General features: G+C 40.1%; 1 protein-coding gene and 1 long non-coding RNA gene across 12 annotated transcripts; both read right to left on the reverse strand.

Moving 5' to 3' along the window:
- Nucleotides 1-269: 269 nt before the first annotated feature.
- Nucleotides 270-84,535, reverse strand: MEF2A (myocyte enhancer factor 2A). Of its 11 annotated transcripts, none has more exons than XM_071813992.1 (12): nt 84,511-84,535; nt 49,413-49,611; nt 45,025-45,228; nt 27,926-28,057; nt 27,723-27,860; nt 24,623-24,842; nt 24,353-24,412; nt 14,362-14,552; nt 12,836-12,859; nt 9,114-9,240; nt 4,704-4,830; nt 270-4,222 (listed from the first exon to the last, which is right to left on the reverse strand). In XM_071813992.1, exons 2-12 carry the CDS (start codon nt 49,464-49,466, stop codon nt 3,871-3,873), a joined length of 1,629 nt encoding a protein of 542 aa, XP_071670093.1. In that variant the 5' UTR covers nt 49,467-49,611; nt 84,511-84,535; the 3' UTR covers nt 270-3,870. The 11 variants fall into 11 exon arrangements, with proteins under 11 accessions (XP_071670093.1, XP_065703354.1, XP_065703353.1 ...); XM_065847282.2 differs by lacking the exon at nt 84,511-84,535 and adding an exon at nt 83,325-83,499; XM_065847281.2 differs by lacking the exon at nt 84,511-84,535 and adding an exon at nt 83,110-83,499.
- Nucleotides 84,536-84,680: 145 nt separating this feature from the next.
- Nucleotides 84,681-101,506, reverse strand: LOC136107087 (uncharacterized). The gene is made up of 4 exons (XR_011741056.1): nt 101,383-101,506; nt 101,138-101,204; nt 87,675-91,301; nt 84,681-86,708 (listed from the first exon to the last, which is right to left on the reverse strand). It is a non-coding gene; the product is annotated as an uncharacterized lncRNA (long non-coding RNA).
- Nucleotides 101,507-129,439: the final 27,933 nt, after the last annotated feature.

Genomic DNA, 129,439 nt, shown 5'->3' on the forward strand with positions numbered 1-129,439 from the left:
CGGCAGGAGGGACGGACTCATGTTTCCCCAGCCTGAACGCACCCGGGCTTTTTGGCAAGTTGCATTTTGTAATGAGGTTCTTACAGAGCATCAGGTCTCAACTTGAATGTAACAACAAGCATATGTACCCCCAGACTCCATCTTAAGAGAATCGTTGCTGTGGTTTAAATCAGCACCTCAAGACTACCTGAGGAGTATTCTGGATACCTGGAGAGGGGCACAGATGCACTAAACGGGAACACGCTCTGCAAATACGAGAGAGGCTGGAGTACACAGTAAAAGCCAGTATCTTTACTTTAGTGAATGCAGGATACAAATATTTTACAACAACCTCTAGCATTTTTCTTAACCATTTGATAAAAAGTTCACTAGAATATTTATTGTATATTGAAGAAAAAACAACACATTCAGGGAAAAAAATTGAGATTAACTTATTTTTTCTTAAAAGATTCATCTCAAGGATGGCAACAAAGTCCAGCTTGTGCCGCCAAACGGCTTATCATCATTAAACCGTGAACAGCTTCTTTGTGAACTGTTGACTACAAACATTTACCAAATACATAAATCTCTTTTAAAAAAGCCATTTTAAATATAGCAAAGCAGTGTTCTCTTGCACAGCAAAGTGAAGAAAGGTTCTACTAAGATTTAAATGTTTACATTTGTTAAGTCTTTCTTTCACATTCTAATTCAACTTCTTTCCATGATCAATTGTTAGGAGTTATTTTGTTCCTTATTTACTATGTATTTCTTGTGCGCACAATAATTCACAAGTTTCTGATGCGTTAGTGTCCTTCAGTGAAAGGAAAGGCTAAAGCATTTTTCTCTGACAAATCCCTGATAACGTTTATTTTTAAATACCATAGTGAGAGCTGAAGATGGAGAAATGATTTGTCACAACAGCAGATAAAAATCTTAAATCTTTCAGACCAGGATTGGATCCTCTTGCAACTTCATCAGTAATTAAAAAAAAAGTATCTTTTTTTTCTTTAAACCTGTTGAAATATCTGTGCTATGTTGTCTTTTTTTATAAAACATTTTTACAATTCCTAAAAAAAGCATGTTCCAAAGTTAGTTACTAGTTATTAAAAATCAGGATTCCCATTTATTCAACGGCATAAGAGTCTCCCAGCGCCGGGAGGGCGGGGAGATTTGTTCTGCTGAGTCTCTTGGAGGGTTCGGGGCAACATGTGAACAGTCCCATTTGCGATTCTAAGAATCCATCTTTTTGTTTTTTAAATTCATTGGTGCAATTTCAATACAAACTCTAACCCCTTTTTTTCTTTAAGAAAACAGTAATAGTACTGTTTAAAAACCTGCATAGAAATAAAGACTATTGAGATACAGTCAGCAAAGCCATCTTATAAGGCACACAAGAAAATAGACAGTAAATGTGAATGCAGAACTCCCACTCAGATGTACAGCAAAGTTCATATATGTGCATAAATAACGAAAAAAAATCACATAACTTTTCAGAGCAGTAAAAGGTTCTCTGCAGTGGTAAGTGAATTCAGTCACTTTGGAAACACAGTTACCATTAGAATGAGTCTCATTTTCCTCTATGCTTCTGGAAACCAGCAGCTACCTGCAATAAATGGAGAACAATTTCCAAAGGTAAGTGGCTGAACCGAATTGAAACTTGTTTTAAGGTTACCATGACAACAGGAGTGGGTTTTGGAAGCTGAATGTACTGACTTTGTGCTTCAATCCCACATTAAAGCAGCAGCTGCAGGGAGCGCCGTCCCCTGGACTGCCATTGCCCACACTTCTTACTTACAGCATCCAGGGATTTGTATTCTATAATTACAAGGGAAAAAAAAATTAAAGCCCAAGCAAAGATTAAGTAAATATGAGGGATAATTTTAAAGGAGTTTGGGTAACAAGACAGCACTGCAGTTTCTTCCCCAGAACTACCAGCATTAAGATTTCTTTGTATCTACATAATTTGGTTCCCAGTATGGCCAGACACTCCACAGCAGGGACCTGGACAGAGACCAGATCTCACAAGCCAAGACCCCTCCCCAGCGCGGCCACCAGCGGCACCAGTAAACCCAGACGCGGCTTTTCCCCGCCCTGGCTGGGTGAGCAGGCCCGGCTGTCCCCGGCAGAGCAGATGCCCCCGGCACAACACAATCCACGTTCAACAAAACGGGCTCTGGGCAGGTCCAGGACCCGCTGGGCCCCTGGACTCTGCGCGCTGGTTCACGCCCAGCACCGGGAACAGCACGTTTCTCGCCCAGGCTTTATCCCAAACCACTTACCGACTTCAAAAACCTTTTGTGCTCCTCTGATATGTGTTATTTCCCTATCAGGAGAAATTAGGTCAAGTTTTTCCATTTTTTTTAAACTCCTCAGAAGAGGCAGCTTTAAAATGATGCCTTAAAATGTGTTGTAACAGATTTTTTATATTTATGCAGGATGAACTTAACACCGGATTTTTTTTTTTGCCACTTTGCTATTTATATACATATATATAAAATGTATAATGAAGCTTAACCATACAGCACAGAGATTACAATTTAACGGCACACATTCACCACCAGTGAGGGGGACAACCCCTTTATACACCCTCTGAAAAATCTGGATAATAATATTAATAATAATTAAAATCCAAAGAAAGTACAGTATATTTAACAAAATAGTAAATATTAAACAGTGAATACTCTACTTAATAAGGACCTCGCCTTTTTTCAAGTTGGCGTCAATCCACAAAAATATACTTTTTAATCTGGTGAACGTACAATACATAGGTACTTACACCAAAGGTGATAATATATTTAGGATGCTATATACACAAAGAGTTTGGCTCAAATTTAAATTTACATATAAGTGTTCATGGCTTATTTTTCCCCCAAAGGTTCCGCCTGCAAGTTTTTCCTTTTCATCTTTGAAAGCAAAAACTAGAAAGTCAAAATAAGATAAAACTATACTCTACAAAAAAGCTACAACATACAGCTTTGGCTTATATAAATAATTCATAGCAGAATGTGTTCAAAAGTACTGTATATAACTTTATATATAGTCTTCAATTCATTAGGGTATTGTTTTCTTTAATATAAAATATACATGAGCTAAAATCCGTTTCTATATTTTTCAAAGGTATGAACGTAAAAACAAATTTGTCAAACATATTCCAATTATAACTTAATATATTAATTTTATTTTGTTAATGTTCTATTTTCTAGGCTAATATTTTCTGAATATTTCATGCGAGTTCTCTATGTCTCTCTTTCACTCATTAAAAAAATCACTTCTTTGACCCAATACACTATTTTTTTTGCACGTGCAAAACAGGGTTTTTGTTTATTTTATTTTTATAGCATCAGCCCTTCTCCATGCACCCTCTGCAATAGAGACCCATGCCACTTGGGTAATATAAAGGACATTTTATGTACAGTATTGCTTTCTTCTTCCTGCTTTTCTACTGCTCTGCTGCTACAAAGCATTATTTCTTAACTACGAGTAACCATACAGCTTGAATAAAACACACAGGGACGTTACTACAGGCGAGCCCTCTTGGTTCTGCAATCTAGTGTGGTAGGAGTATAATGCGGGTACAACGGTTCTCTGCAAAACAGGTTCTATTATTAAAACGACGAGTCCAGGTAAGTGCCAGACTAGCTCAATACCTACGGGATTGTTCTGTTACGTTTTACCATGGGACATCTGCAGCTATACAAGAAGTTTGTCGTAAGTGCCTGATGATTTTGTGTATGCTACACACACTAGCACATATATATGCATGTGAAGATATATATATGCACGTATGTATATACATATAAATATACTTATTTCATGTCCTTATTTATAAATTTAGATATGTCAGGACAGTTCATTTTGAGAACGCGAAACTGAAGAGGCAACACTGCGAGTTTATGTCACCCACGTGTCCATCCTCATTCGTTTTACCGACGGACTCTCTCTGTCCTCGGAGTTCGGTGGCCTCCCCAGCACCACGGGCGAGTGGAAATCGCTTCTCGGGTCCTCCCGGTCGCTGCCGTCGTAGGAGCTGCTGGAGCTGCTGAGACTGTCGACAGGAGAGCGACCCAGCTCCTGTCGCGACGGCGGTGGCTGCGGCTGCTGCTGCTGCGGTTGTGGCTGCTGCTGCGGGAACCCAGAGGGAGTTACGCGGTCCCGAGGAGGTGAAATTGGTTCAGATTTTATGTTGATGTTTTGGTTGGTGTTAATGGATAAATTTGAACCCTGAGATATCTGGCTGCCAGTACTGGGAAAGAGAAAATGAAAAGGCAGAAATAAGAAAACATGAAAAGGAAAAGTGACGATTCAAGCGTCTGTGCGGCGGTGCAGTCTTGTGGTTCAACACCCTCAAAATAAGTACGTAAATAAATGCAACTTACTGAAGTAAAGAAACAAAGTTGAAGAAAGCATTAATTAAAGGACTGAACACATTTGTACAAGTTAAAACCAAATATTTCCTATATTCATACATTTAAGTTCACCATGCAGGTGATGCCTGTGTCAGAAGCTGGGCCTGCAGGGACACAGCTTGAGCACTGCAGTGACAAAAGGGACAACCACATGAAACAACAATGCTTTTCCAGCCGAGGAGCAAACTTGAAAGGCAACACACCAACACCGGCAGACAAGAAATCAAAATGGTCCCGTGCGCAGATTATTCACCCCGAAGCGGCAGACGCTCCCGAGGGGCAGGGGCAGCGGCACCGTAAGGGCCCGGTTGTACTTACACGAGGGAGCTGAGCGCGGCTGGGCCCAGGTGGTGCTGCTGCCAGGCCGACACCTGCCCCAGGGACAGCATGCCCGGGGAGTTAAACCCCTGCAGCGCCGACAGGTCTGCGCTGGACAACGAGTAATCTGAGAGGGGAAAACAAACAAGAAAGCAGTTTGTAGATTTATTTATATATATACATGTATACATACATAGATCTGTGTGAGAATCTGCGCTACATGCATGCACACAAATAGAAAGGCTTTCTGCCCAAAACAGATGCAAGTGACCCAAAGGAGCTCAAAGGCGAGAACTTGGAAGTCCTTCTGACTTCACAAGGAGCTTAACAGGACATGAGCCTCCAAATGCCAATTTCTTTGCATTCTGCTTTCAGTTCCTATATGTTGCTGTCTCATATAGCTTCTTGTAAACCCACAGGTACAAAATATTTATGCATTTTTAATATAGATAGGTATATGTCTATCTTCCACCAACACAAATATTTGCATTTTTGAAGATTTTAGTCTCCATTCCAAAATGAAACAAAAAGGGAAGAATTCACACGAGCTGTTGGAAAGGAATGGTGTTTCTTGCACTGCACTCACTGAGGATCCCGGCTCTGGCTCAGTTCGCAGAGGGCAGGCAGCAGCTGTGGGATGCGATGCACACACCCCAAACCCTCCCTGGAGCAGCGCTGGCTGCTGGTCCCGCCTGACGAGGGTGACACAGGGGCAGGGATGGGTCCCTGAGGGACAGTGTGACCATGTCACTGCAACTGGGACCTTAGTGACCCCTCTGCCCACCCTATGTCTGCAGTCCTACTGTAACATTCTCCCTCTCCCCACGATAGCTTCACTCGTTAATTTATGTCTGATTAAACTGTCATCTCTGTATCAAATAAACAAAACGAACCTCTTGATTTAGAACAAAAAAATAATTATTTAGAAATCAACTTACATGAATAATAGAAAATACAATATATTCCTAATCAACACCAGTGACTGGCTGCTAGTTTTGGCCTGGCTGTAACGCTGAGACAGTTCTCACTTCATTCACACAGGGGAAGTTATTTTCACTTTATCATTATCACTCACTTTTAAAACAAAGCCACAAACACTCCTCTGCTTTTAATTATTTGGTAGTATGGCTTCTTTAAAATAATTTCTAGTCTCTTGAGAAAACAACAAAATGCTGGCAGCCAAAGTTATTTTATACTGCCAGCAGAGGAACCAAAAATTCTGCTTCAGTAGGGTTTGTGTTTTGGCTTCGGTTTTAATTTATTTCAGTTTTTGGTTGGAAAGTGGGGTTTAGTATTGTCCTAAAATGACAACACCATGATGATTTCTCTCTCTTGAGATAGGCTCGCTTGGACAATGTGCCATTCCCATCCAGCAGCTTGTCTGCCATGGTCATTTCCAGGTGTCCCTTTCCCAGCCGGTGGAAGCAGAGCCCAGTGCCAGCAGGACACTTGTGTCCTTTCTGGAGCAGCAAACCCATCACGGTGAGACCCTTCCCCAGACTGGGGGCCCAGCTGTGCCCCAGCAAGTGACGCTTCTTCAGCTGCTCTTTTGTTTCCTTTCTTCTCAGCTGACAGTTTTATCTGAACTCTAGAAAACCCTCACAATTTCTGCACTGATGCAGAAAGATTTTTCCCAAGCTGACCAATCCGAAGTCCTTTTGCAAGACTAAAATTGAAAAAAAAAACAGCCCTCCAATGAGTAGGAGATGCCCTCAGCCTTCAACGCAGCCAGAGCTGTGGCAACGTGCACATGTGGTGAATGTAAACCCATGAGCTGGTGGTGCTGGTCTGTGCCAGTGGGATTTCTGGAAGAGCAGACCTGAAGATAATGTTCATAGGGATTCCATTTCCATGTATTTTTTCTTTGAAATTATAGCTTTTATGGTAATGGCCAATTAACTCCTGGTACTTCAGACAGAATGTGTCTGATGACCGGGGTTTGAGGAGACACTTTCCCAAAGAATACATACACCACCACACAATGAGCTGCATTACCATTTCCCTAAATCCTCCTCTATCTGCTGGCAGTTAAAAGCAGGACGGCAATTTCTAAATGTGCAAGATGGAAAAGCCGTTCAGACAAATGAGCGTCTTCTACGTGACAGAAAACATTACTGCTGTGACCTCAACAACAAAGTAACCCTTGGAGTTTGTGCCTTTGCAAAATAACTGACCTAAAGCCAGTAATATAATTTATGGCTAGATATGCTCTGTCAAGAGTAAGTTACTATTTAACTGATCTCTGTGGTTTTGGAGTATTTTTTTAAAATGCCTAGACTGTTTTTCCACAAGGAACTCAGTTCTTCTGGCCCTTCCTCCAGCAATCTGCAGAAAGAATATTTCTCCAGCAAAACAAATTATACAGAATAGTAAATTTGTTCAAAACTGATATCCAATGATTTAATTAAGGATCTAAGAGCTGAATCTATCCTTTCCAGCCCTGGAAAAACCTCTATCAATCCAGAAAAACAACTCAGGTATCTAAATTTTATCTTAGTCCTTGAACTGCAAAACTGAAATTACTATTTAAGTGGTGACTACCCTGAGAATACCCAGGTAACAAGCTGGTTTCAACATTAAATTTCTTTTTGCAAATCCCCTGAAAGGCTCTGTGAAATAGAAACAATTTTAAAATGTCTGAAAAACACTGAAGGCTGAAAGCTTTTCACAAATTATTAAATTATCAAATAGGCTGTTTTTTAAAGCCATATCACAGTGACAACAGCACTTGTCGACTGTGCGGGACACCAGTTTCAAAGGTCTTTGCTGCTTCCTGACATTCCGATACATGTCAGGTAGGACTCACTGTGGGTCTTCTGAGCAGGGACCAGAACTATTTGTTTACTTTAAGCAGACATTAAATACAATATATAAGTCATCTTTGTGGCAACTATCAAACAAAGATCTGTATGTCCAACAAATTCATATTTAAGGCTTATAATCCAAAACAAGTCACCAAGCACAATTCTTCACTCTCTCATTGATTGCAACTCCATCTTCTCCTTCATTCCTTTGTACTTTAACCCCGCTCCGGGCAGCGATTATTTGCATAAATGCTCAACAATTTGGTGCTACTGAAGTATAAATATTTACCGTTGCTGATGACTCAATAGTCCCCCTCAAAACACAAACCTCACACATGCTGAGAACTGCCCGGGGGGCAGCACCTCTGGGCAAACCAAGGCAGAAAGTGTTGAAGGGCAATAAATGGCACTTAATGAGCACATTAATACAAAAAAATACAAATACAAAAAGATGTGAGTGGTTTGGCTGGAAGGTGGCTACAAGTCTAAACTCAAAACTGCAGAGTCGGCTTTCGAAGCTAAAAAATGGTGCAGAAAGTGTATGAAATCCCATCTCCTTTGGCAGACGAAAAATCTGAAAGTCTACCAAATGAGACTTAAATCTTAACACTGCCAACACAGCGGCCTCCCATTCAGAAACTCCTGTTTCAACAATTCCAGTGCTTTCATTAGAATGTCTTAACTGGACTTCCATAAAAAGAATGGCTAACTGGGGAATTACTTCCATTGTTCTCCTTTTTGATTTTAACCAATAACTATTTTAACTCTGACTTGTATGGACACTTATCTGCAATGTAGTTTCTCTGCAGGTGCATTTGCAAATTAAACGATGCATCCCAGATCACTGGTAATCAACCTGACACCATCAAGGCTGCAGACTTTCAAGAAAATGACTACAAAAATTCCTTCTCCAGTTACACACAGAGTTTGTAACAAATAGAGAACCGTGAGACTGAAGTCAAAATTAACTCTAGTGGTGTGGAGACAAAGTGGGAGGCACCACATCACAAAATACTTTCTGAACCGGCAAACCAATGATCACATTACCAAATTCCTCACATCCCACCTATCTTGGGTAAAACGTAGCTTTAAGGTCCTTCAGATAATCCAGACTTGCAGTGGTGAAACGGTGAAGACGCCCTCCCACAAGTCCCACCTCACTCTTGATAAAGACTAGGCCCTACCTGGGTTTTGTACATCTGGGCTTTTTATAAATTGAAAGAATCTGATTCCCTTCTGCTGCTGGAACTGAGCGGAGCAGAATGAAAGGGACCGTACGCTCTGGAGTATCAGTTCTTGCTTCAACATGAGGCGTTTCCGTTCTCAGATGAACAGCTCGAATGCCACTGCTGCAAGTAATGTGTTTTATTGTCTGCCTCTGTGCTCAGCTGTGTGCAACCTGACTGAAAGCTGCTTCCTGATCTGAGTCTCAACATTTACACATTCTCCAAGCTAAAGGCTCATTTCTGATGAATAAGAGCCTTCATTTTGAACTGAAGAGGAAAATAAAGCGAAGCGTCACAGAAATGCAAATCTTCTGGGCTTATGAATCACAAAAGCCTCGTACATCTGACAAATGAAGCCACTTATGGCGAACAAAGCTTACCAGTGTTGTAGGCGGTGGGCATGGCCGAGTACACCAGTCCCTGCGGGGGCAAACTGGGAGTCGTCACGGACACCACCGGGGTAGCAAGAGGCTGCGTAGACTGAGAACTACTTATCCTTTGGGTATTCTATAAACGATTAAAAATAACATCACCTTGTGATATCAATTAGAACAATAGGAAAATCAAGTGATTAATATAAAAATAACATTCAATTAAAATGTGTTTCTTTGCTTCATTTTTTAGTTACAAATACATCCTTTTTGTCAGGATAGATCTTCTAAACAAGCCAAAACATTTCAAGACAACCAAAGTGATCTTGGCAAATTGAAATGAAAAATTAACGAAGGCTCACTGGCCCACTTCCCGTGCATGCAGATCTCAACAGTGTTAGACAGAAAAATAAATGCAATTTCTTAGGGATACACACAACAATTCTCAGAAGTTCTTAAGTGATTTAAGAGTTTTTAGTCTTATTTTCAAAAGGGGTTTTAGTACAGATGGTGAGGTGCAGTTCCACCAGAAAAGTCTCCCACTTCCCAGCTGTTTATCCAATTTTCAGCATTTTAGCTGCCAGTTTTGAGGCTGTGCTGACTACACCTGTCCTGAAAGGAACACAGACATCATCTAAATTTATGTTGATAAGACCTCCGTGATAAAATAAACTTGCTGTTCCCATGGTTCCTGAGAAACTGAGAGAGCTCTTGTTATAATACAGATTTGTTTCAAAGCAAATGACATTTGAGTTCACACAGAGCAACTGTGCTTTTTGACAGGAGAAGAAGCTGAACTAGATTGTCTCAGATTATCCATTCTAACTGTTTGCACGACGTGGCTTTGTAGTAAGTCTGTCTTTCCCATACACCGGCATGAACATCTGTAGCAAACATATCACTCAAATTAAGCTCTTGAACCAAATTTGCTATTTATAAAACCTTGTATTAACCCCCGTGGTCAGTACCACCAGACAGCACAGCTGCTGTCCCAGAACATACTGCTCTTCAGGGAGGCAACTTGAAATCTTTCTTCCAAATACGTATTCCAGCACCATCCAGCCATGCCACATACTGTCAAGAACAGGAAATGCCACATTTTTTATTTTTAAAACAACAGACACTTAGTTTTACCTATAGAAGTCTTAGAAATACTACAAGTCTCTACACCCTGTATTTCTACATTCTTAGAGACCTGTTCCCAACTAAGGGAGCTAGATTAGAAACTGCTGAAAATATGTTTTAAAGCAAGGCTCTCTCTTTGCCTGAAAAAATATTCGCCATGAAAAATAGCAGGTTTTCATCTCTTTGGCAGAGTTCCATTTCCCAGCTTTAAAAGACTGAAGCTACTACTACTTTTTCTTTATTTTGGACAGGTACACAAGTATTTCAGTATTTTTTTTTCCTTCCGCTCCGATCCCGAGAGAGTGAGCAGTATTAAAAACGCGTGATTCCCTTTAACATAACAGTGTGAGCAGGTACAGAAACATAGCTCTATTCCATTCTAAGCTGAAATTTGTGAAGATGGATTGAGGGTTATCAATCCTTGGTTACATCTTCCCAATTCAAATAAAAAAGTGTACCACGGATACCCCATTAAAATCAGCTACAGTCTTCCGCTGGCTCCCAGCTCCTGATGTCCGCTTTGTCTGGCCCTGTTGAAAACCCACTTTTGAGCCTCGGCAGAGTTTGGAGGCTCTCTGGCATTTCTCAGCAGATGCACCCGCTGCTTCAGGGCTCCCACGTTTCCAAGCCCTCAGTCGCAGGGAAAGTCCCCGCTGATTTTCTGTGTAATTTATCCCTTTAAATCACTTAACGTACTTCTGAAAATCTCCACTAGAGCAAGTTTATCTGGCATAAAGATATGTTATTAGAGCAGATTTTTGTGTCTGTCAGGAATTGACCTTTTTCCAAAGCTTTGTTGGATGGCAGCCTATAAAGCTGGGATTACTGGATAATGGAAAAGTTAGAGGAGCACACTGGGAAACAATTCAGACCAAAGGATTTCCCCATGGGATTGGTTTCTTCTTATTATTGGAGTGGCTAATACAGGTGGTTTTCTAAGGTAAGTTATTTCTGAATATAATTCCTGAACACCCAGCCACACAAAGACAGGAAGAAATATTTAGATGTGTCTAATATTTGTTGCACTCAGAGATGCAGCCAAAGATTCCTAATAATTTTCAGGAATTTTTAATTTTTTATTTATTTATTTATTTTAACTGGTGCAAATGCCAGCAGTAACAGGAAGAATTAAATATCTTTATTACACACTACACTACTGTTCCTATCAGTGTTTCATACTCAGTGCTCGGTTCCAACCACGCTGAATCCTCGCAGTTGTGATTTGGAACCGCATCAGAAATGGGCATTCCAAGAGACGGAAGGTTGCAGGTGGATCTTCCTATTTCTTTCCCACGTCAGAGGCAGACACAACCGCATTTTCCCGGTGTGAGCTCCTGCTCTGGCACAGGGCTGATGCCACTAGAGGGCCCCGGCTCCACGCAGCACCCAAACCCCCACCCGCCAGTCACTATTTCCCGCTGCAAAGAGCACAGCGATTTTTAACAGGTAGGAATAACCTGAACTGAAGCGCTTCTGTATCATCCCAATTGCAATGCTATTTTGATTAAGTGTTTTTACATTGAACTAAAGCTCTATTCCTTGCACTAGAAACCAGACACTCCTTCTTAAAGCTCAGAGGAACGTGTGTGACAGCTGTTTGTAATAATAAACCTTAAAAACTTGAATACTGTCAAAAATAATTTCCCCTTACTTTTGTAAATCATGGTTAAGCTAAAAAAAAAAATTAAAAAAATCAACCAACAGCATGCATTCATCAAGAAATACATCTAAATGACTACATTCTCCATGCTTTCATGCAATTAGAGCCTCATTAGCAACAGGTCCATGTTCAAAACCAAAGGTGTGTAATATGCGGGCTTCTTTGCGTATCTTCACAATTTTACTCTGATGCAGCATCATCTGCATGGTTTATGCTACAGCAGCTAAACAACTTGCAAATTGCTCTAAAAATAAGCTACAAATGATTTTAGCCTTACGTTATTTTCCAGACAGAATGCCAAATGTTAAAACGTTTTGGAAAAAAAATAGAGAAAAATACAAGTGCCAAGAGTTTCCTTTCAAAAGCAGAATATCTTTCCACTGGAAAAAAGGTAAAATTATTCATTTGCAATTCTCTGTTCCTTTTGGTAAACAGGGAACACCCCTGTGGTTTGATAATCTCACGCAGGATGAAATAATTCTAAACTCCACAACGGTGACCTCACCAGCAATGATGTAATCTCCTTGAAAATAAGAGGAGTAATACGGGGCTTGTGTTACAATCTGAAGAACTTCAGAAGTGAAGCCACTTTCTAAAAATATTCCAGTAATTTAGGGGATGTTAAGTGGTTATTTATATGAGACAGTAAGTATCCTATACACATGGACAGTTACTCTGTAAGGCTCTTTTCCAATGTTCCCTCCAAGAAAAACAATAATATTTTCAGGAAAAATAATACAAGTTTACAAATGGAAAGCACTGGACTTTGGATGTGTTTTCAACTTGAATTGGTCGGGTTTTAAGTTTGATAAAACAAATGTATTTTTGTCTGCTACCAAGGGAACACTGGAATTATTTAAGATATGTAACGAAACTACAGTTAAAAAAAACTGCAGTAAAAGACATTTTCAGCATCTTGCTCTCTCAAACAGCAGCCCAGACTCACCAACTCCAATTCATCCTCCTCCGACTGTACTCAGCAAACAAGAGGGATAACACAGTTACTAAAAATAGCATTGCTTTCAAAAATGAAATAAAAAGTTATGTTTGTGCTTCAGGATTTCTATTTATTTTAATTAATAATGTGAATTTGCCACCTGAGTCTCTAAATAGTACTAATAGGAAGTATAATATTTATGTTTCTGGCTGGATCAATCCAGTAAGCATCCAGGTCAGTAACAAAATGTTTTACACATACAACCACTGTACCATCCCAGAATCTCCACTCTGAAATCTCTTTCCAGCTTCCTCACTCAGAAAGACCAACAAAACCTACACTGCATATTGTGTTGTTTTCAACAACTCAACAGTACACAGGTACTGTGCACTACCCACATCAGGACAACCACATTAGCAAGATCCACTTCTTGTATCGATTTCTAATTGATTTTAAAGTGTCATTTTCTCTTTAAGAATCAGCCAGGGTATTATGTCTTCTACACTTCAGCATTCCTAGAAAAACCTAAAACTCCAAGAAACATTACTCTGAGAATAAGTATAGCTTTTGTTACTTGGGTTAATTCTATATTATTCATCATGAATGGCAGTAACAAATGTGGTATCTTTAAAAAAAATATATTTGTATTGCTTATATCCTGCTCCTCATGCTTATGGTTCATTGTTCCATACACAGGAAACACAGAATGTACACATAGATGTTTAAGATTTCTACATGACAGTGAAAGACTGGGACCAAAGGATCTGGTCCACCAAATTAAAGGAAAAACAGAGTAACTCTTCCTGAAAGACCTGTTCTGGTCTCAATGCTGTGGTTGCCTCACACCTGACATGAAACTTGTGTGCGATTCCAAATGTAGGCTGAACAAACATTGCTGCCAACATGCCAAACCACATATAGTATTGAAATGTACACAAATAGGGACTGAGCCTGATCCTCATTGTTCTCTCATGTCTTCATCAAAGACGTGACGTCCACCATAGGACACACGAGGTTGCATTCCAGCACACCACATCAAACAAGTGTTTCTTCTCAGACCATCGTTACCACAAGCTACATTTTACATCCCACAACCATTACGACCCAGGAAAAACAGGTACAAAATGTGCTTTAGGGCACGTTAATACAGTTCACATCAATAAGATGAGCCATTCCTCCACAGAGTAATGCATTATCCTTTTTAAAACCCACATCCTCCAAAGCAACAAAGTTCTCGGTACCAAGTCTGTGAGATGTCAAATCAAGACAACAAAAACCTAATCTATGTCTCTGGGATTGCGCTCTAACCTCATTTAGGTCAGACTGCTATTTTACCCTTAAAAGAAAAAAAACCCTTACGAATTTAATTTCTCCAAATGTAATAACTTATAACTTAGATTATATTAATGAAATTTCAGAAAACAAACACCTTTCTTTCACTGTAACCTATGGTAAGCACACGAGATAGTTTCTCCCCATGCATGCGGACAAAACATTTTTACAAAACCAGTCCCGGAACAAATGTTTTAACTTACCAATGGTGGCATCATACCCTTGCTGGAGGGTGGGATGACAACACGGAGGTCGGGTTTGCGATTGTTCATTCCAAGATTGCCTCCTCCAGGTGGAGGTGGAGACTTTGTGGGCATGACTTTGCCCAGGCCGTTCCCACCACCAGTAGTTCCAAGTAGACTTGGTGAAGCTCGAGAATTAACAAACCCATTTCCTGAAAGAGGAAAAACAAAGGTACTGTAAGACTGAGGAGAAGCAGCAATGCAAAAATTTGGTGCACATGTATAAATTACCAAATGTTTATTTTGTAAAACTTCCAGTAACAAACTTCTCACAGAGGCGCAGCATTGAATAATCGAACAAACAAAAACCACTTTCACGAGAAGATCAATATGCAAAGGTAATATCACCTCAAGGGCACACCGTGGCAGCTTAAATGCTGAGAAGAGCATGTTGTCAAAGAACTATTTCTACTAACATCTGTTGTGTTTTTTGCCCTTTGAAGTTCCTCCAGGCTGAGCCTGCACAAAAGCGTGTGCTTTTGTACAACCCCAGTTCATCCCCACCCCCCAGGACACAAACCACGCTGAATTGTTGCCTCTGAGAATAAAAATCAGCTCTTAAAAGTCCCAATTTCTAAAATGTATTCTTCAAGTATCTTCAAGATCTGCAGGACTTCAGTATCTATTCTCGATCAAAATTAATTTCAGTCTCAAAACATAGATACTGTCCAATGATTACATTCAGCAACAGTGAGGGGAACAAATCCTTTCCCTTCAAATTCATTCCAAGCTTTAGACACAGTTCTACACATCATTTATGCCCATCGGTTTATTTTATACAGGTCTTCCTCTATCCTACTCCTGGTACTCGTTCTAAGTAGAATTAGACAAGGCAAAGCCTATAGGCCCTGGCTTCTACTGACAAAACCATCAATCATGTTCACTAAACTATATTTATAAGAAAAAAATTAAAGCCACATTCCAATCATTTTATCATATTTATAGCAACAATTTCCAAAACACACACACACCCCTCATTCAGCTGGAAATGAAAAAAATTTTAAAAAGGTTGTTAAGCGAGGGGAATTTCTCAACAGGAAACCCTATGGTTCACACTACAGAACTTGTGTATCTGTGTGAATAAATAAATACAATTCATAGTAATATTATGTTTATACTAACATTCCACTTCTGAAAGTGGCCTTTACAGTCACAATTCAGGTTCAGTCTTCTGTTCTAATAGCCCATAGCGCCGCACCGGCGTGAATTTCGTATTATTGTTCTAATTTGAATAGGCCCCTATGCCCAATCCAATTTTATTACATTAAGTACATATTAATCTAAAAGCAACTAAAATAAGAAAGTTGTCAGTGTCACATTCTACCTTCTTTAGCTAAATTGTTCACGCCTTTAAAAGTCCAACAAGAACGAAGAACGATAATGTGTCCCAGGAACAGCAGGACACCTGATGAAGGTGACTGGTACTGCTAAGGTACGTTACCCGTCTATGTTGGCAATGTAGGTGTGAATTCACCAGGCGTTAATAACAAAGCTCTTGTGCTGATCTGAAGATATTCTACTGAGTCTTATAAAGCTCTTCTGGCTATAAAGCTATTGCTAATTATTTTTTAAAGATTAAAAAAATTGTAAATAGGTAGAACTTATTGGACTTTGCAACCACAGTATTCTTGTTTCACAGGCGGGTGAGCAGCAAATGCACAGCTTTCAAGTCAGGATTTCAAATTCTGGATTTACTTTCTTTGTGGATTTCCTGCTGTGCCAAAAGCCTGACCATACATGGATGATCTGACATGTCCCTTGAGGTTTTCAAGGTTAACAGAGCAAGGAGGAGTTATTATAATTTAGTATTTTCCTGAAGCATCTATATGGGAGGTAAGGGAATATGTTCTATGAGAATTCTACCATTTAACTCAGAAGTTATGGGGGAAGAAGGAACATAGCAGAAAGAATAAAAAGCTTTTTATGTCAGCGTTCTTCCTCCTGTATTAAAAACCACAGCAAAAACTCATTTCATGATTAAAGCATCTACATTCCTCAGCAGAAAACAGCAGAATTTATTGGGATGCTTCTAGGTTCGTGATAAAAATTAGTTAAAGCGGTTGAAAAGTCGGGCTGGAGCTGAGCATAAGTACTGGAGATAAATATGCTCCTGACTGGTAGGAGAAAACCAGCCGCAGCCACAGGAAAAAACAACCAAACAACAAAAAAAAAGAAATTAAGTTCTGTGCCACCCCTGAGGTTCCAAACCAGTGAGACAGTTTCCACAGAATCATAGTTTTGTTAAAAAGTTATGCATCAATACCTATCCATTATAAATGAGTGTAAGCATTAGTTATAGACAGCCTACATAGCATCAGATCACAAGAAAAATCTTGTACAATACACAAAGTAAAAATAAGTGGATTGGGAAACAGATACAAGGGAGGAAAAACTGTTAGAAAAGAACATAATTTTCACTAAACTATATCTAAAAAAATGTTACAGGTTCTTCCATTTTCAGCAAAAATGCCAGAACATTTAAGTAACTTGGTGTCATAAAAAAAGTGAAGTCTGGGCTCCAATAATAAATAACATTTTATTACTCACTGGGCTGTCAGTGTTACCTTTCATAAGCCAAAGCTGTGGTGTTCTGAGTTGAATTTAAACTTCAGAATAATAACACTGTGTATAAACAATGAAGCTCTGTACAGCATTTTAGTCTATCCTATGGTACGATTTCCTGTCCTCTGTTTTCAAGTATTTCGGTAGCTCGTGTGTTAAATCTGGACAGTGTCTTTCTTCCACACCCAATACAGTCATTTCCTGCAGCCCTCACTACAAGGCTCTGCCAGTCCTTCCGAAACATTTCATGCTTTTCGTGGTGCTGTCAAAAACAACAAAGTCCTCGCCATTGCATTCCCTGCGCAGTATCATGCAGCAGCAGGGCAGAGCCAAAGCATTTCTCCTGACAAAAGGCTGAGCACTTCTTAAAATGAGCGTTTCGAAAAAATGTAGTAAGGATGTGAGAAACAAAAGTGCTGTGTGTAATACTACAGATATAAATCAAATAGCAACCCTTTGCTACAAATAGCAAGCACTGAACATTTAACAAACACTGAAGCATATTTATTGATTATTTGAAGGATCATACGCCAGGGCTGCAATAAGACTGTAGAATATTCATTTTTAATATGAAACAGCCTTTTTTCCTGTTAAGAGTCTAATAGGAAAATCAAATTACAAGTTAAAGAGTGAAAGGATAACTAAAAGCATGGTATTTCTTACATTAAGGTCAGGAGCCACAGAAAGATGATGATGACAGCATGATGCAACTGTATGGCACTTTGCCAAACAGAGGCCTTAATAACCCCATTAATTCTGCTTACTGTTGTCTCCGTTTTGGCTGGGATAGAGTTAATTTTCTTCCCAGTGGCTGGTATAGTGCTGTGTTTTGTGTTGATGGGAATAATGCTGATACCAGAGGGATGTTTCAGTTACTGCTGAGCAGGGCGTACACAGAGTCAAGGGTTTTTCTGCTCCTCACAGCACCCACAGCCTGGGCTGGGGGGACAGGAGCTGGGAGGGAACAGAGCTGGGACAGCTGATCCAGCTCACCCAAGGGACATCCCTGCCACATGGGTGGGGTCTGCTCAGCACAGAAAGCTGGCGGAAGAAGGAAGAGCTGGGGAGACATTCAGATGGTGTTCTCCTTCCAAGTACCTGTTACACATGCAGGAGTCTGGCTTTGCTGACGGCCGAACACCTGCCTGCCGTGGGAGCGGTGAATGAATTTCTCGTGTTGCTTTGCTTGCATGCGCAGCTTTTGCTTTAGTTATTAAATCATCTTTATCTCAACCCATGAGTTCTCTCACTTCTACCCTTCAGATTCCGTCCCACATGCCACTGTGGGAGAGGGGTGAGTGAGCGGCTGTGTGGTACTTAGTTGCTGTCTCGGGTTAAACCACAACAACTATTTTGGATAAGACAGAAATTGTATCTACCCCACCCACTACAGATCTTTCCCAAAGACAATTATTTTATGCTTAAAACCACTATCAAACTGAAAAATGGAAACAGAATACAAAATCCTGCCTAAGTATAAAATAAGTCTACTGTTTTTACTTCCATTGGAAGAGTTTTATTTAACTCTAATTCTTTAAAACAGAATATGATAGCATTTTCAAAACACTTCTTTGGAAAACAGACACCAATGCAAAGATGATAAGCCCTCAATCATATGAATCATAATTTAATTAGATTTTATGATAACAAACTCTGCCAATGTACATTAGCCTACTTCTTTAGTCAGAAAATGTTTACTTTGGAAATAACTTTTTTCTGAAGCTAAATATTAAAACACACCCATTTCAACAACGGTATATCCTGCCTTCAGAAACGTAGTACAGCTTAATCTCATTTATTGTCCTGCAGCCCAGGACATAACTATCAATTACATGAGCCAGACCCATATTTCACTATATAAATCACATCAGCTGAAACAATGAGCACATGTGGCTGGAAAGTACTCTATGTACTTATTACTACTCAAGGAATAAATTACAGTCATTGATGCCATTAATCTTTTTTTGTGGTTCACCTTTGGAAAAACTGAGCAGTTATGCGCAGTTTTGGAAAATAATTGCAGGCATGCAGCTACGCAATATAAGATTAAGCAAAACCAAGAACAATAGTAAATAAATATTTATGCGTTCAATGACATCATACAACCCAATAAATGTCACATAATTAGAAATAAAGTGAAAACTTTGTTTGCAATAAGCCATTGATTCACTATGCATCTAGAAGGACAGATAAAAATCTACTTAAGAAAAACATTTACATAGAGGACCTTGGTGGGGGGAACCAAACATACTGCAAGTAAATAACACAACAACGTTTTTATGTGCATTAGCTGTTCAATCTTTTTTTTTTTTTTCTGAGTACGACAGCTTTTAGTGCAAATTAGGGAGAAGAAAAACCTCCAGCATATGCAGTTCATACCATTTTCAGCTTTGCACAGAAATCACTGTTGTTTCAACCATTACTTCAAAAAGCCTGAATTCTCTGCTGGTTTTGGAAAGATTTTACTATAGAATCTCGAGGAAGCTGAAATAAATATATTTCCACTGAACTTTACAAATCAATACTTCAGGTAATATTACGATTAGAATTAAAGTATTCCTCTGAGAGTAATGTAAGATTTTGCAATCTGTCTAACATGTAAGATTTATACTTCTAAGGCAGTACTTTAGATACTAAAACACAGCAAAGAGAAATACACATGACTAAGTGTCAAGGGAACACTTACTCATGTTACAAAACTAAAAAAAACCCTCATTCCCCAGGTTGCTGGAATTTTTTTTCTCCTAAAGCTACATAAAGGAGAGACCATTTTCAAGGATATTTAGAATTTCAATGGGCCTTCTTCAAGACAGGAGCTATTATTCAGAATGCAGCTGCACACCTAAAGCAAAGGCATAGTGGTTTTGTATCTAAACATTATTCAACCTTGTGCAAAACACTAGCAAGCAGTGGCAATCGAATGCCTTTTTAGGTCTTTTGTCAACTAAACAGCTTACAGTTAATGAAATCCAAGTTCCACTTTCTGAACTTGTTCATTTCTATGTATGTGTACAAAGCCAATGTAAAGAAAGGTAAAGAACAAACCACAGAAGTGATATGTTTGGAACATCTGGGGATGTGTGTTGCGGTAGCCTGGGCAAGGTGACATCATATATGGCGAGACTTCACACAAACAGACACGCTGCAATACTTTAATCCAGCTAGGAGATCAATGATTTGTTATACATGTGGCAAATTCTAACCAGAATCGTCTTGCAGCTCTTAGTAAATCAGTAATTTTGGTAAGATAATGAACACAGTTAACACATGAAATTTCAAGTAAAATCTAAGGGTATTTCAGGGACTGAATAGACCAAATATGGATAGGTGGTTTCCAAGGAGATCTTGCTACAATAAAAAAAAACACACCTCAAATCCTTCCTTTTATCAGCATATTTTTCATGCTGATTTCAGCCAGTCATTTCTTGTGAGCTCATCTAATCAGAGGATGATTGATGGATGGATGAAACTTTGTTAAGTGCTGAAAACATCTAGCAAAGGGTTCAGCTTGCACCCTGTGAAACAGCTGGAGTGCAGGCCAGTTCCAGTTCTGCTTTTTCCTTGAGGAGAACTGGGAAGCTGTAAGAACAAATAAGCTGCTCTCAGTGTTCTTCAGGGATCCTTCAACTTCTCCCTTGGAGAAGGGTGAAGCACCACTATTGTATTGATCTATGCAATCTGTAAGATCAGAGCAAGGCAAAACATTATGCCAGCAATATTGACATTACAGAGCAAGGCCTTTGTCCACTGCACTTAGTATCAATTGAACACACATTCTTAAGTCAAACCCCCTTCAATACCAGCTAGGAAGTGAGGAGCTCTGTCTAGTAGCAGACTGTTCGTGACAGATACTGCCTGTTGCACTGAAAAGCCAGTACAGCAGATCAGAAATATCAGCAGTAACACAGAACCTTAAGGAGGAATATGCTCAAGGTTTACAGCTGCTTTCCTATGGTGGTCGCCTAGAAGTGCCAAGATTTTAGCTGATGCAGATGATACAGGTTGGTGAGTTTGAGAGTAGGGGTGGAAGGAGAAGTCAGTCAGTTTTCTTAAGGAAGAAGCTGATAGCATCAATCCAGTTTCAGCACAATTGCTGCAAGAGCTATGTTTTTTTTCTGGATTTAGTTGGATACTTCTTGTTGGAGTGTCTCTCATTTAATAAACAAACCAACATGAATACAAAGGTATACACAGAAAGCTGTTTTCTTATTGAAGCCTTCTGGTGTACTCTGAAGAATTGCAGCTTATTAGTCACTTGACTCAGACTTGTGAAAGACCAACTGAAAGGTTCTTTTATCCTCAGACAGGCAGAAAGAGCTCTCCCAACCAGCCAAGCCCTCGAGACAAAGGGAACCATTCACAGGTGTGGCCTTTGACAGTCCTCTGTCTTGATCCCTCTCTGGCAAGGGACAAGCAGTTTACAGGTACGTGCAAGCTGTCAACTGCACCTCTGCATAATCCGTCCTGAGGCCAGGATAAAAGATCACACAAGATCTAGACTGGCCCTTAACAGAGACTGAAGAGCTCACAAGACACAGTTTTTCAAAGGTGGTGTATCCTTCAGCTCTATTCCAAAGAAATTCAATATTCCTAGAGTTACTTCACATTCTCAGGACCTGAAGCTTAGTGAGGACACTAGAGAAGATACAGCTCTTGAAGAAAGAGGAGAAATTCAGTACTCAAGAAGACTAGATCTTTGTTATCCATTCTCCTCATGATCAAACTGTAAGAGGAAAGATAATTTCCCAGAATATTAACTGGGTCCATAATCTGCATTACTGACCAGAAGGGCTATTTTACTGATAAAGAAATGTACAGACATAATATTGTGTCCTTTTGAGATCTTAAAGAGCCACCACTTCCAACAACGCCTTCAAAATCACCTCAGACTGGGAAGAACTTACAGAATTCATTATTACAAAATAAATATGTTTTTTAGAGTAATGACAGCTGTCTGAAGTAAGCTCTCGGTATTATACAATTATCACAAAATTTTCTGTTCTAGACATAAAAAGCCACTTAGCAATCTTTGCTACAACACAGATATTTTTACTCAAAGATATTTTCCAAAGAAAACCTGTTAAGTTGGCAGATTGACTGCTACAGCAAATCATATCTATTCCAATCAAGCTACACAGGACTTGAGAAAAAGACTCATGTGAACCAAATATGAGCCACTTTATGCAACATCTTTGTTTGAACTGGGTCTCAACAAAAAACGGTGAAATTTACTTACTTTTTACTCAGAGATAGAAGCATATATGTATCTTTCAATTAATTGAGAACAAAATCTCAAGTGCTCAAAACTTCATAATGTCGAGTGAGACTTGGGTTTTTCCTTTGTCTAGAAGAGAGTATCTGGGAATATGGCTATGCCAGGACTCCAGTTTTTTTTATCTTTGACATCTCTCCTATAAATTGAGAGCTCCAAACCTGGCACATGACCTTTCACAGCTATGTCTGTAGAATTGCCCTTTCCTGGGAAGTTTGAAAGAATATATTGAAAGCTAAAAGAAAACATTTTTTTTGAAGTGAATTCTACAACAAATGTAGCAAGAAACTAAAATCATTGTTGTCTGCAGACATAATTAACTTGATACACACACACTTAACTGCAGCTCTAAAGCTGAAATTGACAAGCCAACAGATTTACTCCATCTCAACATGGTTTCTTGCTTTTGGTTGCATTTGAGACCGTTACCACTGCGCATCTGACAGCACTTTAAGAAAAAGCCATGTCATATCCCAGCAGAAAGTGGAGCTCTGACAGGGTACTCTGTGGTTCAGCATTCTGGTGTTTACCAGCTAGTGAGTTTTGCTAGAGGGAGATGTTCTGCTGTTCTTGTACAGCCACAACTCTTACTTGTATGCAAGACCCTTCTACAAATGAGTGGGTATATGTAGAACATTTTGGGTGCGATGTTCTGGAAAGTAAGAGATAAGTGATGCATTTTGACTTTTCACATAAACTATTAATAAATGCAAGAAGGAAAACATTTTACTGCATTAAATATGTTCACCAAGCTGCTGTAACTGGGTATTTCTACAGTTTCATATTCTATAGCAAGTGCTGCAAACAACTGTTTTATTTGCTTAGTGAAAGGAGGAGTCTTAAATCTGAGGCTGCTGTTACCAAAGCCTGATTTTGGAAGAGGCCTGAAATGGCCTGATAATAAACTTTAGTCTGACTTCAGAAATACTATGGAAATCAACATCTGACCTCCAGAGTTTCTAAAAATAGCCATCTTTTTTCAACGGAGGAAGTTTTCTCCATTTAAAATCTTGCTTACCTGATGGAAACCACACTTTAATATTTCATATCTTTGCTGCACATAGCCAAAGAACATATAAAGAGTGGAAAGTCAATCCTGTGCTTTCAGCCTTGTAGTTGCAGCATTTTGTATTTATAAATTCAATTGCCTGACTTTTTATCTTCAGAAACTTTTCCCCACTTGCCACACTAAGTAGCCAGTGGGCAAATACTGAGAGGTCAACAGTTGCTTCTCTGAGTCCTTGCTATGAACACATACCAAGGAGAGTTACTTGTATTTCCAAAATTGACCTTTGGTCACCAAGACATCTCCAGGCATGGGAGGAACATGAAGGAAGTGGGTGAACTGTCATTTATTTTGTCTTTCTGTGGCGTGATAAATTTCAATGGCTGCCTGACCTCGATCAGAGTACTAGATGTTGTTTAGAGGAGACAAAATATTATTTAAATGAAAAAGTGCTATCATATCTTTTTATTGGAGACCAAAAGCACTGTGAATTTGATTTTTGCCAAGATCTCTGATTTGTTTTTGAAAGAAATTCTGATCATCTTCCAAAATTAGGACAGAATCTAGCTATCAGCTTCCAAGATTTATTGCTTTCTTTGTACAACTGCTAGAAAACAATTAGCAAGATACACATGGCAATACAAACAATACAGTCTGTATTTTCTTCATTTTGACTGGCACCAGAACCAGTACCAAACATCCAGGTATTGTGAAAACTAAAGTTGAGAACGCAGATGATTTGTCTTTACTGTAATAGTTTAGTAAGCGCAGTAAATTTCATACAAGGAAATTTAGCAAACATAAAATCTCTTCAGAGTGCTATAATTATACTGGTAGAAAAAAACACAAAAGCAAGAGCAGCATGCTACTACTGAAAACCACTAAAATAAAAAATGCAAATATTACTGAAGTGAAAAGCGCAAGGCAGCAAAAAGTTAAATGCTTGATAAGAAATTACAAGACTTGACAGTTTCAAGGCAACTAAGAAAATGGTGACCTTTGTTCTTCCACAGCCACTTGTTCAAATGAGGTCAAAATAAAAAACTGCTTCTGAATAACTGAAATTAAAACCACAATACTATTTTTCAACAAAGACATGATACCACACTTACCAACTGGACTGGTACCAGCTCCATTTGGCACTGTGAGGTCAGTTGTTCCCAGCATTCCACCTAATAAAAATAAACCAGAGCATTAAACTGACTTGCTCTCATTACAGTGTTGTCTCATTTTGTACTTCAAAACTTAAAGCATTAAAAAAAAAAAAAAAAGGAAAATGCATCAATACCATTGAGGACTTGTTACCTGCTTTTTATCGTTTTTGAGTTTTACAAAATTAAAGGAGGGTATAAAAGGAAAGCACAATGGTACTGAAATCTTACCTGCATTGCCAGTACTGGGCGGTCTCTGCGGGGCCCCCGGGGATACGTTGCGATGCAGGGTGGTCTGCGGTGGGGAGAGCATGGTCGTGTCCGTTAGCGATGAACTGGCTGCCAGGGATGGAGACACGAGGGAACTCCCTGGGTTACTGTAGGTTAAAGTGTTGGGGTTGGACACTGGAACCGTAACCGACATGGAGAAGTTCTGAGCAGGCAAGCCAGGCTGGAGGAAAGAAAATGAGGGACACACACAAGATAACAACATTAGCGCTAACTATGCTTGCAGAAAGAGCACATTATAAAAATACACATTAAAGTTTGCCAAGAATTATTCAAGTTTTTTAAAAAAAAGTTAATTATGTTAGTTTTTAAACTCTATTAAGCATACAATTTTAAAACATCCATTTGTTGTAGCATATGGTGTTAAACTTATACATCATGTAAATACAGTTCCAAATGAATTACTCATAAATACCTAAAACACCGAAAGCTCAAATACAAAAAATTGAAGATATTCATATGAATATGCAAGCTCAGAAATACAAGATTTACTAGTTAATTTGGATTATTACAAAGCAACAAGCTGAACACATCTACAAATCAATGAACTGTTGCACCTTCAAAATGTAAGCATAAACATGCACATTACATAGTCAGTTATTACACAAAGAAGAAAGTTAGTAATAACATTTTCTACTGATAACCTTGTCAAAATATTGCTACTAATCTCTCAAACTTTTTCAAATTACAAGAAGTACACAAATCTTTAGAAAGTCAGTAAGTTCAGCAATCTGAATTTAAACATTTCAATTGTCATTATTCTGAGCAGTGTTCCACAAAACCATGCTAGAATAGCACTCTGTGTTTCTTTTTTTCCTAGTCTCATTCTTTAAAATTCTAATTTTTACAGTATTATATAAAAGGCAACTACTTTTCTGAAGTATATACGTTTGTTATTCAACAAGTATTTGAATCAAAAGCTTAGATGCCTGCCCATCTATGGTACTCATTTGGTTCTGACTAACTTCTTTGGCCTTTGTCTCATTCCTTTCCTTTGACAGTGACGAGCCTCTGAAACAAAAGGGACTATTTTCTTTCACAGCTCTCATAATTACTGGAAACAAAACCATGACAAGTACAATTTAAGGGTAAAAGCTGGGTAGTATTTATTGAGAGAACAGAGAGATAATAGCTTTGGTTTAGAGGTCAAATACAGATGACAAACATTCATGACCTAGCAAGTATACTTAAAAATATGCACTTTTGTCATATGCAGCCTAAAATTTGCTTAGAATGATACTTCTGTACAAAAGTTTTGCCAATGTTATAAATATAACTATACTAATAAAAAGAGCAGAATACATTTCCTATAAGAAATATCTCTTACTAGGGAGAGCCAATGACAGTGTCCCTACTGAGGCATTCTAAGAATAATTGTCAATTTTTGGCATAGATGGAAGGAAAAAGTAATGAAGTGCAGCGACGTAATGCTAGCAAATCATTCACAGTATCTAACTAATGACAAGCTGTACTGATATTTGTTTTCACAAGAAACTACTTCAAGAAACTCTTCAATATCTACAAAACAAAACAAAAAAAAAAAACCACGTTTTTAAACAGCATGCTGTCAAGTAACTCAAACTAAACTTGAAATACCCGAAAGTATGCTTTAAACAATGCTAGAAGCTAACAGATGGAACATTTTTTCTATAGGTTTCTCAACACAGAACTAATAAATGACAGCTTCCCCTCACACCTTACAGTAATGGCTGCCTCTGCCCATCTACGGCACTCGTGGTTCTGAGTGAATTCTTCGCGCTTTGCCTCATCCCTGACAAAAGAAACTTCTTACACAGACCCATAAATACTGGAAACAGAACCGTAACTGGTCCAATTTAAACTACAAACCCAGAACTATAGAGCTAAAAAATAATGTTGCCTTTTCCATGTTCAGATGTCTACACAGACAATTTAGGCTGTTCTTGAAGACCACAGAGAATCGAGGGAGAGCAATTCAGGTGTAACACCCTGCGAGGTGAGGCCTGAAGGTGTCTCAACACACAGTGTTCACAAAAGCTTCAAAACAAAGCAAGAACAAAAGATACTGACTTCATTCAAGTATAGAGAACTTGCTAAAAGCGATGCCAGTGTCATGACTGTCAGTTTTGCTGTCAAGTCCCCAGATCTGGCCTTATTGCTCTGAACAATGAAATAATTTCTAGTATCAGTGAGTCATCTGGGGACACTGCTCAATTGCCCCAGGGTCTGTGCCAATTAACTTAGCTAGTCCATTTACTTTAATTGCTACAAGATTTGCAATGTTAAAAAATTCAAAGGCTGTGGCAGAGCCCTGTATGAGTTTTCTCAGAAAATCCTTCCCCCTGTAATATCAACACTAATTGGGTTTTGTAGATGAGAAGTAAAGTTTAGGCTGCTGTTAGCCCCAAACTTCTTGAGTTCTGAAGCCCAGTGACTTATGGTTGCAAAGGGGTTTGGCACCTGGGAGAAAATTTTCAAAGATCTTTTAATGTCTAAGGAAGTATCTGTTAGAATTTCAACAGCAGTAAGACACCAATCTTTTCAGGCTCCCATTGTGCACCAGTCTTTATCTTTAAACATCTAAATACCTTCCTACATCCAGTCTTGAGCAAAACAGATTCCACTGATTTGATAACAAAATTAATCCAATTATATTTGCCTGCTTGTAACACATTGTAAAATCTTGATCAACAGGCAGATAAAGAGCTACAAGATGTAAATTAACTGTCCTACATCCCAAAACAAAATCTATTTTTATAAAAATATTTTAGGTAGGATTAGGCAATGCAGCAAGGCTCCTGAAATTTAGAAATGTTACCCCATGTTCGCAAGGTATGAAAAACTGTGAGTGCAAAAGAGACGCTAGAAATACATCTTCTTATTCTTTAAGATAAATTTTATTTTAAAAAGATCAAGTATCAGCATCTCATTTTTCCTCAAAAACACATATTCCCTTCTCAAACCATTATGTCCTCTTGTCTTTGCAGTGATTTTCCATGGTAAGCAAACGCCATGAAAATTCTCATGCATGTAATAGAAGCACAAACCATACTTTAGTACTCACTGCGATTTTATGATTCCGCATCATATTATCAAACTCTTCATTAATTTTTTTATATTTTTCTTCTGTATGTGGCGTGAGCACATATGAAGTGTCAGGGTCCGGGCTGTCGCACCCTCTGTGTTCCTTCTTGTTCAGAGCCTAAATAATGAAGTTAATAAAAAGGATCAACAAATAAAAAGTAGAGATAAAATAAAAGTACTTACAGGGCCTCGCTTGAAAATAAAATCACTATCTTCATTTAGTTTGCTGAATCTGTCCTCCGATAGTGGACTGTGCTCAAAGTAATCGTCAGCATCAGGGCTCTCACAACCATTAAGGCCTTTCTTTCTTAAGGTCTGAAATACAATTGGAAAATTCACATACAAATCATACTAACTTGCCAAAAAGTTTTTGTATACTACTGAATCATTCAGAGCCACTGAAACTACATGAAACTTTCACAGACAAAACTCACTGTTCAACAGATTATTTCAAAACAGTGGCATAGCACACAAAGAAAAGGTTCATTCAGAGGCACCGACTCTCCCAGGTCCCATCTCCTGGGTAATTTTAACCTACAACCGCTTTATCTTGCCAACATTCCATGCAAACCCCTTTTTAGATACTGGCTGATGTTGCCTGACATACAAGGAACATTCAAGCCTATGGTAAAGGAGTTCATGTCATCCCTGGTAATTAAAAGCTAGTTTACTGGATCTTTAATAAATTGATTTTAGCATTCTAATTTTAATATTCACATTTTAAAGAGCAGACAGTTAAACTCTGAGAAACACAGTGGCTGAAATTTTCCATCAAATTCAACTGCAGTACATTAACATACGTAACACTTGGTCTCAGTCGTTTATAAAGGCAGAATATTCCTGCACTTCTGTCATCCCGCATGATAACAAGAACCACAAAAAAAGTATAAAAAGAAATTACATAATCCCTCTCTAAAATGACTTAGTTCGCTAAATATGAGTTTTTTCAGATTCCTTCAGACTAACTTAATGCAACTGCTTGATTGGGCTACTTCCTGTTTTCTGATGGAGAACTCACATCAACACCGCTCGGAAAAAAACCAAACTCATCTCCAATCTAAGCATCACACAGGAGCTACGGAAAGAAAGGATGCGAAACTACAGGTCTCATGATTAAATTTTAAGATAGACATGTATCCCTGGTTGGTTTTCTTTTTCACCCTGTTACACAATCTTTCTTTGCAAATTCTCATTTGTAAGAAAACAAGATTTAAAATACTGCCTATGGAAAAAACCTTTCATGTTTTTTAAAAGTTTCAAAAGGAAAGCAATATCAATTTTTAACCAGGTACACATTTACTGTACATAAAGCAGCAGCAGGACTATACAGGCATGAGGCAGGCTGTGTGTTTTCTTTTTGTGAGAAAGTATATTCTATGGATAAATATCTGAAATTTGCAAGCTGACATTCTCAGCACCATAAATAAATCGTATTTGTTTTCCTACAGAAGCTGTGTTTTCATAACACACTGAATTTCTGATTAAAAAAGACACAATAATTATATTTTAGACTACAGTATTTATTAGCATTTTTGCTCAAAGTGCTATCTACTGATCTTTAGTACAATAAAAAAGTACACAAGACTTTCTCACTATTCACCCATATGCAAAATACTGCCTAATTCTACTTCGATTTTTAAGCGGTACTTGAAAATTCAATTACGCCGTCTGAAATTCTTGAATATCACAGGTCACCATAAGCTATAATTCCTTCTCAAGTTTCTTGGCTTGCTCTGCGTGTCCCCCACAGTCTCTGGAACTCCCACAAAAATGTAATCACTAAATCAGCATATGGGGAAAACAGGTGTAGGTTCCTCCGGCACCTGTCACGGCACCGATCCTGCTCCTCTAACCAATCAGCTGGACACGTATATGGACTTGGCCATACAAGGGCCGTTCGGTCTCTCAAGGTCGGAGCCTGTTATCCCTCTCCCAGCCTCTCCTAACAAGTCAGCCCGCCAGTCTTCTACACTTGGATATCAGGAGGAAAAATGTTAACACTGTATAATCTGGATTACACTTAACCCCTGCAACCCACCGAATTCTGTAAATAGAATCCAAATATGTCTTTACATGGCGCTTAGCAGTAACGTGCATATGCAGTGCCCGAGACGGGATTAGAAGCTGTATTTAGATACTGTAAAGATCTCACAAGAAATACGCATAATGTCTATTTCACCTCATTTGATAAGCACAGTAGAGTGATTTTAAGTGTTACAGCATGGAAGTTTCATTAGTGCTCCTTTCCATATTCTAAAACAATCAAGTGAAAGCTTTTAAATGTAATGCTGCCAATTCATCCTCCTGGATCTGCTTGGAAATTATACTCAAAGTAAGTTCTAATATAAAGGAAGAGATTTAGTTGAATGTTAAAATGCATCCTTCCTCTTGGTGACTGGTTATTTTTATTTTTGATAAGAATGGGGTTAACTCTGTTTTGACTCATGAGGAAGGAAAATGCCTCAGTATCTCCTGTTTCAAGATTCTGGAAACCTTCACGCCAGACAGGGTTCCTGTCATTGTGGAAGGATTTAAGCCACAGTTCACTGTTACAGATAATAAGTCTGGGTCTGATATCCAAAGCTCTGTCTCCTTATCACTAAAGCACGAACTGCCACTTTGAGGACCTAACCATAAAAAGCCTGCCAGCTTTATCATTGCCCAGTGACAGAACAGTCCAACGCTGGTGCTCGGCGGCTCGCAGCGCCGAGCGGAATGCTGGCATCTGTTCACACGGGCAGGCGCGGCCCACGCGACACAGCCCGGCCCCGCTGCTCCCAGCCTGCGGAGCCAACACCATAACAGGCCCTCGCTCCACGGAAAACAAGGAAAGGAAGGCATAGCAACTGGGAATCAGGCTGTGGGGACACAGGGAAGCCAAACCCCAGCAACAAACGCTGACTCCACCCCGAGAGTCGAGGGTCTCTACAGCTAAAATGTGTTATTTCTCTGATGAATGCAAATAACTTGCCTTTCCTGAGCTGTTTCCAAAATATTATCCTGGAGACTGAAATTTTATTAACTCCGAAGATTGGGGGGAATACCAGTCAGTGAGACCAGAGAATATTTGTGTAAAACGAATTTTATTTCTCAGTTGTGGTATGCAAGCTTGCTTAGAATAAAAATCAGAGGGTTTGCAGTTGAGGCTAATAAATATAGAACATTAGTTTTCTTATTATAACCAGAGGGGGAAAAGAACACTAGTCTTCAAGTTTTGCTGTTGGATGTTCATTGCAATTACCTTCTGGTGTTAAGTCTTATTTTCTATATCATCTAAGGGACTGTGTAGCCTTTTGAGTTAATCTGCATTATTTTCCACTTCCTTTAAGACTCAGCTAAAGTTATTGGAAATTGTTCCAATATCTTTGTCAATGCACCGTGTTGTACCTTCAGTTAACTGGATTAACTAACTGATGAAAGTACTGATTTTGTCAGAAAATAATGCAAAGTGTTTATGAGGAAACAAGGCAGGTATGAAATAGTTTTTTAAAATAATCAAGCAAACACAACAATATAGCCGTGTGACATATGAAGTAAGTGTACCAGTGTTCCATACAGCTGTGGTCGTCCTGATATTGCAGAATGATCCAAAACTTTTACACACTTTTATTTTGCTGTGTAAAACTGAAATATGCAAACATTATAACTATTAGTTTAATAGTGATTTTAAATTTCTGAATGACAGAGGTGAGAAAACATTGTATGAGAACAGTTGGAGTAGCCATGACGGGTTTAAATATTACATTCAAGCACATGGTAGAAGAGCCCAAATATTTTCCTGAACTTCCCCACACATATGTAAGGTACTTTTAAATTGCACTGGATTTTGCTAATGTAAGAAAAGAATTCATGCCTTGGCAAGAAGCATCTACAGAAGAATGGTTTCTTGCAAAACAATAACAAAATTATCTGCTTCTCTGTGCAATTCAACGTAAGTTTTACTAAAACTGATAACACAGATACCAAAGAGCACAAAAATACAATAAAGTTACTTATTGTATGATCCACAACGAAGCAATGATGATATTCTCACACAGACTTACACTGGCTCAATATCCTGGTCAGTAGCAGCTCTGGAAACCAGAAACCATTCTAATAAACACAGACTATTGCTACCACAGATGAAGTTACATGACAAGCCCCCGACTGCCTTCTTTTCCCATGAAAGATCCCGGGTTTTACATTCGACTCCGAAAGGATGAGTTGCTAATGTGTGTTTTGTGCTCTGATTTAGGAAGTGTGGTCAAAAAGCCAAGATGTCTGATATTAGTGATCTGAGCTCCTTACCAACTCTGGCAAAACTGCAGAGAACTTCATTATGTTCATTGTCACCCCAGGAAATAATATTTTTCTGCCTTAAAGTACAAAAGTAGGATGACCTCATATGTAAAAAGCGTTATGAAGTGTAAAAAGTGTCAGTTCATTCAAAACATTTTCAGTGTTGGGTTTCTTGTAATATTACACAAAAAGGAAATGGTTGTTGCTATCGATGCTACCATGTATCATGTTAACAGCTCTATTTTTGCACTTACTACTGGAGCTGGTCAAACAGCATTTTTGTTGTTGTTTCACCCCAAATTATCACAAAAAAACACTTCTAAATTTTGACTAAGATTGAAATGAAATGTGATTTCCCTTGGAAAAGGCAAATCTTTCACTTAAAACCAGTGGCTAATTGTTTCTGCTGTTGCAGTCCGAGCACAGAAAAGCTGTGAAGCAGCACAGATTTGCAGTAAATACTTAAAAAAAATAAAAGTTTTAAAAAGTTTAAGTAGTGTGGAGAGGGAAAGGACACCGCTGCCACTTGCACAAAATTCCAAAGAATCCTCATCCACAGCTGCAGTTTCCAAGAGCTCACACAGCTCTGTGCAGGAAGGATGGGACTCAGCATCGCTTTGTCACCTGCGATGGGAATACAATAAGATCATTGAGGCAAAAGATTGTGAAGTTGCAGTCACACCAGTAAAATGCAAAAGCTGTTACTATGACCCCAGGTTGTAATAGTGTCTCTCTTAGAAATTATCAGGATCAAAGAAAAATAATTCCCAAAGGAGAGATCTACGGATAGCCAAGAGCTATTTAGCCATCGCGTAGCCTCCAGGATCAGTCTCACATTCCATCTCTGCAGACGATTATGGAGACTGATGCTTTAAGGTTATTTTCCCAAGCTTTAAGGAAACTGCTGAAATCTCTGTGGGTGCCGTTTGACAAGGTGAGAGTAATAACTGACAGTGAAAGTGCAGGATCCTAGAGACCGCCCTTACTCCAACTTTGATGTTTGCTCAAGCCTGCAATTAGTCATTTTTTTCTTCTCTGAAATGACAGAGAATTCTCCATGATTATCCTTCATTTAACTTATTTTTGCTGGGTTGGTTTCCAGTTGTAACAGAAATAAGCTGGTTTTGCAACGTATGGGCTGAGCACAGGATACAAAGCAGGCAGAAGGAACTGCCTGTCCATTCTGGCAGCAGCAAACCATTGCCTCAGCCATCACTGACAATCACATCCTACTCAAAAAGCCTCACCTCTTTCCTGAGATACTCACAAAACGAGGGACAAATACAGTAGTCACAGCACCAGAGTCCCACCCAGTTTTCATTCTTATGTGAAACAGTGAGAAAAAAAGGGCACATTGCTTTAACATAGTTCAGCTCCCCACAGCAGAGAGACTTGAGGGGGCAAGAACTACATATGTCACTGCGGACTTTACATGTAGCAAAAAGTAATGCTGAAAACATGACAACTGCTTTATTTTTTGCTTCCTGTTACATACTACTATCAAGAAGGTGAGCCTAAAACCAGGCTGGATTTTTCTTATTTTATAACACAAAATATTTCACTTTCATCACCCTGAACAATACTATGGTGTATCATCCTTTACACATAATTATGTCTCCTTTATTATGTACACAACATATTAAAGTATCCAAGGAGTATTCTTAGTGACTGAAAAGTATTTTTAGCTTTTAAACAGTAGCATTGTGTATACAAATTTTACCAGTGTCCAAAATACAAGTAGGGGTGAATCCTAAATGCAGTGTACGCATCAAAAGTGAATAGCCAGAGAAAATCATATCATTCGACTCAGCAACAGTGTTCTGTGTTTGAAGCTCATCAACATTATTTCTGTAGGCTTTAATTTTTCATAGGTAGATATACTAGATTATTTTATGTAACATTTACAAGTTTTGTAAATTTTCCTCAGGCTCTATTAATATTCTCAACTTCAATCACTGAAGCGTCTGCAAATTTCATTAGGAAGCTGTTTTCCATTCCTTTGAGCTAGGAGGCTACTTGAGTTTAGCCCTAATACAATTCCTTTTAGTACCCCTCCCAGATTTTAAATTACTTTTTGCTATGCTATCAGTTAGAATTTCACATTCTAATTATAGCCACAAAGACATACATCCCAGAACAGCACAGTAAAGCAGAGAGGTGCCCAGCTTTCAAAACTTCAGTGAAATGCACAGGAGATCAAATTAGATTACGACCGACATTTCCACAAGCTAAGCAACCTGGAGAGCTTAACTTCTTAAAGAACAAGGGCTCACCAATCTCTCTTGTAGGCTCCCCAGTCAAAATAAGGCATACTAAGCAAAGTCTGAAAATCTGACCTATTCTACTTCTAGCTTACTTAAATAATATTTTCCATACTTGTGCTCAATTAGTAGTGGTAGTTTAAATGTAAATAATTTATGTTATGCAAAAATATCTAGACACCAAAAATTCTGAATACAGTACTTTAACAAAGTTTGTTATCATGATTGTATTTCTTGGCCAAATATCACAGTATGTTAGGAAAGAAAGGAGGTTTAAGATTACTTATTCTAGGGTTTTACAAACAAAAATTACAAGCCTGCCTAGCAACAGGCCATAAAATATAGGAAAGAGTCCTTTAGGCAATGCTTTGCTATGTTCAGTTTTAGACAAAGGTATTCATCGTTTACCGATGAAAAATGTTCAGGATTTGAAATTTTATCAGTGTCCCTGTTACATACCACTCTAAGAAAAGACACAGTCTTGTTTCAAATGTTGGAGCACTTCCAGTATCTGGCAAATTTTAACATGTATCCCAAGCTTGCCAAACACGAAAGCTAGCTGTCAAATTCCTCCAAGATATGATAAAGATGGCACTCAGGATCCAAACTCTCATTTATATAAAATAACACATACAAAAGGGTTTTAGACGTGATATGGTATAAAGTTAAACTCTAGCTTGAAGCATCTTTGCTGTGAAACATGATTTTAAATACATAATAAGCTATTACTAATGAATAACAGTTTTACGGGCTATAAAATACAGTCTTCTTTTCATCCCTAGGATATCACACAATCCACCGGACTATAAGATATAGGAAGGGAAACTCCAGACTTATATTTGTGATTCTTGAGAACCAGTATCTCTAAACTGTGGACTTTATAACGCAGTTGCTGACCTACAAACAAGCTGGATTGCTCGTTCCTAAATGAACTTCTTGAGATGTAAAATGACTAGTAATCCATTAGCACTGACATTACTCTTTCCACAGTGAAAGCTAAGCCAAGCTCTCAAAGATTTGATGCATTTGTCTCTGTTTCACTTTCTATATAGCTTACTATTTATTAAATTTTATATCATACCACTGAGCAGGCTTCCATTTCCCCTGTTTTACAGAAAGTACCATCAACCAGATTCTTCCATTAAAGAGTACTAAATTGGCAGTTTAAGTTGATCTTATTCAATCTTATTATTAAAGACCAAGTAGATCTATTTTCATCTTCAGGAAGCAAAAACTATTCCTTAGCATATAAATTAAATCTCTTTTGTAGTCCCTTTCAGAGATTGCAGTCTGCAGCAAAGAGAATTAATGTAAAAACCAAGTAAAACACAGTTCTACGTTAAAGATACCTTACAGTACATAAATGCTTTTTTTGATCCTTACTCAAGTGAAGACGTATTATATACAGGTACACATACATGCTTTGGTACATACCTCTTCACATACTTTTAATGGTTAAAATATAAATCAGCAGCAGCAGACTGGATGCCTCCTTTGAGCAACAGTATATTGCAGATAAGCCATATGGAACATGAAAAGTTTCCAAGTGTAGCAACTCATCTGCATAATATCCTTCAAAATCTTTTGGAAGTTCTTCAGTGAAAATATTGTCTCCTACTCATGGTTCGCCAAGAAAAATTTTCTCAACTCTGATTACAATTCAATGATGTAAAAAGAATGGGTTTCTTTTGGCCTACCTGCCTACGTTGCCCCGAATTTCTCCTTAGATCTTGACAATGGAAAAAGATAACAGAAACTATTTCAAAGTCCACGTTCTCCAGACAACTTAGTATTATCAAAACAGTAATTACAACACAAATTGCAACTATACCCAAATAAAAATTCTATTGGATTCTACGGATTTATGTGATTATTAAAATATAATTCACATGTAAGATTATAGGAACTGGCTACATTAATATCTATCAGAACAAACTTCAATTACCTTTAATGTTGGTATGGAAATGCCATTTTGTTCCACCTAAAAAGGTGTCCAGCTCTACAGCCAAATAGCTAAAAGTATGTATGGGCACATGTGCATGCTTTTAACAGGTGTGGTGTTTGTGCACACACACATGTAAGCATTATCCCAGTTCATAATATTACTGTGGCATATTTACCAACAAAAAAAGAGTATCATTGGAAAGAACACTTATTTATCTTACTGCAGTTCCAGGAGATGCATCGTTTTGGGGTCTACTCTTTCGATGCACAGCTTGTGTAAAGTCACTCACTCTTGATTAACAGATGTCACGGTCCTCGCTTTGAAATTGTAAAGCAAAAATATACTCTAACTGTAATTACAGAATTTCAAAACGCACCAAATTCTGCAGCAACACAAGGGCTGCAGAAAAAATGAGACCAGCACAGCTGAAGAACTTGTTAATGCAAGTAAATAATTATGTATCTGTGTAACTGCCTGCATGAACTCCAGCATTACCAAGCAGTGAGCTCTTACAGATTTTCTTGGAGAAGATTTTTCAATCCCACTAACACAGTGTCTCCAGAACAGCTACATCCAGAGCCAGATCTTTGATACGTGTTTCATGAGCAGTGAGTGTGAGAACTGGACTTCATGTATCTGCCCTACAGATTTCACACGTAAATACATTCTCCAAACACACTGCAGAATCAGTTCCAAAACCACCATTTGCACAGCTGGGAAATAAACACAGGACTTCATAACAGAGGACAAGCAGCATTATGTAGCTGACCAGATACTGCTTTGAAATTGGGTCCATCTTTTTGAAACACCCTGTATTTCACGATGGCAACGTCACAATCACACAAAAATTTAAAAACTGTTTAATGAGTTCTCAAGTTTTAGTAAGCTTTTTATACATGCTCTATGTTCATTTATGGGCAGTTCATGGCTGCAGAGATACAGTGATTTCAAACCAGGTCTATCTTTTTGAAACACCTTGTAGTTCACAGGACAATTCACCATTTCATTAAGACAACCAGGTCAAAACCACGGATAGCTTGTAATAAGGAAAGATTTAGGTATTTTCTTTCTTTTTACTAACTATATTTGTACCTGTGACACCATCCATTCCCCTTTGCAGAGAGATTAACATAAATCGGGAAAAGAAATTCTCAAAGAGAAAAATAAGGTGTTATGACCAACTCAAAATCTTGGTGTGTCACCTAACTGAAGTACAAAGTTATCTTGGTTCTTAAAATACATCCACATCTCCTATTAGCAGGGTTGTTTCTGCAGAGTTTTTGGTAGACAGGTACCACACAAAGGTCCTCTACCAGTATTCGACACAGATTTCAGACTCTGGACCTCACAGCGGCAGAGGTTCCTAGAGAGTCATCTGCTTCGACTTGAGATTCTACTGGTACACAGCCAAGTAAGCTGTCATTCATCAACCAAGCAATTAGCTTTGTCTGTTAGTTTATTAAAAAAATAAGGAGAACACCACAGCAAATTTAATGTCACAGCTTTAAGATAATCTCACTAGTATGACTGTCATAGGATTGTCGTAGCACAGAGAGCAATCTGAACGGGAACTACATAAAATTACTAGCAGTAATCCAACAGCTAAGCACAACCATTGTTAGCAAGAGACTTCAGGAACTAGGCATTAAGATGCATTCTAGAGAAACTTCACACACACACACATATATATATATATATATGCTTTAACTAGTGACTAAAGCTGGAATTCATCAAAATTTAGACTATTAATACAGCATGGTAGGTTTAAAACACCAGCATTGTTTGAAGAGGTAGAAGAAATCCAGTGTTCTTAACCCTAAAACACTAAATCTCATCACCAGTTTAGATGAAAGGCAAGTGTAGCTTTGGATTATTTGCAGGCAAATACTTTTGGCAATTCTTTACATATCAGAAATGAAGGAACCCAAAATTACATTAAATAGGAACAAAACTTTTTTTCTACCACTGTCAGCTCTCTGAAAGTCACCAACAAGGGACTTGAACACCAGACCTATGGGGAGAAGCTGAAGGAGCTGGGCTTGTTTAGCCTGGAGAAGAGGAGGCTTAGAGGTGAGCTCAGCACTCTCCAGAACTACCTGAAGGGAAGTTCTAGCCAGGTGGGGATTGGTCTCTTCTCCCAGGCAGTCAGCAATAGGACAAGGGGGCATGGGCTTCAACTCTGCCAGGGGAAATTTAGGCTGGATATTAGAAAGAAATTCTTTGCAGAGAGAGTGATCAGGCATTGGAATGGCTGCCCAGGGAGGTGGTGGACTCACAGGCCCTGGAGGTTTTTAAACTGAGACTGGACATGGCTCTTGTGCCATGATCTAGTAAATGGGCTGGAGTTGGACCAAGGGTTGGACTTGATGATCTCTGAGGTCTTTTCCAACCCAGTCGATTTTGTGCGATTAAAAAAAAAAAAGGGGGGGGGGGGGGGGGGGGGCATGTCAACATGAATCACCAGTGTGCCCAAAACAATTTCAGCACAGCCAAAGAATTAAGAGATTTTAGAGTAGAAAAATATTACCAAATGCAAGATATGGAAAAACTAATGATAAGAGTAAACAGTTCAAATAAAATGACTTTGGGAATTAAGTGTGGAACCTAATCTCCCAAATTAAAAAAAAAAAGGGGGGGGGGGGGGGGCGGAAAGAGGGAGAAGAGAGACACCAGCATAAGGGGTAACTTCTGCTCAGCACAAAGTACACAGGTGTCTTCTGTCACTATATTAAAAATAATTATTTGTTACCTTGACCACATTTTAAACTTTTCAAGAAAACTGTTTCTTCTTTAACCCTGAGCGGGCAATAAAACCCCAAAGCATACCCTTTGAAAAGCCACGTTTATAGCAAACACTTTACCAGAAAAAATTAGATTCAATCTACTATACATACACACAAACATATATATTTATATAGCTATGGTTTTGATGAATCATATTCCAGACCACTTCAGTTTTCATGCATTTTCTCTTTTTAAGCTAAGCTAAAAGTGAGATCTTAGTCCTTAACCATACAGAAATACTCCTCAATCACCTCCTTAAAAATGTCTCAAAGGCATTTGTGCACCGCTTACAAATTATTTGAAATGTTATATGCAGTATAATTACATTTACATAATCAGTTTGCAAATCAAGTCCAATAATGCCTACATTTTCTCAGTATCACGCGCAGATTACAAAGTCATTTCCTTACTTCACTGAAAGCATTTCTAAGCTTCTTCCTTCTTTTAAATATATACCACTTATGTCCACAGTGAGGTCCGTGCTATCGGGGGACAAAACCAAGTGGTCCAAACACCACCACCATGTAATAACACTATTCAGAGTACTCAGCTGTATTCTTGTATCAGCCCAAAGCTTTTTGGGCTTTTTTTCTTTTTTTCTCCCTTAAGTCCAGCTCACTTCTGGCTACTCCCCATCTAGCAAATATGAAAGAATGCAAAACAACATTAACTAATCAGCACTGTCAACCTTCCCACAATCTCTAGTGCGTGCCTAAATATCAACATTCACAGTATCGCTGCTCAGCCCCGTCTCGGTTCTACAAAGCTGTGTTGAAATTTCATGTAAACTTGGAGATTTTAGTCATCTACATTAAGCATCAGTTTTCATTTTCAGCTGAAGCTGGTTATATTCTCTTCCTTTTTAAAAATACGTTCAAAAACTTATCAGTAACTTCTGTTATGAAACATTGCCAAAAAACACACTTTCAAATGTGATCCAATTTCCACCATCTTACTTTTTAGCTTTTAACAGCAGTTGCTTGCCAAATTGCAGACACCAGGTATCCGGCAAGGAAGGAAATAGGATCAAATAACTGGACATCTTTCTCATCTAATTTTACATATGTGCATCCACTTATACTGAGATATTCCTAATTCTTCACTTTCATATGGAGTTCACTCCAATTAAAACAAATAGAAGCTATGAACCAATTCAAGTGCTACCAAAATCTCATAAGATCCTATGGTTAACTGACTACCATACTGAATGACACACCAGTAACAGTTCAAAATACATGTTGGTAATCCATAGCCTGGAAAAGAAGCAATGCTGAGGAGGTGGAGAAGACTGGATAAAAAACAAAATCAAAAAGATTTTGGTTTATAAACATAGTGTTTCAACACCAACTTTTCTGTTTATTCTCCCCACACTGTTCCACTTGTCTCTTGGCATATGCTCCATCTGGCTGTGGAGATGCATCTGCTTCTTTATGCTCCAGGCTCTCCATGTACAGATGAGATCTATGTGCTTACTCAAAGCTGGGATCTGACAATTGCATCTCTGATACTACAAATCTATGATTAAAGAACACGTATTGCTCCTATAACAGCTCTTCATTAAAATGTTGTGAAAAGGCAGAGAAACAGAGTGCCCATTTGGTATTTTAATGCAGGATGATGCACTGAATCCAGGTTCTGTAAGATTCAACTGGCTTACTTACACTGCTTTCTGTCTTGTTTATGTCAAAACTATTACATGAATGAGTATGTTTACAATAATTACTTGATATTATTTAAGATAGATTTTTTAAAATACTTCTTAGTTGTGAATTCTGTTACAGATTGTGTATTTCAAGGGCAGCTGTCAATATGTGTGGTAAAGGCCTTATACGGCACATTATAGTGTACTGAAAACAGCATTAAACTACACAACACAGAAGAGGCTCATTAGCTGACACCTATCCGAAATTCTCATGGGCACAAATGCTAACTGGCAAAGTAGGTCACGTTTTACACAGGTTCCTAAAAATCAAATCACCTGGATTTGATGAGGTGATACAATGGAATGTGTACACCCCACCCACCCACCCCCGTGCGCAGGCCAAACAAACCCTGCTTTGCTGGGGCTCTCAAGGAACATCTAAATGTGGAAAAGAGACAAAAAGTTGAAGTAAACATGCAAGAAGGGCCTGCCTTCAGCTCTAGACTCCCAGAAAAATGGAGGCTGGAAGAGATGGAACAACTGAGCAACCGCTGCTTTCTGAGGCCCTTCTGAATGACAGAGGGACCCAACATGGAAGTGTTACCTTGTAGAGAAGCTGTAATAATCATAACACCCCCACACTAAAGAAGATTGAGTACGAGCGCCTGTTCGTTTCCCTCTCTTCCTTTGATTTAAACAAGAGATCAACACTCAAAGTCTCAAATTGTCTTATATATATTAAAACATTCTGTTGACCATATGGATATAGAATCCTGATAAAACCTGAAATCCTTCCCATTTTAGTCTGCAGAAGCACTCTACTTGTTTCTTCAGGAAACATAATTACTTGCTGAGAATAATGCGCTACAGAAAAAAAGTCCATGAAAATAAAAGCATCAAATGCTGTAACACCTACAGCAAGTCCTTCAAATTACAGAGTAGCTCAGAGTAACAGTCTTCAACTGTGCCATCACAGTTTGTAAAACCAAATACATGAGCCTAATATTTCAAGAATTCAAAGTGCACACTGAAGGAAAATTTCACTTTTTTCAATATTCCTAGATGGTCCATCCAACACGTGCAAGAGCACTAGATTTGACTCACATAACTATCAAAAAATAAGACAAATGAAACATTATTGTACAACAGACCAAAACCTCTCTCATCTGATGTGGAAAGAATCACATTCTTCAAGAGCAAGAAACAAAGAATTTTTTTATTTATAATTTGTATTTCCAAAATCATATTAAAGGGTTATTTTGGAATTTCAACAGAAGATACATTATTTCCTTTCATGAGGCTTAAAGGAAGCATTCCACTCACCACCTCTGAAGTAAATACCTCAGTAAAAGATGAGAAGATCAGCAACCATAAGTAAAGTTTCACTGGCCTCAAGGAAATATTACAGAAATTAAAAACAAAAATGGGACCAAGAAAAACACATAAAACACCAAAAAAAATTGAAAATAATAGGTACAGGGCAGCAGAAGAGCATTCACATCTACAGTAACACAGAGGGAAAGGCATAAGAGCACATATTTTAAAAGAAAAAAAGCAAGTATTCATTTAAGATGCCAGCGCTCTCCCTCCTACTATGTTTTCACACAAAGGTTCCAGTAGCAACAGAAGATACCAAGCTCTGGGCATATCAAAGCAATTCCTGTGCCAAAACTGAACAGGAGGTAACTGTAAGGGGAAAATGTCTCATCAATTTCACTTAATCACTGACAACATTGCCATCTACCCAGTACTGAAAATAAGTAACAGTAGATTTGTTTCTTCCCTTATACAGCTTTTGAGCTACGTAGAATTAGCTTTTCTTCTAGCACAGCAAAAAATTCCCTCCTGTCATGTGTATCAGGAACACAGTGGGTCAAGACTAGGTTCACAGTGAGCCTACATCACAATAAATACCATCTGTCATATTCAAGGAAGCAAGTGAATTATAAAAATGTTAACTAAGACTTATACATCAGCTATTACTCCATAAAATGGAATTACTTATTCTAAATTGGTTTAGTATATATTTGCCAGATTTTTAGGGGTATTTTTGTCATTTTTATTTGTTAAAATTGTATTTCTACGTAGGTGCAATAAAGAGAAACCATTTTAAATTATTCTTTCACACTGTTTCCAAAATGCTGGTGCTGTAACTTTACCTCTGTTGTTCCACAAGCATCTGCCAAAGGCGAAATTAAACCAAGCAGTGCATGATCTCTCTTAATTGCCTAAGGAACACCAGCTAATGGACTACAAAGTTACCATAGACACACAGCAAATCTGAAATGGAATCAGTTGCAAAAAATGAAACTGTGGAGTATATCTCTGAAATACTGTACACATTATTTTCTTTCCTGGAATCCAGAGACAAAACTTCACTCTACCTTACATATACTGAGCTTGTAAATATTTAATCCTACCAGAATCTAAACTTAAAGAACATAAACAAAACCACAAACGTAAACAGAACCATGCAAAAAGGTACACGCTCGCCACTCCGGATAAATAAATTTTTACTTGCGGGGGGAGGGGGGTGTGTGCAGTCGAGGGGTCGGAATCAAGCAGACTAAAGAGCACACAAGACTAATCTGAAAAGCCTGGGAGATGCACTCCTGAATTCACTACATTTGAAAAATGAGAGTAAAGCCCCAAATGCCACACTATTATACTACTAGTAAACCTACAGAGGAAAATGAGCAAGAATCTGCAGATGAGTACTCGCATGCTCCCCCAGAATAGAAACCACATATGGACTTGAGTAGTGTTTTTGTTTTTTTGGTTTTTTTTTGGGTTTTTTTTAATGTAGTTGCCAGGGGTCAAACGCTTGATACTGGTAAAAAAACCCATCAATAAAAGCCCCCCAAAACTACAGGGAGTATTGCATAGAAGTTACTTTGGAAGAGGTTCTTGCTCCTCATGATGTCACGAAGCACTGTTACCTCAAGTTGTAACACAAAGAGGCCTCAGATGCAGAACAAAAATCAGCCTCACTGACTTGCTTGCCTCCCTATTTCAAATTCACATCTGTCACAGTCAAAAGCTCATCTTGAAAGAATGAGGTTTTCCTTTCCTCTACAGTGACTAACCCTTATTTATACTAATCCAGTGACTAAGTAATACTCCTCCAACTCTTCAAAGCTTGTATTATCCCTCTCATTAGTACTCAACGCTGAAGACAGAAGTTGGGGAGGTTTCCTTTCTGATCATAAAAGGCAGTTGACAAATTAGTAGAGAATCTTCTCAGGAAGCAATATCAGGCATCTGTCTATTTCTCAGTTCTGTCAACCTGATTTTTATCAAAACACTTACTTACAACATCAACTAGTATCCTCCTTGTACTCTGTGATCCCCTTGGCAATAGACTCTTCAGCTATACAAGGCTAATCGCTATTCCTAAATCATTCCTGAAAAGCAAGGCATCCGTTCAGAAGACAACTTCAGAATTTAAATGAAACACTTAAGTCAGCCACCTGCTTTGGTCTATTTACAGGACTAGTGGAGACACGACTCTTATCTGAAATGCAGTTACAGCACAGAAAGGCTCCAATTGCCAAGAAAATCCTTGATTTCTACTGCACCTAATTTAGAAATTATGTACTGGAAAGAGTTCCCATATAAAGCACAAGCTTAATAAAAGTAGACGAAACCAATACCTTGGAGTAAATATATTCATGCTATTCTATTACTGCAGAAACTGCCGTCATTCTGCAATGCTTTAACTGACAGACAGAGTGACTGGACAGCAAATCAAATTAAGCTCATTTGCTCCACAGATTCATTTATTGTGTGTGGTTTTTTGTGGGGGTGTTTTGTTTGTTTGTAGTTTGTTTGCTTGTTTAGTTTTTGGTCGGGTTTTTTTATTTGTTGGGGTGTTTTGCCTGAACAAGGGGCAGCACAGGCTGTGGCTGATCTGATCTGTGTCCAACATTTGACAGGTAAAGTGGCTACTACCTCAGAAGAGAAAAGGGGTCAACCATAATTGTCTTTGAGGGCACTCTGTGGACCTTATTCTCCATCCAATCGATTTTTTTTTTTTTTTTTTTTTTACAAAAACCTTGAACACTTCCCCCTTTCCCTCCCCCAGAAAAACAACCATCCTTCACACCTCTATTTCTATTTGCCAAATGTGGTTGAAATCAAACCGGTTTCCCAGAAACTGGCAGGGGGTGGAGGGCAGATGGGAAAACAATATGGCTGTAAAGACAACTTACTGCTTTAGAGAAACCAGGCTAAAAGTAGTAGTTTACATTTTATGACAAGGTTTTCAAGTTATTAAATAAATTTGGTTAAAATATCTTCTAATACTCTATATTGCTTTATACTTGAGATATTAAGGAGATAAGAAAACTGATGTGTCTTTTCAAATTGTTACCTCAACGATATCTGAGTTGGTTCTGCTTTCATGGGGCTCGTTGTATTCTGTGTATTTAAGTAGAACTTTGTCCATATCAGTGCTGGCATACTGAAAGAGTTTGTTAGAGCTGTTAAAAATGATGAGTGCTATTTCACAGTCACAGAGTACACTCAACTCATATGCCTTCTTCATTAATCCAAACTTCCTCTTTGTAAAGGTGACCTAGAGAAGAAAGAATAAGATTTTTTTTTAAACACATGACAACAAACCCCCCACACACTGTTTTAACTTATGCACCCTCTCCCCTAGATTCACTGTGCCTATGATTTTGGAAAACCTGGATTAGCAACAGCAGCAATGGAGGTAATAAACAGAAGACCAAGACAGACATGAATATGGAATTTCAGGTATATTTTGGTAACCACAATTCCCCCTAAGTTCCTGTGTAGTGTTTCTAACTTAGAAAACTCTTAGAGTTTAAAGACCGCTAATAACAGAGCCTCTTGTGAGTCTTGCACAATCCATGTTCAGATGAAGAGTGCTTACCATAACCTTTTTATTCAACCCTTTTAAAGCACATTTGGTGAGAAGCTCCATTAAGATACAGGACTATCTCTGAGACAATTTTATTTAAGTGCTGTAACACATTCAAGGTTCAACTAGGGTAAGCAGATCTTTCTATCTACTTATTGTTTAACAATTATAATACATTAGTAAGACAAGATGCCAAAAAAATTTGGCAGATTTTACTTTAATGCATCTTCTGTTAGTATCTTATTTTCAGTGATCAATTCAACACATTGACCATACAAACATAAGTTTTACTAGGCTGTGATTTTCCCAAATGCAGGTGGAAATCTTACTATCCACATATAACACGATACAGCCACTTTTTAAAAACAGAGGTTGTCTAAGTCTCCTAGCAGTTCTGTCACTTTACACGTGCCTTCTTTCACAAAACTTAGCATATATTTATCCTGTCTTGGATGAGATATTACGAACAACTTAGAATTCCTCTGGGGATTTGAGGAAACTATTATTTTTTTTTTTTAATAGCTGTTGTTCTTCTTCTGATACTTCAATTACAAGACACTTGTTACCCAAGAGTGAGCAGGTATAGACAGGTACTACTGTTTAGCTTTTGTCAGGAAAAAGGCATTATAAACAACATGTGTGTGTGCTGTATTACTTTGAAAAGTCATTAAGCGAAAAGACTGAAGGCTTAGTTCCACTGAGGACCTGTATGATCCTTGGCAGACAATCTTAACTTCTGAAATGTTCTCTTTCTCGCCTGCTGTAAGGCTATTTTACTTGTGAGATTTTTTTTACATGCAAGATTCTCGGCCAGCGTCAATTTCTCACTCTGTGTTTGCAGCCATTAGCACAAACCCCACTACCACTGGAGTCCAAGCCTTACTTCAACACACATAGATGATTATAAACTCAGTCTTCATTTATCTTTTATTTTTTTCCTCTTGCCACTTAGTGTGCCATTTAGGACCACACTAAAACCAAAAATATCTTTACTGCAGGCCAATGGCTTCCTCAGCACTATTCTAAATACTGCTTAGCAATATGAGGCGAGGAAGAGAGAGCAAAAACAGCAAGACCGAGCTCCTTTGATATCTAATTTACTGTACTTTATTCTCTTCAGCTTAATGAAGATAAATGTCCTGCAGCTCATTCAGGCAGATAAGACTGTTTAATTAATAATACAATGACAGTCTCATAACAATTCTAACCCCCCAGAGGAGTGGTCTATATATTCCATTTTGAGCTAACATACAATCCCATCAGAAATAAGATGCTTCTGATAAAACTACAGCGTTTCTTCTCACGTAAATTATATGAACTTGCTCTCCAGTCAAAGCTCTATCCCATTCTACTCATTTTAAAGCAACAACAAAAAAATTAAACATCATAATAAACACCTAAACAGGACATCATATGCATGTTCTTGAGTGACCTACTAACCAGCTATGAGTGCCACAGAAAATCTGACAGAACACGACTGAACTATATTTGGCAAAACAAACCCTAAAAGCCCTCCTTACCTGGGTCAATGAAATGAATTCTCAGTAGTCAACTAGTACCTAAATATCCTGTGCATCATGGCATCTGACTACATTAAAACTCTATATACTAGCTGTCAAAATCACAGGACACCAGTGGGGTTCAAGAACTCCACCACCACCTCTACACATTAAAAAATTGCTTCCACTAACAAAAGTTACTTGAATCTCTTTAAAACCTTTTAAAAACAAGATGCAGTATGTTATAATCTCTGAGTTTGGTAACCCTAATTCCATTTTTAAGTTAGAGCCTTAAGTCTCTTCCTAGTCACAAAAAAGCCCCAAAAAGTGATAGCAAAAAAACAGCCAAAAATAAAAATTTAATCCCCATATTTTGCTTTAGTCACTGCCATGGTACAAGTGGGATAAAAACTGATACGAATGCATGAATTCTCCTCCTCTCCATTGTTCCAATCTGAACAATGAGATGGAGATCCAAGAAAAAAAAAACACCAACAAACAAAAAACCCACTACACCAAAGTCAGGGTATAGTAGAACGTTATTTGTATTTCAAGCAGAACAGAACCAAGGTTGTCTAACTTAATCCAAATAAGTTTAAAAAAAGTGGGGAGAGGGATCAATTTCCACCTCTTCAACTTTCCTGAAGTTCTAGAGCAAGATCTGAAAGAACTGAAGTTATTAATTCATCTGCTTTTACTACATCTACTTAAGACATTTATCTACATCAAACATACAGTCACTGTGTGATTAAAGTTGTTCAAACACAATACTTGGCTTTCTCCCAAACTTCAATAACACTTTTCTTGCTATATATAGTCTTCTCAGAGTTTACGCTGCTTTAAAGTGATACAGGGAGAAAAACAATCCTGATTTCACAAACAAAACAATGGGCTCTGAGCTGATATAGCGGCAGCAAGACAGCCTCACGGAATTTTGACACTACCCCAACATCAAGTTGGGGGTCAGGAGAAATTTAAAAAGCAAATAAAATACTATAAATACATTAGAACAACTGAGGAAGCTGGGGTGCTTCAGCCTGAAAGAGGTGCTTTAAGAGAAAATAAGGAAACATGGCAGAGGTCAACAGAATAACAAGCAAGATGGACAGACTAGACAGGGAGTGACGGCTGCTTTTTCCATGCAAGAGCTAAATAACTAGCAGAGCCATGACTAAGGATAAACGAAGAGGTGTTTCTTGAAACAACAATTTCCTATAGGTAACAGGCCTACAGGAAATCCTAGCCAAAAGATCTTGTAAATGCTGCAACTTTATAAGGGCTTAAAGGATAACTGAACAATTTCACTGGGGGAGGAGGTGAGGAGGGCAGGGAGAAAAACAACACACACCACAAACCACCCAACAAAAAAAATCCATTAATGGTTACTAAATATACGGAAACCACATCCAGCTCAGGAAATCCCTGAGCTAAGAATAGTTAGAGGCTGGAAGAGGATTACAAAGCCGTCTAACATGTGCAGCTCTACCCTATACTTACTGCTTACGACCATCACGCACAAAAGACAGTGGCCTAGCGGCATCTTCGGTCTGACCCACTGTGCTTATTCTTAAAGATCATAAGTCATTCCTACAACACTTTTCCTTAACATATCCTTCCAGACACCCCACTATACATTTCAACATCCAATTCAAACTTTTTTTCATGTCTCGCATAGCAATTTAGAATTAAAGAGGAAATACAACTTTCTGTACAATCATCAACTTTTGGTACTTCTGAAATTCACAGGACATCACTTTATTGGGGTGAGAGCACCCAACTAAGCAGCTTTCCCTAGAACAGTGCACTTTAGAGTATTCTTCCCTTTTGACTGCCAATTTTTAAAGACTGCTGTAGCAAACAGCTCTTACAAGAAATATAAATCAATGCTTTTCAACAGAATAATATTAACAAAGTTCATTACTATATCCAAATCGCTGTAGATAAATGTTCACAGCTATTTCACACTTCTATGTCAAAGCGGCTGCAGAAATACTTCAACTACATCCCTTCCCGGATTTCTCCTCCTTTCTCTGTCTTCATTACTAAGTGTTCCTAGCAGCTATCTGGTCAAGGTATCCGTTTCAACAGAGTCCTCCAATCTACTGGAAGTGAAGACTAGGGCATCATTTAAACAGAAATAGTAGTTTTACAGTGAACGTGATTTAAAGTAATAATTGATATTACTCAATAACAATTTTCCCTCAAACAGCAGTAAAACCATTGAGAAACATTTGTATTCTGCTAATGCCAGCTGTAAGTACATGCATAAAAAACTCAGCATTAGAAGAGCAAATGAAAATAAACGTATTCAAAGTTTCCATTCATTTTTAGGATTACTGATGAACATGTTCATGCACATTCCTTGTTTCTCACCTGTCTGTTCCGTTCATCCATTATTCTTGTGATCTGTATTTTCTTTCTCCCCATTTTCGGCCTCTTCTTTCTTTTGCTTTGCAATCCAGAAATATACTAATCCAAGAAATGTCACTCTTCAGTATTCTAACACATGATACAGTTTCCTTTTGCTTTGTCTTCGGCTTGAGAAAAGGTTCCTATTTCTTCTTATAAGCCCCTAAAAATTTTTTTTGAAAAAAAATTACAAATTATTAAGGAGGAAGCATCATTAAACACCTGTATAGCTGTAAAACGTGCATGCATAAAATAATTGTGGTGAAGAACCAAGTATTTGCATTAGTAAAATACTATACTACATCTTTCCAATTAAATAAACTCCAACTAGTTTGCTAGATTCTACCTACAAACTACAGATTTAAAATGGCCAATAATTTCATACACTTTCAATTGTACACCTTTTTAAGGTATCCAACTGAAAGTGTACAGAATTACTTATAGGTGTCAAAGGGGGTGGTGCTCATTGCTAAAAGCTTTAGGCCTCGAGTTGTCCGAGGTTTCAAAAATCTACCCGCAAGCTTCTGGCAAATTCCATTAATGAGCTTAGGAAACCTTATAAACAAAATACTTTGTGTTTCCTGCTTGTCTTGTAAAATCATCATCATGATAACGAAACAAAGTCATAAGAATATCAAGCTTCTGTTCCCAAACCAAATTCCAACTCATTTCATAAGACAATATTTGGGGTTTTATTGGGAAGCAAAAGGGAGAAGGAAAAAGGGAATATCTTTACTTAAAAGGATAAAGACCACAGAAAATATTTTCACAACGATTTCACTGCAATCAAGACACCAGTCAGTAATGAAGATATTCACGTAATTACTCTCTCTACAATAATCTGTAACTCACATCTTTGCCCATAACCGATTACCAGTCCAGCACTTGTTTCATTTTGGTAAATTGTTTAGGAAGAGCACATGCAACTTGAAAAGACAGTGTGTCATCAAAGTATTTTACTCTGGTACTAATGCACCAAACTGACTTGTAAAACACTGATATTTAACAAAATTTAAATGGATTTTAGGAAGAAAAAATTGCTAAGCCATATCTCAAACATACTGCTTGAATTGTAGGATAACATTAATTCAACAAAGCTGGAAAACACTTGAGAAGAAATAGCCTCTAGAGCATCATCTGTATCCTAGAATGTATAAACATGAAAACAGGTACACCTTATTCTGTTACCACCTAATGTTCACTAAAACAAAAAGGGTAAAGACACCAACAATATTAGCTTATAACCTCTCTAACTTTCCAACTCAAAATGTCTTTTGAAATCAAGCCTTGCATATTTTACTATGGGTGTCACAGTGCCGTATCCTGGAGGCCACGTGTAGAAAATGGTGCAACCACATCACCGTCAGACAGTTAATAAGTAGAGACAGCAACAGGCGATTAGTCACAGGCTACACTTCACAGTACATTCAGTTTACACTGAGGAAACAACCATGACATTCTGATGCAGCTTGGGAGAAAAAAATAAAAAGAGAAAATAAAAAAAAAAGAGGTGGAAAAACACCACAAAGTGAAGGGATGTCATTTTATATTTACCCGATATCAAAGGACTGCTTTGGTAAAACATCATAAAATGGTCAACGGTATTTAGAAATACTATTCCATGGAATTTAAGATCAAACCAACACTAAGATAATACGATGTCCGTTGGTCAAAAGGATATGCACCGGACGTTTTTTATACAGCACACCCTTAAGAGCATAGATCGGCATTGCATTCCTTTCATTTTCTTCAAGAAAAAAAAAAATCCAGGGTGCTGCTAAAATGGTATTAATAGCTAGCTAAGGCCAGATGAACAAGCCTCTACACAACCAATGGCACAAAGCAAATATTTATATGCCAGCTGTTGCTTTCCATGTAAAATTTATACCTTTTTTTGTTAAAAAAACCCCAGGTCACCAAGAATGTTTGCTGGACTCCAAGCTTCAATTCATTAAATGTTCAGTCTTAAGTCAGCTGCCCCACTTCATTAAGGGAAAAAAAAAAAAGTCAGCTCATGCTATGATCACATATTATATTTAGTTCTGCAAAAATCTTGTTGCATGCCTTGAACATAACTAATAAAAGGGTGTCTATAAGCAGCTCATAAAATTGACTCCCTCCTTCATGTGTCGCTTGGTTTTTTAAATACACCATACATTATTGAAACAGTTCTCTAAATACAGATTACCACATTCCTTGCTCTGCTTTTTAAAAGCACTCACCATCCTAGCAAGTACATACAAATAGCCCCCACATGTGAGACCAAAGATCCATCTGCTCCAGCAGTTTATCTGTGGCTATTAGCAAATATCACTAGGATGGGTAAAGGAGGAATATAGGAATAAAAAGGTATCACTTAAAAGCAGTATTTTTAAGTATTTTCTTCAGATATTCAGTGATCTTTGAATCAGGAACTTCTGGAGTCATATATGGAATCTCGGATTTAAAGCTGTCCATCAAATCTTCTATGAATGTTACTTTTGAATCTGTGTAAATTTTTAGCACCTAGAAGCACAGAGTTCCACAGCTTAGTTATCATCACAGTAGAAGACGTATCCTTTCATTTGAGCCTGATCTTGCTAATTACATTTGGTATCCACGGACTTTTAACTATACAAGGCAGTAAACAAATAGTCACCTTCACCTTCCATGTTAGTCCTGATTTTGACACCTATAGTGCATCTTCCTTTAGTTACCTTCACTCAAAACTAAAGAATGCTACCCCAATCAACCACTCCAGAATGCAATTTTAAAACTCCTTTGTGGAGCCACCACTTTTTTCATAGGGTCTTCTATCATTCACTCAGCATTTCCACCTTCTGCAACATTTATTTAAAAGTAAATCTATACAGTGAATAAAATAAAGCACTCATGGGAGAACCGGGTAGAGAGGAAGAGAACCATGACATCAGATTGTGCAATATATATACTTAAGGATATAAAATAAAAGAGATGCATTGATGTTTTTCACAAGCTAATGGAAGAAACAACTGCAGGGAAACACTATCTGCTCCATGTACCATCATACAAAGAGAAACTTGAAATATGACAGTAATTTTCACCAACGTTTTGCTTTAGTTTCGGGGTGTTATCTCCGATCTCTTAAAATCAGTACGCACTCTTAGGCATAAACACTTCAACCCATTGTGAATTTACAACTGTCCAGTGTTGCCCCTTATCTTAGGGCTGCTACTTTCTTCAACCTTAAGCACTTTTTTCACACAGCAGATTCCAAATTCCCACTTGCACATCTGTCCCCATCTGGTTCCAGCCTCTGCTCCCTCTCCACAGGTTACTATGGACACCAGAAACCTGCCTTCGAAACACATTTGCCAAAGGCAACCCAGCTCTGGAATACAGCATCCCTTGCATTTAAGTCACATACAAGCTGATTTTCAAAGCTAAGAACTGAAAGGTAAGTTTGGCATGAGCTTAGTGTAGAAAGGATCTTGACACTATCTGCAAAATCTGAGTAAATTGTGCAGTAAAAAGCCACTTTTCATGTGGGTTCAGGACATCCAAATGGGAAGTTACCATCAACGACAAACGCACATTCCTCATGGGAGCAATGACTTCTCCTTTTTCTAATCCCTGATCCCACTGGAGTTTTATTTTCCATCCTGAGTAACAACAAAACTATGCAAGACATCAAATCATGTCCACTAGATGGTAACAGCAAAAGTGTACATAGCAAAGATTTATTTTTGCTAAATCACAATTGCACTGCAAACATACTTAGGTAAAATTCTTAAGTCACAAAGCTATTTCATTTTGATCACCAACAAACTTTTGCCCAAATAAAGGAAAATTAGCAAACATTTATGAAGATCAATGCACCTTTATTTCTGAAAGTAAATGTGAAACTAATGTGAAGTAACCTTGACAAAGGTAAAGTTCTGCTTCCTTAAGTGATAAAATCAAATTACAGCCCCAAAAACTGCTTTACATCACTTGCATGGGCATACAGAAGCAAAATATTTTCCTTTTCTGTTTTTAATAAGAATTTCAGGCATCTATTAAACAAAACAATAAGAGTAAGTAGAGAAAAAGAAGAAAAAATCTCCATGTGCTTTATTATGAGCTTCAAACAAAATAATGACAGCTTGCAATAATAACACGAAAAAATATATTTGTAGCTGTTCAAGTAAAAGCTTCTATTATTGTATAAAAATAAACTTTATTCCAAATTAGCTGGATTTATTCCCTTCCCCAATACATGTGAAAACACCACAGTAAATATTGAAAGACAACGGAAGCTTATGCAAAAATATACCCTCATGAATGCATATTTTCAGCAACCCATATCAATTTGTTTGTTGTCAAGGTTGCTTGCAGTTTCATAAATAGTGAGAGATATACAACTTTAAAGCAAGGAAACTGTATTTGACCTATTTTAAAAGATTCTTTCAAGGGTTCAGTGGAAACAAATTGTATCTGTGCAGGACTCCACAAGGTCTTAAAGCCTTCTGGCAGAACAAGTTTGGAAAAAATGTGTCAGAATTACACTCCTTTCATTTTTTTTCCTTTTACTTCCCTCAGCCTCTCTTGTTTTCTTAGAACTTCCACTTCACCAGCACGGTGACAGGTTACATTTGACAGTTACAGTCTCATCACAGCTCATTTACTGCAATGCACATAGAGAAATTAGTGCCATGACATCAGAGAATTTGCATGGTAACTCTCAAAAGCCACAGCTGCATGAAAACACACATCTGTATAGATGCATCTTACACTGGTAAGCCTTAGGTAAGGCTTACTAAATAGTAGACAGTAATTTTGACTAAATTGTGGTTAACAGGTCTTTTTCTAGCACGAACTGATGGGCATGGACTGCACAACCGAATCACGGTCAAACTGCACATTCACTGGTAATTGTAACTATCATTTGGCATGTGACCAGAATGTGAATATTCCCATACATATCAAGATGGAGATGAGACCCATTACCAGGTGTTGACTGTTTTATACATTAACAAGGCAGATAACAAGAGTATCTAACTTTTCCATAGTACCTGTAATGATGTAACGATGTCCTCCCTCCCTGCCCCATAGCTCTTAAGTGGAAACAGCTAGAAAAAAATGAGTCAAATAATGTCTTCAAACTCATTAACCAAAAGGTTAGTTAAAAGGTTCTCAGACTCCACTTGGATGACCAGAAGTGAGAGATAAGAACATTTTCTTCTTCATGACCTCAAAGAGAATGCAAACCCACATAAAAAGTATACAACTGCAGACACCTTTTTTGTTAAATCCCAAACTAATTATACAAAATATATTCACTCAGATTTGGATCTGCACTGAAACATATTGAGAGCCATGGGATGTTATTACTGTGCTCTAGACATTCTACCAGCCCTGCTCCAGAATTCATTGCTACCACTCTGAAGCAAGATTTTAAAATTAATATTTCACGCAAAGTGACTCCATCTACCTACATGTTTGCACTTAACAGAGATGACACTCAATGTGCAAAAACAGTCACAAAAATGTGTCCTACAGCCACATTTCCATAGCCCTCTCATCATACAACGCTCTAAGTAATGTAAAATACAAGTGTAAAACAACAGCATGGCCTGGCCCTTCAAAACAAGACTACATGTTGTCATTTATCTGATGTTTCTTGCAGTTATCACAATATCAGGAAGTAAATATCTTTTCCATCCTCAGTTTAGGAGCCATTCTTCTACATTCAAGCAGAGCTTTACAGAAAATGAGACCGGTCTCAGAGCTCCTAGGTCCTCAGCTAGCAAGTGATACACAGGCATTGTTAGAAAACAATAATACAACCCTTAGCCAAAATAACTTTTTTTTAAAAGTGGGACAAGAGGAAAAAAAAACAAAACAAAAAAACCACACACAACAATAACCAAAAAGCCAAAAGGAAGTGATAAACAATTCTTTATTGACATTCTACGCATCATAAAACACTTGTTTCTTTCAGCTGGGAAGAACAATGCACATCTTCGATACTACACCATTCCAGTAAACTCTACTTGTAAGAGTGAATTTGTGGAGCTTTGCAACTAAACATCGTCCTCACTTTCCACACTAAAATCAAATCCATTTTTGAGCTCCTCATTTGTAAGTTACACAACTTTTCAAATGAAGCTTTGAAGGCATATTAGAAAACATCTCAAAGTACTTTCAAAACATATGGTCTTACTAAAGAACTGCAACTCCCAAATACTATTTAAACATACCTTTGCTCAAAATGGCCTTTTCTGCCATTCTTCTGTGTGCTTTAAGTCCTAAGTTTAAGCTGAATAACTACCTTTTCTTGCAAACAGAACTACAGAAATCTAAGCTGTATGTAAAATGAACTAAGATTCAGACACCCGTTTTTAAAAAAAAGTTTTATCACTCCCAGAATGTACATTTTTTCTTTAAAGAGAGATTTTCCCAAGCTGACAGACCAGACAGTTTTCAAGAATTATCCGCATCACCTATGACAGTACATGCACTCCTAGATAATATGACAAATGTGGCCTTGTCCAGGACCAGGGACAGCCAGAAATTCTGCTCTAGTTAGTTATTTCAAATTAAATGGGTTCACATTTCAGCTAAATTCAATACTCAAAGATCTTTCACAGTTAAATTCTACAAGCTTTTGTTGGCCTAGTGCTTACGTTCAAAAAATAGGTACCATCCTATTCTGAGCATTTATACTCCCCTGAAGTACAATAACCCTTAACGAGCTACCTGAAAAAGCATAAATCTTTACCACATTTTCAAGTGACTTTAAATTCTATTTTATTATTCACGTTCATAAATTTGGTCTTGATATTTTCTAAAAGACTTTATCTTCACATTCTCAGAAACACGTTAGAATGCAGTTGGAAAATAAGATCTGGAAACTGATGAGCTAATAGTGGACAAAGAAGACCACAGAAAGAGAACTAAACTTTCAGTTCTGGATTAAAATCCAATTTTAGATAGAAGCACAACTTAATATTTTAAGTCATCTCAAGAATTCTGTTGCCAGACTTCTACAAACAGATTAAGAAAATAACTGCATGACTGAATAGCAGTGTGGAAAACACGCTCCAGAGAGTTTCTCAAGGAACTTTTCCTAATTTATCACATAATTTGTCGAAAGATGTGACTTTTCCATGGTATACAAAAATAGCCATAAAAAAAGGGGATTCTGAATGCTATTAATAAAACCCAATATTTAAAAACTATGGCCAGAAAGACTCATTTCCTAGTGAATGAACCACAGCTTTTAGTACAATCATGTCAGTTTGATCACAATTTTAAAACTTTTGACAAGATAATCCTCCCTTTTTTCCCCATTTACAGCTCTTGGAAAACTAATTAATGAGAGGTAGAAATCTCAACTTAAGTTTAGATAGGATTGTTCCATAACGAAACAGAAGAGCACTGGCATGACTTTCACAATGGCAAGCCCAAAGCGCAACTCAAAACATTTAAACTTCTTATCAAAAGTCCTTTCTGCCTCCAAGAAGAGAAGCATCACAATGTACCTTCCAAAACGCTGATATGAACATGTCTACTAGACATGGCTTTAAATTATACACAATTTCACCGACAACAAAAAGCTGCTACAAAAGAGCTCTCCTCTGTTACAGAAGACAAAACAGTGCCCTGTGAAATGAACTATTTACGTTCATCTTAAGGAAGGGGTCGGGAAAGGGGAGGGATTAAAAAAAAAAAAATTAAAGAAAAAAAAAATCAGTAAAATAATGCTGCTATTCTCAGCTGGGAAGATGATTTCCTTTCTTTAAATCTATCCTAATGATTCAGTAAGAATCAGCTGAGGAGACATCTTCACAAGCATTGGTAAGTAACTACAATAGTGTGGACAATTAAAAGGTTCATTTCAATGTTTTTCTTCATCCTGCAATAAGAGAGAATAAAGTACACATGCAGGACTGTTCCATTTCCAATTAATATATTCACCAACCAGAATGGAGCTTTGTTCTGGTTTTGCAACATCTTAACACTTCATCAGCCTTATTCAGGCTCATTGATGCATCTTTACATAACAAACGTGTTATATACCACTGCGTTGAGTCATTACTTTAAGCAGCAGCATTATCATTAGGAAATATATTTCCAGAAGTTTTCATATTTCATCAGTTACCACAGTGACACTCAAATTCCTGCTATCTTGGCTCATTATTTTTCCCATCTCAATTTATCAATAGATTAGAAGAATACAGGTAACTTTATTCAGCATAAGAACAGGCATTTGGCAAAGGTATACCTTATTCTTACAACACCTCTGCCTCACTTGTCACATCTGTGTTTAACCCAATGGAAACGAGCACAGCAAGTCGAAGTCCATTCAGTGAATAAGACTGTAAGTGGACAGAAGATGTTTTCAGTTACAAGAGCTGAATACTGTTCTAAACCACTACATTTATTTGGTCAGATTTCTATGACTATGAATTTGAATTTCTATTAATTCTATTGAATTCTAGACAAGCTGCATCACTTTCTTTTTCATGTATGTGGTCACTTACTGTTTTCATTGTTTTATAAATTGGAAGCTTTGCTCTGACTTCTTAACATAGCCATGCCAGGCTGAATTCAGTGGGAGCAGCACTTGAAACATAAGCATCAACATATCAAAGTAACCCTAAAAATTCAGGTTCCTGGCATTTCTATTTGGATGTCTCTATCCATAAGGAGTATTGTCCTCCTTTTTGTCGATGAGAAGTACGTGATTTAAGTACATTACCTTTTCTAAGGAGTGCTGAGATTTTTAGTGAGCATTTTTTTTTCTCATTTTACAATCATTCAGAACAGCAAAGAACCTACATATAAACAACTGAACATTCATAACCAAAAAACTAGACAAAAATAATCCTCTATATAAACTGTGATGCATCATAACCGCAGCTCACAGCTGGATTATATCGGAAAAAACAAACAAACAAAAACACCACAAAACAAACCACACACAAATACCTGAAAGCAATGTCACAAAAATACAACTCACTACCTTTACACATAGTTCAAAATCAAACAAGGTGCCAACTGCACTAAGCCAAACAGTATCCTAACAAAGATTTATAATTTATAGAAATGAAGACAGGAAGGAAAAAAGTATTCAGAACACAGCACATACAGTAGGGCAACGTTATGAGATTTTTTTTTACTCTTATCCTTCAAAAACTCCTTTAAAATGGTATTCAAATTTCGCAGGCTGCACTTCAGCTTCTTTGTAGCAAATGCCAAATAAGCAATTCTCCAGTTAAGTAAAGCACTGTCTGTTCTCAGTATATTAAAACTGACTGGTGTATAACTGGCACAGTTTTCTAAGTAGAAACCACAGCAGATTTTTTCCTTAGGAAATATGTACATAAGAGGCATTTGTTTGCCTCTGTTTTTTAGTTTCTTCTACTGAAAAAAAACAAATAACACAAATTATGAGGTAATCATCTTATTTAGCACTGATTTTACCTGATGCAGACAACTGTACTAGCTTGGTACTTCAGCAAACTGATTTTGTGATTTGCAGCAAGACTTCTAAAACTCGGTGAAGGTCTGAACACTTACCAATGACTAAAGTTCTAATAATTCATTTTTACTTTTTACAAAGAAGAAAACTGTCCACCCTGCCCACAAAGTACAAACTGTTGAGGTAATGCAACAAACAGCTGCAGGACAGCAACTTCAACACCTTACTGAACAAACATTACGGCCATCAAAAACATTTACAGCTGACTTCAGGAATGTAACGGGATACAAAGGCAGCCAGAGCTTTCGCATGGCTCTGCTCATACCTTCTCCTACAAGGAGCTTCGTCAAACCAGATTTCAAACCAAAAACTGCCAGATTGTATTAAAGTTCTTAACAGGGGTCAAATGCAAGGAGATGACAAAACAGAGATACAGAAGGATTATAAACAAGATTCTTCCTTGTCAGACAGGCCTTTGTTTCCAAGTTTGGCTCCAGTCCGCGGCTTTGTGATGCAGAGCAGCATATGCTCCCATTTTGTACTTGGGAAACTTCTTCCTAAGGTTTAGCTCATTCTTAACTATCTGCTTCTTCCAGAACCAGTATATCAGTTTTTCTTCATGTTCTGCACAAGTTGCAGGCTCCTTTTTTTTTTTTTCCTTTGGTCTGCTGTAACAGGTAGTCTCTATAACTATCTCCATCCTGAGCATCCTCTCATTCTTAACAAAAATAATGTACATTTTTAGTCTTCCAGAGGATTCCACATCATGCAGGCACCATCCCCCCTTTTAAGAAAACAGGAAAGCCAAGAACAAACAGAAGAGATATCACACACCAAAGAATCTATAAGAAGCTTTAAATCACTGAACAATTATCCAGAAAGCTTTCTTGATAATTTGTTCGACGTCTGATTAAATGACAGCATGCAGTCATATTGCTGAAGTGCAACAATTATAAACCAGACAGACACGACAACATAATGCTTCAAACAGCCTGCATGCCTCACTAAGGCATTCCGCAAACCATAAAGACGCTTACAAGTTTCTAACAAAGATTAGTGGTAAGATTCTTTTTCTGTGGCTGCCGTAGCCTTTGTTCAAAACTGAACCTCATTTTAAAATTCAGATATACCTCCAGTTCAAATGTCTAAATATTTTTTTTTAAAGTTACATTGTATTTCCGAGAAATTAAGACAAAAATTCAGTGAATTATTCCCTTCCCTGAATCCTTTTAAGCAAATAGTACTTTTATATTTAAGTTAAATAAACCTCCATTACTGTTGACATGCTACAGCAGATCATAGGACAGGTCCTTCCCAAACATGCATAGAGACTAGTTTCTTTATAATCTCAAGGTCTCAGAATGTGAGGCAGACAGGCAGCAAACAATAAAATAACATAGAAGTGAGACGAATCTACTCAGCTGCATCTCAGTACTGATATATTGGAAAAAGATTAAAAACATGCAGAATATAAGCAACACCAATGAACTTGGGAAGACAGTGCTGGGCACCCATGGTCAGGAAACAGCCTCATTCCCACAGACTAATTTCAGCAGCCACTTTTAAAAGGAGTCTAGAATGAAATTCCTTAAGACTTAAAACATCTTACCAATCCTAGTACTTCATAATCCTTTTTTTTCTTCCCCTTCTACACCCCCTCCTCAAGGCTGGTGTTACTGCCCTCCATTTCAACATCTATTTTCTTAAAGGCAATCACAAGGTAATGCTGTCCCAAACAAGTATTGGGCAGGCCACTAAAAATAAAGTACATCAGATACATACCCCAACATCTAAGCATACTATAGTAAACTCTGTTTCTACTAAGAAAAGAAGCAAGAATGTTACTTAGAGTATCTTCTGCTCCTGCATATAAACCTTTTCCTTTATTGGCACATGAGGTCTGGCAGTCTGGGCATTCATATATCATTAATATAACATTAACCTAGCCGCTTTGATTCACTTGCAAAAATGTTACCTAAACTACACTCATTATAGTACACTGTATCTTCAGACAAGAACTGTTCTCTGAATTGAAAACAAATTCTAAAACTAACTTTGAAACTATTTTTTTCCTTAGCAATGGCAACAAACCAGCATATATAGTCAGTTGATTCGGTTCTGATGTCATGTGGAAATTCATGATGCTACCGTAACTTTGTTACTTGTTATACCTGCATGGCAGAGTAAATGATAATATCTAGTTATTCCACCTTTCTTGCAGATTACTGCAAATAGAAAACTTAAGTCACGTGACCCTAACGAAAATTACTGCTTCATAGGAAAGTTACGTGATTCAAGTGGTGAATAGCAAGATGCATTGAAACATCTGTCTCAATAGCTTCTGGAATAAAATACTCAATAACTATAAATAAAAGTAAGCATCAGCCATTTGTTCCCATTATTGTATTAAAAACAAATTGTCAAAACTTAAAAAAAAAAATCAATTTCTCTTTCTGTCAATGAACCCTGACAAACAAGAATAGAGCCACTAAAAAAGTCTGAATGAGAAGATACAGCTGATAGAAGTTTAAGTGAAGGACCAAAAAAAATTTGATTGAGGTCCCAAGTAAGAATCAATTAAGTGATCCATACATAAATATAAAAAGCCCTACTGATAAAACTACTACATGAACAAAGTACTACATCACTCAAGAATTAAACGAGAGCAAGGAATACCGAGAAAAGCAAGACATCGCAAAAGCCAGATCTTAATGTATTTGAAAGGCAGCCATTTTCAGTTGGATTAAGCAGCCAGGAATCTGAAAGAGAAACCCAAACAGGCTCAGATTATTGTAATTTCCCTTATTGGAAACCTCTTCAATTTAAACAAGTATATTCATTTAACTTCGACATGAAACATGAGATGTAAATTCAAGCTTTTTGGAACTGTAAGGCAGACATTCTCCATCTTTACTACTCAGTCAGCCAAGTACTATCTGATGTAATGACTGCTGTGACCTGACAATAACCAGGATCAGTCAGGAATCAGACGCTATAAATATAGCTGGCCATCCAGACCTGCAGTAATGCATTAGAAAACACAGCTTACTATCCTGATTTTGGAAAAGGAAAAATAATTATCCTCACTATCAAAGAAATTGTCAGAAATGCCAAAAAGCAGTCCTGAAGCCACTTCAGAAGGGAAGACCACATGATTAGCCTCAGTCTCCTGCACTATTAGATGGTCAGAGTGGACACTTGAGCATTTAATCATTGCATCAATGATTTAAACCTGCTAAGAAAATTACACAAAACACTGCTCATTTCACACACACTGCTGGATCCCTTCCATCCATGCCGTCTTCTCATCCACCCGTGACTAAAACCTTGCAAAGGGACCTGGGGAGCATATTTGAGTTGTAAAGCAAATATGTAGTAGTCGGACATGAATGACTTCTCCTTGAAGGTATTAGTACTAATTGCTGCACTTAACGTTAACTGTAACTGCTCTTATTTTGGTAAGAGCAGTTGCATCCCACTATAAAACTTGGATACTGCCTGCAGCCCTGGCAGATGGAAGTGTGCAATGTGCAAGTTCAGATACTTCAGCCAATCTTTGAGTTTAGAGAAACAAGTGGTTAAAGCCAGTGCTGAATTCCTGCACATCAACTGGGAGACTTATTCAGACATAGAAGTGATTTTTTTATTCTAACAGTATCACTAGAGTACATGAGGAAGAGGCTGCAATTTCCTCCATTTCTTCCTGGTGTGACAAAGCATTGTGTCTCCATGAAAAACTATATAGTTACTCATTTAATAAATAAATAAATAAAATCTCATATACTAATGTATTCATGAAAGCGGGTTCTGTATACTAGAATCAGATGCTCGCTTAATTATTCTGTAGCATCTCCTTTTATTAATTCTAAGTAAATAATCTGTGAACATGACTATATGGAGTTACAGGAACCAAAAAGTGAACCACAGCGAACTGGCATGCAGTTTACACACCACTTTCAAGAACCTGCTTAGAACTCTTGCACCTGCAAGAAATCTTAACTCCTGTCACGGTTTAAGGCAAGGCAACAATAAATCGTGGCAGATGTTCCCTGTTACACTCTACCTCCCACCACCCTTTCCTTTTGATCAGGAAGATAATAGGGACATAAGAGGGAAGGAAGAGAGACTTAGACTTCAAGTTAGAAGGTTTTGAAGGGTTTTACTAATGCTACTAATAAATAGAGAAAATACATAAAGTATACAAAATAAATAAGTGCCCAATATGGAGCTGGCGTTGCCCCAGCAGCAGCCGAGCTGGGTGTGCGGAGCTGGTGTGGCGCCAGCAGGTGCAGCTCAGGCCCCCGGGAGTCATGGGCGGCACTTCACAGCAAACCAGAAACTGGATTTCAGGGATGCGGGGCCTCGGGTCTAGTACCACAAGCACACAGAGAGGGTTCTCTTTAGATGCTGGCCACAGTCAAAGAGAGACAGGCACTCGTGATCACCCTCTTATATAGGGGGTATGACAATAATAGTCAGTTGGTCAGTCTTAGTCACCTGCTCTGTCCAACCCTCCTCACACATGCCCCTCTCACGACAGAATGTGGGAAAACTTATCAGTCTTTCTTGGCTACCATAGTAATAAACCTAAACATGAGCATCTTCAGCATTCCATTTGTCTTCTTATCAGCACTGAGTACAGCATCTGAGGAAAAATATGCAGGCAACAACTCAGAAAAGTACAGCCATCTAGAAGAACTTAGCCGAAACAAAAAAACACTAAAAGAGAACTGGTCTTGTTTTTAACAAAACCAGGACACTCCTCTTAAAAAAAAAAAAAAAAAAAAAATTTATTGTTGAATACTCCAAACCTTCAGGTCATTAGAGCTGTCATTCTTCTAACATTCTGACTGGAAGCCTCACAGCAGCTGAAGCAATAAATATTGACAGCTAGCTGGCAAACAGCAGAGATACCAGTGCTCAGAGTCTCCAATTTCACCTGCATCAGCACAGACAAAGCCTGGAAGGGACAGCATAACTAGGGCCTCATATGTTCATCTGTATTACTGCTGCTTTTGCCTGTTTTAAAAGTATATTTTCTCCTCCATAACACTGGAGTACCTTTGAACTTACCTGCTTTCATATACCATCCTAGAAACTCTTCAGTTAAATCCCACTGTGCCATACAAATATATAGTAACAAAGCTCTAAATCTGGCTACAAATTGTACTGCAAGAAACTTCCAGCACCCACTTCCATCCTTTCATGGTTTTACATAGCTCAGCTCCTTCCTGATGCTTACCAAGTTTTGCACAGGAGGCCACACATTTCTTAAAAAAAACTCTAAACAGTCAACTTAGAGCAAACACAAGAAAAGCTGTATGCCAAAATACAAGATCATCCTGAGAGCACATAAAAAAGGGAAGAAAGAATTAGTAAGGTGGACTTTAAATTATGAAATTGTATTGGTAACTAAGTTCTACTTTTCTCTCGTCTCATAACCTCTACTTTGAGACAGGATTACAGAAGCTTTAAGGAAATGCATTCGGACTTGCTTAAAGAAAATTAAAACACAACGCAAAGCGACAAAATTCTTTCTTCCCACTGGAAGAATGGTGTCTTTCCAGCAATTCACTCTGCAGTTCAGACGAACTGCAGATTTGATAGCTGGTTTTCAGCAGATTTCATCCTGCTGCCAAGCTAAACAGATTTTTAAACCGAGATCTGAAACAAAGACTTCTTAGTATAACCCAAAATGTTGACCACTGAGTCAGACCCAGTTCTGAAAACTTCAGCTTACTATTTCATCTGAAGTGAATTGATTTTTACCCCTACACAGACACACCTATGATTATGGTCTATGTTTATATTTGTAAGAATTCACCACATACATTGTCATCACTTTCCCCAGCACACAGGTTCACTGGGGGAGTGGTGGAGACATCCTCTACCCTATAAACTTTTGCCTGCTTTCCAAAGAAGGATACAAACCAAAACAAGCTTACCCCGTACTTCTAGCAGGCACTACTCTTAACATGTTACCTCAATCAATACTTGTGGAGATTCTTCCTTCCAGCTCTTATAGATTTTCCTTTCTCTTTGCCTACCACTGAGTAGATTTCATTTTGATTGCAACATCTGATTAACTACATCGGCAAGCCTTTAGAGATGGCAGGCACACCTCTCCATATACATCACTTTAAAATAATAATAAACCCCCTAGGATTCTGCATCAGAAAAATCTTAAGACTACCACAACTGCACAGTTCAGTAGTATAGAAGCGTGAGCTGGGTCTGCTGCATGGGTGTGCAGCATCTAGAAAGCAGCAAAGCACTGAGCTTTGCTTTAAACAGAGTAAATCAAGATTTCTGCTCTTCCATTGTAATGCTGCCAAATTAGTCTATTTGCATTATTTGCAAGATGTCAGTGTGGGCATGGAAAGAAAGAAGTACTTAGTCTCTCTAGTGAATCCTTAGGCTCAAAATCTCCTTTTACTCAAATGGGCGCCCTTGCCTAATTCTTTCAGGAGGTGGAACTGAAGCCAAACTACTCCTGAACAGGATGGCAATAATCCCGATAGTCTTGTCATATAGAGGTGAGATAGGAGGACTCAAGCCTCAGTTTGTTCTTGATTGGGATGAGTCCAAGTTCCCTTCAGTGAAGATGCTCACCCCATGCAGATGGAAGAAAGGCATTAAAGGGAAGGGGAAGACCTCAAAAGTGGGGAAAAAAAGAGATGGAGGACAGCAGCAGTAAGAATCTACATAAGTTTACCTGTAGGGAGTTTTACTTGCAGCATTTTATCCAATTTCATGCCACAAAGCATAGAACAAAGGCAGGGATGTAGATTTTTAAATTTAGTAGACTCAACCAGACAGTAAAAAGAAATTGGTTCTCATTCACTTTTAAGGATTTCACCTTAAGAGAAGGTCTTTCAAGGATGCACAAGGTATTCTTTGGCCTTCTGAAAGCAAAATCAATTAAGCACAAGATTCAGTTCTTGTAAAGAAAATTTGTTTAGAAGAACCATGAGAAAGAGCAAACTACATAATGAAATTTAAAGTAATAATTATTTGTCAATAGCACTGACAAACCCGCTACAGCATTGCCAAAATTTATATTTGTAACTTTTCTTAAAGATTAAGTACCTGAGGATCAGATTTCTATCTTCAGATTTCATTTAAAAATTAATCCTTAGTCATCATGGCAACAGAAAACTAAATCATAACAGCCTAAAAACCAAACAAAATACTCCAAAACTTGTTGTGAATTAACCAAAACCAACCAAACAAATCCAACTAATTTTGAATTCTCAGTCCTCTCCTACATTGATATGCAGACACAATGCTGCATGATTCCAAATTCTGCAGTTGGTTGTATCTCAGTTACAAACCTAGTCTCTTCACCTAGTTTGATAACATTTTATTTAATTAACAGAACTCTGAAAATGTTTAGAGAAATTGTAACTTTTGAGAGTTTCCCTGTTCTATTCTCTTGCATAAGATCACATGGTTACTAGACACACACATGCTAAATATATTGCATGCTATCGCAGCAGCAGGTCAGTTCTGTACAAGCTGCTTGTATTAAATTTCTCCTATAAGCAACATGAGAGTTTAGCTCTGCTACAGCAAATATAGGAAGAGGTCTCACATTCCAAAGAGCCATATGAAGGGAAAAACTATGCCAACAGAGTCCTAAGTATGCCAGTGCTACTTTAACCCATTTACTATTTTTAAAACACACATGTAAGCCTTGCATTTATGTTATCTATATTATGACTTTTTAAGATTCAAAACTCCAAAGCTAATCGGTTTGTCTTAGTCTCCTGCTATGAAAATTTAAGGAAAAGGCCACAAGATTATGGTCGATAATATATGACGTGTAAGACTGACGAAATTCAAAACAGATGTTATTAACTGCATAGGATATTCAACCATATTTGAAATGTTTTACTGGTTTATTAAACCAACTGTATACACAGTAACTACTATGGCACATTTATTTAAGTATCTTTGCATACTGTTCCTAAATTTCACAACAGATGTCCTCTATAAAAGATACCAACATATAAAAAACCCCACACATTGTCTCTACATGTATTGACATATATAGAAATACACACACTGGCATATAAAAAGTACAAACAAATCTGAGTTGTCAAAATTAATGAAGCACACACTAGAAATATTTTATCTGCCTCTGTCACAATGCTTTCCGATGTCATACTACAGATGAGGATACCGCTGCAGAGAGTGTCAGCCTAATGGGGAAAAGAAGGTAATCTCTTCTTAACACTGCCTATAGACTAACACGGGGGGACATTTCAGAAAATGTGTTTCATGGCCTCAGACTGCTGTCTTGGAGGATGCTAAAATAAAAGGGGAATAGACTTGATCACAGGGGTCAAGAGAAATTAGAAAAGTATCAGTCTTCTGCTAGAAGAATTAATCCTTTCTGTAAGCACAGAGGAAACCTTAACTCAAACTCAAATACTTATCAGTAAGAGTGTAATCCCAGTAAGCTTCAGTACTGCAGTAGGACACATGGGGAATCATATGGAACTTCGGTAAATATTTAGGCAGTTAGTCCACATAAAAATCTCAGCCTGTTGCTACTCTAGAAAAACCATATCCTGAAGTTTACAGTATGGTCCTCATTTATTGACTAGGTTTCATTTTGCACTAAGAGTTCACATTAGAATCCCCAAATAATCTCTATCATAGCAGAGATTTTTTTTCTTAAATGAGCCAGGAGAAACACTTACATTAACTAGACACAGAATAAGTATTCACATAGTGTCACACATAAGCATGATGGAGATACTTTATCTGGTCAAATAGCATCACATTGACTAAGTGCTAATACACAGCAGTCCTCTGCCTGATAGCTTTAACATCAAATCTGGGCCATCTTTGCACTTACAGGTTTCTGTGCAGCTGCTGGTAAGAATTCCCCACCCCCTCAGCCCACAGGAGCACAGAAGTTGTCACTGCAAATTAAAACCAAAAAGAAAAAAACAAACAAAACACAACTAACCAAAACACAAACACACACAGTAAACAAAACCCCACAACAACAACACACAACCTCCTCAAGAACTATGCTTCATCTCTGCATCTGGATGAATTGTAATGTTCCAATTGTTTACTTCTGCTAAACTTTGCATTTGACTTGCTACTGGCTCAAATATTTAAGCCATCATTTCCTTATCTGTATCAATCTTGAATCTCTTTAATAGATAAATCTGACAGAAAACCCATCGTCTACCCACTGGGAAGATAAATGAATTAAAGCTCAAAAAAACAGCAGAGAAAGATAAGAGGGAGGGGGGAAGGAGGTACAGAAATACTTCTGGCTTACTTGCAACTATCTCAAAAAAAAAGAAAAAAAAAAAAAGAAAAACACACCACAAAGAATAAACACCTGAAGTCTGACATTAATTCTTCCAGATCCTCACACCAAAAATCATATGCAACATAGCTTCAGTTGTTCTTATCGCTTCATTTTAGCCCAGTCACATGGCATGCCATACCCCTCTTCAAAATCCTGTTCTGCTCTGTCACGCTGCCAAAGAACAGGACAAGAGATTGTTAAATTGCACCTAGGCAGGGAGATGAGGATTAAGGCACTTGCACCAGGGTCAGAAAGCAATCAGTCAACTTCCAAGGCAAGGCACCAATCCTAAATTTCCTCAATGGCAAAGTACTCAAAACAAGGCAAGGTCTGCTGATAAAAGTAACATTTGACGCTAAAGCAACAGATTAGCAGACAAACTTTGAGGCACAAAAGTCCTCCAGATCACAACTTAAACTTTTAATTTAAGATATAGGTATAAGTTGGAGAACTAAAAACAAATGCAGAAATGCAGCACTCTCACCAGAAAATTATTACTTTTTTTTTTTTTTTTATCTTCCATATTTGTATATAGCAAGAGTTGATTGAAGTTATATTGGGCAGAATAAAGTCCACAGTTAAAGCTAATACTTCCCAGAGTCAGATATCCATTTGGTGAGGTCGACTTACAGCAGAGTAGAAACTACCACCACCATCATCTACCTGTTATCAACACCACAAGATCTGTACTCTGAACAATTCAGAAGCCTCTGTCATACATACAGATCAAAGTTAGGCAAAATTTTTTACCTCCCTAGTTTTCCTGATTTGTTAAAAGCCACCTGAGCAAAAATTTTCTTCTTAGGACAGACAAATCCTGGAACCACAACTTTTACTAAAAGCCACAAACGTCATTGTAGTCTAATCATCAAAATGAAATACATAAACAAAAATAAGGTGCGGTTTTTTTGTAAGGATCACCTATTTAAATTTGTCATGAAGTTATGAAGAACTTCAAGCCTACTTTTGAAAGCATTTCATGCAGCAAGACTTGCTAAATCAAAGAATACATTCTCACAATACACAAAATCTTACCAAACTACATTTAATAAAGAAACAAATGGAAAAAGAATAAGTGTTGGTGGGTGCTGACTGTCATTTGTTTTACTGGAACATATCAAACAGTTTCAGTACTCTTCTGCTAAAGATATGAAGAAAAGCAGAAACAGGAATTCACAGCTACAAACCACACAAGACCTCAAAATGCAGGTGGCATTGCCATCCACATCTCTCTAGTGAACAGTCATAACTGAACATATTAACTCAGTTTCTCAAAGACTTTAATAAGCGATAAATAGGACTCTTCAGACATGTTCTCCACGAAGAAACAGGTTTGCTCCTTCTAGGTACTTCAATTTTGTGACACCATGGATTTTCAGGTGGTAGGGATAACAATTACATAGTTTCTCTGTGTGGGGTATCCTAACATGCCACTGACTCACACAGGTACATTAAACTAGTTTAAAGGCAGCGTGCATACATCTATCTATACACATGTATCACAATATAGCCTTACTTTGATCTAAGAGGGGATCTGAGGAATCCTAGCTAAACAGACTAAACGCCTATTTTCCTGACTTTGGTCTCTAATCTGGTAAGGCCTATGAGCTTGTAACATGTCTAAACATACTGCACAGACCTGAATGCACAGGTCTGAGGTCTGGGTGAAGAACCTTCTGATTTTAGGACATTTAATACGTAAATTGCCTGAGACTAGCAAAACAACACTAAAACCCAGAAACACCTTTCAAGGAAGAATTATGAAAACAATATGGACACACTCTTCCCCCATTATCCAAATGACTGTGAGCATTTCTAGATCCTCCCATAGGCAGTAAGAAGGCTGAAACCCACTGTAACAGACACCACAGGCAGAGGAAAGAAAAGTTCCCTTCACCTTCACCAAAGCTCTGAAATTCCATAACAGCATTTCTCAGCCCACTGGCGCATTCTAGAAATTAAGAGTGGCAATGCAAGCGCAGATCTAGAGCTACATACATTAGATTGAACAGCGAGACTTCAGCATCTGTTGTAGCTCTCAAACAGAAACGTACTGTTTTGCGATGAAGGACTGCAGGTATGTTCTCTAAACAAAGATAAGTTCAATTAGGTATCACTTATTTAGACATATCGTCTACTTTAATCATGCTCAAATTGTCTCTTATTGCTAAAATAAAAGTTAAATAATTTAATTTAGTATGGGAGTACAGCAGAGGAGAAAGAGACAAAGACTTGGATTAAAAACCTCCTGTGAATGCCAAAAAGAGAAAAAGACAGTTCCCTATATGCGCAGGGACCATTAGAATCCGTTCACATATTTGCCAAACATGGTTTTACGTATTTTTTAAACAGTGTTTTAGAAAGTTGTGCTAAGCCAACTTGTATATTGACTATAATACAGCCAACATGTTGTATTATAAAGAACACAATAGCAAAATCTGTCTAATGGGTAGGAAAGAAAACACATTCACTACCACGGGAACCCTGTCAGAATTCACCACTATGACAAGTGTTCTACAGGAAGCTGTTCTGTGCTAGACTACTTCTCCTAATAATCTCTCTACTCATAATTCTAAGACATAAACATTAGTAGCATAACAGGGAACAAGCACACAGGCAGTGTTGTCATCTTACAGCATTTTCATCCAATAGGTTTAACAGACACAAGGAAACATGGTAGACAGAATACCAGAATAAAATCACCAACACTTACACCATCACCACAGCCAAGAATTTAGCTGGAACACAGAAACCAATTCACTTAAAACTCACTGTAATCATAGTTAGTGAACATGGGAGAAACAAGGGGAGGAATAAAAAAAAATAAAGAAAATTTAAAAATCTACATACACCACAAAAACATAAGCATTACAAGAAATGCACCAAATTCTGTTGAAAGTTGACTTTATCTAACCTGGTCTAGAAGTTTCACTAGAATAATTCTGTTGTAACAAACTGAACCATAGTAAAATGATGCCTATAACAAGCTTTTGGAATGCATAGCTCTAACACGAAGAGAATTAAATTCCATCTCCCAATCTTCACTTATATTGCAACTCTATCTGTATATGTAAGAGCACTAGCAATACCAGCAAAATGACACCAGACTTACTTTAAACATTAAACTACACATAGGACTTGCCAAGTTACTGCCATTTACAGGAAAAGCTCAAGAAATCTTGCAGCACACACAAGACATTAACATCCAGTTAAAACTACTTTTCTCACTTCCTCCATGGAGGCAGTATATAAAATCCACCTGGAAGCAGAAACTCAAACATTATGAGGATAATCAGCTTTTAACTATGTTTCACGGAGTCCAAGTTAGTCTTTCAATGATGGTGTGTAAACTCAAACACTACATAATAGAAGGGTTCTTTGCAGGGTTTGAGAGATCAAAAAACAGCACCTAAAAATACTGATGTAGAAGTTTGATTAGACTCCAGAATGGAGTTATCAATCCAAAACTAGAACAGACTTTCCCCAAAAAGCACTTCATACGTTGAAATAATAGACCTACATTCTCTGCTTAAAGTCAATTGTTGTATATCTAACATTAGCTATTGAGGATCTGAGCATTTAAGCAAATGGCCAGTTGAATCACACTAAATGCTGAAATGCATTTTTAATCAGCATAGCAACTTGGTACATTGTTTTGGGTTTTTGTGAACTTCAGAAAAAGAAGTCGCCTTCTAAAGAAATCCAAACAAAAAGATGTCTTCCAGAAAACATAAAATAAATCACATCGCAAGGAGCATCCTGAATGTATTGTATATAAAGCTCCTTCTACTGCATAGTTACAAGAAACAAAAAATATTCCAATGCTTTGTCCAATATTGTAGCAACTACAATAACAACCACAGCACAAGCTCTTCCAAAAATGTGTTTCAAATGCAGAACTTACCCCTCAGAATTAATATACCCACAACACTCTTTTTCATTAATATATGCAATTGTTTCCTTGTCCAAATTTGTACATTTGTCTGAGGAGATGGAAATGCAAAAGGAAGACAAGACAATCACAGAAAGTAGACAAACCCAGACACACAATCTCAAATAAGTAGACACATTAATGGTAGAACATTTCAAAGTTTAAAGGTCTGAGACCAGAAATACAAGCAAATTTGAAACAAAGAGGAGTTTAAGGTAAGATGAGGCTCACTCTGTCTCAAGCATAAAAGCTGATAAGTCAAGCCAGACACACTCAAGGTACAAATACACAAAGGAAAAAAAAAAAACAAAACAACACAAAAAACCAGACAAAACACAAAGCAAAAGAAAACCCTTGGAACTGAATTTTGTATCTTCATTCCACTTGTATCTTGGTTGAAACAAAACAAAAGCTGCTTTCTAGTTACTTCAGTTGGCTGTTGACAAAATCCTGAAGGAAAATATCTGTAAATCCTAACACAGGTGGGCTGAAGCATTCATGTTCAAGATCCAGTTACACATACATACATACATATATATATATATATACACACACATATATACCTACTCCTTCCTTCCTCCCCTGTGGCCCAAACACTGACACATCTCTGAGGGTGCACTACTTGAAACCCAATGATTGGGCTGGCTGTCCCTTCACTGTTCCAACAGTGCTAACAGGTCAGACTATTTTAAGATAAGCTAATTATGCCAGTGAAGTATCTTACAAGCCATTAAGATTAAGCAGAAGAGACCATGAAGAATTAAAAGCAGTGAAGTACAGATGAAACAGAAGCAAGAATTATAATCTCAACTATTCAAGGAAAGCAGCCTGAAGGATTCCTCATCAGATTGCAAATCCAAATTTTAGTCTGTACTTAATTTCTCCTGCTTCTAACAGTTTTTCTAAGCACAAAAGAAACTTCCCATGAAGGGCTGTTGTTCCTCACACCTTCAGAAAACAAGTCATTCAAGTCCTTGAAGAACACCACAACAAAATCTTTGTCACTTGCTTGCAGGCATTATCTACATGCACACAAGACAGCTACAGAAACATAGATGCCTTAAAAGAACTCCATCTGAAGAAAAATTCTCAGATTATGAGTTTGTTACACAGAACGTTTTGAAGAAGTTTATCAGATCATTTTCTCATTAACATTTCATTACAGAAACACATGATGGAAAAGCAGGTTGAAACCTCTTTTGAGGACTAGTCAGCCAGTACCTTCAGGAATATTGTAGTAGGTTTTTATTACTGAACAATTCACCCTTAAAAATACTATGTTTTTTAAAAAATAGGATCCAGAAAGTCCTTAATAAAACACAGACATGAGCCTCACATACAGGGGTGGGGAGAGCAATTTAAAATAAATTTGTTAGTATCTCTAAGAACAAAACAAGATATTCCCTCAACTCTTCTGTTCTCTTTCCTGGGGGAGAGGGGGGGGAGAAGAAGAGGTGCACAGGAGATTATAAACAAGGTGTTAAAACAGAAAAATCTAAATGGTTTCTAGACAAACAGGTCTGACTTTCTTTGATGCAAATACGCTCCTGCTCCCCCACCTCCAGAACATATGCATAAGAGAAGCAAACTGCTGTCTGAAACTCTATGCAATTAGGGTCCGACATCTCCCAAGGGAAAAGCTGAGGACAGTTGCAATCAGAACCCAATGAGTTCCTGTTCTAGATCACAGGAATCAAATCCTGAGTATAAATGCTGTCTAGTCAATTCCCTGTACAAAAATCCCCAAACACTACAGAATTTTGCAAACAGCATCCTAAGCAGACTCGCTGGGTAGGAAGAAATCACAAGTGTTCTATACAACCATCTTCCCATATACTTCCAAACAGCCATCATCAAAATGAAGATGTCTTTGGGATTTAACTTTATTCTGCTGAATGAATAAATCGCAGCCTAACATTTAGATCCAATCAAACACATTAAAAGGAATGCAAATTAAGAAACTTAATGCAGAGCTTTAAATCATCCTACCTTTAAGAGTTTATTTCCATAAAATTAAATAAAAACACTTAAGAAAATAACACCATTTACTGATATAAGATTAGGGTATTCTCAATGATGGCACTAATATCTTGAAGACAAAGCTATTACTCAAAGCTTTCTAAACCTGTTTTTCTAATAAAGTGAGGTTTACATGAACATAGCCTACTCTCCTCCTCGTTAACAGTTTCTGATTTAACCGGGTAGTTGTGCAATAGTAAAAGTATTGATTATTTTTAAGACTTTCTAAATTGCTGCAGAATGTTTGACCCACCGGTTGCCCTCGGCCCCCCAGCCTGCCGTGAGCAGAGTGTCAGCAGGTTCTGCAGGATCACTCGGGCACTCAGAGCAGCCACTGCCAGCAGCCCAGTTAAAATATTTAAAGAACTTAAAATAAATATACTGTATACAGGGGATAGTCTGAAAGATCAAGGAATAACAGAAGAGTTAAAAAATAAGGGAAGTGAAAGTTTTATTATTTGCAAACCCACTACTTTACTATTACTGTTCAGACTATTTTAAATTTATCTCCATTGTTTCTCCAAGCTGTATTTTAATTCCATAAATAAAATGGGCTATAGCACACAGAATAAAAATTTTCATAAACATACTGTCTTTGTTGTTACCTCTTGCCCGTATCACACTTCATTTGCTCCTGAGCAACCCAGCCACAGAGCTGGAATTCTTTTATCTCATGCAATCACACTGGTTATGCTTGCCTAGAGCAAATATTAACAGGTCTAGAGATCCTTTAATGACTTCTGTCTCCTCTTAGACAAAAAATTAGAAGGCGAAAAGAAGAAGAAATGGCAGCAAAACCCAACAGCACCCGTTAGTAACATCAAGTCTGCTATATAGCTTAGGCTTCTTTTGCAGTATTTCTTCAGTCCTGTAGCAAGACCTGATGGTTATGCCCATTCATAAGCTCCACCAGGACCCCAACTGCTGCACAAGCACATCTGGCTCACCAGAGGGTGCTGCAGGGGCTCAGAACAGGACTACACAGCAGATGTGGGCCTGAATCATAGCCTTCTGATATGGGGCAAGTCCTTTTCCCAGCTTTTAAAAAAATAAAGAGGTTTTTAATTGGGTGTCTTAGTAGCCATTAATGTTTTGATCTCCTCTCCAACCACCTCTTTTGAAGTGAACAACTCCATTATTTTCTGATAAATCCAGTGTGAGTTTTACATAAGCACCTTGCGCTAACACACTGTTCCTTGTAAACACACATGTACTTGACAACAGCAGGGTTCATGGACTCATTCTAGGGCATCCTCAAAAGATAACTCTGAAAACAAGGATGTCACCATTAGGTTTAACTTGACAGTACAGGAGTCCATCTCCTCAGCAAAAACAGATGCAGAACCTACAAATAACAGAAAAAAAGACTGCAACTCACTGAACTAGAAAAGTCTCATACACACGGCACACTAAAAGTACCTGCAGAAAGATTTAGTGAAAAGCAGACCGTGGGTAACTGTGGTCTCTCAGGTTATATTTCATCTTACTGCGAATCCAAACCTCCTATGAACCTATGCCTGTAAAAAACAATTCAACTAGGAGCATCCTTCAGAATACAGTAACAGTAGTTGAAATTTTCAACTCCCCCATAATCCTATTTCATCTCCTGAACAAATCATTAGTCTTTTAAAGTACTTTCCTCTTATTTGTGTAAAGCATCTAAATTACTCCAGTTTTCAGGAACATTAATAACTTATGGTTTAAAATCCAGAACTTACAATCATTCGAATACCACATTTTACTAGTTCCCTGAAGCTACTAAATTAGCAGTGATCAATACATTGACCAAAAGCTTTCTTTTCTTTTAAAAGAAAAAAATTATTTTACAATTATCATAAAATAACTCTTGTTGCTACGCCCCTCACATTTCAACTCATTACCCATGACAAAGCCTGGGGGACTTCTTGAATTTCTCTGTGCCCTTCACCGGGAACAAATGTTCTGTATTTCTGTCTGATTTTGTAAAATAGATTTGGTAAAATAAAATACCTTTTATATTCCAGCTAATTCAACTGATAATCTCCCATTATTTTTTTGATGACTATTCAGGTCAGCAGTTTTCATATTTGTGACAAACAAAACATCAAGCAGCTACTTAAAACTGAAAACTACTCTTTGACATTCTACCGTGTTATTAAAATGCTCTACATAGTTCTCAGGAATTTTCAGATCATGCGCATTAATAGCTAGAACTTCTGCAAATATACCCATATTCCACATGTCCAATACCCAGCGAACACCTGCTCCTGCCTACTGCCCACATCTCTCTTCATCCACGCAAGATTTTGTCTCCTTCCCCTGAAAAAGTTGATCTAATTTAGTGCTTCCAAATGGGAACCATTAATACTTTTACTGCCTGCACTTTTTTCATAGTTGAGCCCAATATCTCTCAAAGCAAAGATGTTAATATATGCTTCAGGGACAAAAAGTTAAGACACTGTCATGTGGAGTGCTATAAACAAATATAAGGAGAATAACAAGAGAACAAAACAAATGAAAAAAAAACAAAACCACCACACACAAGCCACAAAAGCCCTAACACTCCAAAAGAAACACAGGAGGATATTACAGAAGTGTCTCAGAGGAAATCCTTCTTCTGCACTCAAAAGCTTCAAATCCCAAAAGCCAACTAGCCAAGCTAATGTGTATTATCAAACTCAGACTAAAAAACATAATTTGACAGCCTACAGGCTCAAAAATTTTACCAGAAAACACTTTCCCTTTCTGTACACATCAAGTACAACATTGTATCTCTTGCCATACCTTTTACTTTCTCCCTTACACCCCGAAACCAAGGCTTTTGAGCACAAATTTAAGACACCTGAATTGGAATAACATCTTCATAACGTTTCACAATAATTTCAAGAGCTTCAAGGAAAAATAAAAATATTTAGTTACTGAAAAATTTACTTTATTACCCTCACTGCATGACAACATAATTCAAGCTCAGCGATGATGGAACATCCCATTTTTTCCAAATATTCTCAGAAGACTCAGTGCTTTGAAAGTTCACACTGGAAAAAGCAACAATTTTGAATTGCTATACATGTCAACTTATTAGCAGTCATTGTCGTCAGCTTACAGTTTTTAAGACAGGATGCATGCAGTCATATCAGGAAAAGGGCAGTCGCTGTGAAAGAATGATACCAAAACCAAGATGTCCTTAATGTTGATAACCTTACACAATGTTTCTGAGCTATACTATACAAGTTTTCCACAACAGTAAGATGGTAAATTAAATACAATTCAAAGCATCTAGAGAAAAATGTCCACTCAAAAACACTCTCACTTTTTTCATACCGGAGGGAAAAAAAAACCCCACAAACAAACACACCACAACACTAATATAACTTCTTCCTCAGCCTCTCAAACTCAAGTATTGCAGATTTTGTGAGATTCAGAGGGCAGGGGGAGGCAGTCACCTTATTCTGACACCTTTCAACCATTTCTTTAATGGACACTGCCAAGGCAAGGCTGTTCTGACCTTTATGACCTCTCAGCTTTTTGTATGGATAGGTGTACCTGTGTGTCTCTCAACATTCAACTACATGCTTACTCTCCTCTCTTACAACAGTTTGTAATTCTTCCATATCCCATCATTTTAGACTTATAATACCTTCCCACGCATCCTAAAGGATGCCAAAATTATCTCCTCTGACTTCTTTCTCTCAACTCTGTACTCCAATATCTTAAAGAAAGTAATGTTTTAACAGCATGGCCATAGCACAGCTCATATTTGTGCTTAAGCTTATACAGCTAAAAATTTAGTAATTTATGCCCCTTGACCTTCCAAACATTTTAAGCTATCACAGAAAATTACAAGATCAAACCTGTGTATTTTGGTACAGAATTCAATACTGACCACAGCTTCCAAGTACTACTGCAAGTATTGAGATGATATATCTGCTTTACATATTCTCACAGGTCTATGGTTAGCTTTCAAACAATAAAAATAACATTAGTCCAACCCATGCAATTCTATATTACAATGTTGAAAGCAATCTGGTCTTCAAATGAAGCAAATCGAAAAAAAAAATCCTTCTTCCCCCACTAATTATCACAGTAAAAGTATCACGAGCACAAACCCATCCATTTTAAACCCCACCCTTTTAGGTGATCTCTGACCACCACAGGGAAGGTAAACATTTTTCTCCTAGTTCTCAAAAACAAACCAAAACACCACAAACACAACACAGTGAAAGGTGCTTTGTCATCAATGCCTGGTACACAGATACTCAAAGCAAGCACTTAAAGCAAGAAACTACAACACTGCTTGGCTGATAATTCCTAACACCTACTTTTTAACTTAGTATACTTAAAATAGTCATGCAACAACAGGCATGCAGCTACCAGTGAAATCCAGCTGAGCACAAAGCAATATAAAATGCACTTCAAAACTCTAGGCTGGCCCATAAGGACTTCGGCAGAATTCAGAGGCTCTTCACGGACAGAGATAAATATAACTGGGAGACCTACCTAATTAAGCATCACTAACATTTTGAATATAAAGTAGTTAATTCCCTGAAAAATAATTCAATTAATCACAGTCTTATAAAGAAGGATGTATTCTCATCATACAGGCATACTTGTACTGTTACAACACATGGGGAACAAAAAGCGCATGAAAATTTTGGAAAAAAGCGTGGCCACAAAATCTACCGTCTTTATCTGACAGTCATTCCTGCCTAATTCTTCACTGCAGCATCAGATTAAGGAGGAAAGGAGAAAGGAAGACTACCATACATACAACTTAAAATACTCCATCTCAGTGACTGTTTTGGTGGAAGGGTGGAAATCTCAGGAACAGACTTGTCTTGTAAGATGTTAGATCCCTTTAGTGTCAAATAGAAATGAGAGCATACAGTACAACGGTTTATGTTCCTAAGGAAAAGCATACTTAAGTTAGGGCTAAAGAAACTTAGAAAAAGTCTCACAGCACCATTAAACACAAGTCTAAACAGTACAGTTGATAAACAAAAATAAGAAGTGCTTTAATATGGAAGAAAAAACATCCCTTCCTTTCAACTCCACAAGCAGTAACTTGAAAGATCATTAGAATAAAAATGCACCATATGAAGGGGGTGGTAAAGGTTAGAAATCTAGATCAGATGCTTAGTTTAAAATAAACAAAGCAAACTACACTACTGTGGGCTACACACTTAACCCTCCATGGCATTATTTATTAGCTGGTACTCTACCACAGAACACATGCTGAGGGAGGGGAGGGTTATTGTCACATTACACAGCTGAAGTCTGTTTTTAACTCTTAGCAATAACCTAAAATGTATTTTCATTAGCTGCCCAAAAAAGTTCCTCAATTCTTTCACTAGAAGGTCAACAAAATTAGCTTGGGGGAGAAAAGTAAAATAATGTCTTGCTGTACTCCTATGAACTTCATAAGACGCCAAAACCACCTTGTAAACATTCAGGGAAAAAGTCAGCTATATTTAGGTATTTCAGGATGCGATTGTACCTCCAAAGACTTTATTCATTTCACATGATAGGAGAAAGAGTTACACTAAAACCACATTCAGTATCACTTCAGCAACGCACTGGCTAGTCCATTCAAATAAACATTACATGAGCCTTTCAGCACAAGCAGTAAAACGTACAAGAAAATAAAAATGGTGCATTTCTCTTCCCTGCTTACTTTACCAGACCTGAAAGAATCAAGTCTGAATGCAAAACAACAGGCACCAAAATTCTGAATTTTGTTCCATCTGATCAGTTGCAGAACACATTATTACACATGTGAAATAAAATCTTTCAAATATAAGAAATATGCAAACTTAGGCCACTTAGTGTATGAAAAAGTTATGCAGCATATACGTCACGACATGATGTTCAAATTCAAAGTAAGTTTTGCTTCAATGAGATGGAAAAGTATGTCCCAGTGTTTTGCACACATTGTCAGGCTGCTGTCATGACTAAATAGGCCTAAAGCCTAAGTTTTATACAGAGCATTTAAGCCTATGCCTTTTCAAAATAAAAATTTGGTGAGGTGAATATGATGTGCTAATGTTATAGTTTAGAAAACATGTTTTAAGAACAGAGCTGAAACACACATCTCTCACACATGGCATAATGAACTACAGTTAGTACAAAAAAACCAAAACAAAACAGTTCCCACGCTAATACATGTTTGCACATTACACAGCATTCTACTACACTACTTTTACCATTGTTAGACAACTAATCAGCTGTGTTTTGTTATGCACAGCATGACCCAGAGCAGGTGAGGCAGCACCGCACAGCGCTTCTGGTCTCTCTGCAGCAGCACTTGGGTGCAGTATCCACAGAACAACATCAACAAGTTACCTGAGAAACTTGGCTAACCTTCTAAAATAAAACCCAGCAAAGCTTGGCTGCCCACACTAACCAGTTTAAGGTAAAGTGCACACAATTCAGCTCCAATAAGGTTTCTAAATAACACAGGTCTTCTGCCATAATAAGATATTCTATTATCCAGAATTATTTCAAGTTTTAGTTCAGCCAAGTCCTTCTCATCTTACTAGTCCAACATGAGTCAATTCTATAGATCAATTTAGGTAGCTTCATAAAAACCAGTGTTCACTTATTTCTTCATCCCTTGTGTCACAGAGGGAAAACATTATGTGAAATTTCAGGAATCTAAATCCAGATACCTACACATACACAAAGCATTCTATGGTCCTACTGTAACCACATTGATTTAAATACACACACACAAAAATGAGGAAAACAAGCAAATATACAAGCTAAATGCTAATGTATTTCTACCACAGCTTACAATCTGCAAAGGTATTCTCACAAATAAATCATTAGAAACGCTAGAATATTAAGACTGGTTGAGATGAGTCACAGTGGCAGAGACACAGACTGCCATCTCCACTCCAATCGTTCTGAAGAAGATCCCATCCCTGTCACTGAAGGATTGTTCTCATTTACTGATGATACTCCTCTAATACTACCAGTGGACCATGTCAACTACAGATTTAGAAAAGAATTATGGAGGAGAAAAGTAACTAACCAGGGCACTGGGTTATTTTCCTTCCTAAATTCCAAGCTGCATGCCCTCAATCAAACAAGGTTCATCTCCAACTGGCCAGCACTAGTACAATCCCTTAATATCAAAACACATTGTTCCATTCTCTCATTTTTGTTTTGTTAGCTGAATAAGTAAAAAATTTTAAAATATCATTTTGAAATTACGCTCTTTACTGACTAGAAGTGTTAAAATTACATCCTTTATTACAACTCTTCTAAATTATGTAATTGAAAGACATGTCATTTTGTACATATTCTAGCAACTAAATGAAATAAATAGTATAAAGAGGAACCTCACAGTTCTCCCTCAAATGCAAATCCCTTGTTGGAGAGCAGCAAAAAACCACAGAATATATTCTAACATGTAAGAGTTAGAGATAAACATTTAAAATAATTTTTAAAACAGACAGATTATAGGAAAGTTGCTCTGATACCTTTTACGCAGGTCATTTGCACACTAGCTAGCAATAATAAAACAGAAATACCAAAATATACCTATCTAGGTCCTAAAAATGAAAAAACACTTGTATAAGGAACAATTGTGTAGACAGTTAACATTAAGCTTATAGCCTTCTTTATGCTACATTAAAATTTACCAGGTTGTTAAAAAGGTTCAAAATAAATACTATCAACATTACCAATTCCACAACAAGCCACTTTTTTTTCCCTTACTCCTGCTTAGAAATTATTCCTTTTTGTTGTTCCTCTGTACCTCCCAGAACCCCTTTCCCACACTCTTCCCAATAAATTCAGTCTTCGTATGACTATGGAACACCATGGTTTTACACCAAGCAACTTAGAAAACCCTATTCTCAAATTGTCTTTTTTCACCTTCTACAGAACTTCTGTTTCTCAACTCCGAAATTAATTACCTGTCAAACAAGTCACTATGGCTAACTTTTTCTAAGCAATCCCATTCTCGTCACCACCTAGCATCTCAAAACCAGGTAAAAAAAATTACTGGAAGACAGAGCCTCATAAATTCAAAAGAATTTACTGTCTTTCCAGTCTGAAATAGAACGGTCTCTGATCCCCATGACTTGTGCACAGAGCTGGCAAACGCAAAATCCTCCTTGCAATAAGAACACAGCTGTACCTTCAATCTTTTCCTCCTCTGGACAAAAACATCCTCTAGTTTACACATTAGCGAACAGTTTCTCCTCCCATTCGCCACACACCTTTATGCACTGCACAACTACTGTAACTATTTCTACCTTCACCTCCTCCCTCCCCGAACCCCATTTTTCGGAGCGTACACCACGGACACAGTCCTGGGAGGGGGGTTTATTTGTTTGTTTTTAAGCGCAATGTCGCTTACCCAACGTGGCTGCCGAGAATCAGGACAAAAGGTACTTCTCCTCCCCGCCTTCCCAGCCACGCACACCGCGGGCAGCGCACCCGGCCGCCCAGGGGAAGCCGATCTTACCTCAGTGCTCCCCGGGCGCCAGGGCCGCGCACCCCACCCTGCCTGCTGCACCAGCCCCCGGGCAGACCCGGGTGGCCTGGTCCATAAATGTCCATCCTCCCTCCTCCAGAGAGCCGGGAAGGAACTTCTGGGGAGGTCGCGGGGAACTTGCCCACCCGAAGGACCCCCCGCACCCGCGGGACCCCGCGCCCGCCGCCCCCGCCCCTCCCCCGCCCGCCCCCCGCACCAACTTCCCCGCCAGCACCCCCCGCTCCGCTGTACGGAGCGGAAAGCGGACAGCGTGGGGGGGGGCGGGACACCCGCGTTCTCCGTTCTTCTCAAGCCGCCCCCCTCGGCGGCTGCCCCCGCCCGCTGCCCCTGACCCCGCTCCTCGGCTCCCCCCGCTCCTCGCCTCCGACCCTCGCCACCGTCCGGAGCCGCCGGGCTCAGGAAACGCTCCCGAACCCTCCCGCTCGGCTCCAAATCCAGGGGTCCCCTTCCCCCCCGCTCACTCACCCGCCGCGTCCCCTCGCTCCCCGCCGCCGCTCCTGCCGCCTCCCCGCTGAGGCTCCTCAGGAGACACTGACACCAGCGCACGGATACCCGCTGGGCGCTATTTTTGGGAAACAAGGCCCAATCGGGGCCGGAACTACTTCCTCTGTCACACGTCTCCCAATAATATCCTTCCGCTCTTTTCTCCGAGCAACTCGGACGCCGCTGAGGGTGCTCACCCGAGCCAGGCAGGGCCGGGAGGAGGGGGACAGCGTGGGGAAGTACGAGGTGAACCTGCGCCCGGCGGCGGGGCTGGGAGCGCCCCGGTTTTGTTCATCACCGGATTATTTTGTTTTAGCATGGGGAGCGGCCGGGTCTACATTCTTCACCGCCGACCCAATGCTGCGGAGCCGCGAGCCGATAGGCCAGGGCGCCGGAGTGAAAGGGCGGCAGCACCAATCACAGCACCCGCTAAGGACCGAGGCGCCCGCCAACCAGAGAGAAGTTGGTGGGCGGGGCGTAACGAAACGTGGAAGCCTTGAGTGACAGGCCGCTGCTCAATCAGAGAGACTGCGAGGGAAGCAACAGCCAATCAAAGCCGGGCCTACTGCGAAGGGAGCTCTCGGCCTTGCCCCCGCGTTCCAAGCCCTGGCGGCAGCGCATGCGCACACACGCCAGGCGGGCCCGTCCCTCGCTTAGCTGCCGGTGACGCACGTAGCCAGCCCCGCCCCACCACGCAGCGGCGCATGCACCCAGGCGCCTGCTCCTGGAGGGCAAGGCCGCGCGCCCCGTGCCCGGGGGTTGCCAAGGGCAACGGGCGGGGCCTGCGGGCGGGGCGGGCCCTGCGGCCTCCTCAGCCCGGCCGGTCGCTGCTCCGCAGTTCCCCGTCCGCCATCCCGGGGCCCGGCAGCCCCCCGCCACAGCTCGCCTCCCGTCTGGGGAGGAGAAACCGGCGGCGGAAAGTCCCGCTTTTGCCGCGCAGCGGGTCAATATGTGATCCCTCATCCTCTCAGAGCTGGAGCACGCACATCAATGCCAGTTCCCACCAGGAAATAGCCCAGCGACCTCTGTCACCAGCACAGAAACCACCACCACTTCCCCACTATATACATGTATTAACGTACAGACACAGAAAGAAATAAATACATACATGACAGGCTTTCTGTGAAAATTATTGCTGTATTATCATTAGGATGTGAGCTCTGTTTTCACTTCCAGGCTAAGGCCACAATCCACCTTGGTTCCTCCTCTATGTGTCCCCACCTCACATCTCCTTTAGAGTTCCCATTAACTGCGCTTTAAGCCAAAAAGACTACTAGGGAATTCATAATAAAAGACATAAAATTGGCGTCTTTGCCCTTCGCAGAAGGCAGCAGCTGAAGAATGACCCAAAAAATGAAATTTTGATGATGAAAAGATACTTGCCAAAAATCATCTGCGCTCTACAGCTTCTCCAGATTTATCCTGCAAGAGATACCTGCAGCCTCCAAGTGAAATGGTGGGAGCCATTTGAAAGGACCAAATCACCAATGGAGAGTGCACACACATCTCTGCTTCAGGACATGAGAATCAAAGGTGCTTTCTCTGCAAAACAGAAATCAGGGGGTGTTCTTTATATTTGGAAGACTCACTTATTAACCTAGTACCAAAAAAGTAGCTCCACAAATGGTTAGAAAACAAGATACAAGAAACAACAACAGAAACATCAACTTGCTATCCACTCCATTAGAAGCAAAAAGATATCTCCTCCAAGATCATTCCCAAAAAAATAATGTAAATTTCTACTGTCTTTTCCAAACATTTAGTTCAAATGGAAGTAGTAATTCACAGCTCAAAGAACTGCTGAAGTTCAGGATTTTATAATGTACATTTTGCTTGGGATTTAAACATACAGCCAGTAAATAAGTTGAACAACTTCTGAAACATCCACTTTTCATTCAGAACAGAAGTGCAAGAGTATGCACTTCTTAATGTGCATCTGGGAAAAAGCCAGCAAGAGGTGTGAAAGACAAGTCACAAAATACAGTAATTGCCATCTACTATATTTCCAAGTTGATTGTTACTGACCTATAATAATCAGGATGAGATTTAAATGTATACAGTTTTCTTACAATTTTCAACATGAACAGTCCAAATGTCATTGATTTTTATATGAATGTAGTTCTTCGTCACTATACCTATCATCCATAATATCTGTAAGGTCTGTTACTAGAATCTAATGATTTATACCATGAAATCCTCTCATGGCAGCAATATGCTGAAAAGATGTTAGATAAAATCCTGAATTCTTTATTTAAGTTATAAAAGTTTGTGGCAGTCTGAGTAAGACACTGAAGCAGGGCCTAAGCAAGGACTTTGGATACACTCATTAATTATTTTCAGTATGTAATCATACTATTTAGGCTGTCAAAAATAGAGTAGGAGCCAAAAAGATAAATAATTGGTTCTAATGGGTCCTTTTCAGTGGCACTGCGAAAATAAGCAAAGCATGCATTGCTCAAGGGATTTCTATATATGCCTTGCAAACCATTGTTAAGGGGTACAGAGCAGCAGCTTTCCCACTGAAATGCATTCCTCCCTCAATTGAAACTCTGTCGTATGTAACAATTGAGAAAAGGAAGTGCAAAATATGGCATCCAATTGAAATTACAGATGTTGTTTTCCATATGTGATGATGTGCTGTGACATCTGCTCTTGCAGACCCCTCTTGGGACTGCTAGTGGAAAAGAATGGGTGGCAGGGAGGTCACAGATGTTCTCACATGTCACAATAATGTAAGTGAAAAATATCACCCCTTAGAGTGACAAGACTAAAATCATAGAATAATTTAAATATCATAATGACTAAAATTACTGCACGACTTGACCGCCACGTTCTGCATTAGGTTTAATTTCCAGGACAACGGCACAGGCAAAATGCACCTGGTTAATCCAAAGGATACAAAGCTGCAGGTGATTAAGAGAAATCCACAGTACAGAGAAAAAAAAATCATGATCTTTATAAGACTGTAGAAGCAGCAACATAACAAAGCCCCAGAGAAACTCACACTTGAGTGTCAATATGACAAGTGAAAAATTATCACAAGCATCTGCTAGGATCACTCTTGAGATATAAGAGACCAACCACTGAACACACTTCTGCCCATCTTACTACAACACAGAGACCGAAAAGAACCACCTGAAATCTGTTCACTTGTCCAAATAGAGGCCAGCATAATTTCCATGATATCCAAGGAAAAATAAACCCAGAGACATAGCAAATACAAAGAAAAGCTATGCAAAAAATGTTTTAAAGACACCAGTACATTTCATTTTAACTAAATAGCCTCACAGCTGAATAGAGTCATTATCCAGCAGTTGTTATGGTAATAAAGCTTTCTGTTGCATCTCTATTCCAGTGCATTTCCACCTACCCATTCAAGGTATTTTGGAGGCACTACCACCAAAATCATGTCTCTAACTTTTACATTACATTTTAAGAGCTTCTTACAAAACACCCCAAAGATGTACCATGGCTGTTCTCAGGCCTCCTTTCAAATGTTCCTTCCATTCCAGAAATCAGCTTTTCCATTTTGTGTCCTGGAGAAAAATTCTTAGTCTTGCGTTTCTGAAGGTGAACTTTGTCTAAAAACAAAATGCAGGACTTTTATAGATAAGAAGAGTAGGGGATGTTATGTAGCTTTTGCATATTTGCCAAACAATTAAGTTATCCTTCATGAGGAAGGAGGGTCCAAGAACAAGCTTTTAAGAACAAAGTTTCTTAAAATCGCAGGCCAGATTAATTCCTAACATTGTTTCACTTACAATGGTGGAAATACTCTATGAATGAAGATTTTGTAAAGGAATACCTCTTGCAACAAAACCAAATTGTACTGGCAGCATTTCAGGATGGGAACTTACATTAGAAACAAAGGATGGAGCAGGGGGGACTCCCACCTAGGGAGCAGGAAACCAGAGAGCAGCAGATAATGGTTCCTTTCCATTAACACTCTGAGTAAGCGTGTTAACCCCATAATGACCACGTCAGCGCAGACAGATTTTTCTCTCAGAAGGCTGGCTTGGCACAAACTGCCCCCACCTCCCCGTCCATGGATGGGAGTATTGCTGTTCCACTATTTGGCTCTGGTGTTCCACTGAAGACAGATATAATTAAGTAAGGATTTCCTTATTTTAGTTAAGTTCAAATTGCCTGACAATGCATGAATTAAATTCACTCAATCCATTTCATAAACTGCCCTCTGTAAACCACTAATATTTCCACATCGTTATACGCTGCGTTCAGTAATCTGACTGCCTTGGGAATATTTGTTTTTCCAGAACTTGTGGCCAAGGTACATAAGATTAGATCAGACACAGCTTGTCTAAGAACGCTGTTATGTGGGTGTACAGTATATTTTCTAGTTTTGAGTTACAGGTAGAAGTTCTCTTTCAAACTTTTCCAGCCAGGGGTGCGAGCTAAGTTATCTGAAGTTGCCTGTTGCAGCATTTGGCAGTTTTCGCTTTGCTTTGCTGTTGGCCCTCTAATACTGGAGGATCAACACGGGAAATATTTGTATTGCATGCCTGGCTGGCTGCATGCCTGATCCATACCTCAGCAAAACTTGTGATATTTTATAGGTCCTCGCAGTGACAGAACACAGGTCTCTCTGGGATTCACGCTCTTCTGCTGGGATTTTCTCACCATTCTGCATGTTAACATGAACCAACAGCTGGGTTTAAGAGATCTGATATAAATAGTAACATCACGCTGCGAGCGAGCTTCTTGGAAAGTAAAGAAAATATGTTATTTAATGCACTCTGACATTTGCCTTTCTTCCCCTTATTCCTAAACTGCATTTCTGTAAACAGCCATAATGACAAACGCAAAGAAGCTGATTTCTTCACATAGACATAACAAGTGCTGCCTTGAGCCCAGGAGATGATATCCAGAACCACTCACCTCTTTAGCCAGACAGCTGGTGAATTCTGCACAGTAGGAAAAGGAGTCAGAGCGCGGATGGAAATTCTTGCTTCCAACAGCATTCAGGATTACAACCTTTGGTATTTTATTTTCATGGTTGTTCTATGTTGCTTCAGAAACTTCCTGCTTTTGCCATATCTTTCCATTCATTAAAATTTCAGCTTGCAATTAAACATTCTGACATAACATAGCTGAGATTTTTTGGCAGCAGCCTTAACCAGAGATTTTTCAGAGTTTCCTGCAGACGGCTTTAAATTTTCATATCCTCGTGAACGCTTGCCACCTTCCTTTAATAACTTGAAAAAATAAACCTCTCTTAGGAACTTCATTGTTTCTGTATTTCCCCAGCGCTCATTTACCTCTTTTAGAAATGTGTCATGCACATGTATATTTATAGAGAGCAAAGTGTACATATGCACAGTATAGTTTGACATCTTATAGAGAACACACAGATTGCTTAGGAGATCTAAAGAAAAATAGTTATGTTCAATATTTTCATTCTTAAAATGTACGTTTCTCTTCTGATGGCACTGTCTTATTTCACCTCTCTTAAAAACCCAATCATATTTAGTATGTTATTCAAAAACTGCAGCCCTTCATCTGTTAATAATTTTGTAGCTTTATACATACTATGACTGTCATATATTACAACACTAAACTATTTTTATGCAACAAAGTATTTCTTAGGACAGATCTTGCCCAAAGAACTAGAAATCACTTAGAATTATTTTAAAGTTATTTGTCTTTTTAAGGTGTAGAATATATTTGGAGACCTGTTAAAACACTGCTTGCTGTTATCTCTAATATAGACTTGAAATTGATTTTAAAGGGGGTCTTTTTAATGTTCAAACTGACCTTAAAGTCTTTTGTCTTCTAACATTACCTGGCAAATAAATTCTTAAAGGGATATTATCAATTTAAGAACTATGCTTTAGTCTGGAAAATTTTCCAAGAGATTAAAGAAAAAATGTCTCATTTTTTTCTCTAAGTTTAATTTCTATATTTGACAGCAGTATGTGTGGTCAATATCCCATGCTGTTAGGAAACAAAAGGGACAGAAATAGATATAGGAGACCATAATACCTGAAAAGTCTTTGAACTACTTTTTAAAGTAGATCTGAAGTTGACGGCGCCTCTTCAAGTGACAAAAGACTCCTGGAACTCTTAAAAGCCAGATAAGTTGGTCCTGACTTGTGCACAGCACCCTCAGCTCCCACTGCGATCAGCTAGCACTGCTCTTAAGATGTAAATTTAAGCGTTATTTTCCCTGCATTTTATCTGCTTCACTGTAAACTCCACTGACCAAATTGCTCATAGAGAAAAGCACGTTTTATTGCCTTGATGTTGTAAGCTTCATGTACAGAACCCACAATGACTCTGCATGATCTGTTGTAATGTACAAAGCATCACAAAGAAACTTTTAAAGTAGCTAACTTAGGAAATAAAGCTTAATTCTTAAACTTGGGTAGTTTACAAGGTGCATTTTGAATCTCTGATAATGGCATCCGGACTCCTCAGTACAAATTGGTGTGTTTCCCATTGATTTCTTTGGGGGTACATTTAGGATGATTGGTCTGTGTCCCACAGGATAAATATCAGACATCAGCTTCCTTGCTCCCTCTGGCCCTCTCAGGTAAAGGCAAAAATGCTTTAGTTTAGAAAACAAGAATTGACCAAGAGTGTCAGTGTGGATCAACTGTTATGTATTTCCAAGTTCTGTGTCTGAACAGGCATTTGTTAAGGGGTTTATGGTTTTCTTGGCTGTGATTTAGGATTATCGCATACTTTCTCAGCCCTTTACTAAAAATATGCTGAGTTCTAACCATGAAACATGGCAGCACATTTGTTGCAGTCTCTGAGGATGGTTTCTGATCTGTCAAACGGTTTCAAAGACAAACTGGCACTGAGACAACTCACCTGTTTCCCATGGTTACTTGATGATAAAATACTTCACAGACCCCACCTTTGCATCTAGGACAAGTGTTTGGAGACGGAGCTCCGACACACATGCAAACAGGTCACCTCGCGCTGAAATGCCATTTCATTTCCAAGCCAAGCCAGCTGGTTTTGGACAGAAAGTTCTTTTCTACTTGCGTGGGCAAACGTTATCGCCTTCCCATCCTTTTTCTCTTGCTGTCACATTACTGCAGAGGTGGCGGTGGCTGATAGCAGAGTGAGAAGCAGTGTTCAAAATGTGTCCGTGTTAGTCGAGATAATAATGTCTGGTCCTGCAAGTCCACGTGATCTCACATAACCTAATCAAATATATTTCCTTTCATTATATGCAAGTAGAGAAAGATTAACTGAGAATGAGTTCAAGTTATTGAATAAAAAGGAAAAGCACCCGAAGATTTTGTGTTTGATCCTGTGTTTCTTTGGCCCCAGTCATAGTTTGAAAGGGTCCAGACTCATCCTGGATTTGGAACTTTTCTATCTCTAGTTTCAGTTTAACAAATCCTGTAGTGTTCCTCGTTGGAAAGAGGCAAATTTCTTCTTAGCTCTCCCACAGGGTGGAGTACAAAAACCTAGTGTTATCTGGGGGAAAAGCTGAAACTTTGGCATTGTTGGTCTTGGAGTTTGTTTTTAAAGAAAGCTGCAAGTTCATCTTTACATTAGACTCTACAATGAAGGATCTTCAAACTTCTCCATAGAATACTGCTCTGTATAGTCAATGGAAAGTCTCTCATTAATTCAATGATTTGACCTGCAAAACTGCACTACCTAAGCAAGGAGTAGAATATGCAACAGGTATGGTTTAACTGGTGTTAAGTGGTTTAAATCTGTCTCATTACACTTTAGCCAAGCTGAACTGTTCTACAGGAGGTTAAAACCACGACTGCAATGGAAGCCAGGCTCTGAGCTTACCATGCCTTAGCTACACCTTCCATCTGGTAAAAGAGGAGGAGGCTGCCTCAAATCACCCCGCATTTCATGCAGGTATGCATATGGAAAAAGCTGACACATAAAGGCTTGTTATCCCCACGCTAATTTGTCCATGTGTCCATATCCACAGTTACACTTGTTTATGTAACACCAGTTTAAAATGATACTTTCAGGGTAAGAATATATGAATGAGTGATCTCATTCACGTACCAACACACTCGACAACTTACCACGCATCGGCCGAGCCACAGTAATTGACCATGTGTGTTTGCTCCTCGCCTGTGGCCATCTCGGATGGAAGAAACCAGTTTAGACTTTTCTTTTTCTTGGCCCTGAGGTTAGGCTGACACATGGAAGCTCAGGTTTGCTGTGGGCTAAAGGAAAGCATGCTGCAGTTACCATGCTGCAGGTGATGTGCGGTAACTCATTAAGTTGCTGGAACCAGACAGCGTGCCTGAGCTGTGGGTTAAAATGGGATAATTGAAGGCATAAATCAGGTGTTAGTTCAGTGCAAGTCAATTAGGAATGGGTTTAAAGTAAATTGACACAAATCACTCTTAGTCCAGAATAAAAGTGGCTACCCAGCACTAGCTTAACTAAATCCAATACGGCTTAATCTAACATATATGGAAAGACTTTCAACTAGCCATTAAAAGCCAAAAATCTTATGTGCATTGCCTAGGGCTTGTGCATTCACTTCAAGCAACAAATACCATTGGACATATAAATGAAAGTGAGCCAAATTCACAGCTATCTCTGCAGATTTTATAGTGTGGAGAGAGGGACAGAGGTAGCTGTGAAAGCAGCAATGCATTCTCTGGCTCTCATACCAGATTGAGTACACTCCCTTTTCAGTTGTGAACTGCTGAAGGTAAGAATGGATGATCTGCGCTGCCTCAGAAATGTGCACTCCGCCATCATTTAGTAACAAGTATGAAACAATGCTAACATGATCCCCATAAAGGTTGATCATGAGCAAACATGAAACAGCTGGGTTTGTTTTCATTCTTTGAGCCTCATGAAAAGTATTAAGGATCAGAAGATTATATAGATACTGAAAAGTAAATCTAGGTTTCATGAATTTTAATAAACGAAGTGTTATTAGTAATTCAATCTAGCAGAAAAATCCCTAATGAATAAAAAGCAAATAAAGCTTGATTTTCTCAAATGGTTTCACCTCTCGTCTCTAGAAACTGTTACTGAAATTAGGGAAGCATAGTTGGGATTAGTCATATAGGGACCATTTTTTAAATCCTTTACCAATGGGAGATTGACTTGAATGAAGGAATTTGGCCCCCTAGTTTGCATTTCCTGGCTGAGTTATCTCTTCTAAGAAATTCTTTTATGGGCAATGTCCGTGGGAAACTAGTCTGAATTCTTTGTGTTATGTGAGATTTTAGAAGACTCTGTTATGGATCAGCATCCCACTAGGGAGGATACAAGATGCATATGCACAATAATATGTCAGCCTTGCCCCTACAACATACTACACAGTCCTAGCAGCAGGCTGTGCCTCACATTTATTCCTGTGTGGCTGTTGAGAACCAGTAAGGAGTCGTCCTGCAGCCTGTGGGAAGAAATGCAGCCCTTCCTCGTGGTGGTTACTTGGCTCATCCATCCATGGTAAAAACACATTGTCCTCCCCACTGTGCTGCAAGTGCCCTTTGCCATGGCATGAATTTTGTTCACTGTTTTTTCCCCCTCACTCCAAACACACGCTGCACAGTTGCAGCAGACCACACATTTTGAACACAGGAAAAAAACAAGGATATTATCAGAATAATTGAGTGTTGGAAAGAGAGTTGCCTCCAGCACTTTGTCCAGATTAGAATCTCAATCAGTACCATTATCTGGAAAGTATCTGCAGTGACACGTGCACACTATGCATCTCAGTCAGCAATTTGGCCTATAGCATTTGCAGAAGCTTTAGTAATTTCTTTAATGACCCTTACAAGTCCTCCATTTATTCAAAAGCTGAAATGCTAGTCTATGCGGGACAGAAACTTCTAAACCAGCAGATTGAAGTACTCCATGTAAATTGAGCAATTTCTGTGAACACATGTCGACTAAACCAGAGCTGCCAATCAGCCAAGCTGCTGCTCTGTGACAACAAACATCTGAGGTACTGGAGCTTGAAGTTAATCGAAGTTATTTATTTTATCATGCAGAACTAAGCCATCAGCCATTGCTCTCCCAGACACGGTTTTCATCTTTCCTCTCAACCAGAGTATACATGCTTCCTTCAGAAAAAATGTTATGTACTTAGCCTTAATATTAACCTTAAAATTCAGCTATTACAGTTTATGTTTATTCTGCCTCTAGTACCAAATTATGCACGCAAGCGTTATTTGGGGATCGCTGAAGGAAGAAAACCTAAACCACAGCTATTGTTAATTCAAGATCAAGCACTTTTGTTTGTATCAAAATGAAGTAACCACGAACATAAGAACTGTAGCTAATGCTGTTTTCCTCTCATCATGTTAGAGATCTGAAAGGTTCCTTCAGAGGATTATTATTTAAGAAGTGGTTCAATGGAAGAGAAACTTGTACACTACAAGAGTCAGAACTGAGGGAAATAGCAATAGCACATAAAGCAAAGTACCATTTCCATACCCTACCACCAGTTGATTCTTTTTCTTCTGGTGCACATTTTACCCCTCCATTATCAAAAGTAAAATTATCCTTTAGTTAGATTGCTACAAATTTGGGCCAGTTCCACTGACTGTTGATAGTTATTGCCTCCAAATGCCCTGGGGATGCCTGTTCCATACTGCACGCTCTGTGTGCCTCCTTCCCAACAATGTATAGCTGATCCCTTTCTTCATGCCAGCTTGCTCGTGAGCCATGTGGCTGTTTAACGGTTCCAACTTCCTTCTGCGTCCTGAAGATTTTGGCTCGAGTCTTGCTTGTTTGCCATGAGAAGGTTCCAAAATAAGAAACACATTCACTCTGGCTCCTTTCTCTTCGCATGGTTACATTTAGTCTTTCTTTTAGTGCTTTCTTCTCATCTCAAGGCTGGGAGTATACGCTGTCTTTTTGCTTATGGAAAATATAATTTATGTACTGTCCCAAAGATTTGCTCTTATTTGAGCTTTTCTCAACCAAACTGACTTTATAGCCTATAGCTTTAGGTGCATCTGATGATTCCCTTTTTTCCCCTTGTTGTTTTGGCTCGTTAGTTTTAGCACTGCACAGCACATTTCAAAAGGCATCTTTCCTGTGGGCTCTGTTTACTCGTTAATGTGGCTGAGTGTCATCTGAACTCTTGGGTGACAGCTCGCCTTGCTTTAAATTGTGGCATTCCCATGTATGATTTATTGTATCTGAAGGAAAGCACAGTTGCATCTGTAGGAAAGTGAAGAAGAGCCATGGGAAAAGGGGAGTTGTCAGAGTTGTGGCTGTGAGGGGACTGGGGAGCTTGACATTTAGGTTCCTGCACAAGATGTAATTTCCAGCTGAACAGCTCAGGCTCTTACACAGCTTCACTTTGGCCCCAGCTGTGTGCTAAGTGCAACCGACATCTCTCTTAAAAGCTGCTCACAGCAACCTGACTTGATGTGACTGCTTTGTTTTCAGTAAAAGGCAGAGGAAAAAGTTGCTTTAGTAAAGTAACTGATAGCTCGCAAGAACTGGATTGGAATATTTCACCCAGGCCGCTCAGAAGTGAATCCAAGGAGGTGGGAAAATGACAGATGAATCTGACAGCTTGCAAATGAAGTTTTCCTGGAAACACTGCACACTGAGTCCATGTCTGTGTAGTTTCTAGTACTGAATTATTGGTACATTCCCAGTTCTTTCCAATGAATCACATTGTCCTCAGTTTAGCATTAATCAACATAGATGTATTCTCAGACAATAAGCACTATGATATGGATGTCAAAATATTTTAGGTCAGACTGTTTTCTATTTTTAGCTTATCTATTCTGTTATAGGACTAATGCCTCAAATTCAGGAAAGTCAAGTGTTACAAGATATGAGCAAAGTCCTGACTCCATGGAGGGTCAGTGAGAGTTGTGCCCTTGATCCTAGTAGGGTCAGGATTTCACCTGATGGGCATGTTTTGATTAAAGCTTCTTCCTGTTCACATTGTAGTTCTGTCCTCAGTAACTGAGGCAGTTACTGAAATTTCTGCTTTTAAAATGCTACAGATGGGGGACTATAAGAGGAGGAGGGACTCCATGTGTTGAGTGAAAGGCAAAAGAGGTCCCTGGTTCACTGTACCACAATACTGCCTAGTACACAGTATACTGCATTCTTCAGTTTTGCTGTGGACCCTTAATATATTTATGTATCATTCTAAGATAAGCAACACTGAATTTTGCATATGTACTTACATATAAACATACCTGCTTTCTTGTATTATACATAGCATGTGTACATAAGCACATATATATATATACACACAGCACTTCCCTCATTAACATTAAATAATAATGCATGAGGAAATTAAGCAAAGCAGTCTTCAGAATTAAGACAATAAAAAATGTTGGGAAGATAAGAAAAACAGTAAAGATATCCATCCAAAGTGGAGACAGCCTTTCTTCTGAGCTAAGAGTTGGACTGCACAAACACATTATGTGCTTGTCCACTTTCATGGTTCAGAATTCAGTGTGGTCAATCAGGTGTCACATTATAAAGCTCCTGCCAAAACTCACAGAGCCAGTGAAGACTGAATTCAAACCCTCCCTGTCCATAACGAGTGACTGCTATTCAAAACAGAAGAGAAAGTCTGGGTTTCTACAACAGGGGTAGCCAACTGGAGGCCCACAGAATGTGGACCAAGGCCACAAGGCAGTTTTCTTTGGCTATGGAGAGGCTGGCTGGTTCCGAGGCCAAGCACATGGTGCTGCTCTCTGTGCTTGGGGCAGGATGCACAGTCAGTTGTGTCGGCCTGAGCTCCACGGGGTCAGCTTACCTGCCCTGACTGATAATAACACATGGTTTTCCAAATCCTATGCAAGTTGGCTGTCCTTACAGAATCATATAATCACATAATAGTTTGGGTTGAAGGGACCTTCCCAGCTCCCCCAGTGCCACCCCTGCCAGGAGCAGGGACATCTTCACCAGCTCAGGTTGCTCAGAGCCCCGTCCAGCCTGGCCTGGGATGTCTCCAGGGATGGGGCATCCACCACCTCTCTGGGTAACCTGGGCCAGGCTCTCACCAACCTCAGTGTCAAAAATTTCTTCATTAAATCTAGTCTAAATCCACCTTCTTTTAGTTTAAAACCACCACCCCTTGTCCTATCACAACAGGTCCTGCTAAAAAGTCCATCCCCATCTTTCTTACAGGCCTCTTTTAAGTATGGAAAGGCCACAATAAAGTCTCCCTGGAGCTGCTCCAGGCTGAACAACCCCAATTCTCTCAGCCTTGTCTACATGTTTTCCTGCATGCAGATGAAAACTTGCTTTACTTGTGGTCTGAGCTGGCCAGAGCCCTGAACCCAACCTAATATCCTGCTTTTCAGCAAGCCATAGTAACTTGGGCATGTAGCACATCAGCTGCAGCTACATGGTTTCTGGTTCTCTTGGACTGCAGCCAGAGTAAGCTCCTATCTGCCTTCAAAAGACCATGTAGACATCGCTCACGTAGCTGCTAGGCAGAAGACCTATGAAAGGAGTGGAAAAATACTGCTCCTGCACAGTGGAAATCAGGAGCATGTCTTGTGCTTTACAATCTCTCAGTGCCTTTTCCACGTCCTGGGGATCTTTACTCGGTGATGAAGACTGCAGAGTCTGACAAGTTAGGCCTAAAATTCAGCAAGTTCTGCCTTTGCCAGCGTATGCCAAACATATAAATGCCCACGCAGCAGATCGCAAACGACCTGCCTACTTGAGATTCGATCACTCTCAAAACCCTGCCTAATTTCTTGTATTAAGTTTCCTGATCATTCCTATCATTCCTTTTTAAACTGCCCCATTGATTTAGTAGCATCTTTAAAAAGAGCATTAAAATTATTCCCCCTCTGCAGCTCTGTTCCGGTTCATTAATTACATCACATTACCAACATAAAACTTGTAAAGGGATAGAAAATTGCAGCACTGACTTGCAATTGCTGTCACATTTTGTGATCCCGGAGTTGGGGACTGCGGGTACTCTGCAGTTACGGCCCCTGCCCTCAACTCTCACTGCACAAACACACTTGGACTCCTTCGCTGCTTTGAAAAGAATTACAGCAACACATTGTGTATTAAGGCTCTTTACAGTTCACTTGTAAGAAATCTCAAGCTGTAACAATCTGAGTGTGGATCAGCTTTTAGGGTAATTTTGGATTCTTTTTAGACATTTTCTTTCTCTGCTGTCAGAGAAAGAAAAAGCACGTGGCCCTCTTGTTCCCTTCTCCAGCCACGCAGAATGACTCCCTGTGCACAAAAGCAATAAAAAATATATATATTTTGGTTTAGAAATGTGCAGATACTGCAGAATAAGTGATGACTCTCCTCATCTGTTAAGCATTAGGACCTGCACAGGCGATAACAAGCACCAGAACCACACCCCCACTAATTGTACTGTACTTTAATTCACAGTGGAGGTGGGTGGCAGCTCTGGAGTCTGGCTCCAAGGACTCTGAGCCTCCTTGGGGGAGCACCTGAGCCTTGACCCTGCAGTGCAAGGAGCACAAACAGGTATTGAAGGCTCTGGTGGAACAGCTGGGCTGTAGGAGCCGAACTGCTGCTCCACATCCAGCCCATGCACCAGGGATCCTCTGCAGCAACACCAGCCGATCAGGCTGCGCTTGCCAGGGTTCCTTTGCCTCTCACTTCAGTTTTCCACGGTCTCCAGCTTATTTTCCTTTTACATCTCACTCTCTAAGCAGGGAGCTTGTTGAGTATCAATTGATTCCTCAGTCTTAGCAGAAAGGGAGCAGCGAAGCGATCATCTTCCCAGTGAGTCAGTGCTTCTTGCTGGAGGACGTGTGACTCACGAGTCCCCCCACGGTCTGCCTCCCTCCCCCGGTGCTGTGCCTCACCTCCAGCCTCTCCTATTCCAATCCATCTTTACAACAATCCTCCTTATTCATTACTCCTTCCTGTCAGTACCCTCTTTGCTGTAATAAGGTTGAGGACAGGGAAAACGTAACGGTAGTCTTCATATTAGAAAAAAGTGCTATTCATTCTCACCACTCAAGTATGTGTCTTCTGGCCTCTCTGGACACGCACACAAACCTGTCTGCAAAGTGACTGTGGAGTGAGGCCTATTATAAACAGCAATTCCTTGCTCTAATACATTTGTTCTGGGCCACAGGTAAGATCCCAGCGTTCTTCAGCTTCCCCTTCACTCCATTATTATGCCTTCTCAGGGGTATTTCTGTTAAGAAACCACTCCACTAAGTTGTTATGAACCAGGATTAAGGAGAAGCAGTAACTGCTGATTGAACCAAGAGAAGAATCAATGAGCCATTGTTAGAAATCAAGGAACAGAATACTCTTCCCCCCATCAGTTCCAGTGCAATGGTGTTCACTCTCTGCTTCCTGACTTCTACAGAGGCCTAGTTATTCTCATCTGATCCCACCGGGCTAATTTTCTTCCCAGAAACAAAGTACTGGCTGCTCAGGATCACACCAGGAAGCAAAAACAGCACCTGGATTTTATGCCATTGGAAGGACAGCCAGCAGTAATGTAGAAATGGTGACAGGAGAAGTTAGTGGCCTTATAAAGGGAAGAAAGTCGCGGCAGGGGGGTGTTACCTTTTGGGACTGGCAAAAAATAACAGGATACAATTTCTGGAAATACAGGCTTGTAGATTAGTGCTGGGTGTCAGATTTGCAACACAAATGTGTCAACCACTTTGCAGTGGGGTCTTTAATGGCTGGGCTTTTCTGGAAAGAGGTCTAGAGAGAGTTCAGGCTCTACCTGGGGACTCCAGGTGTGACTGCTGCACAGACACTAAGTGCAGCATTGGCTCAGTAATCAAGTGATCTCTCCTCAGGGAGGAACCTGCCCTGGCTCAGCCCACACTGTGTTTTACCTGAAAAACAGGCAGTTCAGCATCCAGTGCTCTTCAGAACATAATCTCTCTTGCTAGCAATAATGACGCGTTGCCATCATTAAGAGCAAAACTTGACATTAGCCAGCCAGGCCTTGTTTCTCTAGAAAATCATCAGAAACCAGCTAAAAAACAAAACCGCAGCACATTTGTAAGACTTTGCAGCGAGACTTTGCAACAGCACAAGCTGAACTGCTCATGCCAGTTCCAGCACGTACCCCAGCGGCAGCCAGGACTGCCCCCGCTGGTGGGGGATCCATAAGAGGCCCAAAGCCACAAGATCAGCTCATCCAGTCCCAAGGAGAGGGCAAGGCCAAGGCGCCCGGTGGACAGAATGATTCAGAGAAAATTCCTCCACTTTTTAGAACTGCCCCTGCCCAATGGAAATGCCAAATTGGTAGCAATTCTGCTTGCTTCTGTCTTGCAGCGAAATCTTTTGCCTGGAGCTGATGGGGATTAGCTAGTTACAGGGCAACACGCATGACACATCTCTGCCACAGCTTGAGCGAACAGAGAGCACTCCTTGGGGCAATCCCTGCCTCTCCCTCAATCTTGTACAACGCCACACACACAAAATAAGGCACAGTATAAATAGGTGTTGTCTCCCTCCTGGTCTCAAATGGAAGCAATTTAAAAGAGAAGCCTTTCTTACAGGGAAGAGCGGAAAGCCGGTGTTTTGAAGCCACTTTCTTCTCACTTGTTAACATTAAGCCCAGCCTTCCGCTCATAAATAATGCATATGGCCTCTTTTTTCCTCAATTACACAGCAGTGTCAGATTCCTCACTCTGCCTTCCCAGAGTCACTCTCTGTCTCTTCTGGAGCCAGCAAGGCCCACTTGGATGTCTGCAACAGCCACAGACCCATTAGCCTTGAAGAGGATCCTTTCCACACACCAGTTAAAAAACACACAACACCTTTGTCTTGGAGTTTTGCTAATTATCCCTTGCTGGACTGAAATGCGGGGTGACAATGTGTTCACAGTAAATAGGTTCTGCCTTATCTCAGCATTTGTGGCTCAGATTCTGAAGATGCTCCAAGATGCAAAGATGAGCAGGGCAAGAGGGTCGGTGTGTACCTCATGAGCTGGAGTGCACACAGAGCCGAGAGGAGAGGAATTGAGACAATGTTGCTGTGGGCCTAGAAGGAAGACAGGAAAATCATGGGGAATTCAGTTTGTCAGGGAAGTCGAAGATGGGAAAACAAAAGAAAACAACCCCTCTTCCTTTCCTGCCCACCATCTTTTCTGATTAAACTTAACTTGTTGAGATGAGAAGCCAAGATTTCTGCTCTGCTATCAACAGCTTGCTGTCTATAGATACTGACTCATTACAGGGAGGCTGCTTGCTTTTATGCCTTAAACTAGGCAGCCAGAAAATGTTACTGAAGCATTGCATGCTATAGATTGACAACATTTAAAACCTAGATGGCCAAGCTACTGATATAATTTCCATACTCATTAACCAAGACATCTCCAGTTCTTCCCTACAGCATTCTGTCAGATTCAGCAGGACCAAGAACCTGTCTTAGCTGCCAGAAGTAATTTCTTTACTCCTCCACAGATTGGCATTGCCTGAATGTACTCTTACCCCTCAGAGCAGGGGTTTACAGAAATCTCTTTCCCGTTTCCCAGCTGTGCATCTTGCCTTCCCTGTGCACACAGACGGTCTATTCGCCGTCCGCAGCATTGCCTGTCTCACTGGCGAGCTGCCTGTTCACAAGCTGCTCCAGCAATTGCCCTTGAGCAGAAGCCAGTGCCAAGTCCCCTCGCAGGAGTTCATGCTCTGTGGTAGCACTAACACGATCTCACTGGATGGCTGTGCCGCGCACACTGCTGACAACGACCTCCTGGGGACCCCAGGTTTGCTGATGGCAACAAGCTCCTGAGTGTTTTCCAGGCTGATATTTGCTGGGTTGTATTGTCACAGCTGTCTCAAAGACCAGCAGTCTGTCAACAGCAGAGCTGGGCTTACAAATGCAGTGTGACACAGGAATCTAGGACTCTTGCAGTTCTTGGTATGCAAGACTGTTTCCCACATGATGTGACACTTGGAGAACAAGCACGGCCACAGAGACAAAAGGTGGGTGCTGGGCTGGGCCAGGAAACCTTACGTGGGCATTTTGCAAGGGAAGAAGTTTAACTGGTGGGTGTTAAAAGGGTGAGCGACAGCATTTCCAGATAACTTCTCTTACAAGGAGAGTAACTTTACCCACTAATAAATCCCACCTGTGGATGGGGAGCAGCTTCCCAGGCTCCTGCACGCAGCCAGGTGAATGCCATCAGAGCTTCTTGGCTGAAAAACAAACCATATTGACTGAGAAAGAAAAGAAAGGAAGAAAAATCACTGTACTATCAGCCTAGGGTATTCACTTGTAAAAGGGCACAACTCAATTCTGGTCCTGGCAGTGCAAACGTGTGATTATTGCTACCAAGTACAACAGCGTCAACAGGAAAAAAATGTTCTCACTCACCTTGTATCTCTCGGGAGAACAAATCACGCCGCCTGTCAGGTCAGCATCGCCACGACACGCACGCCAGGCTGTTGGGATGGCGGAGGTGAAGCTCTCGCTAGCGCTGTGCTGCCTCACAAGGCATGTTCCCTGGCATAAAAGGAGCAATGTATTAACGGCACACACCACGTACCATTGATAACCGCCGGCCGTCCCCACACAGGCACATTGTAGGTCGAATTACTTCTGCCGGTGCCAGCGTACTCTGCTCATGTTCAACAGGAAATTGTAAAAAAAGATGCTTTGCTTTACATTCTAAAGCTGGAAGAATTAAGATACATGTACATCTTAAAAATTTTGCTTAAAATACAAAACCGGTCCAAATGCTTCAGATTGAAGCTGCTGAAAGGAACAAAGAAGAAGTCTTTCTGACAGACTCAGAACCCAGTCAGGAACAATGGGGCTTAGATTTAAAACACAACCCAGAACTGAGTTCTTGCAGTTCCTGGAAAATATGAGTACTGGACTGGTGCATTTTTTTATTCACTATTATTATCTCCCATAGACATTCATCCTGATCTCAACATCTTTATTGTCCGCATAGAGCAAGTTTCCTTTCAAACAGAAATGAATGTTCCAGTAAATTTCCTTAGACAAAACCATAAAAATCAAACAAAAAAAGACCCCTTTATAACTTCTTAAAAAACATACACTTCAAATCGTGATTCAAAGTGCTCCTTGTTTCAGTAAGTATAAATACTGAATTTCACAAAGAAGAAAACGCAAAAGTGAGAGAAAGAAAACTTCTATCATACATGGGTTAAAAAACAACTGCAGTCTCATTTCCAGGCTGGTTACTCTGAGATGCAAATACTAGGTAAAGTCAGTGTTGTTATTTTGCCTCAAGGACAACAGATCTTTGTCCTGAACCCTTCAGTCAATACCTATAAATATTCTGAATGTTGTCATAAAATTTTGAAAAAAACCTATCAGGGACACAAATATAAGACCTGCTTTAAAATCACAGCAGAATTAAGTTAAAAGCCACTATTCATTTCTTAGAAAAGTCAGGCAATCATTTTGCATGATATTTATCTGATGTAAAAGATCTTTTTGTCTGCATTGGTCTTAAATCGTTCTAGAGGAACTTGTGAGCAGTGGGTACAGGGAGACCAGGATTAACTTAAAGCCCTCTGCATGTCACCCTCTACCAGGGAAGTCAGACCCAGTCCCAGAAAGAGAGCAAGTGTCAGGGTAAGGACTAAGCAGGGAGCTCCAGCACTTCTGAGCCCTCCCAGCCTCATCTCTAAACGAGGCTCAATAAATCAGCCCTCCCGCAAAAATATTTTGTGACCTCTGCTGAGAGACGCAGTATAAATCCACATGAACATTTCCTTTTATTATCAGTAAATACTCTTGGATTGGTTGAAATTGTTCCTGCCACTGATATCACTGATCTCCGAAGAGATAAACATGAGCTGATTGATGACTTGTCTGCAGGATCTATTTCAACCACCCCCAGGCAGGATATTTTCCATGCGGGTAACAATAAATCTTACTATTGAATGTCATCAAATGAAAGAAAATTATAGTAAAAATAGGCACAGTTATGTATTTCTTATTATATAATATTAAGGAAGATTTTTCAAAGATTTGAGCAGCTTTCATTTGCATGCATGATTTTTTGTAATGTAATCCTTTTGCCTGCTTTTAATATATATATTTTTAAAAGCCTTTTACAGTCAAGCAATGTAAAGAGACTATCTCCTCAAAATAGCCTGTTGTGCAGTCAGGTCTGGAAGGCAAGTTTCTCATCACAAGTGAGACTGAATAAGAACAATGTCCATTCTCAACAGATACCAGGGCTGCCTTTTACTACCACTTTTCATGTGATATTTTCAGGTATCACTAGTACCGTTTGGTACATTTTATTTGCAAAGGAACCAAATGGCATCCTTTCTTGTCAGTGAATAGAAAAGGTTTGAGGGGAAAGCTGTCACTCACGCTTATTGCTCCCAATTCTCTTCTAAAAATGATTGTAGAGTTCCAGGGAAAACTTGTACCTTCATAATGAGAACAGCATTGAAAATGCTCATGCCACCTTATTTGTGCCAAGCTCAGAAATAAAGATCTAAGCAACTTTCTAGGATCTGTTACATATAATAAAGCCAATGCTTTGTACCAGGGAGGCTGTGCTGCAGAGGAAGGAAAATGTGCAAATCCAAATCTCACATTCAAGATGTAAGCGTAAGGGAAAGAGCTGTGAAGACAAGATTACAGGTTGTCCACTTACCAAATGTTGTATTTCACCATTGTATTATATGCACGGTACAAAAAAAAAAAAAAGAAAAATATCTTTGTCCCCAAATGCAATAAACCACACAGAGAAAATGTGGAGATACAGGAAAAGGAGTGGAGAAAAAAACTAATCTGAGGCAGCGTTTTCCTGCCATCTCTGTCCTGGGTCTGTGGAGGCCAGGGAGAGTTTGAGGAGAAAAGTGACAGCAAAAGAAGCAACAACTTGGTAAATATGCCCTGTGCAATCTCTCCTCTATGCAAAATCTACCACTCCATTCTGGGTGGAATTTATGCAATGATGGTGAGGAGCAAAAGAGAGGGAGGATAGAACAGAGATGGAATTGCTCTGTAACTTGAAGAGAACTTATCAGCTCCCTTAGGGACTGGATAAGCTGTTGGATATGGCCAGCAGGACAAGTGGATGATTTTTAGAAAGTGGGCAAAGCCAGGCAGGAGTTTAGAGGCCACCGAAGAAGAGACTGGCACTGCCAAAAGGGGACACATCCATGGATCTCCTGAATGGAATGGCAATTCATTGCATAGTCAACTTGGGATTAATATGGGGGGGTTTAGACCACATGGTTAGCACAATAAACAAGGGGAACAAATGAGCCTGGAGAAACAGATTGTAATTCTTGTGATTTCATTTGCCTTCAGGCTGCCACGGAAAGTCATCTTTTCCATAGCTGAAATGGGGACCTGTTTGATTTTGATATGAACCTGAACACCCCGATAAAAATTTCTAGTCTTTCTCGTTATAATTCAAGCACTGCTTTAGCATCCAGATGATTTCTAGCACCATAAATATATGCTGAGCTCCCCTGGAAGGGGACGTTTTACTCCTTAAACTGGTTCAGGCTTACAGACTGTCATCAGAAGGACAGACTACATTAGGTGAGCTTAGAGTCCTGTTATTGAAACAAGAGTATCATGAGCTGTAGCTCAGGAGAAGGTACCAAATTATCCCCCTAAGGCTGATTCTCCTCTGCCATTTAGTCGTTAGCTTTGCGCACCTGAATCGTAAAAGAAAACCTTCATGTTTGTAATAGAGCTGAGCGAAGTTTCACAAAACACTCCATGGATAACAAAAAAACTCTTGGATGTGAAACTATCAACTCAAAACTGGCCACAGGAAAGATAAAAAGACACTCTCTATAAGGTCGAAGAACAGAGGTGCTGCGTTCCCTTAGATAGCAAGACCACCCTCTACTTATATATATGTATTTTTATATATTTATATATACAAAATCATAGCATTGGTGTTTTCTAGGACTGGGCTCATTGTGCACGCTGCTGGTAGGATGGGACTGAGGAAAAATATCTTTCACCTTGAGCTCGCTGGGAAACTTGCAGTGTGAACAACATCTGGCCACGCTCAGTTCTTTCTGGGCAGCACAGCCAGAGATGAAAGAGCAGCTTTCAGATCTCTCATATTTTGCTTGGACTTCCATATCTAGGGAAGCAAACCCAGGTCCTCCAGACAAGCCTGTTCCCTCTCTGTCACCATTCAGTCACCTCACACAAGTCCAGACAAGACCGTGCAAGTCCAATTCCCACTACCCAGTCACAGCTGCTCTCTGTGACAGTAGCTCTGTGATGGTTCCTGGTGCCAAATCCCCAGGGATAACTACAGACCAGAAAGCCTTCAGGAGACTGGAGAGCCTCAGTGGGGTGGTCAGAGGCATCCTGGTCTAGACAGTTCTATTCTACAAAAGACAAAGCTATAGAAAAACGTTGGCCCTGCCCAATTAGATTTAAAGCCCAGCCCAGCTGTGAGTTCCCAGGCAAACTCAGCAAATATTTCTTCTTCAGCACATCTGACTGATGCAAGCTCTAAGGTTGTCTCTGCTCCTGGCTTGTGGGTGAGAGACAGAGGCACTTTTCAGAAGCCTTCAGCATGTGATCTACAAGAAGGGAAGAAATAAAAGACTCTGGTTTATTAGTTTGTTATTTTCCAATCCCAGCTATTACAGGAGAGGCGCTATGTTTATGATGGATTCATTCAGAGAACATTTTCTCCCTGCCCACATAACTGTGCTTCAGACTGAAGCCAAAGCTGTATGGGGGGTTATAAAAGCTGCAGACATTTTTCAGTACTGTATACAACTCAGTACTTTAAAAGTGGTTACAAGGGGATGAGCCAGCAATGGGCAGCTGGCTTGACCTGTAGAAAACTACATCCAGTTCCTCACTGTGCCATGATGTTCTCCTACTGCTTCAGCAAACCCCATATTGCAAGGTACAGCCGTGAGAAGGGGACAGAAAATTCAGAAGCATTCACACAGTCTGCCATTTACTCTTCCAACAAGCAACTTCTGTGCTCTTGGAAGGGTTTATTTTAGCCTCAGCCTGAATAAAATGTGGCATTACACCCTGACCATGTCTGAGCAGCATCACTGACACATGCCAGGTTTCCATGGACCACTGCTGCCATTTCACCTGCAGTTCAAAGCACGTTGGCCTCATCTCTAATACACATGTATAGTTCAAATCACTGTGCCCACAGGGACCAATTTATTTTTCCATCACCTGTAGCTTCCTTCAAGTTTCTGCAAGAAGAAGCTGGCACCTTCTAACAAGGAGTGTTATGAATAGCATGGTAATGCCTTTCTTCATCCCTCTTAAATTTCTCATTTCATCTTGTGAAGCCAAATCCCGGTTTCTGCAAAGTCCCTAAAACAACCTACATTGATTATAATGGGATCCGCAGTTGGACTGCATGTATTTTATCTCCAGTTTTGCAGACTGATTGCCTACTACTGCTGTCTTCCTACATTTCGATACCCATCCGCCTGTCCTGGAGGTTGTTCTGGCAGCTGGAGCTTGTGACAGTCCTGACACAATACACAGGAGAGGTCCCTTCAGTACAGAAGTTTCCTTTTGTTCATGTTCTTACATGACTTACGGTTTTTTCCTTGTCCCTATGTGTATTGTCATCCTCCCTCTCTCATTAGGAGCTGAGCATTCAGACAACTGCCAAATGGCAGGGGGAAAGTCTGGTGCACAGAATAGGATCCGGTATCTTTGGGTGATTTGTGATTTGTATTCTGTGTTACAGAAGCCTATAAAACCAGGCCAAAATATTCATTTATTACTTTGGTCAATTTGCATATAATTTGAAAGCACAGTAATTCTGAATTCATGTCTGATTCCGTATATTGTTGGTGTGTAAGGAATAATACAACTCACTGAAAAATGGCGAGGCTTCACCTCAATAATCAAAGCTGCGAATTCCACTAAGATGGATCAAGTCATGTCTACTGAGGATCTCTTATGTATTCAGACACCTTTGTGAATGCTATGACAAATTTCATCTGTTTTCTTCAACTAAAAACAAGAGCCAAGCAAGTTTCATTGGTATGGATATTTCTCACATTTCTGCTACTCAAATTTATAATGACCAATGTGTATTTCACACCAGGTTTCAGAAGGACAGATGCCGCTGCTCAGCTTTGCTGTCAACAAGAAACTGCGGTCACCTTACAGATGAAACAAAGCCATTATGGACCAGGACACACTATATACATGTTGCTCCACCATGCTGTATCAAAAATCACAACTTTCTAGAGGAACACAGGTTTGTTCGCATGTATTCAATACTTCTTTGTCGTGAACGTATCACAACGGGTTTCTTATTGCTAACACACCTCCTCACGGGATTTATCTAAGTGCACTGGGTACAAACCCTCTGATAAGTCTTGGAAGCAGCCAGCAGCACATCTAGTGCTATCAGCAACGCGTTATGAAAGGAATGTCATGGCAAAGCGCTGCCGAGTCACAAGACAAAAACCACCCTGGTGTTTACAGCAGGGTAGGAAATACCACATTAAAATACAAGCATGACAAGGGAAGAGTGCACACTTTGGGGTGGAAAAAAAATCCAAACCACCTCTAAGCTCCCAGTTCCTTTGTCATCGAGTCAGTACATTACAGAGAAGATTTGTTCAGAGTGAAAGGCTTTTTGGGAAGCTTTATCTTGGCCTTTAGCAGACAGAACTGACAACCCTGAAGTGGCAAAAACCACTTGCCAAATGCCATGTTCAGCGAACAAAGGAACACAACACCATGCACGGAACAGCAAACTATCAGCTCCCAGGGGGAAGTGTCATTTTCACATCCAGTTTGCTACATCAGAGTGGGAGAGAAGCTCCAACTGTTCTGAATTCATGTGTCAAGTCAATCACAGGAACAGATAATATTGGAGTTATATAAAATTTCGGAAGGAACCCCCACCCACCACCTGTAACACTCACTCGCCACTGTCAGAACAGCTCTGTAACTGAAGACAGCACTGAAGAGAAGTCATCCTCACAGCTTTCTGCACAGCAGATGATGGGATCGTTACAATTTCATTTTACATATGAGCTGAGGCAGAGAATAAGTGTTTATTTTTGTTCCTATCAGAACAGTATCTCAAAGTCTCCAATGGACTCTGACTGTGAGTGCTAGTTGCTTGGTTTAAGTTTAAAAAAAATTGCATGTGATCTTAGAAACTTCAATTTTCAACAGACTCAGCAGGATCTGCATGGAAGGAAGGAAGTATTAGCAGTCTGCCCTACAGATTGCTTCAGCCTTTTTTGCTGCAAAGCCTTGCTGTCCCCGCTAAGGAAATCACACCAGATCTGTTTCCTCCAAGCACCTGAACCCAGACCCTCCAAATGGAGTGATTTTTGTTCTTGTACACAGATAGCATCGGTGTCAGAGCTGGGAAGGGGACCGTCTCAGGCGTTCTGCTGGGTGCTACAACGCAACAAGCATATTCCTGCCTGCACCTAATCCAGCCGAACAACATTAACAAGATTTTGGGCATGCACTGAGGAGCTGAGTCGCTCCAATTTAGGATCTTGCACTGGTGTAATTTCTGAGCCCAGGCAGCAGAGCTTAACACCAGTGGTGCCTAGGAGTGGTGACACCAGATTCCGACCTGTGGTCAGTGCAGAAACGCGGGGCTTCCTGATGCTGTAGCCTCACCCCTCGATCCTCCCCACAGCCTCCCGTCTTCCTTTTGTGCATTCAGCGCTAAAATCCACAGACTCAAGTTCCACGCTCTGCTGTGCCGCAGTACACCACGGAGGAATTGCACCTGCCCTGATTTCCCCATCCACCATTACCCAAATTAAAGCGCCGCCAGCCCTGTCCTTTTTCACAACCACTGTGTGAGAGCAAAGGGAGAAAACCACAAGGGAACAGATGCTGCGGTTTGAAGAGAGAGAAAAAGATAGCATTGCTCTCTGAAAGCATCCAGAAATGTTTCTATTCAATTCATTCAGGCCTATGCGAGTTCAGGGAGAGCACAGGACTACTGTGAGGAAAATCTAGGTCACATATGATCACAGCAGCACAGCTGCCATCATCTCAATGGCCATGTGAAATGAGGACTGCAGCAAGGACCTCGCTTTGCTGAAGAGGGCTTTTTTTTTTCCTTTCAGTCCAGTTTTACAATTTCCCCTCATTAAGGTGTATTTTCCAGCAGGACTGTGAGTACATTGGGTCTTCAATTGGGGTGAAGGATTTAGCTATAAATCCCAAAGATGATTCAGTAAGTGGAATTTCTGTAGGATCGTTTAAATAGTTTATAGGCTGCCAGGCAGGATTTTAACCTTCTAACAGTGACAGGAACAGTGTTACTTTCCCGTTCTTTTGAATGCCAACACATTTCTTAGTCCTCTTTGTTTCATACCTGTTATGGAAAGACACTTCCATGTTCATTAAGGAAACGGGAATCTTACGCTATTTTAATGCACCTGTGAAAACTTCTTGAAGTTCTCTTCCAGCGCTCTCTTTTCATTAAATACACAAGTCAGACCCTGTGGTCCTTTCCCACCCTTCGAACAGAAAAGTTAAAATAAAAGAAAATAACTAGGACAATGTAGCCCCAAACCATTACCTTGTTTTCTTTTATACTTAAACAGACCCTCTGTCACCCTCCCTTCTCCCCTTTTCTACACCTGAATAAAACCAGGAAGCCCAAATACTGAACACTCCTGCAATTCAGGAGATTAGAGGGAAAGGACAAATGTTCGTGTGTGCCATGAAGTTCAGCCAAGCATCCTGGAGCAGCGTTCATTACGGAGCGCTGCCAAAACCCTGCGCAGGCAGCTGGAGCGGGAGCAGCTGCGCGGCTGGGGAGCAGGAGGATGCGAAACACAGCACAAGTCAGGAAAATAACGCACGGGGGGATCCTCTGGGTGGAAGCAAGGAGGTTATAGATAAAGCGCTAATAAGGATTTATTCCCCAAAACAAGCAGCCCAGAGAGCAGAGCAACAGGAAATCAAATCACCAACCTGCAAAGCAACTGACTCACGCCTATTGTTAGACCTGGCTCTTTGTCCCTCCAGGTTTTCTGAGCCTCATGATGCTGCAGCCCCTTTCCGAGCCCTGGGACCAGCACAACTGCTGCCAAGCTCTGGGGAAAAGCAGTGACACTTGGGGTTTAGGGCAAGGACTGCTGTGAGTCATGGCAGTTAATTATATACCTTTGTGTGTGTTGAACAGACAGTTCAGTTTAATGCACGGCAGTTACAAGAGCAAGGAGTTATCTCAGCACCTTAGGTAATATACCTATTGGCAGGGACTAGAAGTAGTAATGTCCCTGATGGAATATTTAAAAAAATCTGATCTTGTGTGCCAGCTGACCCTGGCAGTGCGGCCCCTCTGCCCATGTGGAAGTTCGGGGGGGATGCCAGTGATCCCTTGGAGGTGGCATTGCCCTCTCCAAGATTTGGGGGACTGGATGAAATGAACTATTAACCTGTTCCAGGGACTCTTATGCTCAGGTTTTGCAAGGAGCCGAGGAGCGCTGCACCGGTGCGTGAGCTGGTTTGAATTCAGAATTCTAATCAGATGAACTAAGTAACTTTCAATCTAATTAGGAGAACAGTAGGGTTTGTTCTTAATCCACAACCATTTAATCTTCCGACTCATTAGTTGTGCACAGGCTCTATGAATATGTATATCTGGAAGGAAAAAAAATGCTTTGACCTTGATGAGAATGATAACACATATATAAAGTAGGTGTGCACTCACCTTTCATCACACTCGCTTTATTATGTAGATTCAACAATTCCTATTGCTCTGAATCAGGCTATCCAGAGTTATAGGCAATCCCACAGCCAATTAGGCATCAGAGCCCTGATGAACCATGGAACCTGTAATGATTAGCACAGTATCTACAGGCAGGCTGCCTCCTACCAATTTGCATGCAAATAAAAATGTTTCTGTTTTAGAAAGCTGTACTAGACAATATAACTAGTGCAGCAAAGACTGGATTGAGGAAGAGAAGAAACGCGTTCGAAGAAAAAAGATTCAGATAGGATTTTGCTTTGGATCTTGAATGTACTCTTTCAATACATCAGTGTCACTCTTGCAGTCACTTATGAAAAACTATTCATACTATTTTTTGAATAATTTAATTTTATATACAAAAATACCAGCCACACTATTTCTAGTGTAGAATGAAGATCTCTAACATTAAGGCATACGAAATTATTCCATGCCCCTCAGAAAAATAAACTCATGGGCAAATTCTCTGATTTTCCTCTGATTTCCTGATTTATGCTTTGACTGCAGAAACTGTCTTCCTTAGGTCTGTTTTGCTATTCTTGCATTCAGCTACAAAAAAACTCCCAAAATTGCCCTTAACACCTGTCCACGTTCTGCAATGGTAGTTGCATAACTCCTACTGAAGTCGAAGGGAATTAGGTCCAAGTACCTGAAGCATTTTGGGCACTACACCTGGAAAATATTTCAATATGAAACATTTGTGAAGAACAGACACTGGTTGATACTAGAGACAACCCTAAAGATCAGGAGCTAGAAAAAAAGATCTGACTCAGGTCCTAGAGGAGACCAAACTGTCCCATCAGAGTGGTCCAGAGGCAGGAAATGGCAAAAACTAAAGAACACGGCAAGGGAAGGGACCCTAAACCCCAGTCAGACAAGAAAGATCATAAGAAGGACCCCAAATCCCAAGAAGGACCAGGTCAGGGGACTGCAACCAACTGGTGCTCACAACAGCTGTGAGAACGAAAAGAAAAATGTGGATCTCTGCCACGTGAAGAACCAGACAAAATTCAGATAAATGGGGAATGCAAGGCAAAGAAGTCAGGTGAGGCTTTAGACTGACAAGTAGAAGAAAAACTTGCGTTTTCTTCTGCTGTTCAGCCATTCTGCTTCTAGGCATTTTCTGCCTCCATTCTTGCTTAGTTAAAAAGCCTCCATGGACCAAATATTCAACACACGCCACCAGCTCATGACACGGGACGCTACAGAAGTGACTTCTTCCCTCGGTGCTGAAGCAAACGCCAGCAGAGCAGAGGGTTCTCCCACTGCATTGCCCTTACGTGAACCAGCATCTACACGTGCAAAGCCCTCACCCCAAGTGGGGAAGACCTTTTAACTTGACTCTGCCAGCATCAAGAGGATTAAGGGTACCATTTAACACCGTCCAACTTCTCAGCTAACAGTATCCTTGCACGCACTTCCACTGCTCTTTTGCAGTGCCGGGCAAGTTCACTTGAGCCAGCTCTTAAGGCTTTTATCTTTAAAGCCAATGGAGATAAAAAGTTTAGCAGGTCATGGAGATGCAACCTAAAGCTGCCCCTCTATAGTAACAGACTCCAGCCTCACAAGGGAACAGTAATAGCCAGGGCCCCATAAGGTCCAGCCCTTCCACTGAGGGATCACACCCAGTGCTGGCCTTGTTGAGCTCGACCTGCCACATCTCCAGCAGAGCAGGATTTGTCCACCCAGTAGCACCCCAAAACCCCGGCTCCTGTAGAGAAATCGCTCACAAACATCATCTGTTTCCAAAGGATGGTCTGTGCTGGGGTGAAATGAAACAAGTCCAGTTGTTGCGTTTCCTTCTCCCTGCGGAACAGACTCAGGCCAAAGAAATTTAACCGCTACTCAGCTGTTTTCTGCTGACATCGCTTGCATTCCTCTCTCTTCTTAAATAGCATTTGGAACACCGTGCCAGACAGTGCAATCCGATATATGCCCTGATGATAGAGGGTGGAGGGGACAAAAGTACATTGGCTAATATTTTTCCATTACAAATCTAAACGGCGCAATCTACAGTTTAATCTGCAATAGGAACAGCAGTTTCTCAAGCCTGGCTTACTGATGTGGGGCCAACACTTGTACCTGAAACCTTCATATGCAGATGATTACTTTTAAGGCATTGTAATAAAATTACTATCCATAGTGTTTCCAAGCTATAGTTTTTGAAACCACCCCAGACTCTTGGATCTCAAGACCAGCTTTATTCTGCTTAAAGCCTTTCAGCTGGCAGCCAGTCACAGTACCAAGGTCCTTATTCAACCCCGATGAGATTTTCCTTCCCAGGTACCTCTGAGATCCTTCAGTATTGAAATGGATGGTTTGCCTTTCATGAACCCAGGTCTCAGTCGCTGCCACCAACGGAGGAAAAAGCCGGCATTTACCACACAAGGGTTTTCCTATCCTAATGGCAGGAAATACCACAAATGCCAGGATGAAATAAAAATCCACAGACCCTCCAAATGCCACATGAATTAGCAAGGTAAGGGCTCAGAATTTCTGGTATTTAGGTGTCAATGCTCCTCTGTGTGTTTGGAAATTCAGGGGTTTATTACTGCCTTTCATCCACAAATACAAATTTGCTTATTTTTTGCCTCCTGAACACGGCAGCAGTGCTCTCAGAATTACCGTATTTCAAACATACACAACAGGGATGATCGCATCAGGAAAAGAAGAAAATACTGTTTTGGCTGTGGCCCTGCTCTGCAAAAGAGGGAGAAAAAAAAAGTCCTTTTCTTTCTGCTGGGACTGAACCACACTGCGACACTCAGCTCCATTTACTTCACCATCTCCCTGCGCTTCTCTCCCAAGGCTGGGAGAGCTGAAACACCATGAGAAATGTTACTCCGCCGTCAGCTGGCCTGAGGACAAGGACGACAGATCTCTCTGAGGAAAGACGGGTCCCAAGGGGCTCACAACTACAAGTATTTCAGCTGCCCTGCTGTAAAAGCTTTGCTCTCCCCACAACCACGGCTGTGGCTACTGGAGCACGGCCCTGTAAGCTGCACAGACACGGGAGGGACAGAGGCAGGACAGGCTCCCGGACAGACAGACAGCCCCTTTCATTCCTCACAGCCAGGTATTATAGGCTATTTGTCCAGCTGTCTGTCCTAGGAGATGGAGGCTGATCCCTGATGCAAGCACTGGAAGCATAAATGTCCTCAGGCTGAACAAAACTGCGTTAATCTTAGACCACAGCAAGCATCCACTTTTTATATTTCTTGAAGATTTATCACCTGATATAAACTATACTATCACTAATCTGATTTATTCTGTGATCACCTCTCACTCAGGGTGTCCAGGAGCCAAATATCACAGGAGTGTGACAGAATGTGCAAGCGATGAGTCCCCGGTCCACCCTGCCCCTTAACTGCTGAGCTAACCAGGCACTGCTTCATTCCAAGCGGTCACTAAAACATCTCTTTGTAAGGGATTTCCAGAATATATTTATCCTGAGGTGTTCTCCAGTCCTTCACCTCCACAGGGACATTCTTCAGGACAGCAAATATTCAGTTCTCTCTATGCCTTACAGACAGGAGGCGAGTTAGTTGGCTTGGGGTTTCTATAAATAAATGAGCTTTTAGAGGGGATGAAAGAAAAACATGACAGAATTTGGTCCTTCTCATTCAAAAGACCTTATCTAGCAACAGAGGGAGTGAGGAGGGCAGATTCACCTTCAACATGATAATCTCTTGCTAGCTCTCCTTACAGTATTCCCAGCTTCTGCCCTTCGCTGGATGCTGAGCATGAATGTGGGAATGAATCACTGCTGATCTTGGCAAAATACCAGTCTCCCTCCCTTTGCTCCAGCTTGGAATAATCCCAATTTTCCAAATGGCTTCAGTGAATCCAGGATTTAAGTTCAGCTATTAAAAAGTAGTGAGAACCCATAAATCACAGGCTTCAAATCAACGAGCTCTTTGATGCATTTAAAACAATTACCAGGAAATATATGATCTTCCTAAAAATAACTATTTATGTGAACACCAGGAGAGAAGCTACTGTCAGAAGATAATACAGGGACAATCTCATCTCTACCCCTCGATTGCAAGGACAGGCATGAGGACTGTCCTCTTTACTCTTCTTGCTGCTCACAGCTGTACTAGAATTGATAATATGCTGAAATGACACATGCTTATAATGATGTTGGATCAGTATAAAATTATGCAGTAAATTAATGAATGCCTGCTTTCAAGTCCAAGAGCCTGGAGATCACCAGCCCATAGGAGGTAATTTTTTCACCTATCATATTGCTCACAAAATTGCTTTTATTACTGGTGACAATTCACTCCTGCCACTGGTATGGACATTGGAGTGCTAGGAAGAGACAGAGCTACTCTAGAAACCGGTCAAAAAAGAAAGCAGATCAGTTCACTTTGCAGCCCACACCTTGCTGGATTTTTTTACGAACACAACTCTTCCAGTTTGCAACTGAGAATGTTGCTCTGTCAAGGGAGCATCCAGTTTTCAGCCTTTGCTGATGTTGTTTTTACGTTTCCACTATTGCTGTTGGTACGTCACTAGAGCATGATAGTTTGTGTAGTGCATGGATGTGATTCCCATAGCAGCATAAACGGGAGTTACCGTCTCTGCCGCACATGTGGTGACAAAATATGACTTGTACTAATTAAGTTTTAGAGGCGAGAACAAGCTTTAAACTGGTGTCTCACAAATGCCCTACTGAATAGGTTAGAGCACACCTACCCAAACTGTTCTCTGATTCTACCATCTGACCTGAGTTAGAAGAGATCAGGAAACCGCACACCAGAAGCACATTAGCTCCAGGCCGCAGGAAGCACCTGTGCTACTGTGGCACCACATGCCTACTAATAAAACATCTGCAAAGGCAACAGAAACACATAACCTCTCTGCTGTCACCAGTTCTTTTGCAATGAGACAGGACCAACACACATCTTCTGTCATTAAACCCAACAAGCCTGCAACTCAGCCATGAATGTTCTAAAAACTAACCTGTCAGTGGGGGTGTATGATGCAGCAGGGCTGGTCTGGGGAACCCGTAGAGCAAATCCATGCTGTCCTGTGGCTTCTCCAGTATGCAGATCCATGCAGAAAAAAACTATACTGCTGTGTGGATGCTGGGACCACTCAGACAGGCTCTTTCCTGCAATGCTTGGAACAGGCTGCACAGGAAGAGGGAGCTCTTCCACTGTCCCCTGCAGAAACACAATGACAAGGACATTCCTGAGCTTTTTCCTCTCCTTCCCAATCTCTTGTCTCTGCTCTGTCTTTGCTCTCTATCCCTTCACCTTCTTTTGTTGTTACTTTTATCAATCCTTCCCCAAGAAAGGGCATGTTGCTCATGAGTTCACAGTGCTGGAATCCAGCAATTTCCACTTCTGAGCCTCCCTTATCGCCCTCTCCCAAGGCTGTGCTTGCTCTATGGTCCTGCTGGCAAGAAGCTACCAGGGAAAACATAGATTTACCCTGGGGGATGACATCCTGCTCCAAATAAACACAAAGCCGGGAAGTAGGATTTACTGGATGGAGTGCTGGAAACATTTGTTTTTGGCTTCCTTAGGCATCTAACTTCTGACTGTACACTCTGTCTGCACAAGATTAGCGTTATTGGTACAACCCTCTTTGGAAATCTCTAAAAGAGATTCAGCCACTGCAGCATGATGAGGGAAGATGTCTTGATTTAAGAACACAGGAACTACTAGAAAGGGAAAAAAAATAAAAGGGTCCCTTACTGTTCTGACATATCAAAAGGAGACTAATGAACCACCAGTTCATAGAACGACCCTGCTCTTCATTTCAGAGCCAGGCTGGCCTTTTGTGTTAAGGACACTGAATAACAAGAGCAAGAACAAACAGAAAGAACCCTTTCCCCCTGCCCAAAGTAAATTTTGAAATGAAATAATTTGAAAAACGACACCCTTCTGCCCTACTTTAAGGTCCACATAAGAACAGATGAAAAGTTTTGTTCCATTGGCAAAACTGAATCAAGGCTTTTGATCCTCAAAGATCTCTTAATCGCTTTGCACATCAGCTCTTTTCATTATTTCAGACATACTTGAAGACAGCTACTTTTTTTTCCTCTTTTTTTTTTTTTCTTTTTTTAAAAAAACTTTTCTGTGTTTGGGCCATTCCACAGCCAACTGCGGCAGCATGGCAGGTAGCTGTTGGTTCTTTACCCACTGTAAGTTTCAACATATATACATGTTAATCTGCATTAGTAAAGACTAAAAAACCATGAACCTTGCCCCCAATTGTGCTAACCCACAATATCCACCTCTTCACCCTTCTGGTGCTTGAGAAGAGTTCCAAGGAAGATTATATGCTCCAGGTTAAAAAAGGAAAGTAGCTGTTGGTGGATAATCATTGTTTTTTTCTAAAAAGCTTCACTCAGAATTGGAATATCCATCGCATCAAACTGAACTTAAATCTTGTCTCTGCAATTCCAATAAGTCAAATCTAGCACCAAATCACCAGTTCTTAAAAAAAAACAGGGATAGAATTTGCAATTAACATGACCACCTTAGCATCCTTGTAAATGAGATGAGTGCTTAACCGGACTCAGTTTTCCAACAAATACATTCAGTGTCCTTCAGTTTTTTATTGAAGTCTTGCTCCTGTTTTTGGCTGACTGATCAATGAGAAGGGCAGAAACACTTTCAGAAATGAAGACCGTTCTTTGTCTGTGCAAGACTTCGCAACGAGCAGGCTCCCAAAAATTAGAATACAAATTATAGACAGAAGAGATGAGAGGTGGAGTCAGAGTTAGCCGGCACACAAGCTATCAAGGCAGATGGATAACATCAAAACCAGGCTCCACCTGGAAAGCTGCATGTAGGCAGCAGAGCAACAGTTTAATGCGTTTGGAGCCCGAGGCATTGTTTTGCAAGTGGGTGGATGCTTTTTGAGCCAGCTTCATCTACCCAAACAGTGTCAAACCCATTGTAAAGTGCCTTGTTAAATTCTGGTCACAGCGAAATCCCGAGCTGAGCAGGGCTCATTCAGCCCAGGCAACACAACAAGCCTGAGACCCATGGCAGTTTGAGAGGACACTGCCTCCATGTGATCTGGGCTATCCGTCAGGCTCCTCCATGTTTCCTTGCTGTTAACAAGGGGAAAGACAGCCTTCCTGGTAGGCGTCAAAAGATCTGACTTGAACTCCTGCCCCTGCATGTAGCTGTCAAGCGGTCCAGCCTCTCTGAGCCTCCCCTGCCTTGCCTACTCTCTTTTTCCTGTGTTTATCCCCTAAAGGCAGGAGAAGTCTCTGTAAATGGATAGCGTACCTAGCACCACACTGCACTGTTATTTGGGTTTTGAGATTCAGCCACAGTAAAACAACATTTAGATCCTGGTCATTTATTCCACTGTACCAGATGAGTCAGATGAAGCACAGCTGAGCCCACACCAGCCATCGCTGCCCCGCAGACCGCTTCATCGGCATCAAACAGAGATGAAAAAACCCAGAGCCCCATCTGACAAGTGTCCTCCCTGCAGGCTTGTGGGGATCTCACAAGCAAAGAGTGCTCCCCACACCGAGCTCACGCAGACCTCACAGCCTGTGCACATCCCCACAGCCGACTGGAGAAAGCAGACCTGGGAAGATGAGCTTTCTCCTCAACAATTTGCAGGAGCAAACCACTGCCCAACACAACAAGCGTGTTTTCCAGCAGCACAGAGCTCGACAAGAGAGGACTAAAAGGAAACGAGGGATTCTGGCCATCTCCCGACCAGCTTTCCATAACAGAAATGCTAGACATGGGCTGGCTGGGAGCGTGTGGCCAGAGAGAACTGCTCCTCAGAGCCTCCCTGAAGATGCGGTGTCCTCACCTACATGGTCACAGGGGTTACTCGCTGTAGGTGGCTGCCGCTTTGCAACACCTTCCTGCAGCTCAGTCCCATATCTGCCACAAGCCAGAGCCGAGCTCTGCGCTTCACAAGGATTTCTATATATTGTACCTACTAGTGTCTTGCTGCTCGCAGAATAATTACCAGCTCTGCCCTTCCCAGCGCACATTGTAACATTAAACCTTATTTTACTTGGCAGCCAGATCTCACTTCTCAAGCAGCTGTGAGAAAAAGACCCCTCAAATGATGCAAATAAACATGGTTTTATTTTTAATTTGTAAATTAAAACAAACAACTTGTGTTCCAGGCTGTGCAGTCCACATCCATCTCAATAAAACCCCACACAGTGCAAAGGAGACCTTCTGGCCCATCTGGTGCTCTCTGAGATGCCTGGTTTTACCCTGAATATTGCACATTGATAAAGACAGAAAACTTCACAAGCATCTCTGACTCCTTTTTGCATTACCACCAGGAAATCTGAGGCCAGCTGTGCAGACTATCGGTTCCACTAAAATAGAAGTCTAGCTGAAGGTGGGAATTAAACCTAGAGTATAGGTTTAGCCTACAGAGAGCTGAAACTATGGAACAGATCTGACTAGATCTTGTCGCTGGTCTTATCCCTCACGGTGAGGGCAGGCTTGTAAAGCCCACGTCTGGAAGCCAACTCACAGACGCAGCAGTTCCCTGTTTCCCCAAGAACAGCAGGTCTGAATGCTCAGTGAATTTTCATCCTGTTGCCGATGGCAGTGCTCTTATTCCTAACAAACTTAAACCATTGAAGCCCAGCACCAAAATGCATATTTATGATGACCTCACCTAGCACAGGTTATTGGAAACACACAAGCAATGACAGACAGACTGATGCCACCGAGGTGCCACTTCACACACGGCTTCAGCAACGGGAGCAGGAGCAGCAGATGGAGGAGGATTGTTCAAATGGCAGAGCTGGTCCTTCCTTTGGAGACATACGGCTCTAACAACAGATGAAAACAACCAGTGAGGAGGTTTGAGGAAAGCAGTCCTGGAACACATGTGAGAAACAAATGCAAGGCTGAGCAGTGGCTCTGTGTCTTTTGTTGTTCCTGGCATGGCAGCATGTTGGATATACAGGTTCTTTTTCAAGTAGAACCAAGTTTAAATGAAACACCCAACAAGTGAACATTTCAAACTACATCCTCAAGATCGAGGAGATAGCCAAAAGCCTGGGTCCTGCAGTCTCTAGCATGTTACACGTCTCTGCCACAAAGCAAAGCAAACCAAACCCCAAAAGGTGAAGATTCACCAAGTATGCACAAAGCTGCCAACCTAATGTGCCCACACATGCTGCTGTACTACAGCAAGATGCCAAGAGCAAAGCTTTTTGAGTTAGAAAGGCATGTAGGCAGGCAATGAAAGAACTTTAAATTTGTGCTAACCTCCCTTAGCATATGAACTGTATCTATTATATATATATATATACACACACACTATATTTTTTATATATAACACAGAATAGTGAAGGCATAAGGACTCAGGAGTGCTTGCCTCAGTTTATGGCCATCCCATGGGCTTTCTGTAAAGGTTTATGAAACCTTCTGCCCGTGTCTTCCTTTGGGTTGGGTTGTTATATTTATAAAAGAAAGATGGTGATTCTTCACCTGTTTCTGGTTAGGATCCCCTTGCACCGGCGTCTGTATCACTGAAGCAGTTCAGACCACTAATTTCTCTGTAAGCTGAATATTGCTACTAGAGCCGCTGGAAAATGGTGAGGGGTTGTCATTCTACAATTGCTCTTTGATATTGTATTGGATTACTGTGACTGGGGAAAATAAGAGAAAATCACATTGCAAATTCACAAGCTCAGGATATTCTTGTATTCTGAAGCCGATCAGTGCAACTGGATGGATTGGAAAGCTTTGCTGTGGAGTTTGGAGATATGATGCCAGAGTTTTCATTAGTCCCTCCTGCAGATGCTTTAACACAACAGAAGATTGTTTCCAGTACCTCTGCCCACCAGCTTTTCCCAAATCAGCCCATTGCTTGTGGGAGATTTGTGCAAGAAGCCAATCTGCTATTCTAATGCAACTCAAAGCCAACTCCTTCAGCGGACAAAATATAGTCAGAGCAAATTTTATATCTGCTTTCCCAAGGTCCCTTCTCTCAAACAAATAAACAACAACAAAAAAGTTTATTTTTATAGAGCTTGGGTTAAAAAGCCAGTCTTGGAAATGTACTGAGTGGAGCAATCCTCCAGCACCACCCAAAACTAGCCAGCAAACGAAAGCTTGCCAAGGCTGTTAATTTGACGGCTGGGGGGGAAACGAAACCTATTGCTACCATCTGCACAAAGGAAACAGAGGCAAAGAAAAACCCTGCTGTGTGAGCAGAAAGGAAGGTTCAGCAGAGCAGAGACAACACAAACCATATGAGACACTTGTTAAACCCCCTGCCTGCTTTTTTCTCTGCCGCTAAATGCTGCAGGACAATGATCAATCTATTCAATAGAAGCTTAAAACAAGACCCTCAGGACTGTCAGTGGTGCAGGTCTCTCTTTTCTTACAGATTCTGGCGCATTAAGGCCCCACTCCCTGGTAAATCTTTAAGACAACAGGAATAGTTTGCATACTCTAAGCCCCACACATGGTTTGGATCTAAAAGACCTTGCGCAGACTGCAGCGGTCATGAAACCCATCCTCACAGCTAGAATTTGGGATGCATCACATTTTTACTGCTGTCTGTACTGCTCAGTTTGCAAACCAGAATAAACAAATGAGCTTTCAAAAAAGAAAGGCTGTTTGAAAAGAGCGTGATGTACTTTGAGTCCTTTACTCAGCTGATTTTACCCCAAAGGCAGCAGTGGCTATAGCGTGTGCCATTTCAGAGGTGAAGACGACATCTCTCTCAGAAATCCTCGTGCTGTGGTGGGGGTTAACCTGCAATCAGCTCTATCTTCAGAGCTGGCCCCTCCAGCTGCACCAACATCTTGAGCTGGAAAGCTGGCAAAAATACCTTGGTAGTGCACCAGGAGGCTCTGGGAATTTCATTACATTTTCCACTCACCCAGCGTGTCTCCGGAAGGCCATCTACGGAAGAGAACAGAACTAGCGTGTTGCCGCCCAACCCTCTGGAGTTTCTCCTTTCACACCCACTGCCAAAGCACAAACACCCTCACCCTAGACCAGATTCTGATCTGCTTTATACCAGCAAAAAAGCAAAATCCAGTTATATCAGCTACAGACTCTTGCTGTGATGTCCACCAACCAGCAATTCAGAGGGGGCAAATCCTTCCTTCCACCTCCAGCAGCGCTGAGCACTGATTGTCCCTTTCCTCAAACTGAAGTGCCAAGGACAGAAACATCCCAGTGCTGTCCATGGAGCAGTGTGGCTGTTGTCCCCCCTCCCAGACTGGGCAGTGACTCCAGTACATGTCCAGGCTTGTCACAGCCTGTCCCTCAGCTGACACTTGCCATGGTGCTGTGGCAGTCCAGCCTCTGCGCTTTGAGCTTGGGCTCTGAAAGAAGCTGTAATTCACAGACCTTGGCAGGGGCGAGGAGTAAAGAATTTATCAGCTCTGCAGTTCATTTTAGAGAGGGCATACACAAAATGCAGCCCAGCTGGACTCATTCATCTCATCCGAGCAGATGTGAAGATATCCGGTGACCTTGTTTGAAAACAGACTCACCTGGAGAGATTCAGAGGTTTGTACCAAACCCAGGGTTCTTCCAAACAGCAGTTTTCACTTGGTGATTGCAAAACTCTCCTTGCAAGCAAAAAATCCTTTTGCAAATAACAGACCACCACCAGCTCTCAAACACAAAGCAACATCTCTGTGATGAAAGGATACACAGAATTTCTGTAGGTGGCCCAAACAGGTAGAAAAGCTGTATGGCCCAAGAATCCTGACTCCAATGCCTGATAAAGACCATTCCCTCATTACAGGAGGATACATGTCACCTTTTCAGTGTGGTCACAAGACCTGTGGGAGCTGGGGAACAATCAATCAGGCAGACATCCTTCGCCAGGCATCACAACACCACTTCACAGGCTGACGCGGGGATCGGGGTTTGGTACAATACTTTACACAACCCAACTGAACCCCAGGGGTTGCCACTGTGTGAGGAGTCACAGCCACATACCCTGAGATGACGGGCAGCTGTGGTGTAAGCAAACCTCTCTCGGCAGGACTGTCTAACTCCAACTTAAAATTGAGCTTCTGTTTCAAGTCAGATTTTCCCCTGATGTGCCTCATCCTGCCCAGAGACAAAAATAGAGAAAGTGAGAAAACAGACCTTTATTACCAACTGCAGTCCCCACTGCCCAGCAACCAGCTCTCCACTCCATGTTAGCCTTGCATAAAGAGAAAATAATAAAACCCAACAACGCGCACTACCCGCAGAATAAAATACAGGCAGCACAAGCCTTTATGCAGCTTAGGCATCAATCGCCATGTGCCTGTAAGCTGAGCAGAGCTCCAGTCCTTGTCCTGGGCACTATCTAACCTCAGCTCCCGCTCTGAATGTGCATCAGCGGTGCTGCTGCAGGAGGTGAGCACAGTGCGGTCTGAATTGGGTCTTTAGGTGACCTGGGGCTGCAAGGTCAGGTCTTCTCTCTGTCCTGCTGAATAGGATGATCCCTTCCCAGGATTCCTCATTTCTGATCTACACATAGTGGACCATTTGTGTTCTGTTGGGTGGGTTTTGTTCTGTTGTTTGTTGTTTTGTTTTGTTGGTTTTTTTTTTTTTTGTATTTTTGTTTGTTTTGTTTGTTTGGGTTTTTGTTTTGTTTTTTTTTTTTTTTTCCCTGCTGGAAAAGAAAACAAAAGGTATTGAATATCGTTATAATGAAATAGTTACATGAGGGTTAAACTGCCAGCCTGTGTGGAGTTGTGGTAGGGAACATGAGAAGGACTGCAGCCTGCTGTTGGCATTGCCTACCGTAATTACCCCTAACCAAATCATGGTTACACCCTGTTCCATACAACGCTTTGGATTTCCATCAGATTCAAAGGCATCTCAGACAGATGTGGGGTCCATTTCTGTCCCTCCTGATGTCTACAGCAAGACTTCAAGGGTCCCAAGTCCACACAGGACTGCTTATGCAAACTTGCTTTTAACAAATGATTTGGATGAGCCAAGGTAAACAGGCAATGCAGACACCACGGAAAGCAAAGGAGCAGTTTTAACTGAAGGAGCACATTATGCCTTCACATTATTTTATGAAGAACACATGAGCCTTGAGGGAAAAGTGTGAGGAGAAAAACCTTGAATCATTATAAAAAGGCCTGGGCTCTCTAAGGAGATACATTAATACCTCCCCAGTTCACAGGAGATACCTACCTTCTTCCCCCATCCACAGACTTCAATGAGAAAGGGCAAAAATGTCTTAACTATATCCAGTCCCTTCTTATCTCCTACTTCCCTCTGCCCTGCAGCAGCCCAGGGGCACTGTCCCCGCTGCCAGGGCAGCACTGCAGCAGCACTGCGCAGTTCCCTGGATGCAGCAAGTGAATAAATGTGACAGCAGCACCGTCCCCACCTCGGGACAGACCAGCACCCACTGCTGGCCAGTTGTTGTGATGCTGGAGCCCAAGAGTCTGGGCTCTAAGGAGCACGTTCAACCTCTGGCATATAACCCTGCAACACGATCTCCATCATTTCCACGTGGGACATCCCTTTCCATCTCCTATGCCGCCTGGCATGGGCACGAGCTGCTGTGGGCTGTTGGTTGGTCAAGTGTGCTCCTCTACCATGGAATTTATGGGATGCTAAGAGGCCCTCACGAGCCTGCCCGCGTGGGGTAGGTAGGATTTGTGGGAAGAAAGACTCCTGAAGCTGCTGCAATGACAGGCTGCAGCCTCGTCGAGCATTAACCCCCCACAGCCACTCCCAAACCCGGCAGTAACAATCCAGTTAGGAATTTGGAAGGCAAAGAGGATCTTCCCACAAACAGGCCAGCCCTTTGGCAGCTGGGGGCAGGAGGGCCAGGGCAGCACACAAACACGAGCTCTCATAACGCCATAAAGAGCTTCTGTTTCCCGACATGGCAACAGAGGGAAGGCGGGGGCCAAGGGAAAAGCAGCCGTCTCGGGCCACGTGGCAGGTCAAACCACCGCCCAGTTTGTTGGCATCCTCTAAAGTTTAAATATTCTTTGAGCCAGCAGTGAATCATCCCTGGCAGGTAAGAATGATGTTAATTTATGACATGCCAAGTGCAAGCAGATCTTTTGGTGCCAGTCCAACAGTTTTAGTCTTATTAACACACGGCGATGGGCTCAGGTTGCAGCTGTGCACATTGAACTCTGGCAAGTGGCATTTTAAACAATGACAGACTTCAGAACAATCACTCCACACGTGGAGCTGGGCCAGGCAAAACTGAAGGGTGGCAGAATAAAGGTCAGGAGGGTAACCTGTTTGTCTGGGAGAGGAACAGGTGGCCCGTTGGGTTGCCACAGGGTCTTTAAACTGTCTGAAGGACACAGTCACGGATCATTTTAACCCATTAAGCTGCTTAAGCCTTCCCTTACACTGGTTTGAACTTCAAGAGAGTATTAAATCTTAAAGAGCTTAGTAATGCATCTTCAGGAAAGCTCTTCCCTGTGCTTACGCATTCATGCTGCAAGATGGAAGTGCCCAACCTTCCTTTGAAAGCAAGAACCCTCTGAACCAGATCCATGCAGCTAAAAAGCAGTAAGCTTTAAATGAAACCACTGCAACAGAGCAGCAACTCACACTGGAAAACAGAAAACAAGGAGGAACACATCACAGTCCCCACCAGGCTGCTCTGCAGAACCAAGGACACTGTGCTTTTCAGAGTCAGAATCAGAGGATGGGTCAGAGAGAATATATCCCCTCATCGGTTCCTGTCTCACCGGTCCCCCAAGGGACACGGAGGTGACAGCAGTTGCTGAGACCCTGCAGCAGCCTCACGTTGTGTCAAGAGACCTCAAACCACCTCCAGCCAGGAGGGCTGTGTAAGAGTGAATTCTGAGCACAGCTTCTTACCTCGACACCCGGGCATAGCAAAGTCAGCCCAAAGCTTTCCTGCCAGTCGTGTGTTTGCATCAGAAAATGTGACGGTGGAGACACAGAAGACATTTTCACCGCAAAAAAACTTAAATGTTCAAAGCCATGTTTCGAAGCTGTATTTCTCAATTTGAAATATTATATCAAAATAAACTGGTTTTGAAGTGTCAAAAGACAGATGTTTCTGAGTAAATCAGTAGAATAAGATCTGACATACAACTGTTTTCCAATGCAGTGTTTCCAAACCAATTGTTTTCAGAATTTTTATATTCTTCCCCCTCCCCAATCTTATCCTTGGAAGCAGAATTTTTATTTTCCAACCACACACTTCCCAAAAGGAAGAAGTTTAAACAATAAATCAGGTCTTGTTAAATGAATACAAGGATTTAGCTATAATACATGTGAGATCTTATCCAGAAGAGAGCAGGGTGTAAATTCATAGAGAAATAGCTGTCTCTGATTTAAACACCAGGTGTGTGGATGTGCTTATTCCCAAATGCAATTAAAGGAATTAAATTCTTTCATAACAAGGCACTTTTATTCTGGAATAGGAGCATTCACATATGAAATTAATCAAGAATAGCTAAAGCCACAGCAAGGTCTCAGGCTACTGACTGTAAATGAAAACAGTAAATTCATTCTCTCTCTTGCAGCTTCTTGCTACAAAACACACTAGATCCCCCTGGATAAATGTTCCTGTAAGTAAGGACTAGTCCAAGCATGTCTGTGAACACCTCGCGATAATATTTCAATGAGACGGACTGGAATCAATATTTTTCATCTTTGCAGCTTGGGGCCAGAGAGCAGTGAGCGGGGCAGGGGTGTCAGACAGCGGGAGCTGGGAGGGAACGGGCTCAGCACTGACCTGGAAAGAACCGTCTGTCTGGTGGGGACCAGTTCTGCACCGTTTGAGCTTCCTTGAGGGAGGAGGGAAAAAAGAGATAATTAAAAAGAGGTGTTCAATTCAAACCTGCTCCCAAGTATCCTTATAGGAATCAGATAGAAGTTTGGCTACAGTTTAGATAGAGCTACTGGAGAAATTCAAGCCCCCATGTTTCATAACATCCTGGCTTTAGAGTCAGGATTACATACCGCTAGATCTAAAAATCTGATATGAAGTACTGATTTAATATAAAGGAATCCATTAATTTAAGTTATTTATCTGCAGCCAAGAATAGAATGCATATTTGTGATCTGGATAATTTTACAGAAACATGACTAGGTGCTTTTGCCTGCTAAAGAACAAACCTGTGTCACTGTGCAGGTAACGCACAGGTGATGCTTTCACGTTAGTGACAGTGGGACCACAGCAAGAGTTCCTGTACTGAGCAGAGAATACAGCAACATTTTCTAGCCAGGAGTGAGCACTGAGAAAGGAAAGAAGGGCTGTTATTTGCAACTATACAGGAGGAGAAACAAAAGAAGTATTAAACTGCGAAACTAACGAGCATATCAATAGAAGTATAAAAATCAATCTTAATTCTACAAAGATGTAAGATACAAACTAACTCCCCATCGTGGCAATTACTCAGTTTTTATAGAAACAAAGATACAGAACAGTAAGGTGTGACTATACAGACTAATGAATCCTGGTCCTTTCAGACATGGGGTTTACTGCCTGGACAACTCACTGCTTTTAATCCTACTCTGAAAGGAGCACTTACCTCGAATTCGTTTGGAGAACTTGCCAGCCCTATTCCAAGATAGGCTTTCTGAAGAAAGTTAAAGCTGTTTTTCTTGGTAATTCTCCTCTTCCTGTATAATCTACATTGATTTGGCTTTTTGTAAAATGAAATTAGAGAGCCAACAGAGACAGGGCAGAAGAAAAAGCAGCCAAATTCAAGTCCATGCTCAGGCTGTTTCAAAACTTCAGTGCCAGTGAAGCAATCAGAGTTATCACAAATTGACTCAAAAATATTAAGCTTGATTCTTCTAATTGCTTTAACAATAAAAATCAATGGTTAAAATTCTAAAGTATAAAGGAAACATAATAATATTGACGTAATAGCTACAAGCGCAGAATTCTAGAAGCCAGAAAGTGGATCACAAAAAGCAGAACAGGGCACATTCAGTGCCACCCTTAGTTAATACTTGCTCCTAGAAGGAACACTGATTATCTTTTTAAACATATTTTTCGTAAGATCTAGGCAATGTCACCAGTTATCTTCAGACCATATCTCTATTTTACCATAGATTATGTACCGTAGCGGTTTCTCATTCTTAAACAGAGCACTAGTCTTCCAGTGGACCTTAGTTGCACCAAATTGGAATTTAACAATGCATTTTTTGCTTTCGTACCAGAATAGCTTGATTCGCTGTTACAGAAGTGCACTTAGAGCACATTCATAGCACCAATCAATACACAAACTCAGCATCACATTTTACATTACACGAAAGCTTTCTCCATTGATCTGAAGGAAAAAAAAAAAGTTAAGCCTTGTAACTTCATGAGGTTCACAGACAATGACAGCAGAACACCTTCAAGGCTCCAGTCCTCATACCACAGTTGTAGTTGTATTTAGCAACAGAACAGCCACCCATGACTGACAGCTTTCTTTGACAGAAAGAGCCAGTCAATATTTACATTCCTCATGAACATACAGAAGAGCATCAGGGTACTTGAGAAATGAGTCCTTGATTGCCACTTGGAAGGCATCATCAGAAAGTGAAATCACTTCAGCACCTCCAACAACAGAACTGCTTTAGTTCTTGAGACTCAAGATTTCTCACAGATGTGTCAAGGTCTTTTGCCTGGGAGCAGGGGATGTCTGAAGGGCATAATGGGTGCTGAAAAAATTACTTAAAATGTCAAAAGATAGAGAAAGCATCTGGTTATCTCTTGCTTTCTTCCTTGGTGAAGTAGCAGAGATCAAATCATTATAAATGGCCACTCGCAGGCTCCTTGAGCCACATAAGGGGAATACTGGTAAGATTCTTCAGTGTGGAATAGAGAGGGATCTACTGTAATACTAAGTGATCACTGAAGTTGGAAGATACAGATGCAGTAGTTCAATTCGGCTCTCAAGTTCCCAAAATGTCAGCACATAGAACAGCCCTAAATCTTGGCTTAGAAGTCACAAAACATCCAGTGCCTTTCCAAGCGAGATCTCAGCTCCTCTCATTTCCTGCACACAATAGCATTATTCAGCCCGTGAAGTTTCCACTTCGCTTGCATTTATGCCAAGTACTTTTAATTGCAAAGGAAAAGGATGTTAAGCTCTTCCCATTTGTTTCTTTCTAATTCATAAGGGACACAGCAGCGGTTGGTAAAAGATACAGGTGAAGGGTTGTTCTCCCCCTCCATCTCAGTTATTGAGGGACTCGCAACCTCCTCCTGCAGCTCGAAAACCGAGGTTACCGATGCTGCAAGGGTAGGAAAATTTATGTTGTCATTTGTACAGTCCTAAAAAAGCAAGTCATTGTAAACTCACTAGCAAACAAGCACCAGGGAAGTCTGAAAGATGTCTAAACCCTCCAAGGCATCCATTGTAACTGATGTTCAGAGTCACCTTGGCCAACGTAGGTCTCATTTAAGAATGCTCATATTCACCCAAAACACATACAATAATTCAACTCAAAGAACTCATCAGAAGAGAGTAGCAGCTTTGACTGAAGCAAAATGCTGCACAGTAAGGAGTGAAATAACTGGAAAAACAGATGCTTAATTACTACTTATTTTTGGCAGCCTTGTTCCTATGGTATCTGTTGGATCAGGGGAAAAAGCTGCTGAATGCTGCTTAGTAAATAATACATGAACCACAGTCACATCTAGGGACTATCACGGTGGCACATAAGACAGCCCTATTGAAAGTTTCTTTTCTTTTGGTCAATCCATAGAAGGGTCTAAAGTAACGTTTCCATATGGGTTTTGTTCCTGTTGTGCAATCTCTGGTGAACT

This window comes from Patagioenas fasciata, chromosome 12 (genome assembly GCF_037038585.1).
Source record: "Patagioenas fasciata isolate bPatFas1 chromosome 12, bPatFas1.hap1, whole genome shotgun sequence".
Classification (NCBI taxonomy): domain Eukaryota; kingdom Metazoa; phylum Chordata; class Aves; order Columbiformes; family Columbidae; genus Patagioenas; species Patagioenas fasciata.

What these genes read in the sequence shown, in the direction of transcription:
- MEF2A (XM_071813992.1), bottom strand. Translation starts at nt 49,466, where the DNA reads ATGGGGAGAAAGAAAATACAGATCACAAGAATAATGGATGAACGGAAC. An exon ending in GCCCAGTACTGGCAATGCAG is followed by an intron (nt 24,413 to 24,622) that starts GTAAGATTTCAG and finishes TATTTTTATTAG; the next exon opens with GTGGAATGCTGGGAACAACT. An exon ending in GCCCACCGCCTACAACACTG is followed by an intron (nt 4,831 to 9,113) that starts GTAAGCTTTGTT and finishes TTCCCCTCTCAG; the next exon opens with ATTACTCGTTGTCCAGCGCA.